The following is a 117,399-nucleotide window of genomic DNA, read 5'->3' as shown; positions in this document are numbered from 1 at the left end:
GTCCTGTGAAAAAAATTAATAAAGAAAACAAGTACATAAACAAAGCATACAGTATGTAATTAGGCCAGGGTTCTACAAATAAACTGATCACTAGCTAGATGTGTATTTTTGGCAAAAAAAATTGATTGGCGACATCCATTTTTCATTTTGACTCAATATAATGTCCTACCACCGCCTAAAGGCCAAAATGATACCCTGAGAAAAAATCGGACTGGGGAGGCTTTTCTTCAAACCATTTTGGAAGGCGTGGCCCCACAGCTGAGTTTTCAGAAATCCTCCCAAGAGTTCATGAATGAAGAGCTTGCTATTCTGAGTAACACACTTTATGCTTGTGCCTACTCGTATGTCACGTCTCCATGGGTCCTACTTTCAAGAGCTTCTTGTCACTCCTTTGCTAAATCTCCTTGGTATGGATGTGAATAAAGGAGTTAATCCTGTATGTACGTTCAAGATCATTGATGAGAATTAATGTACTTGTGTGGACAGCATCTGGAAAGGAGTGAAGGCCTCTGGGAAACCAAACTCAAGGTATTATCACTAAAATGACATTCCTATCAGAAGTGAGTGATGGTGAGCAGCAGCTCAGAAAACTCAAAGGATCAGAGAGAGGATCTCTACTCAGCTTCAGTCTCAAGTGATTCAGCTATCTCAGAAGAAACACTCAATAAAATGAAGTATGCTCCTTTTACCAATTTAGGGTGCGAATCAGAGATGGCAAGATTAGACAACAGGATCCAGGTGTCAGGAGGGATAGCTCCTGTTGAAACACTACAGAAACAACGAATCAGCAACTGCAGAAAATGTGCATATCTTGCATACCTTAACTGATCAACAGATCCTTGAAGAATTTTTAGATATCTCCGCTCAACAATCGCTCCAAACTTGAAAGAGGCTAGTATGGTCAAGGACAAACAAGGCCGAAGGTGAAAAGTTCTCTTCAGCTGCGAAGCATTGCTGAAGGCAATAAAAAACATTCTGGTGCCAAACTACAACATTGACCCAGATATTGATGAAATAGTTTCTGTCTTAAACTTGTTCCCAGAACAATTCTAATCTGCCAAAAACATTTATATGCATTGCTTACATTCCAACAATCAGATCAAGAAACATAGAGTTTAGGGTTTTTTGTTCTCTGGGGGGTAGTAGGATCAGTAAATCAGCTTAAATCATAAATCTAACATGACCAATGGATTTAGCATCATTTAATAACTCCAGGTATAATTTATCAATGTTGGAATACAAATATACGTGTGATTTATGTTTTTTGGCCTTTAGGGGGGCGATGGGACATTGGTATTGAGTCTAAATGAAAAGCTGATGTCATCAATCAATTTTTCAGCCCCAAACACATATTTATATCTGGTGGTCAGACTAAATGGACAAAATTGCATGCACAATGCCCCTGCTTAATGGAATGGGTCATTGGCAAATTACATATTTTTTTCTTCCATAGTTTTCTACATATGTCTTTTCTACCAGGGATATTTACAAAAATATCTCTTGCGACACATGTTAAATTTTCCTTTTGTAATTCTATCAATAAAACGATATTGACAAGAGTATGATACACTTATCCCTATCGTGTTTTACTGAATTCAAGTAAAAATAAAATGCTTATGCAACATAGGTTAGCTAAGAAATATTCTTGCATTCTGATACACTCTGTAGGTCTTGCATGTGCAGTTTTAATGATATCTGGTACCATGCAAGCTTAAAGAAATCTGTCAATTTGTTATGCTTGCTTTCAGGCAGCTGAAAGCAAGAATAATGTAATGCAAAATAATAGTTTTCTCTGGCTAGCATGGGACAGATATAATTATTTTAAGTAAATATATGTCTGCTAAAACAAGTTTTTGAAAACTGCAATGGCAGACGTACATAAATGGAAGTACATCCCAGGATATATGGGATTATTTCATTAGCTTTAATTCAGTGTGTTTTAAACACGGTAAACAAGGCAGACCCCCTTTTCTGGTTAATAATGTCCCCAGGGTGGTTTGGCAGTGTTTTATTTAATGAAAGCCTAGCATGTTTTACATCAAAGCAAGGTTGGCTGTTATGCATACATCTTGACACTGCCATGCACTAGTCTAATGAATTAATTAGTTTAGGCCCCAATCTTATCTACTGCAGTACCAACAAAGGGATGTACAATGTATTATTTTGTACTTTTATATTAAATGCATTACTTATTGTAATGTTTTTTTTTTTTTAATATTTTTAGCTTTGTTTTAAAATTTAAGTAAACATGAATATGGTAATGTTCTTTATAAATAGCCATGACAGGAGCTGAATTTGCTAGAGATGTGCTAGAAAACTACCCAGAAACGTATGTTTACTGCTACCCTTTTAGTGCAGGCTGTAGAAAAGTGAAAATACTGGTGTTTAGAAGATGTGCTCTGCCTCTCCACAGCCTGAAGAAAAGCAAATACAGCATCTGTGCTGGAAACATATTTTAATAAATTAAACTACAATAGCTTCCAAGAATAACTATCTTAGCATACATTAAATCAATACTTGTCTCAGATAAAGCCCTTGAAACACAAGGCAACTTTCTAGCTATTCAAGCAAATAGTTTGTAGTGGATATTGCAGTTTACCACTTGTGAAGAATTCAAGTACCATCACATCAGTTTTGAAATGAGAAACTTAAAAATCTACACATTCAACTAGCTGCTTCGCAGTTTCCAGAAAAAAAGTTGCCTCATGTTTATGGACTTGTTATGAAGGCAATGTTTTAATTTATTATTGCTTTATACAAAATATTTTCTTTTTGCAGTTACAATATATCGATTTTTAGCATTTACAATCTGTATCTCCCTCCATCTACCACCCCAGTACTCTTCAGTTAGGTGTGCACTAACAGCTTTAAAAGGGCTTAGTTGTACCCAAATTCACATTCAAATGGATATTTTATCAAAATGAACAGGTTGTTTTGTGAAATATTGGAATACTCCAAATAATTGTCAGCTTATATTTAATGTATCAATGAGAGATGATTGAAACGTTTAATGAGTTGTGAAAGCGTCTTTCGATCTTTAACTGATGGAATGCTTAATTTAGATATAAAATAAGAATATCCTATACTGGGGGGGGGGGAGGTCGCAGCTTTATATTAACCCCTACCAATTTAAATACATTATTACACTACGTATTTTTTTGCATAATGCTTTATTATTTTGCTGTACTCCTTTTTAGCTATTAATATTAATATATGAATTGTAATAGAACCTGTATACAAACAGATACATGTTTATGCCTACAACAAAGATTATGTACTTGTTTACATTTATGTATGAAATGAGTGTTGTAAAACCTTGCATAGCTTATCCTTATCTGTATAAAAACTCGAAAGTATTACACCGTGTAACAATTATTTTTTTATTTTTTTTGTTCCTGGGTAGTAAGTGTTATTTCCTAATTGCTTATGCCTCAAAAGTATAGAAAATGGTTACTATTCCCCACAAACTTTGCTTTTGTGACCAGGACAGGTAAATTTCAAAATATCACTATTTCCAATGAGAAAACGGGCGCTTTTGTGTCTTTTCGTTCACATAAAGTCAGAAAAAAAACAACATATGAATCCAAATTAACATGTATTTATACTAAAGTAATACAAAAATGACTACAAAAGATTTAGAAGTGAGTAGTTTTTCGAGATTTACGATTATATTGTAAATACGGTATAATTACAGGCGCCCATTTTCTCATTGGAAATAGTGATATTTTGAAATTGACCTGTCCTGGTCACAAAAGCAAAGTTTTGGGGAATAATAGCCATTTTCTATACTTTTGAGGCATAAACAATTAGGAAATAACACTACCCAGGAACAAAAATTGTGTTACATAGCGTTATCATTGTAAGACATTTTTTCATTTCACTGGTATTGTGTTACATGGTAGGCATTTCTCAGGAACTCGACCCAACACTGTTTGTTATTTATTGTTGTGATTATCTCTGCATTTTGAAGGCTTGTCAGCATAGTATATTAATACAGTAAACAAGCTACATAAAATCTGAACCATATGTCTGGTGTGTGTCATATTATTTGACTTTCCTACCTGTTTTTCTTTCAATTATTTTCAAGAACATGATAGAAAAAATTATCTAAAAACTATGAGACAACACATAGACGTCCTAGCATAACACTTATTTTTCTCCTTGCAGGAAAACTGGGGCAAAGTAGACTTAGTCTTATAAAAATTTACCACAGTAGTTTTGCAGTTTTCCCATGCTTTTCCCACAGTTATACTAGACATTTACCATAGTTTACCCTGGTTTGCCATGTTTTGTAATATGCTTTACCATACCTCTCTGGACTTTACAATGTTTTCACTATGCTTTATTACACTTTATTGTTATGTTTTACTATAGAAAACTTTTATGAGGGTACACTCACACTCTGTGTTGCCCACATGAAGATATGTGTGGTCAGGAAATAAATGGGCAGAAGAATCCAGGGGCTGTCAAATTAATAGACAGGCAGAGTGTAAGATTGTCATTGTATTGTGGCAGTTGGGAGAGAAGGGGGATTTATTACACTATAGCAGAGCTGAGTAACCTGAGCTAACCAAAAGGCTACGTGGGAGTCCCTCAAACACCCTTGAGGGCCGCAATGTCGTCCTTACTACACAGTTCAAGAGATCAAGACAAACACCCCAATATGTAACAGAAAATTGATTCATTGAATACACTTGTAAATACAATGGAAGACATAGAAATGACAACAGTGTATTGATAAAATATTTGCCTGAGCACCTAATAGATAGTTTGGGTCAATCAGAGACACCCACATATATAAGCCTAGGAACAGCTGCAGAGGTGGAGAGATGTTGATGCTAGCACAGGTGCTGTTCACTACGTAACTACACATACCAAGCACCCTTTTGGTTACAAGAAGTTGAATTCTTGCATTTTTATAATACATTTTTATATTACATAGTAAGACTAGGTTGTATGCAGGTTGTCCCTTAGAGACCCACATTTGGCCCACAGGTTACATACCGTTTCACAATAATGATTGGTTTTATGCTGCTATGTACATTGCTTTGGGTTGCTTGGCGTGATAAATGCTTGTGACAGGATAGCGTCACTGACAATGATGTTTAGGCCCTGAAGGTGACTCAGACACAGAAGTTAAATGTTTCAAGCGCTAATGTGCAGGTTTAATCAAGTAAACAAAACACTAAACAGACACAAACACGAACAAAACGCATTAACAAATAAAAAGGGCCAAAACAAAAGGTCTATACAGAAACACTCACAGGACATAAATAACACAGGACACAGACACAGCACCAGGAAACCCCTTCACCAACATTAACTCCAACACTAGCTGTTCTAACACCCTTGATTACCCTATTTATACACCTGTGGCTGGAACCTTAATTAATCATTTAATCACTTATTCATTTCCTGGTAACACTCCCATGTATTTTTGCAGGGAGGATTCTATTCCCTCCCTGCCACCCAATATTCCCCCGACACACTCACACATGCCCATGCCTCGGCAGGTCTTTCGTTCTTTAATTATTTTTAATTCTACACTGTACATGCAGTTATATATTTGAAACACCCAAAGAGTGTAAATTGGATACCATTATGAATGTAGAAATAAATAACATAAAAGACCACGTGTGCTGCAGGAAACTACAAGTTTCTATGTAAAGGCAATGCTGTTGTCTTTATCTTACCATGATTAACATCAACAAAGTAGGGTGATGAATTGGTTAAATTGGTTACTATACAGGCTGATTCTTAATGATATATTCAATATTTGCCAGCTGATTCAAGCAATACATATATTCTTACATTTATTTGGATTAGTTTCATATCTTCTTTTACAGGATTCACTGTCTTTTCAGTAAAAAATATGTTGTCTTCTATCTATACTGATATTACCTTTGTTTCATAATCTTGATCTAAAATCTGTACCGGTGTGTGGCGTTGTGGTCAGGGAAAATCAGGCAGAGTGAAGTGGCTGTGCATTTAATACTGTAACGATGCGTCCAGACCGCAATATTGGGGATGAACTGCTATTGTCCACTTTCACCTAGAGCAACACCAGTCTGGAGGGGCTACCACTAATATTGGTGCATCCGCACCAGCGGTGACCCCTTGGCAAGGGATTCGGGGGATTCAGTTCCCTCTTTAAGCTACTAACAACCAAACGAGCAAGATGGGCCGAATGGCCTCCTCTCGTTTGTAAACTTTCTTATGTTCTTATGACAGATTACAATTCTCCATCCCCTTTTATGCTGTCACGCATGAAACCTTGGTAAACAAGTGCAACCACCTCCCCAGTCTGCACCTGCCACGTCGTTTCCCTTCCGGGTCAATAGATTCGGCAACGGAGTCTCACCTTCTTCCAGACAGGCCCTGGGAAAGAACTGTCAGACCAGCCTGTACGCCCTCACAGGTCGGGAGGGTGATTTACAACCAAGAATCACTGTATTTCTGGCAACTTTTTGCACTTATAACTTTAAAGTCTTTTTCAAAGCTCTTTTTAAAATGGCCGCTGTAGTGCACTGGGGTTTGAGATCTGTCCTTTAAATCGCTGCAGGAAGAGTGATTAAAAATAAATAAATAAATAACATACCAAGTACTCTGCCTTTTTTTGTTCCGTACCACATAATGGATCGTTATTGCTGCGTTACCTGTTTGACAATGTGGGCAATAATCCTTACACTATCAGTGAACTAGAGCGGACATTTTGAAAAGAGCTTTGAAAGACTGAAAAGTTATAAGTGTAAAAAGTTGTCAGGCTGCTACCAATGACAAGAGAAAAAATTAGATACGTTATTTAAACAGTTGTAGCAACAAGTGAGGATGTATAATGCTATCTGATGCAATCCATTTACCTCCATGTTGATACTACAACAACAACACAGTGCCATTATGTTTTGTTGCCAAATTGTATAAACCAAGGTACAATACTGAAATAGGCTCACAATGACTTAGCTATATTGAAATAGGCTCACAATTAAATAATAGTTAACAGTAATATTATAGATGGATAGTGAATGCAGATTTGTAAAAAAGTATTTCAGGATCAATCTTCCTTTAGTTTCTGGTTGGATGCCTGTCTTTTTGTACCTCAAAGGTGGCACCCTTAGTTGGCTATTAATAGGTTCACATGAACTGGGATTCCACCCTCTACTAGTATTTCAACTGATAAACTGACAGCTACCCTTACTACAGCACCTCAGTAAAATTATTCCAGATTTTTCCCACCTTGCAAAACAATTCACTGCATAGTTCTGAAAGAAACACTCGTTTTAGAAAATATCTACTATCGTTTTTAAAACATTGTATTTGGTTACATTAGGTTAAATAAATTTCTATTTGAAATTTCTGATTAATCCTGTATTATACTAGGCAATTTGACACCAGAAATACACAGCTCACCTATTTTTTCCATCATTACAACAAAATTTAATTGCGCAAGAGTGAAACCTGCTGTTACATTGTTCCCATGGCTCCAAAGTGGAACCAAAACTATAGTTCTTTATGTAAAATTAACATTTGTTTCGCGGCCAAATCTTTACATTTGCACTGGAGCTCAGACCATGCCCAGTGAACTGGAGGTTGAATGATGTCGAAATCTAGATTCATTATTAATATTATATTAAATATGCGTCTAGTCATGATAATTATTATTTTACAAAGGTGCGATTTAATTACAGGAGTAAAAGCATTTTGCTTGTCAGATATTTTCAATTTACTCAAACACACCAGAACATAAAGTCAAATAATCTCGTAAAATAAACTAAACACCGCTGGCTGAGGCACCGCTCCGTGTATGCGGCTTTATCCCACAATGCAGCGCATGGCGCGTCATTGAAGAGAGACCATGATGGCTGCTGTGGGTGCTGCAGAAGTGATTACACAGCTGGAGAGCGCTGCCAAAGTTTTAATGGTAAGAAACAGAGCGCAGTTTATATTTACATTCCATTCAACTTTCATTACCCCTCGCGGAAATACAGAGTAGTAATACAGTGGAGTTCAGGGGCTGCTGTTTTCGTTTATTTTGGTAAGAGTAGGCTGTGCTGTGCTTCTCTGTCTACAGCCACAGACCCCTATCCAACCATGTTATTCTGTGCTTTCTTCCATAAACTTCGCAGAATGTGCAGATCCAAAGAGCCTTTCTCCAGCGGTAGCTACAAAATCAAGACCAGGTGTAATCTGTGTAATGATATTAGCACCATACATTACACGGTCCTGTTTAGGGCAATTTCTCAGACGAATCACTTTATTTTAATTAGGAACATAATCAGATTTATTTTCTGATGAAACGTATGGTCCGTTTCCATATAAACACCGAAAACATTTTACGATTATGATACAGAATTCATACCCTAATTGTGAATGTAGAGATTAACCTAATGTATAACATACTTAGTTTATAGGTAGAATGCGTGCTGTCCGTACTTCACCATACACTCGCTTGCACACGTTCTCTCTTGACTTCTGAACTGATTTCGGGTGCTGCTTTAATTTTGTCACAACTGTAAAGTCTCTTAACTGTTATATTTATTATATTTCATAGCTATGTCTTTAAGTCGGGGATGCCTGTTAGTTTATTTGGGTATAACTAAACGACAACGTTTATGATATAGTCGTAGTCGTTAACTTTTGCTTTAGTTTAGTTTAGTTTATGTTGTGCACAAAACTAGGCAGGGTGAAATTCTCAACCAAAAAAAAGTGCAGGTACTCGTGCGCAGCCGGGTGGAGCAGACCTGTGGTTAAGTCCCCTCCCCTCCTTACACGTAGGCCTGTACACACTTTGAGTGATAATGAATACTTTTAAAATGTGTACATGTCGGTACACGGTATGTTTTGTATGTACGAAATAAGCCTTCAAAAATAACTGATAAAATATAACCAATTCACCATAAACAAAGTAGCTGAAAATAATGAAAGCTTTGTACCCTCTGCATGTATTACTGTCATGTACTGTAATATAACACGCAAGTTAAACCTTAAGTCAAATACCGTTAAGGCCATTGCACACTGGATCTGTTCCGTCATTAGCATCAATCATCTGAAAAAGTCGTCTGTCAATCCATTGCACACTAGATGCGTTAACAACCTACTTCAGAGCGCTGGTGTGCAGTGGAGGCTTTGTAGTAAATATACCTAGTTTCAGTATTTTAATAATAAATAAATAATTCTGTATACATAACTGAAAACAAAAAAAAAAAGTTAAATGTAGTCTAAACTTAATGATCAACAATGCTGATGGAAGTTAAAATGTTTTCTAATTATTACGTTTCTACTAGATCTATAATAATTGTTAGGCAATACATAATAATAACAAATAAAACACACGATATAACACAACACAGTTGTCATAGCATCAGAAACCATATGACCAATATTAAATTTTTCAAACACTCGCTCCTGTAATAAATATATCTAAAAGTTATACTTTACAACAGTTACCTTCTACTACTCTGTGTATGGAGCCAGAGATTCCATCACTTTCTTTTCTGACTGTTAAGCCCTGACCGCTCTTGCCCTGTTATGCTTCTTTCTCTGATGTGTGTCTCCAGGTTAGGCCATTGTTTCTTTACTACTTCAGTTACAATTGAAATAAAAAAAAAGTATATGCTTGTAATAATCTATTGCTTATTGTGTTATATTTATGTATATAAAATAACGGAGATCAGCACGAATGCTGCTGAACTTAACCAGAACCTTTATACCTCTCCCGCATCTGCCCCAGGTTGCCTCAGACGCTAGCTACATAGCCCCATGTAGGACATTTCTATATAAACCTGTTAACGGTAGGTGACAATGTAACACCATATCTTACTACATCTCCCTCCCTCTAAAGGAAAAGCATTTGAATTCTGTTTAACCTTTAACTTATTTACATATAAACTTTCTTTTGGGGTCAGAAGTCACTAGTACATGGCCCACCGCTGGAGCTGGTCTTTACCACCAACTTTTCTCCATTTATTAATTTATTTTTTGAAACTACAAAGTCTTTTAACCACACAGGTGGCCCTGCCCTTCTCTCTGTCAGAATGCGCCATGGTGGTGTCCTGGGCTCCCCCTCGCTTGGCTCAGGGCTCGCTTCTAGGGGCCCACTGCTGTCTGTGTCTTCTTCTGCAAGCCCTGGAAGAACTTGAAGATGTTCCCTGTTCCTTCTCTTATCCCCAGAAGAAGTTTCTACAATGTATGAGCGAGGCGCCTCAGCTTTTCCTAACACTGTGCCAGGTGACCTTGTGTTAGAGATCCACACACGGTGTCCTGGTGTCAGCGCAGTCTTCTGTGTAGTCGGTGTTTAAGAACATAAGAACATAAGAACATAAGAAAGTTTACAAACGAGAGGAGGCCATTCGGCCCATCTTGCTCGTTTGGTTGTTAGTAGCTTATTGATCCCAAAATCTCATCAAGCAGTTTCTTCAAGGATCCCAGGGTGTCAGCTTCAACAATATTACTGGGGAGTTGATTCCAGACCCTCACAATTCTCTGTGTAAAAAAGTGTCTCCTATTTTCTGTTCTGAATGCCCCTTTTTCTAATCTCCATTTGTGACCCCTGGTCCTTGTTTCTTTTTTCAGGCTGAAAAAGTCCCTTGGGTCGACACTGTCAATACCTTTTAGAATTTTGAATGCTTGAATTAGGTCGCCACGTAGTCTTCTTTGTTCAAGACTGAACAGATTCAATTCTTTTAGCCTGTCTGCATATGACATGCCTTTTAAGCCCGGAATAATTCTGGCCGCTCTTCTTTGCACTCTTTCTAGAGCAGCAATATCTTTTTTATAGCGAGGTGACCAGAACTGAACACAATATTCAAGATGAGGTCTTACTAGTGCATTGTACAGTTTTAACATTACTTCCCTTGATTTAAATTCAACACTTTTCACAATGTATCCGAGCATCTTGTTAGCCTTTTTTATAGCTTCCCCACATTGTCTAGATGAAGACATTTCTGAGTCAACAAAAACTCCTAGGTCTTTTTCATAGATTCCTTCTCCAATTTCAATATCTCCTATATGATATTTATAATGTACATTTTTATTTCCTGCGTGCAGTACCTTACACTTTTCTCTATTAAATGTCATTTGCCATGTGTCTGCCCAGTTCTGAATCTTGTCTAGATCATTTTGAATGACCTTTGCTGCTGCAACAGTGTTTGCCACTCCTCCTACTTTTCCTGTTGTAGTTCCGTTTTTGGTGGCTCTTCAAAACCTTGACTTTTTCTCCAAAAGATTTTCTATTAGGCCATCCTGGTGTCAGCTGATTTGGTGTCATTGGTAGGGGGGATCGCAATCTCCTTCCCATTAGAAGTTCTGATGGCGACGGCCCATGCTGCAATGGAGTGACCCTATATGCTAACAGTGTTCTGTATGGGTCTGAATTCTTCTTGATCAACATCTTTATTGTTCGTATTGCCCTCTCAGCTTCCCCATTGCTTTGTGGGAAGTGGGGGCTACTTGTAATGTGTTGAAAATCGTATTCCACTGCAAATTCTGCAAACTCGTGATGTGAACTGTGGGCCGTTATCTGACATCAACACCTCTGGAACGCCGTGCCAAAGATGGACTTGAGTCCGTTTATGACATATGCTGCTGTTGAGGTGGGTGTCTTTAGGATCTTAATATATCTCGAATAGTAATCAACTAGTAGAAGGTATGTGTGGTTTTCCCAGTAAAACAAATCTGTTGCCACTTTCTGCCATATCGTCTTTGGCAGTTTTGGTGGAATCATTGGTTCTGGGTAGGTTGTTTGGTTCTTCACTCAGATTTCACACTGGGTCACCAATTTTTCAATCTGGCTGCTGAGTCCCAGCCACCAGATTGATTGTTGCGCTCTAGCTCTGCACTTAGAAATTCCCATGTGGCCGTCATGCACCTTTGTCAGCATTTGTTTCTGTAGTTTTTCAGGAATCACAATTCCCTGTCCCTTCATTATTCTGCCCGCATAACCTCTTCACTGTTGTTTGTAACCGACCGTCTCTGCTGTGCTTGTACAACTCTGCCGGTATTGCTGTTACTGCTGCGCCTGTATCTAGTTTAAAAAACATGCCTTCTCCATTAAGATCTGTGTTAGTGTGCCAGGTCGTTCCTAGTTGTACTGCTTTTATCTCACCCAAAAACAGTTGAAGTGTTTCGTTCTCTGTGACAGTGTGGCCCTCTTGTTTAGTTCTGCACACCGCTGCAAAATGCCCTTTTCTCTTGCATTTTCTGCAGTCAGCATCTTTTGCTGGGCAATCTTTCCAGGTATGTATCAGGCTTTTACCACATCTGCTGCATTTATTTTGTCGAAAATGTTGCTCGCGGCAATTGCTTTGTAGACTTATCTTTAAATTTTCCCTTTCCAATCAGTTTCTTATACCATTGTGCTATGGCATAAAGCTGTCAGCCGTCTCACCCAGTTCTTGCCGTCTTATATTAAACCTGGCTCTTTCAAATATGACGTTATGGTGCCCCGACAAAGTGAGTATCAAAACAGGTTATGCTTTGTTATAGACTTTCTTGTCAACCTCCAACAGGGTTGATGCACTCAATATGTCTAATGCGTCGTCTCCCATTGCATACATTAGGGCATTAACTTGAAATTCCTCCTCTTTGGAATTTAATCTGGACGTTATTCGAAGCCTTTCGAACCATCTGATCCATCTGGGCCAATTCTGAACATTTTCAGGTGGTTTGACTCAAGTAATCACTCTCTGACATTTTTCTTCACAACTCTACTGTATTGCTTTAAATTATTTCTGTACTCACTGTTCTGTTCTCTCCTTTTTTTTCTCTTTCCTGCTTTTGTATCTCTTTTTCCGGCTGCTCCTGCACCGTGTCTTTGTTTTTCTTTTGTTGATTTAAACCTCTCTAGTAAATTTATTCAGGTTTCGCTGCACTATTGCTCCACTACAAATTATACTATTATATGTGGTGAGGATTCAGTCACTTAAACAGAAATAAAAAAAAAAGTATATGCTTGTAATAATCTATTGCTTATTGTGTTATATTTACGTATATAAAATAACGTAGATCAGCACGAATGCTTCTGAACTTAACCAGAACCTTTATTCCTCTCCCGCGTCTGCCCCAGGTTGCCTCAGACGCTAGCTACATAGCCCCATGTAGGACATTTCTATATAAACCTGTTAACGGTAGGTGACAGTATAACACCATATCTTACTACACTTATGTATGTTGTCAGTTCATAATTTAATGTTTTATAATACATATTTATGCTCATGCAGTGGCAATGTCTTTCCATATGTTTTCTTATTTTTCAATGTCTTTGTAATCTTTTGATTTATCATAGAGTAATTTTTGTTTGGCAACACACAGAATTAGAATTTCCATTTTGTTCAGGGAACTTCAAGAACCCACGTGTCTTTCCAGTCGTTTTTCATTGGTCAATGTCATTTTTAACGCACGTCAAATCAGATAAAATCAAACATGTTTCAATTCCAAAATTGACGCATCGCCGTCTTACGACAATTCCAGACTCAGTATGCATGGTACAGCAGGGAATGCACATGATGTTTTTTTTTCTGTTTAGACGCACATTAAATTTGGATATGTTATCGGATCCAGTGTGCAGTGACCTTTATTTTGAATTTCCACCGCTCTTGAATAAGTGCTGCAATCAGATATCAGATTGTAACAGACGCCACCCTCAAATAAACGCCACTCTCAATAATGAAACATGTACATTTTCCCCTACCCCAGCTCAAATAAATGCAGCACTTAATAAACACATACAAATATAGTATTGCAAAACATTACAAATAGAAACAAAATTAATTGAATAAACTTGAATACTATGTATTTAAAATAATACAATTGCGCACTGGAGCATACCGGTATTTTACCTTCAAGTTTATGGAACCCAAACAAAGAATACCGTAGGTACACAGCACTATATACTGATACTGGTGTAGGAGTAAATACAACAGCAGGAAAATAAGTATATAGTTAGGAATTAGCAAGAAAAGTAATACATTTTAGTTGTAATGCAGGAGCAGTATGATTATTTAAGTTTATTTAATGCATTTTTGTTTTAGTTATATGCATGGTATTTTGACTAATAAGAGACGCTGCAGAATCCTGATTCAGACAGGAAGTCCGGAGAGTGGTGGTGTGGTGTTTTGGAGTATCAAGCAGAAGCTAGTGTAGCTCTTGCATTGCTGTTTAGGGGATAGCAACAGGATCAACTCATCTTCCTCACTGAAGCCTTGCCTGGATCAGTGTTTAGTTGTCTTGCTAGGTGAAGAGAAAGAAATGCAAAATAAACCTTCCTCCTCTGTGTTGAATTGACATTTCTCTCTCGTTATTATTTCCCTGTCCACGCTGCACTGGTGTCCTCACCTAGTCAAACACTGATCTGATCTGAGAGCTCAACAGCTTTCACTTTACAGTTGTAGGACTTCTTTGCCATCCTGATCAAGTTGTATCCGCAGAAATAAACTTCAGTGTACACCTCCTTCAAATACCTTAAAAAAACGCAGTAAAAAATTGCACCTTTCAAAAACCCTAGTACTTCTTATTCCTGCCAGCCTTGAATGAGCACAGCAGCCGGTTTCAGCAATTTAAAATGAATGCTGGGGCATTAATTAAAAGCAGTATTGTAAGTATTAAGACAACTGCTGTAGAGTGGAAGCTTTGTTTCAAGATATCCTAAAATGGACGATAAAAAATATAAAAAAAGTATAAAAAAAAAAAAAAAAAAACCTGGTATGAAAAAGTCAAACTTTGCACAGCAGGGCTGAAGTACCCCTCTAAATTTAATTTAACAGGCACTACTCTGAAACATTATGTATTTTACTTGGCAATTTTAATCTCCGTAGTACGCTCTGAAATCATCTCCATGCTTTCCAGACCCTGGGTACTCACCTACAACAGGAGCTGGCTATGCTACAATAATAGCCTTGGGGTAGAAGATATATCCCTGTAAGTTTTATTTATTTATAAATAATTATTACTTCTAATCAAACTGGAGTCAATAAATCAGGTGTTCTGCTATATTTTCTTTTTTATTATTATTGATCTGACAACAGGTTAAACTTAATAGGTTAGTCAATCATATCAATTGATAAAAATTAATACAATACCCAAGCTGAATTATATTACTAACGTATTGAAGTTAAATCTATTTGAAGTTAAAACAAAACAAACTATTTTCACTGTTGCAATCACTTTCTGCCCAATTCCTAGCTAAATCTAACAAAAGTATAATGATTTGCAAAGCTATTGTATCATAAAATGAATACAAAACTGTAATATGCATGGAATAGGTTGTTAAGGCTTTACTGTGCCGCACTGAATTAACTAAACAGTAGTCAGTTATGCATTTCTTGTGTATTTCAGGCAGAAACAGTATAAAAGTAGACCTCAGTTTAATAATAAAAAATAAAATCCCTGTTATTGTCGTTTAAGTGACAGTAATAGAATTACTGTGGTTTACTTATGCTTTTTTTAAATGTACATGCAAGTGAAAACTCAAATTTAATGTAAATAAACTACTGCAACAATAGATAGAAAAGTGGGTATTGTATAAAGAAAAAACATCTCACAGTTTTATTTTCCATTTATTACTGTCTTCATAACAAAATAGGATCAAAACAAAACACTGATACTATATGTAACATTTACTTTGCAAGCTGGACCTGTGTTTGGAAAGCGTGAAGTCGGTTAGTTAATTCTTGTGATCGGGGGGGCCTGTGCTTTGTACCACTTAGGCCTATATGCTCGGCTGGATGGGTGTCACATTTTAATTTTTTTGCATCCTGGAGAAAAACAAAATTCAAATTTCAGACACCCCCACCAAAATCGACTTTTTACTCAAAAACTGTTTGAGCTTGAGACTTTTTATTGGACATTATGACTCAAAAAATGGTGAACACCTTAATAAAGTTTTTGACCTATGACTTTGGGGTGAAACCCCAAAGTACAAATCTGCAAAATTGCCATGTGAAAGTCAATGCCTCTCATCTACATTAAGGTACCGTAAAAAATGTTGACTAAGTTGATTTTCTAGGTATTTTTGCGGGGGCCTTAAAAGGGGGGTGCAACTAATACACCGGTGCAACGTATGCGCCAGTGTGTATAATATTAAACCACTGTACCAGTGCCACAATATGACTACGTCCACGGTTATGGCTCACACAAACTTAACTGTCAACAACCCGATTTATTTGGTCAGGATCACAGCATTCAAAGCATGTTGCTAGGTAGAAATGCAAAACCACTGTTCTAATTAAGATTCAATTTCTTACTCACAATAACTGTAGTCATTTTGAATGTTAGTGCAAGCTTTCAGACTCTTGTCTGATCTCCTCGCGCAAAACGTCACAGCTATACTGCTTCACTTAGTGTTAACACAATAACCATCAGTCTCTCTGAATTTCCTTATTCTCACCCTCCCGAGCCATTGATTTGTCAACATTCAAACTGAACCCGCCCCTGGGATCCATAGCTATTGGTTAGAAAGCTGAGTAGTAAACTTAGCAAGTCTTCCGTTCATTGTAACTGCAATGCTATAATAAATGCAGGTGACTTTGAGACTGGATAAAATAGGACAGTAAGAAAAAAAAGGAAAATGCTACTCAACTGGTTTGAAATTGCGTGTTGTGGGATTTGCAGAAATACTTGTTAATTGCAATGCTGAAAAAAACAGTATGTGACTAGATACGAAACAAAGACAAACTTAACTTTAATACATACTGTAACTTGTTCTACATGTCAGTGCAACTCAGTGGTACACTTGTAAAGTATGTGTATGGTTGTGGGTCTGATAAACAAAATGAGTGTATTTGTACAGCTGGAAATTGAATGCAATTGTACTGCACCGTGTGCAACACTACAATGTTTTGTTTACTGGTTATTTTGCTTTTTTAGTTGATGAAGCAGAACTGTTTTAATACTTTTCTTTTTACATTTGAATTAATACAACTAATTTGTAAAAGCCAGTGCAGTGGGAATTATTGTCTAAGTGGTTTTGGAAAGAAATGTTTAGTAAAGCAAAGATGATATGTTCTTGAACTTGTTTGGGTACTTGATATGCTAAAATAAAATAGCGGTAGTTTTAATACAGATGTGATGTGCGATGTATAACTGGACTTTCTGCTCCGCTAATTATTACTTTTTAAATTCTGAAGAAGAATAGTTTCTAGCAGTTTAAAATAATAATAATAAAAAAACAATACCTTAAAGTTATTAATGTAATAAAATGTTGCATACAAGGGTTATTTCAAAACTAATCCTGTGTATTTTTCTTTATTTATAAGGTGTTGAGCATGTAAGAAAAAAATGTATTATAAAAAAAATTTGAGTATAATTATTTTTATTTTAAACATGTCAACTAATTCTTCCAAATAACACCAAACTTGACAGTTTTTTTCTAAAGTAAAACATGTTTTACTTTAACAAATGTAACTGGATATAAAAAAAAAGAAACAAACTTTTTAAAACCATTTACTAAAATACAGCCCTTTACTGTACACGGTTTGTTATATTCATATTTTGAAATTCTGTTTTTGAATTAAGCAATTAAATATTAGTTGAATAAATCTATAAAGTTCTAGGAAAGTGGTGGCTTTAAAACCGCAATAACCAAGAAGTCAGTATAAAACAACAGCATACACTATATTGAAAAAAGGCAAAGCTTTTATGTAACACAGCGTTATTTACAACCAACATGTCCCGCTGCTTCTGGTAAATCAATCCAGCCACAATCAAATCAAACAGATTAGATATCACTATGTAACACAATTTTTGTTCCTGGGTAGTAAGTGTTATTTCCTAATTACTTATGCCTCAAAAGTATAGAAAATGGCTATTATTCCCCAAAAACTTTGCTTTTGTGACCAGGACAGTGATATTTCAAAATATCACAGTTTCAAATGGGAAAACGGGCAAATGTGTGTCTTTTCGTTCACATAGTCAGAAAAGAACAACATATGAATCCAAATTAACATGTATTTATACTAAAGTAATACAAAAATGACTACAAAAGATTTAGAAGTGAGTAGTTTTTCGAGATTTACGATTATACTGTATTACAGTATAATCGTTACTAAGCATGGAAATGCTTCCTTTAAGGAAATGTTCCTTTCACTGGAGTTTGGAACACATTTGCTAGTAAATTTAAGTAGCATACTAAGAGCACAACCATAAGAAATACTTGGAAGTTATTCAAATATAAAAATAGTTTTTTTCACTCTTTCTCTATCATCTGAATTCAGTTCCTCATGAACAGGTGTTTTAGTTTGTTGCATCACAGATCTGAAATCTTTGCCAGCTATTACTGCTGCTTTGTGGAATTCTTGCTGTTCTTTCAGTTTTGTATGTGCTGAACCCCAGGTTTTTAAAGGACTTGTGTATAACTAGGACTTCTGATTTTTCAGTGTTTCTATGCCAACTTTTCTACTCCATTTTAAGGATTCAGTTGATACCTGTTAAGCCATTTGTGTATCTCTTAAACATTGATTTAAATTACGTTTTTTTATTTTATTTTAATGGGCTTTTAAGTCGGCCAAGCCTTCATTTTTCATTTACAAGCAGAACGTACAAACGAGATCGCAACATGTTAACAAGAGACTAATCTTTATCAAATCTATAATGAAAAATAAAATATTTTATGCTGGCACACTTTATTACAATTGTTATTCCTAACTGTATTTGTTAACCGATGAGTCACTTCTGCTTTTAAATGAAAAAATAAGACTTCCGATTTTAAAAGCCCATTTGTTTCACAGAAAAAAATCAATTTTACTATTAAGGTGTTTCTCAGTTGTAATTGAGATACATGATTGGCTTAAAAGGTATCAGTTGCATTTTTTAATTAGTGTGGGTAAAACACAGAAAATCAGAAGCCCTGTTTATAGATATATATGCAGTAATTTAAAATTTGTTTAAAAATATGTAATAGCACTTTCTCAATTTTTTTTTATTTTAATGTTTAAGCTATATTTAAAAATTTAAACTTTTAATAAATTAAACAGAATCTAGCACCCACTAGTACACACACAGGTTTGGTCACCATCACAACTGCTGCATGAGCCTGGGGTTACCAGAACTTGAATTTCCTCACGAGATTGAGGGAATCGGACATTTTCCTGCATATCTGCAACTTTCAGTGCAGGAAAATCCTGCAGAGATATTTGAAAACACCAAGCTACTGTATTTTTCACCCAATTTAGAATGCCTGAAACGCTACAACAATATCTAAGGAAGTGGGTGTCGGTGACGAAAGCACTATGAGCCGCATTCTGAGTAGTTCTGGTTAAAATAAATAAATAAATCAATCAATCAATAAAAGTAGTGCTGGATATTTTAAGTGCCGTGAGACTGTATTCTCTTATACGTGATTCTCGGCCGCTGTCTTTAAGCATTATAGAAACTCAGTACACTGCAGTATAAATAAACAGTTTTGAAAAAAAAATACAGTATTAAGTCTATCTAGGTGTTGTTTTGCAAGCGGTGACTTTCGCTTTAACTCTTAAAACTCAGCCCCATTCATTTTGGGTCGCCACTGCACTGAAGGTTATGCAGCTAATATTCAGACACCGTAAAATCCACCTACCTTCATGGCTTGTTTAAAAGTACTGACTCTGGGCTTTCCAAAGACATATTCAGTGTGTGTATGTGGTACTCCTAGCTGGAACTACGACTACCTGAAGTTAAACCTCTCATCATTTGAAGGAGTTCACAGCTTAGGTTTTGTTTTGTGTCTATTGCTCCTTCATTTTAGCAACTAGACTGAAAGGAGTGGTATTGTTAGAAAGCTTAGAAGCTCAGCTCCACCCCCCCCCCCATTCATGTGGTATGTTAGATGCATGCAGTACAAACTATCCAGTAGTTAAACATACTTAAATGAAAGCAAGTGAAAAACAGGTGGAAATAGGGCTGATTATAGAGTAAAAAGAAATGGAGTGCAGGTTTAAAAGAAAAGCACCTTTTTCTTCTGCTGCAGCAAAAACTTCATGTCAGGCAATGGCAAAAGCAATGGAGAGTGCTCTGTCTCACAGTGATGAATGGCTATGAATGATGATGCAGTAAAATATATATGTGTGTGTGTGTGTATATATATGTATGTTTTTTTTATATGCAAAAGTGCCATTTTTTTATTCCCCCCCCCCACCCCCACCCATTAGCTACAGCATAGGGGGGAAATCCCCCCAAGCACTAGGGATGTCACGGTATCAAATTCTGATGGTATGATAACCATCAAAAAATATACCACGGTTATCGTTGTACCGCAGTATGTCATTTGTTTTCTTGTAATGCGTTTTTAAATGGCTATTTAAAGAAATACACTCAAGTCAAGTAATTTTTTAACAAGAAAAAATACCTTCTAATTTAAAGTTTTAAAACAAATACAACACAGTGGTACTACAGTTCTATCAGGCACAACCTAACTGTTCACTGCAGCTCACACAGGCTCAGCAAAATGCTTTATTTCAAATTACAGTGGAGAAACACTAAAATGTTCATTTTCTGGGCTCAGTTTGAAACAATAGGGGGTGAGGATGTGAATACCCTCTTCATCTTTATCAGTTTGGATGCATCCTATCAGTTAAGGTAAAGGGTTTTCAACTGGGTATTTCTGAGGGTTACAGCGGGTATGCAGGACGACTCAGAAATGCACAAATAAAAATGAAAATAATGATCTTGAATTTTTTTACAGTATTATATATTCTCTAAACCACGATGCATACTTATTTAGTCTTTGTTTAGCAGCTCAAAGTGAACGGCTAATGAAAAAAAAAAAAACACACAATCTATCACATACACATTTTCCACCTGTACTTATGTGTGATTTTGATTGCGTGGATTTAGGTGAAGCAGGTGTCTGGCGATTGCCTGGAGAGCGGTCTGTGCTGCTTATGATCTTTGCTGTTTTCAACTTGTGTCAGTGAAGCACAGTGTTTCTGCGTTTTTTAGAAGTGTCAATGCTCTGGTAAACGTACATAGTCATACTTTAACGGTTTTTGTTTGTTACCGCGGCTGCATTTTATTGACAGCAATAGCGGCTGGTTGAGTATGTGTTCTGTCTTTGATACATTTCTTACTTGCATAGAAAAATGAAGGAAAACGCAAGTGCAATGCAACGAAGTTATACAGAGTCAATTTGGATCATTTTTAGTTAGAAATTAATTATAGTTTTATCTTGAGGTTAATGTTATACATTTTAAAAGACACACAATTATGCTGAGGTGGGAAGTAAATAGTAACGTGATGAACATGTACAGTGCAGACAATTTTGTATTAATGACTTTTCCCAATACAAAGCGAAATATTCCTAAATACTACCTTTTTAATTCTTTGCATCCCAGTTTTAAGAATGAAGTCTTACAGCTTGCTAAATGCACTCCACAGAGGAGTTGTCCAATGAAGACATAATTTATTGATTCACTTTAATTTGTTATGTTGCCTTTAATTGCTGTATGGAAATTATGCAGAAGTTGGGCTTTATGCATGCTATACTTGTGTTATACTTCCTGTTAATAGAATATATTGAAGCAATGTCAAATGATGCTGCTATTGTTGTTTTAATTTTTTTTTTACTTATTCAGGGTTATGCAATTCATGTCACCTGATGCCTGGGACAACAAGATTTGTGTGAGGGCCAACAAGTTTTACCGTTATACTTTGCCCGTCAGACAAGTACTTTTTTTTTCTTCTTTTGTCACACAGTGTTCTGTTGATATAAGATTTCTATAGATTTCCAGGGAGTCACACCAAGTTCTGAAACTCTAAACTACGGAAGTCTCGCCCAACCAAATGAAAATTAATAAAAAAGAAATAAATAAATAGATGCGTAACTCTAAACCTAAAAGCAGATATATATACAGAGCACACATTCATAATTCACAAACCCTCAGTCACACAGGTATGTCAACTCATTAACATTTCTTGAAAAAAGAAATTTATATATTTATTTATTTATTTTTTTTCAGGTCCGGTAAGCATTCTTGGTTCTGTAAAGCAGTTTAGTGTGCTCTCCGGTAATGTTGCGTTTTAAAATCATGGTATATACGGTAATCGAAATCCAAGATACTAAAATGCTGCACCTCATAATAAAACTTATCACTGTTGGCCTGGTGTGTGAAGTCTGACGTAGTTTGAATCTTTTTAGTTTAGTTATTATTTTTGTTTTGCCATGTATCATGCACAAAAATGAGATGGGCTCAGTTATGGCAAGTATGTTTGGAGTGAATTATGTTTTATTTGATTTCATGAAGCAAAAACTATTATGAATCACTAATTGATTCTGTTTATTGTTTAATAAAAGCGAAATTCTATTCTGTTTGTATGTGAAAATTGCACATCCCTGCTATTACTTGACTTTTGGTATCATGTAAGCATTAAATAATTGTCACATTTATATAAAGTATTGTCGTGTAATTGTTTGGTAAATGATGTGTATACGATCATCTAAAATATATGGAAATGGCCATTTCTAATACCATACCACAGTGTGACCTTATGAAACACATTTATTTTATGTTATACAAATACTTGCAAGTCAAGTTTTACTTACCATAGACAAGAAGACAAATGATCTGACAGATTTTAAGATCAGTAAACTGTTTCAAGTGACTGTTCAGTAAGGGTTGATAACTGTATTGAGGAAGTCGTGGATCAAACCAGACTGTTGTGAACACTTTGCAGGCTTGTCGTGTTGAATCGGTGCCATCCTGGCTGCCTGTTGTGCCCTTACTCTAACTTGATCTCTGGTGACAGTGTCAAGACAAGTGTTTTCATTGTTTTTGTCCAAACCCTAGTGATCGATCCAAGAAAGGAAAAATGTGTAAACCAATTATTTTCTATTACAGTTAAAATATAGCCTGTTTAATATGCAAGTTAATGACTAGTGTAAATGCATAGTTTTGAGTGCTCCTATATTCCAGTACAGCTGCATTGAAATGAGTCATCTCGGTTTAGGAACTCATTGGTTAAACAGCAGTATTGATTTGTCTTTACATGTTAACAGGCTCCCTTGGTTACCAACAAGTTGGGTTTCTGTGATTTTAAGCCACTAGAGGGCAGCCTTTATTCAAACAAAATACCCTGCAAGAGATTTGTTCTGATGGCCTTTTTGCTTTGTGCTTGCTTTTCTCATAGTACTGTTTATTATTAGGTTTGCAATATTGTTTAAAACAGTAAAAATTAAATACAACCAACTAAAGCCCTGTTAATAGAAATGTATAGTGGGCAATTTTAAATGTGAACTCTAGTGCCTCATACCAGCATAAAACGGACACAATTGCTGGTGTATAAATCCACCAACGGTTTTCTTTCATTTTCATAACCTGTCGATACAATACAAGAACATTGTGACATGGTTTGACATGTGTCTGTATGTTTTCAAAACCACTGATTAGCTCCTATCCCTTCTCTGTTTCTCTCAAAGGCACCACCATCTATGGTCAGTAATGAGCAGCGTCAGCATGCAGAGCACATATTCCTGTCTTTCAGAAAGTCCAAATCCCCATTTGCTGTATGCAAACACATTTTAGGTAAGTTGTTCTGTGTCTGCTCCACTAGCACAGCCACGACAGGGCTCCTTAAAAAGCTGTGGCGCTGTTCACTCATTTCTTTTGTTCCATATCCAGCAGCAATAATGGATTAAATAGCTCTTGGTTTACTAACTTCTGTCAGTCTTATTCAGATGCACAACTCTTAGTGTTAGTGTATGTTGGATGGGGGCATTATAAAACACCCACTGAACATACGTAAATGCCCAAAATATAATATTATGATCTACAAAGATCAACTGGGTACCTATTTTAGTAATGTTTGATAGTTTATGTAAAGCAAGGATGTTTACTGTGTGTGTTTTAAATATAAAAGTAGTTTTCTTAAATAGACTTGACAAATACAAAAATAAGTTATGCTAAGTAGATACATTTGCATGTTATGAAAAGAAACACATCCAATGTTAGAAGTGTTTCTGTGATCACATGAAGACATTGACAAACCCCTTAATTGTATTTTATTTTATATTGCTTCTTTTAGTACTTCAGTGTCATGAATCAGTGTTTTAAGGTTTGGGTGTACAAGACTTGACTTCTGGAGTCTCGCTGGTCTCATGTGTGTCTTAAAAAAGCAAATTTACTTGGGAGCCATGAAAGATAAATATTTCCTTTTTTGTGAAAAAAAGTGTATATTCTCACAGAACCCCAAGGTTAGACAAATAAGCTTAGGGTCTGCTTGCCTAGGTCAGTGTTTCCCAGCCCTGTTCCTGGCAGCACACTGTCTGCTGGTTTTCGTTCCAATGCAGCGCTCAATTGTTTAATTGAACCCTTCATTGAACTAATAAAGTGATTAACTGGGAATTTTCCCGTTATTTTCAAGCTCTTCATTAGTTAATACGGTTCAGTTAAGCAATTGAGCGCCTCATTGGAGCTAAAACCAGCACCACCAGGAACAGGGTTGGGAAACACTGCCCTAGACAAGCAGCCCCTAAGCTTATTTGTCCGCAGTAACTGTCTTTAAGCCCAGAGGAATATGTAAAATAACAGGCTAGTTTACACCTTGTTAGTACAGAGACTACCCCTTACAAGTGTTTAGGGACAAGGTAGCTGTAGTATGTAATAAGAAACAAATTGTAGAAGTCTTTTTCATTTACTTGTAGACTAGTGGAAAAAGTATTTTAAAGAACTGTACTAAGTTTATTTTACTGTTACTACATATCCTGCTATTGAGTGTTTTATAGTTACTAATGAGCTTTCAGGCTGCATGTAAGCAGTCTTCAGAGAGCTGTAGGTACCTGAATGTATAGTCACAGACCATAATTATTGGCACCCTACGCTTATAGTACCATAATTCAAGGTAACATTTTAGTGACAAACATAGTAAACTAACTACTTTTTAATAAAACAAAATACAGCAATTCCCTACAGAGCTCAAGAGATTCAAAGGTTTGTTGGGCGTCCTCCGACCCCAAATTGTCTTTTACACCTGGGACTTGAGAGCAGATGTCAGCGAGCTAACCAGTCTATGGATGTTTCGGGTCAGCCCACAGGTGAGACTGTGCTCACTAGGCGCCTGGCCAGCAGGGTTTGCTGTAGCGCGATGAGGAGAAGCAGTCCCTGCCGGTTTTGTTGGGTGAACCCCACTGAAGCGCCTTAGCGAATGCAACGGGAAGCCTTCGGGATCATTTCTAGCCACTGAGGCGTGACTCCGCATAGCCAGGACGGTGACCTGCGATGAATGACTCGCCCTCCATGGTGTCCCGAATTGCGGTAGTCTAGTCGAGAGGAGACAAATGCATGACAGAGTATCTCTGCATCTGGGAGGGAAAGGTAGGTAAGGACATTGGAGATGTTTCAGAGATGGTAGAAGGAAGATTTGACCGTGGAGGAGATGTAAGCATCAAAGGAGAGGTTGCTATCAAGAAGTACACCAAGGCTTCGTACAGTGGGGGAAGGCAGCAGCAGGCAGTTTCCGAGGTTTGGGGCAGCTATATTGAGATTAAGTTGGGTTTTAGATCCATTAGTTCTGGTTTGCTAGTGTTGAGCTGAAGAAAATTGGCAGACATCCAGGCCAGCTTGAATGCAAGCTGAAAGGTGGACCATGGCAGAGGGGATTCCAGGGTTGAGTTTTAAGTAGAGCTGGATGTCATCAGAATAGGAGTGAAACATGAGGCTGTGTTGGCAGATGAGATGACCCAAGGGAAGCATGTAGATGTTTCACAACTGGCTAGCAACAGCTGCAGATGCTGCTGTGTACAGTCATTACAGCAGAACTCATGCAGGGATCTGTTAACATTAGCTAAAAACAAGGCAATACAATTGGCAACATTTTCACAGAATAAGATTACTGTAGAATGTTGTTACTACAAGCATTGCATAATTAATTAGGGTCCTTACGTTTAATATGCAAATAACAACTGGTTTAAGACTGACAGAACACTTGTTAAGCATCAGCATTAAAAATAAATAAATAAATAAGAAGCGTTTGCTTCTACTAGTAGCCATCTAATAACAGCTTGGTTGAGGACTTGCTTGAGTATTATTTGTACACATACATTTTCAAATTTTGAATACAGTATTTAAATTTTTCTGACAAGCACACAAATGTGTGCATATTAAATGGCTGAAGTAACATATATTGAAAGGCTTCGTTTAGCCACTTTATTTTGAGACTTGAGCTCTCTTGATTACCATACACAGTTAAACATACTGAAAATAAAAACCATCATGAAAAAATATATAAATATATTGGTCCAGATAAAATTGCACTGAGCCAGTAAAAACAGTAGCTCAGTGGCCCGAGGGACCAGTAGTAAAGAAAATCTAAACGTAGAGCCCTGGTAGAGTGCCAATACTTTTGTCTGCGACTATTACAGTCTACAAGGATTGCACTGGGTAATCTCAGAACGCAAAAAAATCTCATTTAAAATAAATATTCACCACCACTTATATATTCAAAAACATTGAAAAATTAATCAATGTTGCCTCTGTGGTGTTATCCATAGTTTTATACAGTACATTATACATACATAAGTAAGAATTCCTCTCGAAGATGTAGCCTTAAGTGTTATGGCCTCATGTCGTCTTACTGCAGTATACTGTTTTTTATGCATTCCCACATCAGCCCACCACTGCAACTTTTAACTGCTTAAACCATTTGAGATCCTGACTTCATATTTGGACAGAATATAACAGTACCCTTCACAGAACACTGACTTTTTTGTATAAATGCAGAGAGACAAGCCAGTAAAAAAAATGAATTGCGCTACAAGTCAGATAATTATGCAATGAAAAAAAGCCTTTAACAGAACTTGGTGTAATTCTTTAGCATTATATCAAGAAAGACCTGTGAACTGTTAATGAATATAGAACATGCCTCTATTCAAACATTAACAATGAATACTATTCCCTATAATGTACCAGCGTGGGATTGTCTTGTCACCTTGGAATGTTTTATTTTTATTGCTGATATACTTGTGGTAGTGTTGCAGCGAAACACCTGGGAGTTTTCTATCTATAGATGGCTTTTTTGGGGAACTGTAAAAAATTGAGGGACATTTTCTTGATTTTACTATATGAATCTGGGTGTGTTAAACCGTTTAATTTGTACTTTTATAATGTGCCACTAGGTGATGAAGATCATCAATACCTACGTGTTTATTGAAATAAATTGCAAGAAGTAAGTTGTATTTTCTAAGCTGATTTCGCAATACAAGTGATTGAGTTACTGTCTCCCGGTACTAAAATAAAATACAGCAAGATTGGAATGCTACAATGTTACTCAGTTTTATTGCGAAATCAGTGTGACTTATTTCTTGCAATGTATTTGTAGTTGCTAAAATATAACCTCTTGAACTAACTATGCCTACAAGAAAAAAATTATGTACCTTAAAATGACTTGAGCTACCTCTCTCGGTAGATAGAATGCTACGAAACATCTGTAAAGCCTGTAGTAGTAATTGTTGGTTTTTTTTGTTTTTGTTTTTGTTTTGTTTTTTGGAAATCCATAAACCAATTAAGTTACAAATTCTGAGTCTCTTGTGACGCAGAGAGAGAAAAAAGATTATCAAATTGTGAACCAGTGCTCCAATTCTGCAGTGCCTACGTCCGTACTCTCGATAAGGTTTTGGGTCAGGGAGTAACTTACCCTCTAATTTGAACACTTCCAGGGGTAAAATGCAACATTACCTTGAAGTCATGAGTAATCTCGATAAAATATTGTACAATGTGTAATGGTAATGGGGTAGGCATTAAAAAAGAGCCTTCCATTTTAACTGCAGTGTTACTTTGAACTCCTGTATAACCACGTCTGTTCTACTAGGTTCTTTATTGGCTCAGCACGTTTTTTTCTAGGGATCACACTGACTCTACAAACGAATTACGTTACTTATAATTTAACATTACATTCTTGAACATGTTAAAACTTCAATATAAGCCATACAGATAAATAAAATAGGACATGCATTAATATCTTATAAAACAGTTAATTTATTACTAGGCACCTTTTTTTAGCAGTTGCCTCTGATGGTTCCAGTTGGATTTGTAGCTGGACTGGGGTGTTAATGCTTCAGCCCGTGTAGCTTCAAATTTGTCTTATTCTTAACCATTTGCAGCCCATTTATACAATGCTTGTCAGGCGTGTCAGGTCCAATTTATTTTCACTCGCGCTGTTTATTTTACTCTATTTTAATCTTTTTTTTGTTTTGTTTTTTAGAGTAAAACAGGTTTGAAAGGCATTGAATCTACAGCCAAGCCCCACCCCTTGTTCGCTGGATTTTTTTTCTTTATAGAAGTACATACTGATAAATCCTCTCCTGATCACTTGTTTTATTACCAAACTCCTCAATAATGTGATCTAAGTCATTATTTTATTACTATAACATCTCCAAAAAGCTCTGCAAATGTCTGTGATATTCTTGCAGCGCTGCATGCAGAAGCAGCTACCTCCTTTGTTATGTCCGTGTTATCTCTGAAATCCACGGGGCTATGAGATACGCCCTTTTTTTTTTCGGTCTCGGCCATTGCAAGGTTTTCTCTGCTTTTTCTGGAGAAAAAAATTAGAGACCTGTGCTTGACGGCTGGAAAGGGAAAATTGTAATGTCGTACCTGGTCCGTCATAGGACTGCAAAGGGTTAAGAGCTATTCACACGTACATTTGTTTTCTAGGGTAAAAAAACGACCCTATGGAATTGAATATTACCTTTAGTTTACCTTTAAATTTAACTCCAAAGCATCATCCTTGTGTCAATACAATTGACTTTTTCAAAAATGGTGTTTGTGCTTAAAACAATATGGCCACCTGACGTGTTTCTTTAAAAACATTTCAAAATCTTCAGTCAAAGGTAGCTTGTAACTCCTTACAGAGTGTAGATAGGTTAATGGTTACTGTGGAACACATGTGTCCATAAAAATCACATTGCCTGTGACTTTTGACCTCTCTAAGGTCAAATGTAAAACTAGCTTATAACTACTTACAGTGTACATAGGGTTATGGTTACTATACAACATATTTATATATGCTCTATTCAAAAATTAATGTGATCATAACCTTTCACCTCTCCTTAAGGTTAAATATAAAATTAGCTTATAACTCCTTACAGTGTGTAGATAAGGTCATTGTTACTACAATGTTTAAAGTTATAAAGCATCATGAGAATGAACTAATGCAATATTTTTCATTGAAGCTGCTCCATAAAACTGATCTTGTGCTGCAGTGCTACAGCTTGCCAAAATTTCCAACTGGTGCTGAGCTTGGAAGCCGTAAAACTGCCTGGTTTCTTGCTTCTTGCGTCTTGCTACTGCAGCTTCTTCCAACATGTTTTGCCGATTTACAACCTTGCCAGGGGTTGTGTGACAGTTCATATATATATATATATATATATATATATATATATTATATATATATATATATATATATATATATATAGATTTTTTATGCGTCTGCGGGAAGCTGAGGTAGTATCGTCTGACACAACGATTGGATTGGTATGCAAAGTCTGGTTCGATCGTCACCTTAATCTGGCACGACTTGGATGCGAGGGTGTCCGACAACTAACTAAAACATATTTTGAGATCCAAAAGAATGAAAACGTACTATAATATGTGTGCCTCGCATATAACGAGTTCACAAACTCATTTAAAAATCCGACTTCAGTCTCCATCGCAGCTTAGTGTCATTTGTCATTCTATTGAGATGGCACGTTTGAAATTGCAGAAATGCAGAAATTCACAATAAACTAATGTGTGCAATTTATTTTTAATAAACAAGGAATTAATTAAATTTGGGACTATTACAGTGCAGATTTGTACACAATACAAGTTTCTAGTTTTATCTTTAATTTAAATGTTTTTAATTATTTTAATTATTTTTCTTCACACAAATGACAGGTAGCCATGTTTATAAGCAGTATAAACCACTTCAGGCCATGCGGTTCCAATGATATATACCACTTCAGGGGTGGTTAAAGCCCTCGGTAGTTTGCAGAAGTTTTCACCCCCCTGCAAAGTTTTCACATTTTGTTGGCACCTGAGCGTACTCCACGACGCTATCAAATTAGACTTTACATGTAGAATCTACACAAACTACTCCACATTGATAAAGTTTAAAAATGCAGAATAGAATATAAATAAGTAAGTGTCACAAAGACGGCCGCAGTGGGTGATGACAACTCGGAACACAGGTTTTGGAATGGTGAAGGCGTTGATGCGCGGTTTAGTAATGAAACAGACAGAAAATAAAAGATTTGTAACAAAAACAGCACACGGCACGTGAGGAACGAATGCTACACAAAACAATTGATATTTATAATTATGCTTCTCTCTCCCCCCCCCGTTCTCCACTCCCGAACACACAACCCAGAGTGAGTGAAAACATGCAGCTTTTTATGCAGCTGTACCAAGACTCGATTGCTAATCAGTTGGAGTCTTGAATCCTTGTGTTTAAATACAAATATACATTTTAAACACTCGTGTTTCACAGACCCATTTATATCCTGTGTACCAATGACTATACACCAACATTAACACACAACAGATAACACAAAATAGACACAGGGGCGGGCACTTTGCCACAGTAAGATTTACAGAGAAAAAGAGGTTAATCTCAGTTGCATAAGTATTCAACCCCTTTGCTACTGCAACTCTAAGTCAGCTCAGGTGCAAATGATTTGTTTGAAAGGTCAAGAAATTAGTGAAATGGTTTCAGCCTGTATGTTTTCAAAGTGGTTTAACTTGGAGATAATTTCCCTCCTGTATATAAAGACTTTCAAGCTGCAACTCACATAGTGATCCAACAAATCAACCGTGGAGACCAAGGAGCTTTCCGAAACAAGCCAGGGATAAAGTGGTAGAGAAGAACAGAGCAGGAGAAGGGTACAAGAAGATTTCAGAGGCGCTGATTATCCCTCTCGGCACAGTGAAGTCCATCATTAAAAAGTGGAAGATGCATTATACCCACTGCCCAGATCAGGTTGCCCTCCCAAACTGAGCAGCCAGGCAAGCAGGAAACTGGTTTGGGATGTCACTCTGAAGCCAACAATGACTTTGAAAGAACTGCAGAGTTCTGTGTCTGTGTCTGAAACATCAACAATAAGCCGGTCCCTACACAAAGCTGGCCTGTATGGACAGGTGGCAAGAAAGAAGCCATTACTCAAAGTCTTATCTTAAAACACGTATGGAGTTTGCGAAAAAGCATGTAGATTATACTACAGACATGTGGAAAACGGTTTTGTGGTCCGACGAGACAAAAATTGAATTTTTCAGTCTAAATTCCAAATGTTACGTCTGACGCAAGCCCAACACTGCACGTCACCCAGTCAACACCATCCCAACTATCAAGCATGGTGGTGGCAGCATCATGTTATGGGGATGCTTCTCTTCAGCAGGGACTGCGAAGCTTGTCAAGATAGAGGGGAGAATGGATGGTGCAAAGTACAGACGAATCATTGAGGAAAACCTGTTTTGAGTCAGCCAAGAAACTGAGGAGGAAATTCACATTTCAGCAGGACAATGACCCAAAGCCAAAGCCTCACAGGAGTGGTTGAACAAGAAGAGAATTAATGTTCTTGAGTGGCCCAGTCAAAGTCCTGACTTGAATCCAATCAAAAATTTATGGCGAGACTTGAAGATTGCAGTCCATCGATGATCCCCAACAAACTTATCAGAACTGGAGCAATTTTCCTGTGAAGAATGGGCAAAAATGTCACCATCCTACTGTGCAAAGCTAGTAGAGACCTATCCAAAAAGACTCATAGCAGTAATTGCTGCAAAAGGTGTTTCTACCAAGTCCTGACTTAAGGGGCTATATATATGTAGTTTTGCTATTTGATTACTGGGATTACACAATAAACACAATTTTCATACTTATTTCATTTTTTTATTAAAGAAAGTTGTGCAACACCCAATGCCCCAGTGTGAAAAAGTAATCTCCCCCTTACACTCAATAACTGGTTACACCACCTTTAGCAGCAGTAACTACAACCAAACACTTCCTGTAGTTATTGATCAGTCATGGTGCCGTGGAGGAATTTTGGCCCACTCCTTCATGCAGAACTATGTCATCTCATTGACATTTGTGGGTTTTCGAGCATAAACTGCTCATTTCAGGTCCTGCCACAGCGTCTCAGTGGGGTTTAGGTCTGGACTTTGACTAGACCATTCCAAAACTTTAAATTTCTTGTTCTTCAACCATTCTAATGTAGACTTGCTTGTGTGTTTCAGATCATTGTCTTGCTGCATGACCCAGCTGTGCTTCAGCTTCAGCTCACATACGGGTGTCCTGACATTCTCCTGTAGAATTCTCTGATAGAGCAGAATTCATGGTTCCTTCAATGATGGCAAATCGTCCAGGTCCTGATGCAGCAAAGCATCCCCACATCATGACACTAGCACCACCATGCTTGACTGTTGGTATGAGGTTCTTACTGTGCAATGCAGTGTTTGGTTTCTGCCAGACATAACAGGGCCCATGTTGGCCAAAAAGTTCCACTTTTGACTCATCTGTCCATAGAACATTGTTCCAGAACTCCAGGTGCTTTTTGGCAAACTTGAGACGAGCATTCGTGTTCTTCTTAGTGAGCAGTGGTTTCCACCTTGCTGCTTTGCCATTAATTCCATTTTTGCCCAGTGTCTTTCTGATAGTGGGGTGATGAACACTGACTTTAGACGAGGCGAGAGAGGCCTGCAATTCCCTGAATGTTGTTCTAGGGTTCTTTATAACTTCCTAGACTTGCTCTTGGAGAGATTTTGGCAGGACGGCCACTCCTGGGAAGATTCCCTACTATCCCAAACTTTCTCCATTTGGACAATATGGCTCTAACTGTGGTTTGGTGGAGCCCCAGAGCCTTAGAAATGGCTTTGTAACCCTTTCCAGACTGATAGGCATCAACAACTTTTTTCCAGAGGTCTTCAGGAATTTCTTTTGATCATGGCATGATGTGCCTTTAGAACCTGTGTGCTGACAACTTCACTCTGATAAGGGCCAATGTTAGTCAGATTTATATTGGGCAGGGCTGGCCCAAATTAGGCCTGATTGTTAACCAAAGTATTCTAACAGCTGACCCTAATTATCCCTTTAATTGGGTTGAGTTAACTAGGGGGGGGGGGGGGGGGGGGGGGGGGCAATAACTTTTTCACACCTGAAGATTGCATGTTTGATTACTTTGCACACCAAACAAATGAAAGAACCACCAAACTTTGGTGTCATTTTTTCTCAGACTCCCTCTATATACTACTACAACCCACAAAAAGATCTGACCAAATGCAATGTGAAAAATGTGCAAAAATGCAGAAAATCAGACAGGGCAAATACTTTTTCACGACACTGTATATCAAATGTTGGACGTGCATCTGTGGACAGTTGCTATCATAAAAGATCCATTACTGCCGTAAAACGAAAAGAACTGTGTTGTGTGGGGGGGGGGGGGGGTGGTGGTGGCAGGCAATGTTCAGGAGAGCAGCTTGAAAATACAGTGAAAGCTGCAGGAAAGCAGTGTGGTTGTGGCGAGAATCGCACTACATTCACATTACATGTACTGTAGCATCATCAGTGCCTAAACCTGAAATCCATGGCTCCTCCTCCTTCAGGGAAGCAGTATGATATGCAACGTAGAAAAGACACTTGAAAGAGATACTGAATTCTTCATTCATAAACAAGAAAATGGTTAGAGCTGGAGAGGAGAACTTATTGAATCCACATTCATTTTTTTAAACCTACCACCCGTCTCTCTCACACACTACAATTTGTATTTGACCTTTTATTATTAATACTACGAATTACTAACAAGTCAGCCAAAAAAAATGTAATCTAGCGTGCGTTGTATTTAGGACTTGCTCCATGCAACACTGCAAACAAGATATTGAGGAAAGAGAGAAATAATAACATTACAGGTTTTTTTTGGAATAATCCCGACTCCCAATCAGAACAATTATAAACTACAGTTATTAATTGATTACGATTTTAACCATTTTTTTTAAACAGCTCTCAGTAGAACTGAGTTTGTCTCCTGATTGCAGACACTTTTCTATTCCTTTTTCTGTCTTAATTCAACGTCATTCTTCTGAAATTAGGGTAGTAAGATTTGTAGTCGTTCTCTGTATGGGCATGCACTACTTTACTACTATTTTTCATATGAGGCAGTGTGGTCCAGTGGTTAAAGAGCAGGGCATGTAACCAGATGGTCACTGGTTCAAATCCCGCCTCAGCCACTGACTGACTCACTGTGTAACCTTGAGCAAGTCACTTAACCTCCGTGCTCCATCCTGTGGATGAGGTGTTAAATCAGTGTCCTATTGGAAGTAACTCTGCATGTAATGCACAGTTCACAGCCTACCTCTGTAAGCGCTTTATGATGGTGGTCCACTATGAAAGGCACTATATAAAAAAGATATTATTGTTGTTGTTATTATTTTGGAAGTTTACAAGACTGAAATTCAGTGAAATGATATATGTAGAGATAGATCTGTCTCTCGCTCTCTATACGTATGTATGTATGTGTGTGTATATAAATAAAAATTAGTCTTTGAAATTCTGTTCCATTGTGATGTGAATGCAACTGTTCTTTTCCTTACAATTATCTTAAAGAAAACATCATTTCTAGAGCCAGATAATTTAATTTGATATCGGCATTTTCTATTCACTCTGCATATACGCTCTACAGGTGTTCCTTGTATATGACATCTAAAACTGTACGTTTGTATACAAACTAGATGGTGGAACAGTTGTTCTCTGTGAAGTTTTCCTTGGATTTTAGCTTGGTTCATGGATGATGTCAATTTTAGAAAGGGTAAATAGACACTAAACTTTTTTTAAATCTTTTTCTTCTCTACAGAAACTAGCAAAGTGGACTATGTTCTTTTCCAAGCAGCCACAGCCATAATGGAAGCCGTTGTCCGGGAATGGATCCTTTTAGAGAAGAGTAGCATTGAATCTCTGCGAACCTTCCTTTTAACCTACGTCTTGCAGAGGCCGAGGTAAGTAGATTACCACAAGAAGCATCTGTGGATGTTTTAGGATTTGGTACAGGTGATCAGACTTCAGCTGTATTTGACTTCTGTTTTATTTCTAGCTATGTTATGTACATGTTTTTAAGATGTAGAGACCTGAAGCAGTAACATTCTATATATACACATTCAACAATGCAAAGAGGCATTTAAAAAATGTAATACATACGTACCCAGAAGATATTTGTTAAATAAAAATGCAATCGTATTACACGTAAAGGCTACGGAGGTCACGAAAATCGTACATTTGAAAATAATCGGTGAAATCTTGGAAATGGATATAAAAACATTTTTGACGTGGCACTTAATGCATTTTGTAAAGGAAATAAAGACTGTCTGTGTGGTCCATTGGTTAAACAAACAGGCTTGTAACCAGCAGGTACCTGGTTCAAATCCCAGCTCAGCCACTGACTCACTGTGTGACCTTGAGGCTGTCACTTAACCTCCTTGTGCTCCGTCTTTCATGTGAGATGTTCTTGTAAATGATTCTGCAGCTGATGCATAATTCACACTCCCTAGTCTCGTATCTTGTAAAGTGCTTTGTGATGGTGGTCCACTGTGAAAGGCGCTATATAAAAATTAAAGATTAAATGTCATGCACTGAAAATACAAATCTGCAAGTATCCTGTAAATTTTGTGGTTGCTTATGCACACAGCATTTGCGTGTAGCTTTCTAGGTCAGTGAATGAGATAGCTGAGCGAGCAAGCAAGCATGTAAGTGGGTGACAGCTAAATACAAAAATATGCATTGGATAACAGAAGTTTACCAACTTCCAGTGACTTTCTTTTAATTAGACTGCATTCACAAAATTAGATAGATTTACATTTAAGTAGATGTGCTGAGTTTGTATCCCTTTTATAAGGATTAAAAAAAAGTAAAATCAAAAGCGACGTCTTTGGTACATCTGTCCCCAATCAACAGAGAACCCGGAAGGGAGAATTTAAAACATCATTTAGAGAGATGCGGGTATGTGACAGTGAGAGGTATTTTAGAATGACAAATGAAAGGTTTGACGATCTGTTAAGACTGTACACCTTTCCAAAAAAGATACAAGATTGTAGATGACTTAATTCCGACTTGTCACACAGGGTCGAAGATCCTCGACTCCGACCAGAAATTATCTAATAAGTCTGAAGTATGTGCTGTAAATTTTGTATTCTAACATTTAAACTTGTCAGCAGTCAAAAGCAATAGTCTTTATATTATTGAATTTGGTGTGCTATTTAAAAGTTCTTGTGCATGTTAATGTAGCTAAATCTACATTATTTGGTGAACTTCCCTTGAAATTCACCTTGTCCATGAAATGTATAAAAAATCGTAGCCTTAATTATGGGTTCTGTAACCGCTGCATGTTGAATGTGTTGTCATTGACCTCCTGTCCGATATGCATGTTGAATGTGTTGCCATTGACCTCCTGTCCGATATGGCTGCCATATCTAGGGCTACTGATTTTCTCCTGGACGAAATCGCCGAATTAAGCATTGGGAATGGAATTAGCTTTTTTTTTTTTTTTTTTTTTTTTTGCACAACACCCAGCCAAGTTGAGTTAATTCATCAAGGGACTTCACTCACATGTCTCTGCTGAATCTCAGCATGGCGGCTGCACCAACAGCCACACAACAACTCTTGCGCACAGTCAGGACAGACGACTGGTTCGCCACGGTGGACTTGAGACACCTTCTTCCATGTCCCCATCCTACCAGGCCACAGAAAGTACCTCGCTTCTCCTTCCAGGGGTTCTGCTGTTCGCCCTCTCACTAGCTGCTCACACCTTTTCAAAGTGCATGGATGCTATACTGGCCCCTCCTGAGACTCAAGGGAATCAGAGTGTTAAATTAGCTAGACGAATGACACATCGGATCTAGTTATTGAGCATTTAGACAAGCTCGGTCTTATGGTAAACGTACCAAAAAGCCAGCTAGTGTCGTCCTACCTGGGAATCCACTTGAACTATGGCAATATGATCGCCACTTTGTCAGACCAAAGAGTTTTTGTCCTGCCTAGAGCTTTTTCAGCTTGGCAAACGACTGAAGGTGTCCACCTTCCAGCAGCTCCTGGGCCTGATGGCAGCAGCTTCCCAGTTACTCACTTATTCTGGGTCTCCTCCGAATTCACTCCCTCAAAGTGTGGTTCAACTGCAAGGTTTTTCAGCCTGCTTTGAGCTAAAATTTGCTTACTTAGTGACGCGTCACTGCATGGCGACCCTATCCTGGTGGAAACAACTGACTCATCTGGACCTTGGAGTGGCTCTAGATACTGTTACCAGGAGGGTGGTCATCACCACTGATGCCACAGGCATAGGATAGGGCGTTGTGTGGAACGGGTGAGGAGTGCAGTGCGCGTAGTAACCCCGTTGTATCTGGCCTTGCAACATTTTTATCAGTTCAAGGTAGGTCTGTTTTGATCTGGACAGAAAACACTACAGTGGTGGATTATGCAAATAACCAAGGCGGCCTGTGGTCACCCCGTCTCCTTAGAGTAGCTAGAAAAGTACTGTTTTGGGCACATGACAACGTGCTATCTCTCAGAGCAGTTCATCTGCCAGAAGTTATGAATGGGGCAGCCAACCTCCTATCAAGGAAGGTTCCCTGCGGATCGGAATGGAGACTTCACCCTAACGAGGTGAACATGATTTGGGACAGAATCAGCCCATTGTCCCCTCCTGGTTTTCCATTCAGGAGATCGTGGCTCAGCTAGGTGTAGACGCAATGGCCCACAAGTGGCCGTCGGCTCTACTGTATGCCTTCCCACTGATAGCAGTGTTCCCGATGTGCCTGGAGAAGATCATGCGAGACCGGGTCAGGGTGCTCTTAGTAGCCCCGTTCTGTCCCAGGAGGACTTGGTTTTCAGTGCTGTCGCAATTACTGTGCGACCACCCCTGGCAACTGCCTCTCCACCTTTTAAACAGAAATAAAAGGTTTGAACAGAAAACGCAACAGGACACGGCACCTTAGACCAAAATAAACAAACAGACAGACTAACACTAAACAAGACAAACGGGACGCACAGACAAACAAGTACTGTGCTGGTTCTCCAGCATGTAGTAGCTATTGTTAGTAAATCTCTCTCTTTCTCCTCTCTCTCTCTCTCTCTCTCTCAACCCCAAGTGAGTGCAACATGCTGCTTTTTATGCAGTTGTACCTAGACTCAGTTGCTAATCAATCATTCAATTGGAGTCTCGGTACAACTCGGTACCTGCACGTGAAGTGCTGTGTAATCCTCGTACCCAAATACAAATATACATTTTAAACACTCATGCTCGTAACCCATATTATATCCCGTGCACCAACTACACCAACATTAACACCATACATACAACATATAAGATAAAAATATGCACAGGGACGGGACACACTGCCACAGACACACTCATGAAGCTGCCCTTTGAGCCCCTGTGTTCAGCTGAGCTGAAGCATCTGTCTTTTAAACAGCATGTTTGCTTGCCATCACCTCCAACAAGTATGTGAGCGAGATGCAAGCCTTTTCTGTAGCGAAAGCTTGTCTGTTTTTTGCGGAGTCTGGGATCAAGGTCGCACTTCGCATGAACCCAGCGTGCTGTTTGAGTGCTAATGGCGGCGTCTATGTCGAGACCACAAGCACCTGCAGAGAATTGATTTAATTCCTGCTATGTAAAAAATAATAATTAAAAAAATCTATATTGTGGCAGCCTTACCGTATGACTCTCCTCAGATTTAAGTTGTTCTGCAAGTAATGCACTTTGCGATGGCTTGGGTATAATTGCCCATTATTTATTGGACACATTTTTTACTTGAAAGGGAATGTCATAACCCTTGTTCCCTGAAATAGAAATGTATCCGTTACAATCTTCGGTCTCTGCGTACATTATACTCAGCAGGCTGAAGAAGAAAAAAAATTGACTGTCATCATGGAGTCTAGTGTCTCTCAGGAGGGGCAGAGACTGGTGTGATGACGTTGCCAGTCGGTCACTTTTCGGTCACTTTTCAGGTAAACAAAGTTAACCCATTATGTAATTGGCTGTTATGTAATGGATACGTTTCTGTTTCAGAGAACTAGGGTTATGATAATAGCGTTGCTCTCACTGTTATTTTTTATTGTTGTTGTAATGCCAGCAGTAAGCTAAACGGTTCTTTTCAAAACATCTTTATTTGTAGACTAACAATGTTAGTGGAAGACTGTAAAAATAAGTGTAAATATGATTCTCACAACTGTGCTGGACATTTGTTTTCTGAACTGTTTTAATATAATTAAGTTCTCCTGCTTATTTTAAAATAATGAGCAAGTGATGTTTATAAACATCATGACATGTTTGACGTTTTGTTGTTGTTATTTTTATTTATTTATTAACACACGCCCATATCCAGGGCGACTTACAATTGTTACAAAATATCACAGTATAAACAATCACATTACAAAATATAGCAGTACGAAGTATCACATTACAAAATATCACAGTGTAATGTATCACATTTCAGAATATCACATTACAGGTAAGAGCAGTTGTAAAGTACAATAAAATCAGTAGCAAAAGATCAAATTCAGTTAAGAGCAAAAAATAGAAAATACAGTAAATAATTACATGTAAAAGCAGTTAACTTAAATGAAAACTATTTGCTTATATGAGTAAAGTCCATTATGACACATACAAGCTGATGCAAGTGCTGGTACAATTGGGTGCCATATAGTCCAGTATAGTTGAGGGTTGTGAGGTTTACAGATGCTGCCTGAACAGGTGTGTCTTGAAGAGGCGATGGAAGGTGGTCAGAGACTGAGCAGTCCCGACGTCCGTGGGTAGGTTGTTCCACCACTGAGGGGCAAGGGTAAAGAAGGAGCGGGCTCTTGAAGCGGGGGAGAGGAGTGGGATACAGGTAATGTGCCGGTGGTGAAGGAGGGGAGGGGCGAGAGGGGGTGTAGGGAGAAATGATAGTCTGGAGATAGGAGGGAGCAGAAAGATCAAGACAGCGATAGGCGAGTACAAGAGTTTTGAATTGGATGCGAGTAGTAATAGGCGAGCAGCAGAGTTTTGGATGAGCTGGAGCGGAAAGATGGCAGAGGCAGGTAAATACAGTATAATCGTAAATCTCGAAAAACTACTCACTTCTAAATATTTTGTAGTCATTTTTGTATTACTTTAGTATAAATACATGTTAATTTGGATTCATATGTTGTTTTTTTCTGACTTTATGTGAACGAAAAGACACACATTTGCTCGTTTTCCCATTGGAAATAGTGATATTTCGAAATATCACTGTCCTGGTCACAAAAGCAAAGTTTGTGGAGAATAATAGCCATTTTCTATACTTTTGAGGCATAAGCAATTAGGAAATAACACTTAGTACCCAGGAACAAAAAAAAATAAAATTGTTACACGGTGTTATCAATAAACTGATCAAAAGTGGGGGATAAAAACACAATTTGTCCTTTTTGAAAAACAGAATTTGCTATTCCCCAGAAGTCAGTAGCCATACATGTCGAGGTCATAACACTTGTTAAAGTTTCTGGAGTGATAGTTGTTTTCCTACTATTTGGTACTTTGTTCGAGAATGATAACTTGTTAATATTAAATCTGATTGGAGGCTACTATAACAGAAAAATGAAATTACCACAAATATGGAAACTAATATTTTAGTTTTAAAATGCATTTTGACTGCTCACTGACATTGTCTCAATTCCACGTTGGAAAAGTACATTTCCACTCTGCATCCACATTGGAAATTATACATCTCCGCTGCATCCACATTGGAAAAACACATCTCCACTGCATCCACGTTGGAAAAGCACATCTCCACTGCATCCACATTGGAAAAGCACATCTCCACTGTATTCACATTTGAAAAACACATCTCCACTGTATCCACATTTGAAAAACACATCTCCACTGCATCAACATTGGAAAAGCGCATCTCCACTGTATCCACATTGGAAAAACACATCTCCACTGCATCAACATTGGAAAAGCGCATCTCCACTCTGCATCCACATTGAAATTATACATCTCCACTGCATCAACATTGGAAAAGCGCATCTCCACTCTGCATCCACATTGAAATTATACATCTCCACTGCATCAACATTGGAAAAGCGCATCTCCACTCTGCATCCACATTGGAAATTCTACATCTCCACTGCATCCAATTGGAAAAACACATATCCACTCTGCATCCACATTGGAAAAACACATCTCCACTGCATCAACATTGGAAAAGCGCCTCTACACTCTGCATCCACATTGAAAATTCTACATCTCCACTGCATCCACATTGGAAAAACACATCTGCACTGCATCAACATTGGAAAAGCGCATCTCCACTCTGCATCCACATTGGAAATTCTACATCTCCACTGCATCCAATTGGAAAAACACATATCCACTCTGCATCTACATTGGAAAAGCTCATCTCCACTGCATCCACATTAGAAAAACACATCTCCACTGCATCAACATTGGAAAAGCGCATCTCCACTCTGCATCCACATTGAAATTATACATCTCCACTGCATCCACATTGGAAAAACACATCTCCACTGCATCAACATTGGAAAAGCGCATCTCCACTCTGAATCTGCATGCACTCTGACTAACTTTGGAAAAATGGGTCGTCAAATTAAATAGTTCAGTCCACATTAGAAGCAAGGGTTGCTACCATATTCGACTGCTTGAAATACAACAAAGACACGAAAGTGATACTAAAACAGTAACTTATGTTAGTACTCACTAGTTTATTGCCTCATTCTGTTGAATAGGTAATCTATGCAGCTGATGACGGCTGTGAACTCGGCATTTTGTTGCGTATGGAATTGTGTACTAGTGTTCTGCAATACCTCATTTACAAAGTATTGATACCATACCATGCACAGTATCATGATATTTGATACGAGCTGGGAAGACATGTCGGGTGATTTCCTGCTGAAACTTGTTAACCGAATGTCTCGTGTTTGTGAAGCTGTTAAGGCAAAGGGTGGCTATTTTGAGACAATTTTCAATTTTCTTGAACATTGCTTTGATACTCCTTATGTTTTGTTTTGTATATTGTAACATGTGTTTTCATTTTCAGGTATTTACAGAAACGTATACGACACAAAACATTTGTCAATTATGAAAAAAGCCTAGTTTCCGGCAAGTGTACTCAAACTTTTGACTGGTACTGTGTGTGTGTGTGTGTATATATAAAATCTGTGAGTGTCAAAAGTTTACATACATCCATGGAAATGTATAATTTCTAGAAATTTCTCAAACAAAGAATTTTAGGAAAAATCTTTTGTAGCAAAAGTTTTGCTTTTGTGGATGAGGAAAAAAGAAATGGATCTCAACAATTATTTATTTAAGCATTTATTTTGGGAAAAAAAACAAAAAATTGAAAATGATTCATACCCTTTGATGCTGTGGTAGTGTTGTCTACAAGGTGCTAGGGATTTCAATATGATAATACAGAATCTAAATGCTGGATTGTAGGTGAACATTCTTAGAGGATAAAAGGGTATATAGGATAGGGTGATTGATGTCATTACCAATAAGTCAATATGGGAAAAACACAAAATTGTTCCAGTTCATTCAAATTCCGAGGACTTCTCTTGTGCACAGCCTTCTTCAACTCATACCAAAGATTCTCAATCGGATTTAGATTGGGACTTTGACTCGGCCATTCCAGAACCTTGATTTTATTCTTGTTTAACCATTCTGAAGTAGATTTTAATGTGTGCTTTGGATCGTTGTTGGAACATCCAGTTGTGCTTTAAACCAAGTTTTATAGTGGAGGGTTTCAGATGATTGGCCAGTATCTTTTGGTATGCTGTTGAATTCATTTTACCATGTATTGGAACTAAATTTCCTGTGCCTTTTGGAGAAAAAACAGCCCATAAAAGTATTTTACCACCTCCATGCTTGACAGTAGGTATGGTGTTCTTTTCTTTGTACACTTCACCAGACTTTCTCCAATATTGACTTATTGGTAATGATAGCAATCATCCTATGCCTAACCCTTTTTGTACTCTCTAAGAATGTTCACCTACAATCCAGCGCTCTCTAGACTTTTCTAGAATTAGGTTCTGCATTATCATATTGAAATTTCTAGCACCTTTTAAACAATGTTATCAAAGCATCAAAGGGTATGAATACTTTTGAATTAGCATTTTTTATAACTTTTTTTTTTCTCATCCACAAAAGCAAAACTTTTGTTACAATGATTTGTTTTTGAGAAATGTCGAGAAATTAGAAATTTCCGTTGGGGTATGTTAACTTTTGACTACAACTGTAATATATGTTGGCAATAGGACACGACAGGATGTTGGTTGTGCTGGAATATCCGCACGCCCAGGGGCGTAGTAAGGCACGATTCTTGTATATAACACAGAAATACTTTCCTTGAAGCAGACTGTTATAACCTGGCCAGATGTTTTACATACAGGGGTGTCTTGCAAGTGCCCTAAAAATTTAAGCAAGGAATGAAAAAATGAAGCACTGCTGTGGAAGCTGATTTACACGGTTGCTTCAAGAAATGGCTTGATGAGGTTCTTGTAAACAACCAAATGAGCAAGATGGGCCAAATGGACGACCTCCTCTTGTTCGTTACATTTCTTATGTTAGTCACATACCATAATACCTTCATGAATCTATACTGTTCAAATCTTTTAGAAAGTAAAATAAATAAATACAGTATCAGTAACTAGACTAGCCTGATTAATTCATGTACACAGTAAAACATTTTTGTTTAAACTAACACAGTAATGTGTTACATTAGGAAATACACACAAACATATTCCGTAATTTGCAACACTGTTCATTTTACAATTTTATCGTGGTAGGTATTTTGGAAATCGACACTTTCAAATTGAATTTTAGTTCAGTGGATAAAAAAAAAATGTATTTCTGGCAAAGAACTGCTTTATTAAAAATGCTGCTAACATACGCAATTCAATAGTGAAAAATTCAAAGTTAAGCATTATATTTAATGCTACATTTCTAAAATAAACGGGCCACTAATGACTTGCGTGCTGTTAGGACAGAATTGCGTTTAAACGTATTCAAGTCAATTGTCTCTGTCAAAACAACGTCCCAGTGCACCTAAATAAGAACAGAAGACATTGTACTAGCGAGAGGAGGCCGTTCGGCCCATCGTGCTCATTTGGTTGTTAAAAATCTTGCAAAGAAAGTAAATTAGACAAAAGACAACCACTATGGCTACACTATAATAAACTGCAAGTGCTTTTTATTGCTTTCATGCTTAACCTATAGCCGTCTGCATTTGCAGACTTTTGTAGTGTGACACAGAAGCTTTAAGTCCTGTGCTTTCCTCTGTAGGTGACACGTCACGTTGATCCTGTTAGGGAAACTGATATGCTGGTAATGGAGTCTGTATTCATTCTGGTCTTTCCACCGCTAATTCACGCAATTCAAAACACAGGAGTTTCACAGCTGTCACATTGCATGCATATGAAATACGGATTAACACAAAATCCAAAGAACATAAACATTGCTAACATTTTTGATATGCGGTAGATTTTTAATAACAAATTTTATATTTTTGCAGCTTATAGCAAATGCACTATAATGACGAAATAAACAAGCATCAGTGAACTCCCTTTTGATCACCTTCTAGCGCATTCCTGGTTTATGTGTTATCTTTTGCTCTGACTTTCTTTTTATAAGTAATATGCACTGGGATTCACTTAAACTAAAAAAGTAAACTTCGGCAAAGAGATCGGGGTAGCAATCTCAAAGATTGTGACATTCTCTCCTTTTTTGTTTATTACTTTTTGATTGTCCGCCTTCAACCAGATTGCTGTTGTCATCTGGCTGAAATCCAAAATAGTTTCACATCAAGCTTCTCTCTCTGGCATTCGTTGTGATTGTTGCAGTAATTTAATTTTCCCAGAACACGCAGGGTAGTTGGTCACTACCGCTAAGTAAAATTGTAATAAAAGGATGAGAAAGAGAGAGCCTAGCTTGATAACTATAGCAGCACTGATAGGGTTGAGGCCCACATGGGCCACCAAGTTCGACTCCCTAGAAGTGCCATGTGTTGAGACTGATTCAATATGGTGGTTATGAGCAATGAGAGATGTTGTAAGTTTGAAAAAAAACTTAAAGGGCCGGGGAGAAGCAGTCTTTGTTCCAGTGTGGGTTTGTACAGTTAGTCAGAAAATGGAGAGCAGGCATTAACAACTGGAACTGTCCGCTTCTAATAATATCCAGCAAATGCCCACATAGCTCATTCACTTTGCAGTCAGAGGGAGAAAACGATTAATGCTAACTGTCAGTTTCAAATACCATCGAGGAGGTGCTGTGAGTGATTAAAATAAATCAGAGTTTTCCTTCAATCTTAATTTAAAGTACTTTAAAATTAAAAGAACTTTACTCCCTGGGATTGTTACTAAAGAGGACAATGAATGATTAAAAACTAAATGAATGGTCTGGATTGACCTACTGGGATTGGTCAATTTTACTTGAAGAATGTATGTTTTGAAAGGGACACAGCTCTGCAAGTCATAACACGTTGTCAACACTGCATCAACGACGAGTATTCCCAATTAAACCAAAGAAAGACTTACAGACACTATACCACCTACGTGATCCTTTATTTTATCATATTTGAAATTGTTGAAAATGAAAAATACTAAAACTGGTTTTATTATTCTATATTGTATATAGGAATATTCAATGCAGATCCATCGTCCAGTACAGGCATGATGGAATATCAGCTGATATACAAATGCTTTAGTGCAGAGAGTTGTGAAAGTAACCAAACGTGTGAGTATTGTTGTGACTGCATGTCACAAAGACAGCCGAAGTGGGCGTCGTCAGAACCAGGAAAGGAATACACACAGACAGGATGGACGAAGTGAAACAGTGATGGCACCTGCATGCGCTGGTTTATTGCAAAATAAAAGGGTTGAACAAACAGAAACAGGACACTGCACTCTACGCCAAAATAAAAGATGGACAAAAATGGACTAACACTTTACAAACGGTGAGCAGATCGACAAACAAACACGGTGAGTTTTAAATAAACAAGTATCGTGCTGGTCCCACCAGCACGCAATAGCAACTGATATTATAACTCTTCCTCCTTCTCTCTCTCCCGTTCCCTACTCACGAACACCATGCAGCTGCACCAAGACTCGACCGCCAATCAGTCACTCAACTGGAGTCCCGGCACAACTGCACGCGATCCAACAAAGTGCAATTCCCCGTGCCCACACACTACCACCTTCCACCCGCACGTGAAGCGCTGCGCAATCCTCGCGCCCAACCACAAACACACATTTCAAACACTTGTGCCACACAGACCCGCCCACATCCCGTGCACCAACGACTACACACCAACATTCAACACACCACACGCAACACACAACAGACAATATACACAGGGGCGGGCACTCCGTCACACTGCAGTACAAAAAACATTTGCAATAACAGCTCTTAGATTGTGCTCATGAAAATATCTACAATATATGACAATTTCCTTGCTGTGGTGTATTTAATATAAATTATAGTAGAACTAACATGCAGCAATTTTAACTTTTTTACTGTAAAATAAACAGTAACATGTAATCATAAGAGCTGTCGGTTATACTGTCAGATCAGGACTTGACAAACACTCAGCGTTGGAGCTGCAGCATGCTGTTTCCCATATTACTGTACACAATTAAAGGTGCGGTCACCAGTTCTACACACATTTTCAGCCAGTCTTGTTTTGCAGGGGCCTTGGTGCTCCAAAAGTCTGTTCTTGTTGATCTTGCCTTGCTGTGAGCAGTACTGGAAAAAGTTCCTTCATTGCGATAATGGGGTACTTTGTCAGAGTACGATCAGACCACTGCTAGTAGAGCACATGCTACCACAATTTTGGATGATTTAAGCATGCACAATTTGAATACCTTTTTTCAAAAATGACCAAGTGGGAGGGGGGACACAATGAGATCGGTGCCCCCTACTACCTTGTAAGTGCCACATACCTTAAAATAAATTGAAAACCCTGTATTAACCCTTCATCAGCATCAATGAGGTACAAAGGCACCCATTCAAAACTCTCAAGTCAAGTCCCCTGAATCAAATCACGATTTGATAACTGCAGTATTTGCAGTATCCTGCTTATTATTTTTACAGTTTTAAAAAATAAAATATGATTTTATAATTTTTTCTGTCTATCCTTAGTTGTAAAAAAAAAAAAAAAAAAGTATCTTTTGAATGCTGTAGGCTACCACTATAGCTCAGTTTATGTACACCTGATATTGCTAAGGTGTAGAAAATATATATTGCTTCTAAAATGTTTGATTTTAGCTATACATATTCATGTTTAGTCCTATGCAGTCAGTTTACAATTTTATAATGATACAACCATGAAACTTTGTGGCGCTATGTATAATACATTTGTTTCTAGCACTATTTGATACATGCGTCTTTTACAGTATCCTGCTTGTTACACTATTAGCCAAATATGATTTTCTTCTTTTCAGTCTTCCAAGTGTTACAAAAAGAAACAGGGCTCCTGTTAATTTGCTGAACTGACAGCTGAGAGAAATTTGAAATAAATGTGCCCCCATCTGCAGGACTTTGATGGCATTGGTTATACTGGCATTGTGTTTTCCCCTCGAGGGTTGGAGTCTTTAACCTCTATTGTTTTGTTATGTATGCTGTTTATTTTATGCATACTACAACTTAATGCATATTGAAGTGCAGCTGTGTATCACGATCGATCCACGTACATGTTTAACTGTAGGTATAAGGTTTTCTTCATTTTTCATTTCTATTTTTTCTCCAAACATACTGTGGTCTATTTTTGGGGAAAAGTTCTATTTTAGTCTCCTTGGACAAGATCATTTTGTTGAATGTTTCAGATTCCTGTCCATATTTTAAGATGACCACCGTTTGCACAGCAGCATAGGTGTGATTGTTTAATTGTCAGATTGATTTGAATTGTGATTGGGAAAAGTGTGAAATGTGGCCACGGTGATTGGATGATTAATTGTCAATCAACACCTGGCCATATGATTTAAAACGCAACATGTTTGTGATTGTGTAGTAGAGCATGGAGTGGAGAATGAGAGTGAAAGAGAAAGATTGCAGTGTGATAGCCGAAACTGGGTGCTGTTCTGTTAATTTTGAGGAGTTTGTTTATTGTTTGTGGTGTTCTTTTGTTTTTTATGAATAAGTGTGTAAGAGCGCCGAACTGCAGTTTCCATGTATGGGTCTAATAATTCAAGGGTGCAGACCAGCCTTTCCTGGGATGCTATGCCACAGGGACTAAAGTTCCTAAAAATGACCTGGAATGTAAAATGTGCTGATTGGAACAGCATAACCTTTTACATTCCCACATTCCTTTCTACATAGGAGGCTTTGTGGTCCAGTGGTTGAAGAAAAGGGCCTGTACCAAGAGGTCCCCGGTTCAAATTTCCGCTCAGCCACTGACTCATTGTGTGACCCTGAGCAAGTCACTTAACCTCCTTGTGCTCCGTCTTTTGGGTGAGACGTTGTTGTAAGTGACTCTGCACCTGATGCATAGTTAGCACACCCTAGTCTCTAAGTCACTTTGGATAAAGGTGTCTGCTTAATAATAATAATAATAATGATACATTTTCATTTAACATTGCTTTTACATTCCATCGGTTCTTAACCACCCCCAGACCTATTTTCTATTTATTTGTTTATTTTTAAACTTTTTTAGCAAGGACCCCCCACCCCACTAGGATTGTCACCAGGCTATATAATCTTGTGACACTTTAAAACACGCCAGGTTTTTAAACTAACCTCTAAACTGCAAATTAATTGATTTTATTCAACATGTAAAGTGAGTGTGAATTGCGTGGGCAGTGTGAATACGTTTATTGAAATGTTTAATTGTGGTGCCAATCTAGAGAGCATCTTAACAACGTAGATTAAACAATATCTATCAAAATACTGCAATTTCATCATTATAGAGAACGTTATGCTCCACCACACTCTTTTGTTTAACCCTGTGGTTAAGTTTTGATTTATTATGATTTACTTCACACAGTCCTGCCCAATCAGACAAAAAAGCAAATCAGCAAACTGCAGAGGTCTGATGATGGAAACGATCCTCGCAGGAAGTTCCAGCCCTGGGCAGTTGTGTGCTTTTGGTAACTAGTAAATTAAAACAAGGTTAATTGAAAAACCTGGCCTGTCTAAGTGTCCCGGGATTGTGGAGACAGGTGGCAAACTTACCTCCCACCATTCTTCCCTGCTCCAAGAATAGGTCTATAAAAATAAAAATAAGGCAGTGCGTTTTGATGAACAGTTTTATATAATAAATTGAGAAAGATGAACCAGACTACATTAGTGAATAACCTACAATCAATATCTTATAGAACGGCATAAACAAGTGAGTAATTCCAGTGTGCTATCAATCTGTGGGAAGGTTGGGCTTGCTTATGTTTCACCAGTTTTGAGAATCCAGTCATAAATAATTGGGAACAACAACAAAGATGCAGAACTCTGAAAGAATCTGGCACTCCTCCAAATATCCTAAAGTAATTTTTAGGGGGGGGGGGTCAGGGAGTGACAGGTTAAGTTCATTTGTGAGCACAAACGCATCCACTAGGTACACCATTCTGTTAATCGATTTTTCATCACTTTAAGTTGCCTGAAACTTCTAGTGAAGCATCCATTTATTTACAAAGCTGGCGAAAGAGATGGTTGTTGAGGGCTTGTGCTTTGATAAAGTGATTACTGAATCCAATGTTTCTCACAGCTAAAAAGGCAATGTCTTTGTAGTTAACACAGTAAACTTTAGAATTCGTCTTGCGTTTGTCTGTTTCCAAAGAGTTACAAAAAAAGAAGTTCGTCCTTGAAGTCCTCATCTTTTATCATCAGATGTAAACAAGTAGTTGAGCTCAATTCGTAGCATCTGTGGAATCATCAAGTTGCAAAGCGAATAAACCAAATTGTATGGCTTTAATCTCGTCCGCGACTTGTGCAAGAACGTCACCTGTCACATCCAAAATCCTCCTCTGGAGCATTTGACAGAGAAATTAGGTTTTCAGCTTTTTCACAGACTGCTCCCAGCATAAATCTAACCATGTCCTTGGTGCGAGGCTTTTTGGTCTTAACTATTTTCAGAGCGACTCTATAGGAGACCTCCACAGCTGCAGTAGTTTTTTCACTGCTTCAGCTTTCCATTGGGGAAAAAAAATAGTACCTTTTGTTAACACTGGCTTTTCAATGCTATATGTATGGCTAAAAGTGAATCCATAATTAAGTACTCATCCAAGTATTTCCTTTTCCTTGTCGTCGCATCATCCATTTTATAAGATGAGGTTTACGAGCAAACACAGAATGTGATAACATCATGTCGCATAGGAGACAGACGTACTGTCTTAACTTCTGTCAGTTTGTATAGCAACAAAACACACAGTTATGCTGCACAATACAACAGCTGTAAACATAACAACTGCTCTCAGAAGTCAACTCAAAACAGCAAAACATAAATATAACTTAAGCCACCTCGCCTCCACACCCGCTAAGGTAAGCAGTGTCTCTCCCATTTAGGTTTTAACTAGTATTTTAATGTGTTTGGATTTTTAACAGGTGTGGTAGGATTTTAACTGATGGGTATTTATCTTCATCGTTGTAGCTGTAAGTGTGTATTTCTAAGCCCATTCGCTTATATAATTGTTAGACTGTAGTATTAGGGACCGATTTTTTGCTATATGTCGCATGCGAGATTGTGACCCCAAAGGAAATAGCCCAGCAACCCAAAGTGGGGTCGTGAACTATAGAACCCATGCTTTATACCGTTGGCTAATCCACCAGTGTGCAAGAATGAAGCTAAACACTGCATGTCTCACCTTTAGACGGATTCAGCTAAAAGGGTGTTTTAAATAGTTTTTTGAATACTGGTTGTTTTGAAAGTTTCTTTGAAAGCCCTTTTAGCCACACACACTCAACTCCAATTTGCAAGCCTATAACTCTTAGCCTAAATTTAAACTCCCTTTATAAGTATGGCCCCTGATCTTTTAAACATAGATTTACATCCTTAAAGGACAGCTAACCAAAGTTTTAAAATAAACCTTCTTACCTTTTTATTTACCTTTTATTAACATAATCCTGAATTAAAGTTGAAAAAACAAGCAAAATAAAAGATCAGTATATGGCCAATGATAATTCTTCTAGTTCTAATAGTTAATACCTTGTTAAGCAGTTATTTAAACTGGGGAAATAATGTGGAGTTTAACATTTAAGTTGAAATTCAATGACAATTGCAGGTAATTAAATGGATGTACTTGAAACATTATAAAACAATACTGTTTTATTATCTATATCTCTTGTTTTACTGGTCTCCATTTATTTTTTTCTGTTTTTTTTTTTATTTTATTTTTTTTTTTTTTTCAGCCTTCAGAAATATGTGAGGGAGCAGATTTTACTAGCGGTAGCAGTTATTGTAAAGCGTGGATCATTAGACAAATCCATTGACTGCAAGGGCATTTTCCATGAAGTCAGTCAGTTAATAAGCAGTGGAAACCCAACAGTGGTAAGTAATCAGAGTGATTATTCATTTGGTGATCGATAGGCGCACATCAGTAAACCAAAAATATACCAAGTTGGAAACATAACCCTACCTGTGCATATATTTTTAAACCAGCAATAATCAGTGTTGTGTTTTAGCTGCAGCTTGTCCATATTTCCATTGCTTGCATATCTATTCCATTAAAACTCACTGCATTTTCTTAGATCACAGGCTAACACTGTGTACCTAATCCCTTAGTGAAATTACTATCCACTAAATGTTTTTGTTCTTCTACCATTTTTAATTAACTAGCGAGTTCCCTTTCAAGTAAGAAATGTAACCATTACCGAACGGGTATTTACCTCTTAAAGACCCGAATCCTAAAAATTGTATACCAAAGCTGCTCACTGAACCTGTGGCAGTCATGTCCTGATCAGAGAGCCTTGTTCAGATAAGTACTTTTTTGCTTCTGTCGGTATATGTTTTGCATTTTTTGTCTTTTACACAAATTATATGTAACATTAAACTAATCGCTGTAATAATTTCCTATGCATATTGTGTGCTACAGCCTGCTGCTAGTTACATCCAGCTGTGGCCTCTTGTCCCTTGTGAAGCCAGCTGCTCGACTCACACCTTCCCAGGGATCCAGCAACATAAGTCGGCTGACTTTGTGCTCTCTCCCCAGGCTACATAGTTCCGACTGGAGCTTATTTTATCTTGTTTTTGCTTTTTAGCACTGAGAGGTTTTATATTATTTATGTAATTGTTTAATTACTGTTTCTTGTTGAGAGTTTTTTTTTTTTTTTTTTTTTTTCAGTTTACAGATAATACCCGCAAGCCTGTCTGCAACATAGTGCTCAGGACACGTGTAGCAAGAGCAGTTGCTGGGTTCAGCAGCACTGCGCAGGACCAAGATACTCTCTTTGGTTGTTACTTGCAATTTCAGCCCCAGCATCTTGATGCCTTTTTGGTAACAGCTTTTAGCAACACCATTGCGAAAGCTGTTAGTCCGTTCTACAAAGCAGGCTTCCCTCAGGCTTCTGTGTGCTACTGACTGAGTGGTTCTGCCTGTGGCTTTTACAGGCTGACAGCTGCGGTGACTGCGAACCGGTCGACCTGTACCGAACAATATTGAGGTCACCGACCCGGTACCGAACCAGAACTGAAGCTACCACACTGGTACCAGTACCGTCCCGGTACCAACCCGGTGCTAAAGCTGCCGTACAGGTACTGACCTGGCATCGTCCAGGTACCATCCCTGTACCGGCCCCAGTGCCAAATTCACAAAACAGCCTGCTCAGGTCTTGACCTGACTGGTCGATATATATAAGCAGTTTGAGCTGTACAACCATATACTGTATATTGCATTGCCTGCTCCTTGCATCAAGCCCATATTCTATCCCTGTCGTATATGCAAGGCCAATCTGCCTATGGAGGACATGCATGCCAGGTGCTCTTCCTACCTGGGGCCAGAACATGCCAAGGAGGCAGTGGTTAATCGTAGCTTCTGAGAATTCTGTGCCCCTTTCTCCAAGTGCACGCTTGAGGAGAGGTTATGCTGCAGCTCTAATGAGCATTCTATGTTCCTTACTCCTGCTCAGCGCTCTTCCCTATCACCCCCTGAGGTTAAGCTCTCCCTGTTGGCAGAGCTTGTACCGCTAATCAAGAGGATAACTACAACCTGGCCTATAGCAGGAGAAACGAGGCAATCCATTTTTGATGAGCCTACCGCCTCTTCCATATTTCCCATGTTCACCCAGATTTTCTATATGAAAACCAGACCGGACCAGCTCCTTCTGTTTCCCGTTCGATGGACACCCTATATATATGATGAATGATGCAGAAAAGCTAGTCCTGACCTATTTGCCTCCTGATGAGGCTTCCATTGTGCCTAATTTGGCACTCATATCAAATGGCGCTACCTACCCTAATAAACAGTGCCGGGTTTTTGAGGTGATGCTCAAAATAGCCTATTCAGCCAGTGTATTTGCCGCACAGCTAGGGAGCTGCAATAGCATCCTGGCTGCATTTTGCTGCTGTCCTTTTCTGAGAACCACAGGCCTTCACCTGCGCCTGGTGATCAAAATCTTGTTGAGTTTGGACACACGGGACAGGCTGTAGGCAGAAACCTGGTAGCTTTGGTTTTCTCAGGCACGTATGTCTGACTGGAATAAGCATTGATGTTGGACGTCTCAATCACTCCAGGGCATGCATTTGGTCCCGCAATGGATGAGATGCTCGCCGCACACGGAAATCCACAAAGGGCCCCAGCAGCCTCAAAGACCAGCACAGTCTACTGCAGAGGCGATGTTTCGGACCGGCCAGCGGAGGCTGTAATAAGTTCAGCCACCCTGCACAGAGACCGAAGCTTCAGGTCAAGCCACAGGTGAAGCGGCAGCCCTAGAATTTTGCAGCCACAGGCCCAGGGCCTTTCTCAGGGAGCCATCTGGACTTTCAGCGTTATTGTACCACAGATATCTGGATGCTTCCTACTGTTCAGACTGGCTATTTGCTGCAATTCAAGTACTGTCCCCCTCCCTTTCGGGGCGTGAAGATGACAATAGTCACAGACTCCCAGAACGCCGCTGTGGTGTCTTAGGGGGTAGCAGCTCTGCTGCAGAAACAGCAGTTGGAGGAAAGGTTCTACTCCAAGGACTTCCTAGTGGCAGAGCAAGATGGTGGCCAGACCGATCCTCAACCTCAGGCAGGTCAACCTGTATCTGAGCCGAAGGAGGTTCAAAATGTTGACAATGCAATAGCTGTTGCAGCAAATCAGGCAACTGGTTCACCACGGTGGACCTGAAAGAAGCCTATTTCCACATCCCTAGAAAACCAGCGCACAGGTACCTGTAGTTCGCCTTTCAAGGAAAAAGCATTCTGTGTCTTGCCATTCAGCCTCTTCACTAACTTTACATGCCTGTAAGCTGTCTTGGCCCTATTGCGACTCAAAGGCATCAGAACGCTCAATTATCTGGACGACTGGCTTATTTGTGCCCAGTCTCCAGCACAGGCAGAGGCCCACATTGGACTTGTTGTCGGCCATCTACAGCGGTTGGGCCTTGTGGTGAATCATTTCGAAGAGCCAGCTCATGTCTTCCCAGACATCCTCTTATTTTGGAGTGTGGTTGGACTCTGGGTCCGTGCTGGCCACTCTGTCGGAGAGCAGAGTGCAGACAATAGCCACCTGTTTGGAGCTCTTTCAGGTCAACGGAGTGCTCATGGTAGTAACGTTCCATAAACTTATGGGCCTGATGGCAGCAGCTTCCCAGACCCTTCCGTTGGGAATTCTATGCATGCGCCCTCTGCAGGCCTGGTTCACAGCAGGGTTTTTCAGCCCACACTGAACAGCGACCACCTATTGACAGTGTCCCTACACTGTCTAAAGGCACTCTCTGGTGGAAACACCTGGCCCATCTACACCTAGATATCAAGCAGGACTGGGCCAAGGTGCTCCTAGTAGGCCCCATATTGGCTCAGGAGACTCCCTCATGCAGCTTCTAAGCAGCCGTGGAGACTGCTGACACGTCACAACCTGCTCAGTCAGGCATGGAGGACCTTATGACATCCTGACCCTTCGAGCTTGCAGCTCTGGGTCTGGCCCTTGAACAACTGCATTTGAGCCTTCTGGGTCTGTATAGCAGGATTATTGACACCCTACAAAATGCCAGAGCAGCATCCACGTGTTCGCCTTATGGGGAAAATGGGGTGTCTGGTTCATGGGTTTGACCTGACGACGTGTCCTATGGCAGTAATAGTCAGTGCCGCTTAATCGGGACATCTCGGGAGGAGTAAAAATATCTTGACTAAGCGGCTGTCCCAATTAATCGAGAGGCATTTCATACAACCTTAGTCACGCTTTTTTTTGTTTTGTTTTTAAATGAAAAGTAATAGTCACAACACATGATGAAATGTTAAATGCATCATTTAAAATATGACTCAATTGTTTTTTTGTTTTTTTTATTTCTAAACAAAATTAATCACAGTTTTTTTTATTTCTACACGAAATGAAAAAGAATGATATTGCATCTTATCACAAGGCGAGTCACCTGCGATGTTGACATGCCAACTTTCTTTGCAACAGCAGCCTGAGAACCACAGGAGACTCCAGCTCCTTCAAGGGTTCAACGTGTTTTACGCAATTTATGAAAGTTACAGCTTAATCACATACTCACTGCACTGTGCTACGTGAAACTGTCTGGCTCTGAAAAGTGATCCTCGTTCATCATTTTAAAAATGCTGTATCCCAATTAACCCTTTGTGGTCCTATGTCAGACCTGGTCCGACATTACAATTTTCCCTTTCCAAAAAGACGTCAAGCACAGGTCTCTAATCATTTTTTCTCTGAAAAAGCAGAGAAAACCTTTCAATGGCCGAGTGAGACCGATGGGAGCCGACAGAAGCCGAAAAAAGGGGCGGATCTGAGCAATACACATAGCCCCTGCATCACAGGGATAACAGGAACGTAAACAAAGAAAACTGCTTCTGCATCCAGCGCTAAAAGAGTATCACAGACATTTGCAGCGCCTTTTGAGATGTTATAGTTATAAAACAATGACTTGGATCACATTATTGAAGAGTTCGGTGATAAAACGGTGCGTGATCAGGAGAGGATTTTTTCAGTATGCACGACTATGAAGAGGTGTGTGAAAAATACAGCAAACAAGGGGTACAGCTTGGCTGGAGATGCAGTACTGAGTGTCCTTTTGCTATGCATTGCCTTTTAATAAACCTATTTTACTCTGGGGGGGGGGGGAAATACTTTAAACAGCATGTGTGAAAATAAATTGGACTTGATGCGCCTGACAAGCACTTGATAAATGACCACTAAGGGTTAAACGAAGTGGCGTCCCATTTAAACGACATAAATAGTATTGGGAAGAACCGTCTCCTGGAGTTGTGTACCATTGAAGCAGAAATCACGATTTTATCAGTATCCCGATTTAGGTGGCGCCGACTGTACTGCAATTTTTGAACAAGCTGTTTGACAAGGGAAAATCCCCCTCCACATTAAAGGTCTATCTGGCAGCTATTTCAGCTTGTCATGTTATGATTGACTCATCTCCCCAGGTGCTCCTGGTAGGGCAATTTTGTGGGCCTTGGTGGCTTTGGCCGCCTATGAAGTACATTGTTCCTAATGAAGCTTCCACCTGAGCTCGTGCATTCAGCTGAGCTGAAATTGTTAGCATTAAAAGGGGCTTTCTTGCTTGCTATCACCTCCACAAAGCGGATGACTGAGATGCAGGCATTCTCAATACCGAAGACCTGCTTAATTTTTACAGAAGCCAAGACAAAGGTCATGCTCCATACCAATCCTGCATTTTTGCCGAAGGCTATCTCATCGTTTCATATCAACCAGCCTGTGGAATTGGAGGCTTTTCATCCACCTCCTTTCCGGTCTGACAGAGAGCGACCGCTCCATACGCTCTGCCCAGTTCGGGCCCAGACATACTATGTTGACGGGGACGAGAAGTTGGAGGCAGTCCGAACTATTTTTTATCTGCTATGGGGCGAAGTCCCATGGTCAAGCCCTGTCTAAACAGAGGCTGTTCAAGTGGATAGCAGGCAGTCTGGACTGCCTATGAGCAAGCCAACTTGCCCCCCTCCAGAAAAGCTCACTGACCATTCCACCAGGGGCATGGCAATTTGGTGGGCGTTATTCCAAGGTGCATCTGTCAAAGACACATGCAATGCAGCGGTGTGGGCTACTCCCCAAACCTTCACTAGGTTCTGTAGATTTAATGTTGTGGATCCTCAAATCCCTGGTTTTGGAACTAGAACGTTAAGGTCGGCTTCCCAGTCGACCCTTACAACACAGACATAGAGGCGAGTTTCTCCCACAATTTTTTCAGCCTAATTACTGGGTTTCCGAATAGTAACACTATGTAACACAATTTTTGTTCCTGGGTAGTAAGTGTTATTTTCTAATTGCTTATGCCTCAAAAGTGTAGAAAATGGCTATTATTCCCCACAAACTTTGCTTTTGTGACCAGGATAGTGATGCTTCAAAATATCACTATTTCCAATGGGAAAACGGGCAAATGTGTGTCTTTTCGTTCACATAAAGTCCGAAAAAAACAACATATGAATCCAAATTAACATGTATTTATACTAAAGTAATACAAAAATGACTACAAAAGATTAAAGTAGTAAAGTAGTTTTTCGAGATTTACGATTATACTGTAAATTTACAGTATAATCATAAATCTCAAAACTACTCACTTCTAAATCTTTTGTAGTCATTTTTGTATTACTTACTTTGCCCATTTTCCCATTGGAAATAGTGATATTTTGAAGCATCACTGTCCTGGTCACAAAAGAAAAGTTTGTGGGGAATAATAGCCATTTTCTATACTTTTGAGGCATAAGCAATTAGGAAATAACACTTACTACCCAGGAACAAAAAAATAAAAAATATTTGTTACACGGTGTAATTAGCCTTGAAGCATTCCGGTCGTTCGACAGTCTTGCCCTAGCTACAGCTTGGGTATACTGACCCATTCGGTAATGGTTAAATTTTGTACCCTGGTTCCCTGAAATAGAAATGTAACCGTTAACCTTCAAGGTCGCTGCATCCATGATTGTAGCAGGCTTGAAGGAAAAATGACGCAGAGATCTGTGAGCGCTGTCCTCACAGGCTTGGGGTCAGCAACTTTGGTACACAATTTTCAGGATTTGGGTCTTAAGGAGTTAAATATCCATTCAGTAATTGTTACATTTCTGTTTCAGTGAACCAGGGTTATCATAATAACTTAGCGATTCAGTGTGTTCAGTGTCTTGCTGATAACCCTTCAATAAGCAAACTTTTAAAGTCAATTAAACAAATTACATGAAGAAATCTGTACAATTTTACTGTATATATTTATTTATTATCATAATGAAACAAAATGTGTCAATGATGTGACATGATTTTCTTTTCAGCACGTGCAGTCTTTTTATCTCTGCTCTGCAGAGAGGTGAACAAATGCAAAGATTCAGGCAGTTCAACAGAAAGGTGCCGGCCCGTCTGTGTGGTTAAGTGTCCGTTTACACACACAACAGGCTGACCCTGTACAAACGAAAAGTTAATGTAAAATGTCCCTGATTGTCAGATGAAAGGTTCAGCTGATGAATAAAGTGCACAATTTTCAGCTGTTGCATGTACCAGAATATAAATAGCATTGTCCATGCTTTAATCTGTGGTATGTTTGGAGAGTGTGCATATTTCCCTTTAACCCTTGGACACTTGCCAGTAAGAATGACCGTTTAAAATCCCAGACATTATGTCCACCCCTGGCACCAAGCAGGCTAGGACTTCAGCTAGTCTCTTTGAAGTCAAAACCGTGTACAGGCCCTTAGGGGAAAAAGCATCCTCCATTGCAGAGCTAGGAGGGAGCTACAGTGGTTGGTGTGACCTCTGTTTCTCATTGTGACTCTCACAAAATAACCTATATGTTTGTCACTATCCTCTGAAATACTCGAAGGACAAAGGTTTATAATATGGGAATTTTTCAAATATAATGTAACTACCATATTTGCTGAAATTATCTTGTATTGGCACTTTTTTTTTTTTAAAGGTACTCATGTTAAAAGTGGCTGCAGAGTAAAGAATGACATTAAGATGGGACCCACAGTATGGGAATACATTTCTCTTTATGTTTGCGGGAATGGATGGAAATGGAAAGGAACGGGTGGGACCGGGGGTAAAGAGTTTTAAATCTCACGGGAACAGATGGGATCTACACTGAAGGCTTCAGGAAGAGCAATACCAAACTTTAGCTTGTCAGACAAGCTACAAGAACTTGATGTTGTAATATTAAACCAATCACTATGAAATGTTGTAAAATTGAACAAATCAAATGCGTACTCAGGCTTGTGGGTATCCATGTATTTATGAAGACCACACCCAATTTGGTGATGTCACTAGCCCACCCATTCAATTCAACCTTGTTTACTTCCTTCAAGAAAACTGTAAAAGATCTAAACTTATTTTAAATATGTCAACCTCGGCAAGTAATTGGATTAAATAAACTTATTGGGAGTTCAAGTTGGAGTGAAACTCAAAAGACTGTGGACCTCAAGTTTTTTTTTTTTTTTTTTTTTTTTTGTTCTGTTATCAACACGTTATGCATAAGAAAACAGTTGAAGTAGGTTTGTGTGGTTCTTGTAATTCAACTGGGAACAGGATGAGAATGAAAAACACAAGAAAAAAGGGTAACTCAAAAAAGACCCTGCCTCAGATTTTGAGGGGCCCCCAAAAATATATAATTTATAATACAATATCTAAAAAATGAATAAGTAGCGGGTGACTGTATGGATCGGAACAGGCCTGTTTTACCGAGCTGTATTGTGTTGGAGGAGCAGGGACTGCCTGATCATATGACTTGACCTGCGATGAAGTCATGTGCCACTTTTATCAGGTGTGCCACGGCATGAATGTTACTCAGATCAGAACCTGTAAAAGTGTTTGACAGAGCAACACCGAGGAAGTATGAGAGCAGTGCTGAAAAGCAGAAACACAACAAGTACAATGTCATCGCGAGGAAGATATGTTAAACAAAACACCAACACTGACACGTTATTTTAATACAACAACAACAAATGTGTGTGAAGGTACTGGTACTTCAGAAAATACATTGGAGAAAAATCAACAGGAGGAAACGACCTAGGTTTATATGTTTTTTAGGTTGTCTTAAAACACAGCCTGCCTCATCTGGTCCCCATAAAATAAAATAACAAGACAAAAACTATAGCATTACACAATAATAAAAAAAACAACATACCATAAGAAACTACTGTGTACTGTCCTTGTATTATTTGCTAAACACTTTTTGACTGCATATATGTTTGTTACAAACCTATTATACACATACATATTCGTAAGAGTTAAGGACAACACATTTCCAGGCAAGTGTGCAGTTTGCATTAACTTTGCATTGCATTTGCTGCCAGTAACTAACACTAGGCGAACGCTCATTTTCAAAACTGCCGTTAATTCAGACATCGAATCAGGTAAAATATGGATCAGCTAAGACTGGATAATTTGACATTAATGTTACTTGAGCTTGGTGGTAGAAAAACAATAAAGGGAAGGGAGTTAGTATGCAGAGGGGCCCCCAAAACAATAACAGCCTAGGCCCCCATTAAACATAATCTGGCCCTGCAGCATACAATGAGAGGTTAAAAGAAATTGGTCTCTTTTCTTTTTCTTAAATATCATGGGAATGGATGGGATGGGAATGGAATTTTTTTTATGTACAGAATAGTACGGGATGGGAACAAAAATTTAATCAAAAGTTTTTTCACAGGATGGGATGGGACTCAAAGTTTCATTCCCGTGTCACTGTGTAATTCTCCGAGTAGGAGAAATCGGTATCACACATTTGGGGGGGGGGGGGGAAGTATCAAAAGTGTTTTCTGCAATGGTAGTTCTGTTCCGTGAAAATATTTCATTTTTGATAGAATTCCTATATTCTAGACCCTTGTCCTTTTGCAGTTAAAATTATTTTCCACACCTATGAATAAAATAGTATATGCACTAGCCTACTGAGGCCACCTGGCTACACTGTTCTATTTGTCTTACAGCATTAGTTTCATTTGCAAATGCTGGATGAAAAAATAAACACTACTGTCAGTACATTTATGAATGCTTGGAAACTAGTGCTCACTTGCACAATGCTTTTGTGAACTCAACCGTTGTTCATGTCTTTCAATTTTACAGCAGACACTGGCCTGCTCCATTCTCACAGCACTGTTGAGTGAATTTTCCAGCTCTAGTAAAACCAGCAATATTGGACTTAGCATGGAATTCCATGGTAGCTGTAAACGTCTGTTTCAGGTAAGTCACTTTCTTTCTACATACAAATATAGAGAAGTAGTGACAGCTGTTGGACCATTGTGGAGTATTATTAGAAATCAATTTTATTGGACGTGAGAAGTGGGGTTGCACCTAGGGAAGTAAATTCAGAGAAGTTGGGACTATGGGACCAGTCATCATGATGGAATCATTGGACTGTTGGCATTTCTATATAATTATATAGATATATATTTATATACTATAATAGTAAATGGGGTCTATATAATATATAATATAATATATATATATATATATCTATAAATTAATCATTTTAAGAGCTGGAAGGTGGTTAAATTGGTTTAATGAAGTAATGTGTACTGGTGGAACACAGACCAGGAGGGTTCCAGACGATCTGGTGTGTCCTTGTGTATTCCTTCCTATCATAACTAATAAAATACGTTGTTTCTTATATTGAAAATAAATAAAAAATGAACAGACATAAATTGAGTTTACTGGTGAGCTGTTTTGAGTTATTCTTATACTGCCATAACCATTTTGTGTTAGTTATTTTTATTTTTTTTGTATAATGTTTGATGAGTGCCCTTCCACCTTTTATATGAAGTGACTTCTGAAGTTTAGAAAGAGAAACGTATTTGTTTTCATGGCAGGAAGAAGACCTGCGGCAGATTTTCATGCTCACAGTGGAAGTTCTGCAAGAGTTCAGTCGGAGAGAAAACATGAACGCTCAGATGTCCTCAGTGTTTCAGCGATACCTTGCACTTGCCAATCAGGTCCTGAGCTGGAACTTCCTTCCACCTAACTATATCCTTCACTTATAATATTATGTGCTTCAAATTTTAAAGCAACCTGAAGATCAGAGATACTGGAGCTGCTCATTTACATTTTAATACAATTGAGATAACTGTGTGGTCTTTTGTTCTAATTTTTTACATGCCTCATGGATGCAGCATTTCACCTAATGAAAATGTGCTCCACTAATAAAAACATCAGTGTAAAATCACTGTTGCAATAGCCTCAATTATAACAATTGTTCATATAAAGTTCTTTTTGAATGCAAATTTATTTTGGATTTTCCCCTTTAAATATTTCTGGTTCGTTCCAAGCGCAAAGCTACAGTGGTAGCGATTTATTATTAATATTAAGAGTCAACCCCGCTTAATATAATTTCAAAGGGTCAGTGCAGAAGTGGCCTAATACTCTGAGTTAACATGATGTTAGAGATTATTAGACAGTTTTTACTCTAATCAAAATATCAGACAATTCATAATTCGACATTATATAGCAGTCAATATAGACCAGCCAACTTATAATATATACATGAATATTTATATATATATATATATATATATATATATATATATATATATATATATATATATATATATATATATATAGACACACACACACACACACAGCTCTGGAAAAACTTAACAGACCACTGCAAAATTATCAGTTTCTCTGGTTTTTACTATTTATAGGTATGTGTTTGGGTAAAATGAACATTTTTGTTTTATTCTATAAACTACTGACAACATATCTCCCAAATTCCAAATAAAAATATTGTCATTTAGAGCATTTATTTGCAGAAAATGACAACCGGTCAAAATAACAAAAAAGATGCAGTGTTGTCAGACCTCGAATAATGCAAAGAAAATAAGTTCATATTCATTTTTAAACAACACAATACTAATGTTTTAACTTAGGAAGAGTTCAGAAATCAATATTTGGTGGAATAACCCTGATTTTCAAGCACAGCTTTCATGCGTCTTGGCATGCTCTCCACCAGTCTTTCACATTGATGTTGGGTGACTTTATGCCACTCCTGGCGCAAAAATTCAAGCAGCTCAGCTTTGTTTGATGGCTTGTGACCATCCATCTTCCTCTTGATCACATTCCAGAGGTTTTCAGTGGGGTTCAGGTCTGGAGATTGGGCTGGCCTTGACAGGGTCTTGATCTGGTGGTCCTCCATCCACACCTTGATTGACCTGGCTGTGTGGCATGGAGCATTGTCCTGCTGGAAAAACCAATCCTCAGAGTTGGGGAACATTGTCAGAGCAAAAGGAAGCAAGTTTTCTTCCAGGACTTGGCTTGATTCGTACGCCCTTCACAAAGACAAATCTGCCCGATTCCAGCCTTGCTGAAGCACCCCCAGATGAGTCCAATTTTCAGCTTTGCCCGACACCTGGTCGTCTAATGGTTAGACGGAGACCTGGAGAGGCCTACAAGCAGTGTCTCACACCCACTGTGAAATGTGGTGGAGGATTGGTGATGATCTGGGGGTGCTTCAGCATGGTTCAGGCAGCTTTGGCATGAATCAAGCCAAGTGCAAGGTTGTCCTGGAAGAATGCACAGTGTCTCCCAGCTCAGCCGTGGAAGACTGTTACGCCTTTAGATTTGCCATAGGCCTCTTGGTGGCCTCCCTGACTAGTGCCCTTCTTGCCCGGATACTCAGTTTTTGAGGATGGTCTGCTCTAGACGGAGTCATAGTTGTGCCATATTATCTCCATTTCTTAATAATGGACTTTACTGTGCTCCGGGGGATATTCAGTGCCTTGTAAATGTTCTTATATCCTACCCCTAACCCTACTTATGCAATCAATTATTGTGTGTTTTATATTTGTAATTAATTTAGAACAATTTGTAGATTTTATTTTTCACTTTGACATTATGGACTTTTTTTGTGTTGATCAGTGGTAAAAACTCCTAATTAAATCCATTTTGATCTATGTTGTAACACAATAAAATGTGGAAAAGTCCAAGGGGGGTGAATACTTCTGTAGTAAAATAGGATTCTGCAGCCTTGAGTAAACATAATCGTGATCAAATAACAAGTTGCTTACCCATGAGGACTTGTTTTTGATATATTGACCTCGATGATTGAGCATCATTGACATTTGTATACTGTATTTAAACCGCTGATGCGCGGAGGCACGCTTTTGCTAATTGCAATCGTATCAGTACGCTTTTAAGAATCAGCTGCTTACAAGAATCAAATCAACTGGGACAGATTCTTATTTACAAACAACTCAAACAAAAATAAAATAGCTAGCATCTTAAATATAATAAACTTGAACTCGCTCTGTGCAACACTTATGTAAAGGAAAGAGAGGGACATAATACATGTAAATAGTAAATCCTTAATCCCAATGGAACCGTCAGTTTTCTAATCAATTAAAAAATTATAATAAATCAGACTGTTAATAGTTGAATGACTATATAAAACTAGCGAAGAGAAATTACAATTTAAACACCCTGTCTAGTCTCTCTCTACTGTTTTTTGCTTTACTCTGCCATGCTGGATGACAGTATGAGGACATCATGACTAGAAAAATAATCTTCCATTCTGGGTGCCAGAAGTCGTTGTAAACACAGCCAATGCTTTCTAAAGGAACAAAGCAATATTCTTTGGGAAGCACAGAACATACCCGACGGGTCAGGTAGCATTTGTTTACATGTCCTGAAGTGAACTGTGAGAAAATGTGGTTTTACTTGGTTTTATCCTGCATTTTCCCCAGCTGGGTACCAATGTAAGGACATGGCATGCAGTCCTGCTGTTGCTTGCAGTTTACTGTCACACTGGTGAGCTGTTGTTAGTTCACATGACATTTTGAAATGCACTGGCAGGTTTGCTTAGCAGATAACAATAACATAATTCCTATTTTGCACAAAGAACGTTGGCTGCTTGGTTGTGGTATGTTGGCTTCATGCAGTGTTTTTCAGGTTGCTTTATATACAGTGGGATTACCATACTTGTTTGCCAGAAAAAATAAATCAGATGAAAAGAATGGTGGATGGTTTGACAGCTCTTGACTTTCCACTGACCCCAGATTTTTTTTTAATTGCTTTTAAGGAAATTGTTGTTGATAGGGCAATCTAAGTAGGGTTAAATGCTTAATATGTTAAGCATATGTCCACTTGTACCAGTATTTATTATCTTCCCGCTGTCACACTTAACACTTGTTCATACATCTGGAGAACTGCATGTTCAATTGTCATGAAACTTGGTGTGATAGGGGCTGTGGGTAATCTCCTGTCATGGAGAAGCAGCACTCAAAAAGCTACGGGCTGATACCACCAATGATAGGAACCGGGAAATAATACACGGTGGTCTGAATTGAACAGAAATACTAAAAATGAAAAAAGAAACACTGCAAAAACAACTAAAAATAAGAGGCTTCATGATTACAGTGTGTACTGCTCTCATTACAATAGGTTCGGCTGACACACACCCTCTTATACTAATCCCTTGTACCTTACACGAAAAAATAATAAATAAACAAACCTTGGTCTCAGTTCCATACTCGATGGCCAAAGGTTTGGTTGCATTTGGTTGTGTGTCTACTCACAGTAAACAACACGGTGTGATGCTCTCCGTAGCAGACACGCCCACCAGCCAGTCAAGGAACTTCAGCCAATCAGTCCAACGATTCCTTGTAAACAAACCTCAGCTTGTTAGGGTGTCGCAGGCAGAGCTTCTGGCTCTCTCCTGCAGATACCCAAATGCAAGCGAGGCCAGTAATTGTGTGCAGTCCCTGTTGCACTTGATATTTAATATTGTGTTGTATAAGTTTTGCAAATGAGCCTTCAGACATGAGCTCCCTACTTTTAGGTTCTTATTGGTAAATTGTGCTAACAAGGCGAGTCATACCACTACACGATAAGCCAGGCAGTATTAATTAATGTGATCTAAAATTAACACTACATTGAAAGTTATCACATTAAGTGGCAATAAGCCTTTGAGGCTTATTGCACAGTTAAGTTTACATCTGGTTAATAAGTGGACTTTTCATTTATCAGTCAGTGCTTGTTGTGTTCCATTCTTCCATGCTACCATGGCCTGGAATTGTATTTTATCACCTTTGTCATCAGTCTGTTTGTGTGTGTGATATAGAGCTAAAAAATAGAACGGATGTGACTGCTAAATACTGTGGCTGGTCTAAATAGTGATAGTAAACCTTAGGTGGCAAAACTGGCTATGCATGTGCTGAACATTTTCAATACTTTTATACCTGATCAAGTTAATGACAAAGACTGGTGGTTTAACAAACAATCTTTTTAAAAAAAAGAAGAAAAAATCACTTGAGCAATTTCAAATATTTGTTTACGACAAAAGTATTGGCACCTTTTCATTGATTAAAAACCATTAAACAGTAATTGAGCTGCATTATAAAGAGTGAAATTGACTGAAGGGTTTACAACCCGAACAGTCAACGTCTCAGTCCATGTTATGTCTTGGGATGTCTGGTAGAACCATGTCGTCATTCTAAATTAATCCTCTGGGTGTTTTTCCACGTCCATGCTGAGCATTTTAGTCCCTGTAATCTCTTGGTAAGGCCCAGTTAAGCTTGTTCAATTAGACCCTGTATTACTACACAGGGTTTTATATATTGAATTTTGAACCACTGGTGTAATTTGAACCTTATGTACTTGTTTCATACTTTGTTAGATGTGTGTTTCACAAGTGATGCTCATCACAACTATTTTAAACATCCCTGAGCAGTCACTGGGGCGTCTTTTTAATTAAAAGAGCCAGCTGCCCAATGTGTTGGTATGGTTCATTACTGATAGAGATTATATATATATAGATATATATATATATATATATATATCTATATATATATATATATATATATATATTATATCTATATATACTCTACAGTAATGAACTTAAGACCATGATATGAGCACCTTTTTGAAAAATGTGTCCATTTAATGTGGAAATTATGCATGCGTGTTTGTTTAGAAAATGTATTACAAGTGATTTAACTACTGTTATATTTCTGTCTCAACTTCAGTCAGTTATTGGGGAATGCTATTCAGAATTGTGTTTGTAAATTTAAACCAAAGCTTTTGTGGGAGGGGCAAAACAAAAGAAAAAGTAGCCTTTGCTCCCCTCCTCTAGTAAATGTTGACATCTGTTGCTCTAAGTGTGGCCACAGGCCCCTTTTCCTTGACACACGCTGCGCACTGGTTGACAAAGTGATCACAGCCTTGTGGAATGCCACATTCCTAAAGGAGTCTCCCTTCTCCAAACCCTAATATCTTTTATTCATTGGCCTCATGCAGTCGCTATGTAGTGTATGTGGAGAGGCTTACAGTGAGTTTCCATTACATTCTCTTGTGAACTGCTCCCGGCTATGACCCGGGATGTTTTTTTTTTTTTTTAATAACCCCCAGTCCTTGCTGTTGTTGACCTTGACTTTGGATTACTGGGCCGGCATTATATAGCTATGTTCGAATCCTCTCAAAATGTGATGCTAAAGCCAACAGAGTCCTGGCGGGAGACCCTACTGGACAGCAGAGTCATGGAACTCTTCTTTACAGTAAGTCACATTTCTCCTCTTGAGCTACATTCATTCCCCAGCTACAATATTTGTTAGCTGGCTTAAATATTATGATTTAATTATTCCGTTTAAAGCTGGAGAAGAAGCACCTAGAACAGTATGTGATTATTCAGTATATACTGTGATCTTGGACATGTTCTGTACACTAATTATTTATGTACCGTATGTGCTGTGAGTATTCTCCGATTTCCAGGTTCTTTCAAAATGTGTTGCTATGTTGGTTTATATATTTTGTATGTGGTAAAAGAGGTAGTGAAGTTTAAAAAAAAAAAAAAAAGTTTAGGTGTTTTTTTGCATTTGATGAAAAGTTTTTATGAATTTTGTCTATGGTTATCTGTATAGAGAATTCAACCATATACTGTTATACAGAAATTTACAAAGAGCCAACAAATAAGATTAGTAAACTAAGAAAATCCAAATGTGTTTTATTCATTAAATGTCATAGATATATTGTTTCTTAAAACCTACAAAATATAAACTAGAAATGTACTATACAAATGCTGAATTCTAGGAATGCTGCATAACTCTTCCATTCAACATTTCAAGAAATCAGTCTATTATATCAACAGAGTTTAAAAATAATTTTAAACTGGAGTTGTAAAGGAGAGCTTAACACTGTCAGTTGATATCAGTGAAGGTGCTAAAAGTTATGAAAGTGGAAATTGGTCTGTCTTATAATAAATTTCTTGGATCTCTTTCTTTTTTAGCCTGCTAAAATGCCAAGACCAGTTTTTCTAAGACATTTGTGGTCCAAAGTGTACCTACATCAAGAAAAAGTTTGATCTCAGATGTGAATAGCTTCCTAGAGAAATAGTAGCCAGAAGCTAGCAGAAATAGTAGCCAGAAAATCGAAGCAGCTGTCTGCAAAGCCAACAGCTGTTCCACTCAACTGTGACTCTGTCCACGAGACTGAAAATCAACCCTTCCAGACACGAGCTGCAAAGATCAGAGGCCTCTGTAAATCAACATTAGGATTAGACACAGACAGTAGGATTAACAGCATGCACGCCTTTTATTACAACCTGGAAGTTGCTTGAATGTAGTTAGTCTAAAGATATAGATGTTTTTATAATTTACATACTATAGGCATTTTATTAATTTAAGTGGCCACAGCCACTATTTCAGCTACTAGTATGTCAGATACTGTAATGAAACTCCTTTAGAAAAATCCAGTGTTACTCTTCATTTTAACCTTATACAGCTGCCAAATTGTGGACCTGTGGCTTCTGGGTGGTAAAGCCCTAACACTGTTGTATTCCTAGGGTGTGTTTAGTTGTTCAGTGCAATCAAAAAATAATCTTAGGAACTGAATTTCCTACCATACCAGTCAGTTAATACAGTACAAAATCTACAGCAAAAAATGTAATTAGCATGGTGTTCAACCCGTTGCCGGCTAATCAGAGGTCCCATATTTGGACATGAACATGTTGTGCTTTATTGCTTGTTATTTGGTAACCTTAAATCAGAATTTAAAACCAAATATATTAATAGAAAGGTCTGAAGTAGCTGTATCCAGTGATATCATCTGTTAACTAGTGGAATATAAAAAAATGAATATTTAAGCCACGTCTCCATAAAAAAAAAAAAGAAAAACTATTAAATTATTTTTTTTTTTAATAACTGCTAATATTAACCACTTTCCAAGTTAGATAATAAAAAAATATCTGGATATTACAGTTGCGAAATTTTTTGAGGATTTCAAATAAAAACACAGTTTTCAAATATTGTTTACCGTTGACAAGCTGCAAGGGTTTGTCCGAACCATAGTCGTTGGCAGAACTAAGCAAAATATCATAAGTACTTTGTCAAGTCTGATGCAAAACCTTTTACACTGAAAATATACAAATACATACAAGTGAAAATGCAGTTGTTTTTTTATTATTATTATTATTATTATTATTATTATTATTATTATTATTATTAATAACACAAATATTTTTCTTACATTTAAAGTGCATGAAAAGTACATTCTTTTTATTTTCAGCATACACTGTAAAATAAGCATGCAGCAAACACTAATCGTATTACTATATTATATGCAAACGTTATACGTTCAGTACAACTACAAATAGTAAAAAAAGTATGAAAACAAGCTATGTTGTGTAAAGCAGAATAACGCAGCCTACATGTTGCAACCACGGCAAGTAAAAAATAAAGTATATATTATTCAGCAGATGAAAAAACAGTCGATAGAAAAAAATAAGTCTATGATGATAAAGCAATACATGTAATACAAAGTAAATGCAAACCAATTGCAGTCAGTGCAAGCAAATAATGTACCGTCACCGTCAAACACAGGCAGCTCGTCCTTTTTTTTTTTTTTTTTTTTTCGCGCAAAACACAAAGCCCAAAAAAACACAAAACATCACAGTATATATATACACACACACACACACACACACACACACACACACACAAAAAATTCAATATTGCATATTGAATCGAAACACGTATTGAATTACAAGTTCATGAGAATTACCTTCAGAAACAGCTGTAGATGAAATGTCTGCGTTATCTTCTTGCAATGTTTACATGGCATATCTCGAACTTCTTATGTAACTCTGCTTCAGAGTTGGCGTTGCCAATTGCATTTCCTGTACATGACTTTCTTGAAGTGTATCATTAAAAATACATGGAGGGAAACATGGGTTTTTTGGTTTACACTAGGTTTACACAATAACAAGCTTCTGAAAGACTGGTTTGATTACCACACGGCTTATTATTGCTGTGAGACATCACATAACACAGGGTGCGTCACTGGACAAAAATGCACGAAATTAGAACAGTGTGTGTTTGTGTGCTTGACATCTTTTTAACTTAGTAGCAGATAGTGAGGAAGCTGCCTCACAAGTGCAGGGATACAAAAAAGAAGGGTGGGACATTTTGTTCTTAATTTGACCCCAAAACATGGGTTCCTGCTATGGTAACTGGTAACACATTGATCAGAATTCTAAAATGTCCCATTTTTATATTATTCCCACACTTTTTAATGTAGTCTTTAGGCTGTTTGATGAAACTTAATCTGGATACCTGTTTAGTTGTGTTTTTCCCCCCTGGGCAGTTTCATCTGATACATGGGGTCACAGAAGTCAACTAGGTCAACACGTCAGGTTCAGCTGCTTAAAATACAAAGCAGAACACAGACTATCACAGTTGTCAAAGTTTACCAGTTGTCCACTGTCTGAATAAACAGACAGGAAAGCCAGTGAATGGAGAAATGATCAGTTTGTATAAAAATAATTCCTAGTTGTACTAGATCCTATTTAGTTTTTGTTTTCTTTCTAAAAATAATTACTTTGCAAATAGGCATTCAGTTCCCTGTATTTTGATTTAGCCTAACTTAGCAAAGCTGACAGACATAGGCTGGGTTTACATGCATGCGAAAATCCACTCTAGTCATGACTCTGACGTTGTCACCTGAATACATTGTGAAATAGCAAAAGGACGTCCTTCCTGCAGCATGACTTTAACGGCAGCGTCAATAGCTTTCTCACAATAAAAATAGTTGTAAAAGCCCATGTAAACCAGAGCAGCAGTCAAGATCCAGTTTTATTGACTTAATATCCAGCAGCAAGGCCGTACAAAACAAACACACACACACACACACACACACACACACACCTGTACATGTATGGACTGCTTTAATACTAGAACCGCCGCGGTTATACTCATACCTACAACAGCAGACAACAGTCATTATTACAGTACATTTTAAACATCGTCAGTATTAAAGTGAAAGACAAACTCAAAAGTTTTATTCAAGAATATCATGTCAAACATCTGCACAGCCGAAATGCTGTATTTAAATGAACAATTAAACATAAAAGGGTTTATTTTCTAACTTGCCACATATAAAGCAGTACTTTAGAAAATTAAAAAGTATAATAAAATAAATATTTCAAAAGACACCAGTGTGTAAACAAGTTTATGTACATAAAAACTGTAAAAACAAAAGTAGTTTTTAATCTAAAACATAAGTAACATGATTTCTCGTGTGTGTGTGTATCACTCGCAGCACAGAATCCAGGTTGAGCTGCTGCAGCCTGTAGCTTTGCAGTTTTTTGATCAAAATTTCTGCTGAAGCGCTGTGGCTAGCTTCAAGATGAAATCTCTCCCACTGATATTTTAGGTTATATTCAATAGAATATTGTAGGTTATATTCAAAAGAAAAACATGTATTGTAAAATGTGTTAATGAAATGTAACTTAGATGTTCCACACAAACACATACACACACACACAAAAATAAATTCTAAATAGTAAAACTTTAGAAATTATATTTTATATAATTGTATGTGTGTGTGTGTGTGTTGGAAAGGTAACCAGACAAACAAGTTGCTAATGCTTGGCGTAATTCAGAATGTGCATGACAACACGTGGATTAATTTCTCTTGATAAATGTTTTTGTCTTCATGGCAACGCATGAAGCTCTCCTCACGATATTCAGAGTCGTTCTTTTCCTGCTTAGTAAGCAGACACAGACATTTAAACGTCCCCTCCCCTAAATGACTGTGAATTGAGTAATCTGCATTGGCGCAGATGATTTTTATTTATTTTTTATTTATTTTTCCCCCTAAATCAGAACTGCATAGCAACGCATTTCCTGAAAATTACAGCAAACATGTCGTGAGGAAAACCGTCATGGCTTGTGCATGTAAATGCCGCCACAGTTGGCATAATACACATCACTGTCATTATTGCTGTTTTTAGAAAGTCTGGCGTCTTTGTTTTGTTTTGCAATGCATGCTATCTAGAGCACTCTACACAATAAGGTCTACTCTTAGACACAGGATTACTTCGTGTTTGATATGTGGAGCTACAAATCTAGCAACCTGCATTGCAAGCATTTTTATATACGTGTAGTGGTGTTTGGATGGGATATTCTAGTGTGTGTGTGTGTGTCTGTGTGTGTGTTTCTTTTTCTGCTAAAATAGATTATCCATATCCATACAGAACACCAAACCAGAAATTGAAAAGGAGAACAAAAAATAATGTTTTGGAGTTGTAAGTATAGTGATGATGCACAGTTGAATTGATGGCAAACGTTTCCATTCGTGCAAGTGATGTTTGCTCTTGTTAATTTCAGGTGCATCGTAAGATCCGGGAAGACTCAGACATGGCACAGGATTCCTTGCAGTGTCTGGCACAGTTAGCTTCCATGCATGGGCCTGTATTCCCAGATGAGAGTGCCCAGGTTAACTATTTAGCCCGTTTGGTAGAAGGATTACTCGGCATGATAAATGGGTATGTTTTAATATTTGTTACTTTTAAGTGTTAAATCGTTTGTTTACACTTAGTCGGACCACGGCTTGCTAAGAGTAGATCAGATTAAACGATTCTTGTCATTTTGGGCTCCCGTTTACAATTGAGCACAGACCTAAACTGCCTTTGGCTCCATATGCATGCGAATAGCATCTGAACTGTAGTGCGTACATGGTGACATTCACACCTTCCCCAAACAAGTCTGTAATTTGTCACTTGTGTGTTGCTACTTCAAGGTGGTGATTTCATGCTAATTTACTATTTCATTTTATCATCAGAAATGGAGTGAAGCATTGAACTTGCATATTGAACATTTAAAGAAACAGGTGTTATTGTATACGTTTACGCGTCAGTGTGAAAACCTTTTATATGGAAATGTAAACAATAACTCAATTTTTTGTTATTCAACAAAATGAAACTCATTTGTTTAATAGCTAAAAAGAAACCCAACCCCCCACCCCCACTCAAGTGTATTTACAATGTACTAACAACACATCGTGTCCTATTGGTGATACAGCTAGAAAAAGAAAGCAAAAGATTTCCTCAAGGGGTGAATTCAGTCCTTTGTTTAAAAGTAAAGTGTTTTTGGACTGAAGCCAGTGCTTATACATATACTCACACCACAACAGTTATGATGATACACTTTGAAAATAAAGCTGATGCATTTTAATTGAGTAAACTTTCACAAGCTTGATTTCAATTGATTAAACTTCCAGAAGCTGGCAGTTTTATTTTTCAGATTGTGTCATTGCTAGTGCCGTGATGTGTACAATTAAACAAGCGCTGTGTGCAGATCTTAAAGCATGTTACTTTTAAACAAAGGACTGGATTTGCCCCGTCAAGCAAACTTTCATTTTCTTAGCATCTTTACTAAGGCTGTAACAAAGGGTACATTTTGACCTTCGAAGATTCAGAACACATTACAGAATAAAGGTTTCAATCTTCAATAGTACTACTCTGCATAATTTACTGGTGACCGTCACCATAGCTACTAGTTTTATATTTGATTGAAAATCCTGCGTACAGGTAATCCATATAAATAGAATAAAACATTAACTTGTAGTTTAAAAATACTTTGTATAGAACAGTAATCTTGTTTTTATAATTTAAAAAAATACATGTTTTTATGTACATGTAATTGATGCTTCTTGCGATACTCATACATGTACAGTAGTGTTGGTTGGTGCAATTTTCTGTTGTCGATTGTCAGCTGTAAATGATCAGGATAATCATTATTGGCTGAATAAATAAAACATATACAATTTCTTGTAACATGTCTTGTTATTGCTAACTTCTTCATATATGTAAAATTATTAGTGTTAGCGTATATTATGCTGTTATTAGCTGTTCAGTACATATTTTATTGAAGCAGTACAGCCGCTATAGGAACCCCCCCCCCCCCCCCCCCAGTGCTTTAGCAGAATACCCTGCACCAGTGCACGGCGGCTGCACCAGAAAGAGGTGCTAAGCATATCGATTTGGTAGTGGTTTTTAATGTAATCTTTTTACTTTAATAGGCATTATACAAATCACAAGATCGAATTTTGCATATAAGTGACATTTAATTTGCGATTTATAGTATTCACGCAATGTCAAAAGGTTTCTGTTAACAGAAGAAAAAAATAATAATCTGAATGCCACCTGACAAACCTTGAAGATTTAGAACTACCTTTTGAATTCCTGGCTCGTGAACAAACCTTTAAACACAGCCTTAGACTTTGCTGTAATGATTTGTTTAATTCCAGCTAGAGGTACCCACAGAACCGAACATTTCCTCATTGATTCATATCAAAATACGATCAGGGGTTATGTTTCTAGATATGTGTAAAAATATATATTTCTGACAATAACATATTGTGGGAACCTAATCTTTTTCCCATTTATCCCCACATAAATTATACACGCTTAAATGTTTTTTTTTCATATTGTAGCGCAAATATAAAAGTCTGTTTCTATTGTGGAGTCCTCTGCCTGTCTCATCATTCTGTCAAATATTTTGGGGTTCTGTTGCCTGAGTAACAAGTTCCCTGTTGCTGTTGTTTGTGTCTGTTTGACGCTGACAATGGGGACGAGAGTATGTGGCAAATGTTCGCCGTCTCAGGGACCGATGCGTTCACAGTAGAGCAGGAAACTAAACAAAACTGTTGGAGACCCCCTCTCGAGTGCCACTTTTAGGGCAACTGTAGCTAGTGTAAGTGGAGTAACTGTTATATTATCTCAGGTCTTAGCGTTGTAGAAGGACATTAATGGTTTTGGTCTAATCAGCTGTTTAGTACAGTCAGCACTCGCATATCCAACCATATAACATTTTGACTTCAGTGACGGTTAAAAGAGTGTGATGCATGTCTAATTATTTCATTTTGGCCCGTTCCAACCCTTGTTCGTTGGAACACAAAAAAGATAATGTCAAAAATACATAGCTGAAAGGACGGTTTTAAAATAAGTAGGCTTCTATTTAGATGTACTATATTTGGTTTTGTTGGTACAGTACTATATTTTCAACAGAAGTACCATTTTAATTCAAAACAAAATTGTATTCTGAAAATATCACTTGCCAAAAGATACTGCTGGACGTGGACTGTAATACAGTACATACTTTTAAATCCGGAACGTATTATAGCAGTATGTACAATTCCCCAATAACAAAATTAAATAAAAATGTTACCCATGCAAATAACTGGGTAAAATGTAAAAGGCAATGCAATTTAGCAAAATATTTTTTTTAAAGTTTCCAGAATTAATTTGCATATTGCATAAAACACAGGCTGTGATGGATGATAAGTAAATTGTAACATGGGGTTTGATTTTATTCCTAATACAAGGACAGTAAAGCGCGACTGATGTGTGTGTATATCCGAGTGCTGACTGTAGCTCATTTTGAACAGTTAGAGGAAAGTTATCTCTGCAGGTTATTGCAGTATACCTGTGTAATGTAAGGGTAATGTTAGTCCTAATGTTGACATGCTCCCAATGTTTTTTTTTTTTTGTTTGTTTGTTTGTTTATTGTTAGGATTCTGAGCAACATCCCTACTTCTGTGTACTCTCATCTGTCATAAAACTGACAGCCAAAAAGTATTAGTAAATATTGACTAAAGAACTATCTTCTCTGCCCTGAATTAGCCCTGCATGTTTCAATCTAATTTTGAGTTATCATCCCAAACTTGATCCAGTTTATAATAATAATAATGACACTATTTCACTGTGTTAAAGCCCATGTGCTTTTTTTAATCTTCAAGCTCAGCTCATTTTAGGCAGCTGGGCCTATTTATCATTCGTGTGTAAATAAATGATTTGTTCGTACACAAAGTTTAGAATTGTTGCACGCAAAATTAAATCCTGATTTATCAATCTTGCCTTTGAAAGCTATCGGTAGCCACAAAGCCAATAGTAGTGGACAGAACTTGAGCGTGTGCAGGGATAGCTTGGTTGGTCTGTGCAACCTAGAACCCAACATCTCACACAACAGCCTAGAACCCAACATCATGTCTTCTGTAATTACCAGTGCACAAACAAGGCAGTCACAAAAACGTTGCCTTCTCCTTAAGTAATAATCATGGCATATTTGGTATAGAACAGCAATAATTTATGAGAATTATATGTGAGAAGCATGGCAATTTCAATTAATAACATAAACCTAATGGCTTTATTATTTTACATTTTGCACTGATTGAGGATCTGTAGCCAAGTTTAATAGGAGTGTGATCTTGTCTGCAGTAACGTCATTCTAACCTGAGGAAACGTGATCCAGAGTGTGCGTGAGTCTAAGGACAATCTCGGGCAAACGGCTGTGTTGATAAATCGCATACTTTCTGTTGGAATGTGTGTATGCAAGGTTTAGAAGGGAATACTTGTGCACAAAAATGATAAATTTGGGCCCTGTTCTTTTTCTCTCTTCCAGGATTGAAATAGAGGATTCAGAAGCTGTGGGGATTTCCAACATTATCAGCAATTTAATAGCTATGTTCCCTCGCAGTAACTTGACTGCCATTCCCAGCGAGCTCTTCAGTTCATTTGTAAACTGCCTCACACACCTCACTTGTTCCTTTGGAAGAAGCGCTGCCTTAGAGGAAGTGGTAATTATCCAAAACATTTCAATGGAATGGTGGGAAGCAATTTGAAGATGAGTGTTTTGTGTTTTGTTTTTAACAGATACATATTAAAAATAGTACTTTTTTTTTGTTACTCTTACTGTTTCTAGTTCTTGTTGCGATTTACGTGACACAGCTGGTATTTGCTTTATTTATTGAAAGAATATCGGCATCACACAGTAATATGGTAGATGTAACAAAGGCACAGTTGCACTGGTAGCTATGTTGCTCTTACATTTTGTGTCTATAGCTTGAATTGTTAAACCCAATTGTAATGCAACATAATGCCAAGCTTATGCAGAGTTCTCTGATTGATTATGCTAATCAAGACTTTACAGTAGCTTAAGTTGCAGGCTCTTATGTCCCAATCTCTGAGCAAGTCTGTTTTGATGTTGTCTCTGCGCAGCTTGACAAGGATGATATGGTCTACATGGAAGCCTATGACAAACTCCTGGAATCCTGGCTCACTCTAGTGCAAGATGAGAAGCATTTTCATAAAGGCTTCTTTATCCAGCATGCTGTGCAGGTTTTCAATTCCTACATTCAGTGCCATCTTGCAGCGCCTGAAGGCACAAGGAATTTGGTGAGATCATTATACTTTTTACCCTGGGGTTTATAAATGATTTGAAATTGTGCTTTAATGGGAGGAATTCACATTTACCCAGTTTATCAAATGCTTAGAATATGCCGAGTTTGCTACTTCCAGTTTGGCTGTCTTTCTAAAAATGAATAAATACAAAATATATACATTTCATTAGTTTATTTTCCAGCTGTTTATTTACAGGCAAAACAAAAATCTCTTACCATCTTAAATGTACTTTAACATTTCAGGTACATTGATACAGGCACAAGTTCAAATGCTGGTCTTTTTTTCTTATAAATGTAACTTTTTCTACGATTGAGTGTTTCTGAGGTTGTGAAAGAATAATCCAGTTCCACCATCATTGGTGCCAAAGCGTTACCATTTCTTTTCTCTAATGTTAGACTGCTAATGGAGTGGCCTCCCGTGAAGAAGAAGAAATCAGTGAGCTGCAGGAAGATGACCGGGAGCTGTTCTCCGACCAGTTGGCCAGTATAGGCATGTTGGGAAGGGTAGCTGCTGACCACTGCATACCTCTCCTCACAAGGTAACTGTTAGTTATCTGTAGCTTCATTTAGTTCCTTGTGATTGATTGATGTGCCCAAATCATAGTAAATGTCCGTTAGACTTGCAAAATGTAAATAGCATTTTGTTTTTTAGATTGCTATTCTTCTAAGTGTGCATGTAAAACGTACCCCTAGTTGTACTGTATTAATGCACATAACACAGGGTTCGTACACTAGTCTGGAAAACTTATGGAAAAATGCCAAACTGATTTCCAGGGCTTGAAAAACCATGTCTCCGTTATGAAAGTCTTGAAAAAGTCTGGAATTTTACTAGTATAATTTACTAAATAATTCTGCAATTTAATTTTTATTATCAGAATCCAATATTATTCCTTTCAAAAAAGAAATATACTGCACGTATACCTGTGCCAAAATGTTCTGGTTTTAGTATACTATTGGTACCATTATACTGTCCTATTTTGGTACAAGAAAACTTGCAGTATACAACTTTGTATATTCTTTTGTAAATAATGCAATGTAGTTCTCAAATATTGGACATTTCTTAGATTGTATCTATCCTCTCTTCTGCATACCTGCATTGTCTCTTGCTAGGTATGCATCTCCAGATTCTGACAAATGCTTTTTTAGTCTGGAAAAAGTATGGAAAATGTATTGAATTTTGATGTTAAAAGTGTATGAACCCTGTAACATAGTTTGGCTATCCTGGTGTAAGTGTTCATAGGCTACCTCTTAGTGTATTTCTCACACACTCTTTGCTGTGTCAGACCTGTGAGCGAAGGGACACAGAGTGTAAGAGAAACTCTCAACTGGTAGCAACCGAACACATCCAAACTTAGTATAACAGACAAAAAGCTGATATTGACAGATGTAATCTGTTTTTCTATATATTCTGTTGTGGTTTAAAGTCTTTGTCATTGACATTGTGAAATCCATGTTACAGTGAAGGTGTAAGTGTATTCACTGCTGATAGGTTCCAAAGGGGACATGACTTAGAATTCCATTTAAAATGAAATTAATGAATTGCACAATCCAGTTTGTTCTCATTTTTTTTGGTCAGTTTGTTGGAGGACAGAGTAACAAGGCTCCACGGCCAGTTACAGCGGCATCAGCAGCACTTGCTGGCTTCCCCAGGATCTGGCTCCGTAGATAACAAAGTGCTGGATGACCTCTATGAAGATATTCACTGGCTTATTCTAGTCACAGGTTAGTCATCTCCTTTACTATACAAGTAGGGCTCTGTATTTTCAGTCAATTCATGCTAGGAGGCTTCAGAAACATATTGAAGACTTTTTGTACTAAGCCTTCTATAATCATATGAAAAACAGTGCCTAGGTTGTGTGATCTTTTGTCAACATGTTTGTATTTCATATATGCAAAGTAGGACTATAATTCTCTGTTGCAGAAAAATGAAAAACCCATAATTAAATTACTGAATCGAATTAAAGAAAGCTACAGGGTAGATGATCAGTTATCCATGTTATTGTTATTTTGATTAAAGAAATAGATCCAGGAGTAATATTGTCAGTGCTTTGTACTAATACATTATACATTGAAGGCCAATCTAAAGACAAAGCACTGTACATTCCTTTTAATTTGTATTAATTTAGTAATTTTTTTAGACATGTAAGAAAAGGAAAACATTAAAATGCAGGCTATGGTAGCCCTTTGAGTTGAAGGGTCATACATAACTATTAACCCTTTAAAGTACAGGGGATTTTTTTTTTTTTTGGAATGACGTGTACGAAACATTGTTTAAAATGTACTGCCAGGTTGGATCAGGGCATCCACATTGTCAGTTTCCTCGTGATACTTGAGTCACACTCGAATGTATTTTCAAAAGAAACCACTTGAATAACCGCTCAATTCCTTGTGTACCTTAAGGGGTTAAACACCCAGTAGTGCTGAAATGCTGAAATAAACCAAATAAATTCAATAACAAACATTTTGACAAAGGCTTTGTGATCTGTTTACATAGGCTGCCTCTTGGCTGATGAGACTCAGGGCGAGACCCCTCTTATACCTCCAGAGATAATGGAATATTCCATCAAGAACTCGACTGAAGTTGACATCAATACAACCCTTCAAGTCCTGGGATCCCCTGGGGAGAAGGCCTCCTCTATCCCAGGATGCAACAGGACAGATTCAGCTATCAGGCAAGTCCTGCACTCAAAACAAAACTATCTGCTGAAATGGAGGGGAAAGAATGGCTTTTTTGTTTGTTTTTTTTTTTTGGGGGGGGGGGGGGGCGCATTCCTTTTTGTTTTTTAAATGTTTGAAAAGAAAAACTTATCACCAGCAACCTGTTATAATATATTATTATGTAAAACAGTGCTGACGTTTTTAGCTGTAGACTGAGGTGTTCTGTATAATAGGGGTGGGCCAGTGTAACAGTCAAAAGAAAATACTGTGGTAGACTTAATATCATGCAAGTTCTAAGAGGAAGGCTTACTAAAACTTTAGATATATTACTGTAAATTACTTAAATTACACAATTAACACACAGGAATTACACTTCCTTTCATGGAATGATTTAAACTTTGGCAATTTATTACAACGTAAAAAAGGCATATAAGTAATTTAAGTTTTTTAATTTTAATTTTATTTTTAATTTAATTTTTTTTGTTTATTTAACTCCCTAAAGTTGTACAATATGTTATACTGCCACAGTATGTGTGGTTCTATTATTATGCTATATCGTTTACTCATACAATGTGGTGCTGCGGTTTGTTTGTTAGAAAAATTATAATGTACAAAATAAATAAAGTGAAATTATCATTCATATTGTTTAAAACACAAACATTTATACAGGTTATTTAAAAGCAGTGACAAGTTACTTATTTTTGGAACGGTAAATAAACTGCTTCCAGCAAAACCATGAAAGTATTTTAATGCTAAGACGTGTGATTATTGGATTTAAATCTACAGTTCACGTGACATTGCACAAGTCAGCTTCCAATGCTGTTACTAATGATTATTACAATTATGGAGTTTGTAAAAATAAACAGATTCCTTTACTTACCTGAAAAAGTTTGAATATTGTAAATAACATGTTTAAGCAAAACTACTTTGAGAATAAATAGGCTCTCCCGCTGCAGTCCCGTGTCACTGCTAGTTGAGACATATTCTGTGTCGTTCCTTCAAAACCCCTTTCAAAATACAGTATCAGTTGACAGAAAGGTCTTCCTCAGACACTTTGCTAAGGCTGCAAGTATCATTGCTTGGTTTATAAGCATGTTTGCAGTCAAAAAAATGTTGATGTTTGCCGTAGGAAAATGCAAAGGCAGAACGGCTGTGATGCTAGTGATTGACAGCAAGGTAGAAGTGGATGGAATGTTCAAGTGCGCGGTGAGAAAGCGGAGCAGTACTGAGACTTGTTTTGACAAGACATTGAATAAAAAGGGGGTCATATGAAAATGATTTTTTCCTTTACTTTTGTTCATAGCAACACAAACATAGCATTAACCATGCAGCATAACAGGAACGCTGTCAATTCTGTAATAAACCTAAACCATGGTAAACCACAAAACCGGTATACAGACTCACCCGCACTTTACAAGGTTGAAGTGACACAATAAGGTTTATTCAGTTAATCTAAATGCTGGTGGATCTAAATACTGTTGCTGATTTAGATCAAGAAAATTAACATAGTCTTATTGCTGTATTTATGTGGGTAAGGTAATATGCTGAGTGCCAAAAAATAATTGAAGTTCTGGTTGTGGTTTTTCTATCAATGGTTTTGGGAGTTGTGTTGCAGCAAGGCACATCTGCACCACACTTGTATCCCTCTGTGACTGAATATTGAGAGCTGCAAACTCACCTCTTTGTATTGTAGTTTCATGGCTTGCGTCTTCTTCAATGTTTCTGATTCAGGTTACTGTCTTCTGTTTTGAGAACTTCAGAAGTGGAGTCTCGGGCAACAAGAGCAAACTTGACAAACCTGCTGAGCCCGCAGATGGGAAAGGATATAGTGTGGTTCCTGAAAAGATGGTCCAAAACATACCTGTTAGTAGATGAGAAGTTGTATGACCACGTAAGAATGTTTTCCTGTTTTCTACATCTCCATTAAGAAATCACCCATGAAATCACACAAGCAAAAGGGTGGCAGTGTTTTAAATCTGTTTTAGACCATTAAATCTAAATATTGAAAGAAAGACAGTAGTTATCTTATTGCACCAATTTTAAAGACAAGCTAGTGTATACAAATCTGACCTGGCTATCTATAGCAATCTTAATTACCCCATTTCCTGTGTTTCCTGTCAATACAATTTTCCACACTTACGATTTTATTTAACTTTTGTGGAACTAAGCATGAATGATTTGATATCCATTTTATTTTCTAGATAAGCATTCCATTCAGTGCTGCCTTTGGTGCAGACACTGAAGGTGCCCAGTGGATTGTGGGATATATTCTTGAAAAGGTAATTAATAACCTGGCGGTGTGGAGTTCAGAGCCGGACCTGGCAAATGACACTGTGGAATTGCTGGTTACATTGGTAGAACGAAGGGAAAGGTAAGTACTTGATCTGCGTGTCAGTGCCACCTACAAAATAATTAAGCATGGAAACATTGTAGATGCACAATTTCAGTGATAACACATTTGCCCTTCAGTTTCAAAATAACATGAAATACTTAAAATGTTTTGGGTTTCTATAATTTTGCTTGCGTCTTTCTCTGATACAACTTTTATGTGAATTATTATTTGGCTTAGGAGTTCATTTTGCATCTTTCATAAATGTATTGCTGCTTGCTGTATTTTTTTATATTAAATCATATAAACAAGAATCTAAAATAAGTAATTCAACTTGATATACGGGTCAGTCTCCAATACTTGTTACCAATAGGCGCTGTAACATTTGTTCAAGTTTATCTTTATTATCAAGTTATTTTATTGAGGTAAATGTTTTTAAATATTTGGTACCCACACACAAAGCTTAACTGCATTTGTAACTTTTTAGTTATCTTGACTAACAGTGCATTATGTCATGAAAAGAAACTGTTCCCTTTGTTATGTACGTTTTCAATGTGTCCTTTTACTGAAAATGACTACAATATGCTTTTAAAATATGCATATGGTGTTACAGATCATCTAAATTCAGGTTTCGCACTACACCTATGGTGTCAATTATACTTAAAAAAATCTATCCTAATTTGCCTGCTAAATGTAAATATCTACGCTCAGAACAGGGTCGTCACTCGTCGTCTCACAAAAGGTCGGGGGGGCATTTAGGGGTCCCCTCTCTGTAATAATAAAACTCTGCAACAAACTTAAAAAAACAAACAAACAGAAAAAGCACAACTCTGCCATTGCATAAATAAACCCATTGAGGCAGCATATGTGGTCTAGGCTTCATTTTTGCAGCTAGCAACCAGAACATCAAAATCAAGGGGTTTTTGTTTTTTGTTTTTCTTTACTAAGATGGTGGGTGTGCTGTGACATTTCTGTAGAATTTCTCCAGACATTCGATTTGCTGTGACTGTCACAGTATAACATCACTTCATGTGCAGCAGGTATTGGGGACCCCAGGAACACATAGTCTGTGCTGCATGGAATTTGAGTGAGAGGCACAGGTGGAGGCCTAATACTTGTTGCAGAGGAAATAAATGTGTGTATATATATATATATATATATATATATATATATATATATATATATATATATATATATATAAAATTAGGGATGCACCGAATCCAGGATGCAATTTCAGATTCGGCTGGAATACCTACTTCTTGAGCAGGGTTCGGATTCGGCCGAATACTTAGGGTTCTGTAGATCCATTTTAATATATCCCTCCAATGTGTGCAGTTATTTTTTTAAATAAATAAGACATTCGAATCTGGTATTGAACGTAACAGCTGTTGTACAGTATTTAATAGCAAAAACACGTTTGGTGAACTCTTTTGGTGAACCAAAATTACAGGTGGCACAGACACAAACACACGCAGCTGCTGAATGCAAACATACCCCGTATGCAACAACACCTTTTCATGGAGTAAAGTTATGCAGTAAACCTGTAATATATAGTAACAGCAAACTGTTGTAGACTTTTGTGCTTTGTTGCTTTGTCTGTCAAACGTCTTCTAGAGATTATACTGAGATTAAAAAATAATAATTAAAAATCGGAGCACAGAAATGTACATTTTTTTGTAACTTTGCAACTGTTAGATGTGCAAGATGCTGTTGAACAATATATGCTTTAGTCAATTACATTTTACGTTATTGCAATGTGCCAATACAAGTTTGAACCATTTGGGAACTGCTGTGTTTTATTAAAATATTTTTAAGCTATTTCATAGCTTCTTTGATATGTGTTACACACACTGTGCATTTAAATCAACGTGTGTTTTATTCCGATCACTCATCACGGTAATGTTTTCCTCACAGCTCTCACTCTCAGGTGACACAGGTTGAAACGTCATTAAAGAAAATAGTGGGTTATGGCCAGTGGTGTAGTCCTAAATCTTAAAGTACCGGAACGTCAATTAAAATACAGTATAGATTTTTCTAACACACATGATTGGAATTCAATTTTATTTGTACATTGAACTTGAGGGAATATTTGTTTTAATAGGTAATGCGTGCGTCTCGTTTGTGAGGTTGAGGCTACTCCCCCAGTGCTGAGAGTGCCGTTATTCCAGCCAGATTTGGCCCGTTTTGAAAGCATTAGCGGGTTAATGTTGTCTTTGGTCTTGTGACTATTTTTGTCCTGCATGTTTTGTTTTCTATTCTTTTCTATTATGTCATCTCCAGCGCAGCACTTCAGTCACTGTGTAGTATATCACGTCTTTTTTTTTCTGGAGCTCTGCATCCAATACAATTACGAATCACACTAACGCTCAGTATTTTTATTTATCACCAATTTAAGAACTGTATCAGTAATTTAAAAAAAATGTATTTTAAATACTATTTGCCGACAGTTTTGAACAATGTAATTGTTTACTACATTATGAATATTAGCTTAAAAAAAATTAAATAAACAAACAGCGGTTCTGGTATTGTAAGCTGTGAGTAACATTGCCTGCTAGTGTTTATTATTTAAATAAACGTGTAGCACGTATTTATGGTTTTGTAATATATATATTTAATCTTAAATGCAAGGGCAGTCGTTCACTCCATTCCCCGGGTCTGTGACCGATGTACAAAACAGCTTTAAACCTGTGTTGAGGCCACAATCGTAGCATGCACTTCAGCTGTCGTAGTCAGCGTTTTTACAAAAAAAAAAAAAAAAGTGTTATCCCTCTTACAGTAGTACTGTAGTGCATCACAAGAACGACTGAATCGTAATAGTGCGGGAGATTTGACTACACACATTTAAAATATGCGCTATTCAGAGACTCGGATTCTGAACATACCATCAGAACTGGTATGTAGGGAATGGCGGCCATTGATTTATTTCTTCGAAGTGCTTTTGGAAAAACAGAAAATATTGCTGAAAGTAGCGCGGTCTGGTTCTATATAAGCATCTTTATAAAACAAAATGGTAAATGTTCTTGTGGCAGAGCACAGCTCTGCCCTTTAGAAATTGGCAGGGATGGGGTTAAATTCCCCTACCTGCCTGGGTTTATTATGTTCAGATGGCTGGGGTTGATTAGTTGCTTAGCTTAATTAACGATCAATCAGTGCCCAGCCACCTGACATAAAAGGAGGCCTCAGCTTCCCGTTAGGAGGAGGGAGTTGAGGATGCAGGTTGGTGTTTGTGGTTGGTTTTTTGGTTTTGTGAAATTTTCTAAATCCAGTGAAGGCATTGCCCAGCCTGGAAACCTTTATTTTTGTAAGTTTTGTTTTTTGCTTTATTTGTGTTTAAATATCTTTATTTTTTGCCATTGTGCCCTTTTATTTTGTGTTTTTGTAATAAAAGTAGTATTTTTTTGAACTGCAGTCTGTCTCTGGGCCTCTATCCACTCGCCAGCCTGTCACTGTTCTCTTATTCACTTCTTAAGTCAAGATTCTGCCAATAGAAAAAAGTACCGGAACGTTTTTTCCGGAGCGTTCCGGCTCGACTACACCACTGGTTGTGGCAACGATGGTGCTCTCCTTTTTTGTAAGGAAAAGTAAACAGTTCTGTATTTTGACATTTCTATTGGAGGGGGGGTAGCTGTAAAATGTAAATCTTATTCAGGGATATATTTCCATTCAGTAATAAATATACTATAAACTAAAAGGCTGGAAACTATAGATTGTGTGCGTCCCTTGTTAGTAGCTGCCAGTCTGTTTTTCATTCATAGTATATATTATATATATATATATATATATATATATATATATATATATATATATATATATATATATATATATATATATATATATATATATATTTCGGAAATGAAGAAAACAACTACATTTACAGAACTGTATTTATTTTTTTAAAAGAAGGCATGGTGTGCCAATGTAACATTTAAGAATTATACAAGTACAGGGCATTTCACTTTTACTTCTTTGTTGATGTAATGCCCGATGAATTGCATAGATAATTGCATATCTTCTAACTAAAAAAAAGTGAAGCGCATTTCTTGTGATGCTCATGCAGTAGATTCCTGTGAAATGCAAATCCTGTGTGCCTAACAGTTTTCTGCATTTAACCAGAATAAGGAACATGCATTTTCAAAAGAAATGTACTTCACAATTGTATGCAATTGTCAGGTAAACAATTAAATGTATTTATGTATGTATTTATTTATTTAGATATTTATTTTTTATATGTTTTACCGGTGAAAACCAGGAACCCTAAACATAATTTACATTAGATTTAGATAAATGCAAGCAGTCCATTTAAAGTATTCAAAAGGACAGTGATTTTTTTGTATATTTTGTATAGTGCCATACTAAATATAAAAAGCACCCACATTTGTGTCAATGTTGCATACGAATAGTAGGGTGGTCACTGAATAAAACTCACTCTTTATCTTAAGACTTGCTTGTATAATCTCATACCTTACACATTTGATAACTAAAGAAATTAATGCAGTAAAGTCATTTTATAATATTGACCTTGTGATCCCAGTTTTGGTACAAAGTATTGGAGACTGGCCCATAAGCAAGACTCCCACCACATTGGAGGGGAATTAGGGTTTTTTTTAGCTCTGTTGCACTAACCACTAGCATATAAATCTTACAAATAAACCAATTGCTTTTTCTTTAAGGGCTAATATAGTAATCCAGTGTGAGAACTGGTGGAATCTGGCCAAGCAGTTTGCCAGTCGAACCCCTCCGCTGCACTCCCTTTCCAGCTCGGTGCAGAGAACCCTGATGAAGGCCCTGGTTTTAGGAGGGTTTGCACACATGGATTCAGAAACTAAACAGCAGTACTGGACAGAAGTAAGAAGGCTTTGCTAATACTCTTCTGATATATCTTTTTAAACAGTGAATGACCAAGAAAGGGGCCTAGCAGGGCCCCATAATTGTAGTGTATGTCTGAGTGATGTTTATTTCTTAATTATTTTGTAATTATTACTAATGGTTACGATGAAAGGGTTCAGCATTTTTAGTGACCACTTTAATTTTGGTGTTTTTTTGGGTGGGGTAGAGTGGTGTTTTGGGGGGCCCAGCCGAAATTAGATGTAGTAACTGTAATCCCAGTTGATATCCTGATTTATTAATATTGTGGTCCCCACTGGAAAATCTGATTGGTATATCTTTCCGGAAAGGCGACCCCCCCTCCGTTTTTTTTATATTAATCCAACTTAAATAAAAAAACAAAAATAAAAAATAAAAAAAAAAAAAAATAAAAAAAAAAAAAAATGTAATACATTTAAAAAAAAAAAAAAACGGTACTGATACGTTGATTTTTTTTCAACATGTGTTTCACGCAAAAATGGTACGTTCCATTAAGGGATTTGTTTTTTATGTGGGAGTGGTTAGATTTTGAAGTGCAAAGGGCAGATCATTTTGTGTCCACAAACAACACTGGTTGCAACGCATTATTATATATATATATATATATATATATATATATATATATATATATATATATATATATATATATATATATATATATATATATATATATATATATATATATATATATATATATATATATATATATATATATATATATATATATATATATATATATATATATATATATATATTATTTATATATACATGACATATATATATATATATATATATATATATATTATAACATAAACATATAAACAGCATGATTAATATGCAAATGTACAGTAGTATGTAGCACTTGAAGTTTGTTTCTAATGAACAGAACTGAAAATCACATCGCGTGCATAGCTGAAGGATCCACAAAATAAATAATGTCTGAGTTTTTTTGTAACCAATAGAATATCTGCCTTTTCTACAGCTAGCTAATCAGAAGTGATAGGGGTAGGATGGTAAAAGCACAGCCATGTGTTGTGCAGGGAGTTCATACAGCGCAGGTTCATGTCCGGTCTGTGCAGTGTCGCCAGTCTTTGCTGGGGATTCCAAAGGGAGTGTTGCATTGGCTCTGGTGCTCCCGCTATTATTATGCTTTATATTAACCAAAATAAGCATGTAATAACATTCATCGTACAACTGGTGATTGGCCTAAGAAGTAGCAGGTTTATTGCATGTTGAACCACCATCATGTGAAAAAGAAACACTTGGAATGTACACATGGTTTTGTGTGGGTATATTTCCTAGACCTGAATACTCGTCTGCAGTGTTGAGTAAGTCATTGATATTGGTAATATGGAATTGACTTAGTGACCCAAGCCCATTATGTTACATTGTTACCAGGCAACATCAGTAAGCTAGCGAGTAAGAAAGAAAGGGATTTAAATTGTGTTTGTGCATATAAAATGGCTAATTTGTGACTGTCATTAGAAAGAAATTGCATTCTCTGTGATGCTCTGCAGGTTCTTCAGCCTCTTCAGCAGAGGTTCTTGAATGTTATCAACCAAGAGAATTTCCAGCAGATTTGTCAGGAGGAGGAGGTGAAGCAGGAGATCATCGCCACCTTAGAGGCACTTTGTGGAATTGCAGAGGCCACGCAGATAGATAATGTCGTTATTCTCTTTAACTTTTTAATGGACTTTCTAAACAACTGCATCGGCCTTATGGAGATTTACAAGAACACCCCAGAGACTGTTAACTTAATAATTGAAGTGTTTGTTGAAGTTGCACATAAACAAATTTGCTATCTAGGAGAGGTGAGTAAATGGGCTAAATTTCACGTTTCAGTTGATGCTCTACATTCTCTGGTCTTGAGACCTGAAGTTATTTTGATTATTTTTCAGATTTAATGAAACACTACAAGATTTTTTTTTTTTTAATCCTTTTCAGGTCAGAATAAACTATGTTCCTTGGAGTCGTTGACGCTAGTAAAATAAACCCTTTACGCATTATTATCCAATATTTGGTGTTATAATTAGAATAGAAGAAAGGGGAAATAATATGAGAAGTCTATACTTAGGTCCTGAAAGGTGTGTACTTTTTGATCAACTGAACTCAATTAACTGGTTATTTATTATTGAGAGAGAGAGAGAGATTTGAGTGAGTAATACTTTTTATTTATTTATTTATTTATTTTATCAATGAGAGCAAACTAGAAATGCTGATATTCTCAAACAAAGCACTTCAGTTAAGCAGCACTGAAACAGTTAAGGGCTCCACAGCATCAAAAATAGAAAAAGTACCTGTACACAGGAATACCATTGAAGGATACTTTGACCTTCAGGAACTGCTTTGTAGGATTATTTCCTCTGTGGTTACACAGTGTAAATACTGTAAATACTGTATAATCGTAAATCTTGAAAAACTACTCACTTCTAAATCTTTTGTAGTCATTTTTGTATTACTTTAGTATAAATACGTGTTAATTTGGATTCATATGTTGTTTTTTCCTGACTTTATGTGAACGAAAAGACATACATTTGCCCGTTTTCCCATTGGAAATAGTGATATTTTGAAATATCACTGTCCTGGTCACAAAAGCAAAGTTTGTGGGGAATAATAGCCATTTTCTATACTTTTGAGGCATAAGGAATTAGCAAATAACACTTACTACACAGGAACAAAAATTGTGTTACATAGTGTTATCATCAGTTTTGTGGTATATCAATACAAAATGTAACTTTAAAGATGTAAATATAGGCTTCTGATATTCCTTTCCTGTTCTTCTAAACTGAAATATGACACCAAACAATGGATAACAGTGTATAAAGGGATACATTTTATTGATTTTATTTTACTAATTTCATAGTCTTTAGACAAACGTCCCCATACCTTGTTTCTCGCACTAAACACATTTTTTTTGAAGAATATGAATTTAAGTAATAAATGCGCTTTAATAAATGCTTTAATGCTACAAAGCGTACCAGTGCATCTCCATTATTAACTGCAGTTTTAATTGAAATACTGGTACTGCTTCATGACTATCTTGGTAGAAATGTAGAATTCCTCTTGTTCAGTCAATTATTAGTTTAGAAATATTATAAAATACAATATAGTGTTAATTTCAACAGAGTCAGTTTAAGACAGTTCAGGAGTTACCCAACAACTAATATCTTTAATTATTCTTAAAAATCATTTTTAAAAATTCACCTTTTTTTTTTTTTTGTAGTCCAAATCAATGAAGCTGTACGAAGCCTGTCTGACACTGTTGCAAGTTTATTCCAAAAACAACGTTGGCCGGAAACGAGTAGACGTGTCTGCAGAGGAGGACCAATACCAGGACCTTCTCCTGATCATGGAGCTGCTCACTAACCTGCTCTCCAGAGAGTTCATCGACTTCAGTGACACAGGTAAGGGCTGAAGATAGAAACATAACCAAGAAACCAGTAAGTCATGAAACACCGTGACGTGTGGCATTCAAATAAAATAGGATAAAGTAACCAATGTATGTGTTTTAAAAGTATTCATTAATTGGTGACTGTTAAGCTTGTATATAAAAGCAGTCACAAGTAATTAAACACACTGTAAGGCTACCTACTGGTAGCTGTACTGACAGAATAACAGTCTTAAGTGCAATGTTGTCCTAAGCTCTATTAAAATTAAAATGTTTATTTTAATATAGTGCTTCATAAACTTGAACGGCATGTGTTTAAAACAACATTAAACATGTATGTTCAGTATGCTTTTATTGATGTCAGCATTCATGGCATAAACAAGATATTAGGGATGGGAATTTTAAACATATAAACTCTAAAGAAGTCTGGCGCTTCATTGGTGCACTGTGTGTGTTTATGCCTGTAGTAGGCGTGGTATGGTAATAACGTTATTGCCAAGCGTTTTTTTTTTTTTTTTGAATTTGTTATATATTTTTTAATAAAATGGCATCTCTAAAACAAAGGAACAAGGTGAAACCATGTTTGGAAGTATTTTGAGCAACCGTGGTATGTAAATAATTATGCCAAACAAAATTGCTGTACCACAAAAACACAAGTTCAGTGCCTCGCCATTTGAAATGAAAACATGTAGAATTATTGTGGATGGAGCTACTGATGGCAATAAAAATCAAACATCCATAACAACATTTGCTAGAGATTTGGCTGAACAGGACGTGATCACGTTATCCCCACTGATAAAAGTGCATGTGAATCTTGAATGCTGCAGTTATGAAATCGATGTAAGATTATCCCAGTACTGTACCGACCCATAAAACAATAACAGCGAGGCTGGAAAAACTAAAATAAAATCGTGCTGCAGCTGTTCATACAACACTTTCAAAGGGAGAATTACCACAGTCTGGTGGACCTCATTCCCTAATCTTCCCATTGGTGGAAGGCATTTTTCGCTTGAAATTGTTCTTTAAGCTTTTGGACCGAACGGCCGTTTATGTATAGTACAATTTTTATTTATACGTTGGAACTACTGCACTAAAGTAAAGGACCCCTGAGACACACTTCAAACAGGTAGACGAGGTATCTCTTTTTACAATTTAATGTAAAGATGTGTGGATACGTGAATTTGAATACTTTACGTTATTTAGTAATACTTCACTAGAAGGCAAACATATTAATTGCTTAATATATTACATAATTGTGTGTTAGTTTAGCATATATATGTTTAGCATAAATATGACTCATGGCAATGTTTGGGAGGTTTATGTACACAAGTACAGTATGTAGAGGAGAGTGGCGTTTGATTCGAGTACACGGAAATTGTAATGCTCAAGTCTTCGTCTCGAGTAGATCTCAAAAATCCTACCTCTACTATCAAATACCGCAAAAACTTTTAAATCTCTGAGGCAGACCCTGATAATTACCTTTTCCAGAAGTGAAAGTATTTCCACCTTTTTTTCAATTGTAAGCACAGCTCGCTTTCCTGTAGCCATTTGCTTATTATGAAATAGCCTGTAGCTTATTATGAAATCGGAGTGTTGGCGCTAGACTAGAGAATGGTCAGTTATTGTATTTTGCTTCATAACTGAATATTATGCTAATATACTACAGGCATCATTTTAATAATAAAACTCTTTAATATGACACACCGTTAAATTAATTAATATAATAGACCATTTTTTGTTATTATCGATTATCATTTAATCATGGTGGTTAATTACCTTTAACTACCCTGTTTACAAAGAGTGGTAAAGTTACAGTTCTGTATGCTTGGAACTGTATTATTATTTATGTAGTACAAATCTTAAAATTAATAAATGCATTATTTTGTATGTGACTAATCATGCATTTATCGTGCGGTTTATTTTTATGTGAAACTATATTCGTTAATGTATAATTTTTACAAAATTTAACAAGAATTTGTGTGACTCCCTCATATACAGCTGAGATTCTTTTTTAAGTTGTAATATACTCAAAATCAATGTTGAAACTTATTTTTATAAATATATGTATACATGTATTACATGACAAATTATCTTATTGTTATTGTAGATTTAAAACAAATGTGCAAAAGAAATAAAATAACATTTACTCACCCCTGCTGAATTATTATTTATTGAACCTTAATCACAGTAACAGTTAGTACAGCTCCTATAAACGTTTACCATAGAAAAACGTTATGTTGCATATTGATGCTGTGAGGTAATTATTCCTAATGTAGTATTAACTAGCATATTTATACAGTAAGATCTGTTATCTAATCACATACATGCATAGCTATTTACTGTCATTGTTCACCTCTCTTACGTAACCTTAATAAGCATTAGCCTTCTGTAATAGTTTTGGTTGTATAGTTAGGATCTTAAGTAAAGCAGTAAGGACTTCTTAGTAACAAGACTGGGTTCATCCTTCGAGCAATTTGAAGAACATGGTACAGCACTAATAGCTTGGAAGACAAGGAGTTGTGGTACAACTAAACAACCTGGCAGCCATTTTGAAGAATGAATTTTAGCTGCTAAAACTCTTGCTTTATGGGATTTTGGAACAAAGGAGCCAGAGAGTTTCTGATTGGCTGGTCACTTTGTTTGAAGTGACAGTGTTAAGCAACATCTCATGTGTTATGAATTTGAGAATTATTTTCTTAATCAGTGCTTGTAACTTTAAGGTAATAAAACTTGATGCATCACTTTCTATATGATTTATTTATATGATTGACCTTTCTTTTGATATGAAACACATCAGTGTTCAATGCAGGCAGATCATTGCTTTAATTGAGTTCATGTCAGATATTCTTAACATTGTCTTTGTTATTTGTTTGATTCTGGGTATATTTATTTAGTCTAAGTATTTCTTAACACAGACTTCTGTATTATTTATGGTTGAAATATTTTAATTTCCTAAATCTATTTTTCAGTTACCTAGTGAAATCGGCCCTTCTAGGACCCTGGAGAGGCGGGAGGGCTGGGTCGTTACCTGTGTGCTCAAAGGTCTTCCTTTGCGGTGTTCGGGTTACTGCTTCCCCCGTGTGGTTTAGAAACTACCTTGATTAATTGTTGGGAAACAGTCGGTGTGTCTGAATTTGCAGTCAGAATACTAACCTGTCTGTATTGTTAAAATAAGCCTGTATCACCTGCACTTCCTAATGTCTCTTTTGTTGTTTAGATGAAGTTTTCAGAGGACAGGAACCAGGTCAGGCAGCAGACAGATCAGTATCAGCTGCAGATGTTGTGCTGTATGGAGTTAATATAGTGCTGCCACTTATGTCGCAAGATCTGCTAAAAGTAAGTATTACTGTAAAATCTTTTCAAAACAAAAATGTCTGATGTATTTAAGTCCATTTATGCAGAGTCTATTGTAGTAAATTTGAAAAGGAAGTCCTTAATTTTAAATGTGTACATAGAGAGCTTGAAAAATATAACAAAGTATAATTCGTGAGTGCCAAAGAGAATCAGTAATAGGTTTAAAAAAAAAAAAAAAAAAACTGTCATGGTTACCTACTGAATTTCAATCCAGGGTAAAGAGTCATTCTCCTGTGAAATCAGTTCTCATTAGAACTGGACCAGTATTCTCCTCATGAAACCAATAGTACAATTTGCAAAAAAATTATACTTTGTTGTGTTCTGGAAAGGTGGCTGGAAGCTTATTTTTCCCCCTCCTTGTTTTCAATAGTTTCCATCTCTGTGTAACCAGTATTACAAACTCATCACCTTCATTTGCGAGATCTTCCCTGAGAAGATTCCACAGCTACCGGAGGATCTCTTTAAGAGTCTGATGTTTTCCCTGGAGCTTGGCATGACCTCGTATCCTTTTACTACATTTCAGTTGTGTTACAAGCATTGAAATTAACACATGGAACACTTAAAACTGTTCATGTCATCTCAGATTACTTTTCTCATACTCCAAAACATGCTGTCACTTTAGCATTTGAAGAAACATATATTTATGTATTTATTTTTATTTTAAAGGATTTCTAATCATTTATGACAATACACTGGGCTTCCATGCCTTCTCATTAAAACCAGGTTTTGGAGAAAGTAGTGCTAATGCAATACAATGTCATCTCCCTTAACCACTGCAAACAGGATGAGCTCAGAAGTCAGCCAGTTGTGTTTGGAAGCTTTAACCCCCCTGGCGGAGCAGTGTGCTAAGACACAAGAAACGGAATCACCGCTTTTTTCTGCAACCAGGCACTTCCTTAAGGTAGCTGTTGAAAATTGTGTATTTTATCATTTTCTATGTTAACAGAGATGAAAAATCTATGCTGATTGGTGGTTTTCCGCTTTTACTCAGCCTGCCCGAGCTATTGATGTGATCAATGCAGATCTGGGGGGAAAATTTTTTCCCAATTTTTATATATATTTTATTTTAAATTATTTTAAATCTTTATATTTATTATTTTAAATCTATTTAGACATTTGTGACAGTTGGTGAGCTTCGTATTTATTTTTTTAACATAAAACAAACAAAAAAAAAAAACTGTAAAAATAAGGCACAGTTTCATGAAGGCGGTTGTTTTCACATTACCCCATTGGTGTGGGTGGTCCATAGACAAGTGCTGTTAATTTATCAGGTGTGGTGCAGTTCTACAGTTCACATTGCAGAAAATGGCAAAAATGATGGAATGAAAGGAAGGTGCTGGCAAAAAATTAAGATACATACTGTATATATTTCTCTTCTGTATCACTTGTGTAGCGAGCAACTGTGTGTGTGGGGGGGGGGGGTTGGTCGCAGACATTGTTGACAGAGCCTGTAGACCCCCACTTTACTGGAATAATCCATAAATTAGTATAGCTCACCTTCAAACTGCGAGCACCGGCTCTGCCTTTATTATAAATACTTTCCTGTTATAATATACTGACGGTACGCTTGCGTCTTATACAACAATAGCTGCCAAGTCTGCATTTGTTTATTGGTCTGCATGCGTACCAGCATACCAGTTATATGAACCCCTGATTACGGATCAAGCGGGTATAAGGCGTTGGAAAGCCATATTCTCTGCAGAAAACATGCAGACATAACAAGTACTCGTCACAGTAACTGCAGCCTGATGTTGGTGATCCAGTAAATTGTAAAATACACCCCATGATTAAACAAGCATCTTTTGAAAAACAAGAAATTGCCAGACATTTGAATCCCATAGAATAGAGTGAAAAATCAAGAGGTCATTTTAAACTTTTTTATTAACAGAAAGTTAAGATTTGTTTTTTAAAGTTGTAAACGGAGCCTTTTTAAGTTTTTAAACCTTGTTTTATTAAACTTACATGACATAAGCAATTAGTGTTTGTTTTTATATGCACTATATTTTCATACATTGTTTTCCGCATGGTAACATAAAATGAAGCAGAAAATGTCAGCTTTGTGCTTTAAAATAAACATCTACAATATGAAATGCTTAGCATTGCAAATAAGCCCAAACTAGTGGATGGTTAGCTCAGGTTCAAGAGCTGCTTCTTCTTCGTCGTCTTCTTCTTCTTCTTCTTCTTCTTCATTGTTGTTGTTAAAGCTCAAAGAACAATTGAAAGTGTACATAGTTCTTTTTGGATGTTTTAACAGCTAAAAGGGAGTGACTTTCTGATGTAAACATGTTGCATTTGAGATCCAAAGGAACAAGAACATTAAAGAAATGCATGTATCTCAGACCTTGTGCACATGTAAGAAAAAATAGATTTCACTTGAAACTAAATATGTATTTTACCTCAACTTTATTTGACTGGATACTTCCATCAAATTTCACAGACCCTATTTTAGCATCTTGACTTGTCCAATTTTTTTTTTTTTTTTTAATTTTTAAAAATAATTTACCAAATTTTGCTTGGCAGATGCTGTTTTGTTCACTCTCAAGTATTGGCATCTCTGGGTTTGTGAAACCAGCAGTTAAAGTTCATGTATTTGGTATCATTTCAAATGTAATCTGAATCTTAACTTCATTCAATTTGGGTTCCTGAGCAGAAAATCCAACACGGCAGTGGATCCCAGATTCCTGCCACTTTTCAGCTTGTTTTACTTCTCCTCACTTTCATCTGTGTTAAGTTATGTTTGATTTCATTTCACAGTTTATTAATGTCTACTGTTATGTGAATAATAATAAATGTCAAGGCAATAGCAATTCAGGTTGAAAAGGGTATTCCAAAGATAGGACCAGCACAAAGGTTTGTTAATATTTTAAACACAGCCACTACCTATCAGTGTCTGCTTGTGGTTTAATAGTATGCCCTGGTTTCATTCAGCAATCCCTTCCAGCTAAAGTACTTTACTGCTATTTTATACATCTAAGAAAACAGTAAACCATTCTACATGTATTTGATAATTGGCAATATGGTCTAAGAAATGTGGGTGTAATATAATTTGCCTGTACATTGAGTAAAATTAATTAATTTATTTGCTTTAACTTTTTCAGCTTGTTTTTGACATGCTAGTGTTGCAAAAACACAAGACGGAGATGACCGTAGCTGCAGGCGAAGCATTGTACACATTAGTTTGTTTGCATCAGGTAAGAGGGAAATCTTTGAGTGAAATTTTGCTATTAGGACGACCCAAGGAACCAACAAAATGTGTCCTTACAGGGCTGGTGGCCTTAAAGCCGCTACACACCAGACACGATGTAGTTTATCATCAGGCTCCGCTACACACCAGACACGATGCAGTTTATCATCAGCCTCCGCTACACACCAGACACGATGCAGTTTATCATCAGGCTCCAGTACACACCGGACACGATGCAGTTTATCACCAGGGCTGCTACACACCAGACACGATGCAGTTTATCACCAGGGCTGCTACACACCAGACACGATGCAGTTTATCACCATGGCTGCTACACACCAGACACGATGCAGTTTATCATCAGGGCTGCTACACACCAGACACGATGCAGTTTATCACCAGGGCTGCTACACACCGGACACGATGCAGTTTATCACCAGGGCTGCTACACACCGGACACGATGCAGTTTATCATCAGGCTCCGCTACACACCGGACACGATGCAGTTTATCATCAGGGCTGCTACACACCGGACACGATGCAGTTTATCATCACGATGCAGTTTATCATCAGGGCTGCTACACACCGGACACGATGCAGTTTATCACCAGGGCTGCTACACACCGGACACGATGCAGTTTATCACCAGGGCTGCTACACACCGGACACGATGCAGTTTATCATCAGGGCTGCTACACACCGGACACGATGCAGTTTATCATCAGGCTCCGCTACACACCGGACACGATGCAGTTTATCATCAGGCGCTGCTACACACCGGACACGATGCAGTTTATCATCAGGCTCCGCTACACACCGGACACGATGCAGTTTATCATCAGGGCTGCTACACACCGGACACGATGCAGTTTATCACCAGGGCTGCTACACACCGGACACGATGCAGTTTATCATCAGGGCTGCTACACACCGGACACGATGCAGTTTATTCAGGGCTGCTACACACCGGACACATGCAGTTTATCATCAGGGCTGCTACACACCGGACACGATGCAGTTTATCACCAGGGCTGCTACACACCGGACACGATGCAGTTTATCATCAGGGCTGCTACACACCGGACACGATGCAGTTTATCATCAGGGCTGCTACACACCGGACACGATGCAGTTTATCATCAGGGCTGCTACACACCGGACACGATGCAGTTTATCATCAGGCTCCGCTACACACCGGACACGATGCAGTTTATCATCAGGGCTGCTACACACCGGACACGATGCAGTTTATCATCAGGCTCCGCTACACACCGGACACGATGCAGTTTATCATCAGGGCTGCTACACACCGGACACGATGCAGTTTATCACCAGGGCTGCTACACACCGGACACGATGCAGTTTATCATCAGGGCTGCTACACACCGGACACGATGCAGTTTATCATCAGGGCTGCTACACACCGGACACGATGCAGTTTATCATCAGGGCTGCTACACACCGGACACGATGCAGTTTATCATCAGGGCTGCTACACACCGGACACGATGCAGTTTATCATCAGGGCTGCTACACACCGGACACGATGCAGTTTATCATCAGGGCTGCTACACACCGGACACGATGCAGTTTATCATCAGGGCTGCTACACACCGGACACGATGCAGTTTATCATCAGGGCTGCTACACACCGGACACGATGCAGTTTATCATCAGGGCTGCTACACACCGGACACGATGCAGTTTATCATCAGGCTCCGCTACACACCGGACACGATGCAGTTTATCATCAGGGCTGCTACACACCGGACACGATGCAGTTTATCATCAGGGCTGCTACACACCGGACACGATGCAGTTTATCATCAGGGCTGCTACACACCGGACACGATGCAGTTTATCATCAGGGCTGCTACACACCGGACACGATGCAGTTTATCATCAGGCTCCGCTACACACCGGACACGATGCAGTTTATCATCAGGGCTGCTACACACCGGACACGATGCAGTTTATCATCAGGGCTGCTACACACCGGACACGATGCAGTTTATCATCAGGGCTGCTACACACCGGACACGATGCAGTTTATCATCAGGGCTGCTACACACCGGACACGATGCAGTTTATCATCAGGGCTGCTACACACCGGACACGATGCAGTTTATCATCAGGGCTGCTACACACCGGACACGATGCAGTTTATCATCAGGGGCTGCTACACACCGGACACGATGCAGTTTATCATCAGGGCTGCTACACACCGGACACGATGCAGTTTATCATCAGGGCTGCTACACACCGGACACGATGCAGTTTATCATCAGGCTCCGCTACACACCGGACACGATGCAGTTTATCACCAGGGCTGCTACACACCGGACACGATGCAGTTTATCATCAGGGCTGCTACACACCGGACACGATGCAGTTTATCATCAGGGCTGCTACACACCGGACACGATGCAGTTTATCACCAGGGCTGCTACACACCGGACACGATGCAGTTTATCATCAGGGCTGCTACACACCGGACACGATGCAGTTTATCATCAGGGCTGCTACACACCGGACACGATGCAGTTTATCATCAGGGCTGCTACACACCGGACACGATGCAGTTTATCATCAGGGCTGCTACACACCGGACACGATGCAGTTTATCATCAGGGCTGCTACACACCGGACACGATGCAGTTTATCATCAGGGCTGCTACACACCGGACACGATGCAGTTTATCATCAGGGCCGCTACACACCGGACACGATGCAGTTTATCATCAGGGCTGCTACACACCGGACACGATGCAGTTTATCACCAGGGCTGCTACACACCAGACACGATGCAGTTTATCATCAGGCTCCGCTACACACCGGACACGATGCAGTTTATCACCAGGGCTGCTACACACCGGACACGATGCAGTTTATCATCAGGGCTGCTACACACCGGACACGATGCAGTTTATCATCAGGGCTGCTACACACCGGACACGATGCAGTTTATCATCAGGGCTGCTACACACCGGACACGATGCAGTTTATCATCAGGCTCCGCTACACACCGGACACGATGCAGTTTATCATCAGGCTCCGCTACACACACACCAGTTTATCATCAGGCCTGCTACACACGGACACGATGCAGTTTATCACCAGGGCTGCTACACACCAGACACGATGCAGTTTATCACCAGGGCTGCTACACACCGGACAAACTTATGGAAACTATAATAAGACGATGCAGTTTATCACCAGGGCCGCTACACACCGGACAATGGAAAATTACCTATATGCTACACACTGGGACACGATGCAGGTTTTAGGAAAGGAGATCGTGCTAACTAACTTGACATTTTTTTGAGTTTATCAACATCGATAATGGATAATTGCATCACCAAGCATCATGATATGGTTTGCAGTTTAGATTTGCTACACACCGGACACGATGCAGTTTATCACAGGGCTGCTACACACCGGACACGATGCAGCATTCTCAAACTGCTGCTACACACCGGACACGATGCAGTTTATCATCAGGGCTGCTACACACCGGACACGACAGTTTATCACCAGGGCTGCTACACACCGGACACACATGTGCAGTTTATCATACACAGGGAGTGGTTACACATGTAGAACAGAAAGTACTGATCAGAGGAAACACCTCAGACATGATGCAGTGGTAACCAGCGGTGTACACACAGGGATCAGTTTATTCAGGTCCTGCAGTTTATTCAGGCTCCGCTACATTAATGATTTAGATTCTGGTATAGTAAGCAAACATGGCTGTTAAATTTGCAGACGACACAAAAGTAGGAGGAGTGGCAACACACTGTTGCAGCAGCAAAGGTCATTCAAAATGATCTAGACAATGCATTCAGAACTGGGCACACACATGGCAAATGACAGTTAATCATCAGAAAAGCTGTAAGGTACTGCATGCAGGAAATAAAAATGTACATTATAAATATCATATGGGAGATATTGAAATTGGAGAACACAATCTATGAAAAAGACCTAGGAGTTTTTGTTGACTCAGAAATGTCTTCATCTAGGACATGTGGGGAAGCTATAAAAAGTTTATCATCAGGCTCCGCTACACACCGGACACGAGGCTACACAACATGCTCGGATACATTGTGAAAAGTGTTGAATTTATCATCAAGGGAAGTAATGTTAAAAGGGCTGTACAATGCAGTTTATAAGACGGTGCTCATCTTGACCGGATTGTGTGCAGTTCTGGTCACCTCGCTACACAAAAGATACGCTGCTCTAGAAAGAGTGCAAAGAAGAGCGACCAGAATACACACCGGCTTAAAATGCAGTTTATATGCAGGGCTGCTACAAAGAATTGAATCGATTCAGTCTTGAACAAAGAAGACTACGGACACGATGCGACCTAATTCAAGCATTCAAAATTCTAAAAGGTATTGCAGTGTCATCAGGGCTGACACACCGGGGACTTTTCAGCCTGACAAAAGAAACACGATGCAGGGGTCACAAATGGAGTTTACAAAACCGGGCATTCGATGAGTTTATCATCAGGAGGCACTTTTTTACACAGAGAATTGTCAGGGTCTGGACATCGGACACCCCAGTTTATCATGTTGCTACACACCTGACACGATGCAGTTTATCATCAGGGCTGCTACACACCGGACACGATGAGAGTTTATCATCAGGGCTGCTACACACCGGACACGATGCAGTTTATCATCATGGCCTGCTACACACCGGACACTTGCAGTTTATCATCAGGCTCCGCTACACACCGGACACGATGCAGTTTATCACCAGGGCTGCTACACACCGGACACGATGCAGTTTATCATCAGGCTCCGCTACACACCGGACACGATGCAGTTTATCATCAGGGCTGCTACACACCGGACACGATGCAGTTTATCATCAGGGCTGCTACACACCGGACACGATGCAGTTTATCATCAGGGCTGCTACACACCGGACACGATGCAGTTTATCATCAGGCTCCGCTACACACCGGACACGATGCAGTTTATCATCAGGGCTGCTACACACCGGACACGATGCAGTTTATCATCAGGGCTGCTACACACCGGACACGATGCAGTTTATCATCAGGGCTGCTACACACCGGACACGATGCAGTTTATCATCAGGGCTGCTACACACCGGACACGATGCAGTTTATCACCAGGGCTGCTACACACCGGACACGATGCAGTTTATCATCAGGGCTGCTACACACCGGACACGATGCAGTTTATCATCAGGGCTGCTACACACCGGACACGATGCAGTTTATCATCAGGGCTGCTACACACCGGACACGATGCAGTTTATCATCAGGCTCCGCTACACACCGGACACGATGCAGTTTATCATCAGGGCTGCTACACACCGGACACGATGCAGTTTATCATCAGGCTCCGCTACACACCGGACACGATGCAGTTTATCACCAGGGCTGCTACACACCGGACACGATGCAGTTTATCACCAGGGCTGCTACACACCGGACACGATGCAGTTTATCACCAGGGCTGCTACACACCGGACACGATGCAGTTTATCATCAGGGCTGCTACACACCGGACACGATGCAGTTTATCATCAGGGCTGCTACACACCAGACACGATGGCTACACACCGGACACGATGCAGTTTATCATCAGGGCTGCTACACACCGGACACGATGCAGTTTATCATCAGGGCTGCTACACACCGGACACGATGCAGTTTATCATCAGGGCTGCTACACACCGGACACGATGCTACACTACACACCGGACACGATGCAGTTTATCATCAGGGCTGCTACACACCGGACACGATGCAGTTTATCATCAGGGCTCCTACACACCGGACACGATGCAGTTTATCATCAGGGCTGCTACACACCGGACACGATGCAGTTTATCATCAGGGCTGCTACACACCGGACACGATGCAGTTTATCATCAGGGCTGCTACACACCGGACACGATGCAGTTTATCACCAGGGCTGCTACACACCGGACACGATGCAGTTTATCATCAGGCTCCGCTACACACCGGACACGATGCAGTTTATCATCAGGGCTGCTACACACCGGACACGATGCAGTTTATCATCAGGGCTGCTACACACCGGACACGATGCAGTTTATCACCAGGGCTGCTACACACCGGACACGATGCAGTTTATCACCAGGGCTGCTACACACCGGACACGATGCAGTTTATCATCAGGGCTGCTACACACCGGACACGATGCAGTTTATCATCAGGGCTGCTACACACCGGACACGATGCAGTTTATCATCAGGGCTGCTACACACCGGACACGGTGCAGTTTATCATCAGGGCTGCTACACACCGGACACGATGCAGTTTATCATCAGGGCTGCTACACACCGGACACGATGCAGTTTATCTCAGGGCTGCTACACACCGGACACGATGCAGTTTATCATCAGGCGCCGCTACACACCGGACACGATGCAGTTTATCATCAGGGCCGCTACACACCGGACACGATGCAGTTTATCATCAGGGCTGCTACACACCGGACACGATGCAGTTTATTCAGGGCTGCTACACACCGGACACGATGCAGTTTATCACCAGGGCTGCTACACACCAGACACGATGCAGTTTATCATCAGGCTCCGCTACACACCGGACACGATGCAGTTTATCATCAGGCTCCGCTACACACCGGACACGGTGCAGTTTATCATCAGGGCTGCTACACACCAGACACGGTGCAGTTTATCACCAGGGCTGCTACACACCAGACACGATGCAGTTTATCATCAGGCTCCGCTACACACTGGACATGGTGCAGTTTATCATCAGGCGACAAGATACTTTTATAGCGATATGACCATTCCCACCGACACAGATGTGATGTGACAGATGAAGGCTTGTACATATTCGTCAACAGGATGTGGAAATTATGAGTGTCTTCTCTGGTGGTATTTCAACATATATGGGAATAAATTATAGACACCAGGCTTATCCAGTCCCTTTAAAATGGACTCCCATATATTATATTTCATCTCTGTATCTTTATAATTGCGATGATCTTTGTCATAAAGCTGAGAGTATTTTTTCCTCCGTCATTTTGGGTACTGCTACACCTTGCTGGACACAATGCATTGAAGCTGTTCTTTGATTGCTCAATTCCCTAGTTAGCCCACAAAAAATAGGATTCAATACTATTTATTTTGTGTCGCCTGTGGTGTAAAAGATACCTATCAAAAGTATAGGTTCTATTCATTGTGTCGCATCGCGTCTGTTGTGTAACGGCCTTTACTGCTACTGTAGGTACATAGAATTTTGTGTAACTGCTGGTTTTCATAGGATTTTGTCTATTTAGAAATACTGAAAGAAATGAAAATTTATATGGTAAACGGAAGACATTGAAAAAGACTTCTAGTTTAAATGTTTTTCATAAAATGTTCATTTTCTTTAAAATTCAGCATTTATTGACTGTAGAATAGCTGTGGATGATTTTGTCTATTTAAAAAGCTATTAGTTTAGACAATGTGTGCACACTAATTTAACACTTTTATTGAAGTTTAACCAACCTAAATGTTGATTTGTTTCCCCTGCAGGAGGATATGTACATGTGTCACACTTTATATTTTCCCTTGTTCTAAAAAAAACTACATTCTATACCATTCTGTACATACTGGTCATACATCCCAGTCGTCAACTTTTCATCACACTGATACCTCTTAATTTTTCATTTACAGTTGTGTGTGTAGGGGTTGACATTTGGGAGTTTACAGCATTCTGTCTTATTAGTAAAGTAACAGGCTTGTAGATGGTGGCTGTAATACTGCATTTCTGTGTTATGTAGCATTTTCAGTATCATAATGTTATTTATGTGATTTAATTCTAAGGATATTATAAGGATAGCCAAACCATCATTTTTAAATTGAGCTCCCGTCTTAATTTAGAAACTGTGTCACAGGGGTTCCCACAAAGTTTAAAGAGCCACCTGGCATCAATATTAGAACACAGTAAACTAGCAGCCTCATCTGATTTTCTCCAGAAACTGCTCCCCTATTATCATACCATGTCCTTCTTGGACCACTGCTTCATCTCCTTTTCACTTCTACCCTCTCTCCCACCCACCTCTTCTCTCCTTTCGTCTCATCCTCCGCTCACTTCCCCAACCACCTTTACTTCCTCTGTTCTATCCCTTCTTCCCCCTATTGACTCTTTCTCCCACGTTTCAGTAGACTCGGCTGCCATGAGTCTTTCTCTCTCACCGCAACTCTTGACTCCTGTCCATCGTCTCCCGCCCTGCTTGCTCATCCCCTCCCCAGCCCTAGCTCTCCTCTACATTCCAGTCGTCCCGTAATGTTTATTTAATGGAGGAATCTTGTGTGTCAGAGTAAATCAAGTATATCTGAATGGAGCTTGTACTGACATTTAAATTCATATTTTCACTGCTGAGCAGCGATGGAAGAGATCCAAGCTACCCTCTGATTGACTATTGCTCCCTCCTCTCCTCCTCCTCGACAGCCCTCACCTCTGCCAAACACTCCTACCATCAAGCTATCATCCTGTCCTCCGCCGACTTTTCTCCAGCTTTTCCTCCCTCCTTCGACCCCTACCCCCTCCTCAATCCTCCTCGAACCCCCACCCCTCCTCAAACCCTGACTCCCTCCTCAAACTCCTGCCCCCTCTCCAATCCTCTTTAAAACCCCTATCCCCTTCTGGGGGAGGGGTTAGGAGACGTTCTGCAAATCCCTACCCCCCTCCTCAATCCTCTTCAAAGGAGACCCTTTGGGATGGGAAAAGTTTGGATTTAAACCCCCCTCCCCAATTCTCTTCCAACCCTCACCCCCTCCTCAATCCCCCACCACTTCTATCCTCCTGGTCCTCAAACCCTGACCTTCTCTCCAATGGGAGGAGTTTCAAACTGGAAGAGAGGTTAGCAGAAATTTGGGGGTGGGGAAAGAGTTTAGAAACCCCCAAGGGTTTAGGAAATCCTCCTGGGGAGGAGTTAGGACCCCCTCCCCAATCATTAGTAACCCCCACTTGGGGGTCAAGAGTTTGGGGGTGGGGACCCCTCCCCACTTCTTCTCAAACCCCTATACCAGTCCTCAAACCCCCACCCCCTCAGGAGTCCTCAGGGGTGGGGGAGGAGTTAGGAGGAGTTTGGAGGTGGGACCCCTCCTGGGGGTGGGGGGACCCCCTTAGGAGAAGTTTGGGGGTGGGGGAGGAGTCCTCTTCAGGAGAAGTTTGGGGGTGGGGTAGGAGTTCAAAGAAGTCTTGGAGAACCCCCACCCCCTTTTGGGGTGGGGGAGGAGTTTCAAACCCCCACCCCCTCCTCAGACCTCCTCAAACCTCCATCCCCCTTCCCATTCCTCCTTTTACACCTGATAACTTTGCCTCCTTCTGCTCCAAAGTAGAGGACATTCAGAAGCTATTCTGGAAGTCTGTCTTCCCTTGCCCCTCCTCATTCTGAACTTTGACACTGTCAATCATGCTGCTCTCCTGTCCTCTCTGATCTGGGGCTCTCAGGCACTGCTCTTACCTGATTTTCCTCCTATCTCTAACTATTGCTTCAATGTTTCCTGGCATGGCCTGCTCTCTCTCTAGGTGCACCTCAAGGATCTGTCCGTCCTAGGACATAATTTATTTAAAAATGAATCATTCTTATTTATTTTCTAAAGTGAATAGTTGAGACTAATACATAATAAAAAAAAAAAAAACTTACACAAAATCACCAACATGCATAATTACTTTGGTTTGTTTTTTTTAAATTATGTAGCTGCATTAACTGGTGACTCGCAGTGCTTTACATCTTTTTTACTCTCATTAGCCTGTGGATTTTTTTTTAGGATACTAAAAGCTTTGTTCTTTTAAAAGTGGGGAGTTTCTTGTGTGTAGCAGTGAGGGTATTTATTGGAAAGTTAATGTAAAAGTAAGTTTAACAATGGTGAAGAGTAACTGTTTCTTTGCTTATTTTACTTGCCAAGCACAGTATACCAATAAATTGCAGTACTGCTTTAGCATGCCTCCAGTTCTTTGATTTCTTTACCGTATAACAGTAACCCTCAGGTAAAACTTATCTGTTTCCTAATTGAACAGGCAGAGTATTCTGAGCTGGTGGAATCCCTGTTGTCAAGCCAACAAGACCCTGTGATTTATCAGCGGTTAGCTGATGCTTTCAACAAGCTCACAGCCAGCAGCTCCCCTCCCACCCTGGACCGCAAGCAAAAGATGGCCTTCCTTAAGAGCTTGGAGGAATTTGTTGCAACTGTGGGGGGCCTGCTGTGTGTAAAATAACAACCGTGATGACTTTGGTGAAAGATTGCACTGCTGGACAAGAAACTGCTGAAGCTGAAATTATTTTATTTTTTTTGTATTGTTTGCAGGCTGCATTCATGGCCAAAGGCACAATATGACTAAAAGAGAATTGATGGACTGGGAGTAAACTATTAGAATTCACATTTATTTCCTCATCCAAATATTGTTGATTTAGCGAGAGAGAGGTTAAAGGCCATTGTGAATTCCAAACATATGCAGATAAATAGGCACAGAGAAGAGTTTGTGCAGAGTGCCTTTAGTTTTATGGAACCAGCCATCTAAGTGGCCAGAACAAACTTGTCTTAAGGGAAAGATCCATTATTTCTGAGCCCTGTTTTGAACCTAGACATTATTGAACAGTAAAAACATGTAACAGCTTTGAGAAGTTTTATTCTTCATGCAGGGCTGTAGGTATGTGATTGTGCAATGATAAATAAAACACCAAATCACTTTTGTTAACTCTGGGGGTGTAAAATGTGTTTTAAAAAAAAAAAAAGGCAGGTTTCCAGTTTTGTGTAATACTGCGGCTGGCAAAATACTATTTTATGCCACGTGATGGAAAGGATGTGTCTTCTTTTTTATTTTTCATTTCTGCTTCCCATAATGTAGAAGTCAAGGGTTATGTGGCCTTAACTCTAGGAGATACAATGCATTTGTGTTATTATTATTATTTTTATATGAGGCCACCACTGATGTTGACATTTCAAATAAGGAAAAGGACTTTAGTTACAAATAGAAAATGAAGCTCCTTGCAGGTCTGCTGAAGCCATATTGGGGAACAGAAGCATAAATCTTTTTTCTTATGCTTCTACCAATACCCCTTCTCCCCCAAATGAAACTGATATCTACACTGCTTTAGCAATGACGATGGAAAGGTATTCTAATACACAGGGATTTTAGTTGGGACATTATTAAAGAAAGAAAAAAAAACAACATTTAGAATACTCTTGTTAATAATTTTGAAAAAATGTTACAAAATGTAAAAGTGTACATAATTTATTTGTTCTTGTAGTGCTGTTTTGTGTTAGATCAGCCATCTCAGTACCATGTTTCAGTTATGTACATTTCTCAGCCAGACAGAATTTGAAATGATTTCAGGCTACGTTAAACTTACTTTGTGTGTGTGAGCTGATGGTTTCTGCAGGGCAGTACTTCAGTAGTGGATTTCCTGCATAAGAATCTCTTGGTGAAGATTGTCCTTACCCTAAGAATAAAGACATCACAGACAGTTAGAATTGAAGTTAAAGAACCAGCCTTTTGAATATTATGAACATAAAATCCATACTTAACTACCCAATTGTTAACCTTTTTTTTTTTAAATGTCAGCTTTTGATGTTGTGCCTAAAAGCTATTGTTACTGGTAATATTTTCCCTGTGCATACATGTTCCTCTTAGATCTTTTTTCAGTCATTCTAAAGGGAAATTTCAGGCTAACCTTTCCAATGAATGGTTTGTTAATGATGGAATCTTGTGTGTCAGAGTAAATCAAGTATGACTGCCAATATAAAAATAAGGTTGTAGTGACATTTAAATTAATATCTTCACAAATATCTCTCTGGATTCAGGTTATTGGCTTTCATCACATTGCATCTTTCTGTGACTTAAAAAATAATAATAAAAGCCATTTATGAGGGTTTAATAGTTAGGTGTTTGTATGTTTATATGATCTGACAAAAGTTGTTTGCTTCAGTTGTGAATTGTAAATACAGTGCCCATTCATAAACCAAAGGATAATGCAGACAAACATTGGACGGGGGCTGGCGGTCAAAGAAAAGAACCAAAATTACACCAAGTATTTATCAACAGTTAGGTTCACAGTGAAATAAGTTAAAATGTATACTTTGTGAGGAGTCACTACTCCAGATACCAGCTATTATTTACATTTCATCCTCAAATATAAAGTTGCAGAGAAAAGTATTGGCACCTAATACTGTAATTAAAGTCTGTCAAAGGTATTTTAAAAATGTCAGTTTCAGTGCACTAGGGTTTGAGATCAGGGGTGTGTGCTCTGATCACTGCTGGAAGAGCGATAAAGTGCTCTGGCTTTTGTATTCTGTGTTTGGCAATGTGGGCAATAATCCTTAGGCTTTCAGGCATGTATGATAATTCATAACCAGTATGTTACATCTTGTTGATGAAATCTGGACCATTCTGTCTTTTAATATTTCCTTCTGCTCAGAGAGATTGGACACATCTCTTTTTCAGATCAGTCCAAAGTATTTCTATTGGTTGAGGTCTGGCTATTCCAGAACTTTTATTTTTGTTTTCTCTCAAAATTCTAGAGTTGACTTAGCCATATGTTTTGGGTTGACATGTTGGAAGGTAAACTGTCTGCCAATCAGCCTATGAGTGGATGGTATCATTTTAGTTTGGAGAATGTTTTGATATATGGCTGCATTCATTCAGTCTTCAATCAAGACTGTCTCCAGTCCCTGATCTGCTAAAACGCCCCCCTACCATGATTGAACCACCTCAAACTCAACTATAAGTACAAAGTTTTCTTCATTGAAGGCTTTACCTTTTTTTCTTCAAACGTACTGTGGCCTATTTTTGGTAAAAGTTGGATTTTAGTCTCATCAGAACAGAATTTTGTTGAAGAATGCTTCAGATTCCTGTTCATAGTTCTTGGCTTATTAAAGACAGTCTGTTTTATGAATTTTATTTAAACTTGGTTTGCAGTGAGGTCTTTGTGCGTACAACTCTTCTGTGTTTAGGTGCCTTTCTATGCCTGATTCTTCTAAATCTTTCCTTAAGTCATTGGTTTTTAATCTGATTTTTGTTTAGCTGCTCGGATGATTCTCGCTGTACTTGTATTTTTATTTGGAGCTCCACTTCTTTCCAACGTCTCAGTTGAATTTGTTCTGTGGTACTGTGATTTATTGCTCTGTGCATTTTGGTTTTCCATATTTTTTTTGACAATGCTTTGTAGCTATGTCCTGTAGTATGTTACAAATGCTTTTGTTAAACATTAATCCAACTCCTTTGTCTTGACTATCATCTGCTTTGTTGCTAAAATGTTTTGCTTCAAATAGATGTTGGAAGTAATTATCACATTTCTGACTATTGACTTTATAATGCAGCTTAATTACTGTGTAATGGTTTTCAATCAAAGAATATATTTTAAAATGAGACTTAATGCAGAGGTGCCAGTACTTTTGTCATGTACAAATATTTAAAATTACTGAAGTTCACTTTTTGTTGTCGTTGTTTACAATGGTCTTTGTCATAGTAATTCGTGTCTATACTTTTGTCTGCAACAGTATACCGTGGATGGAGATATTGTGCCCCATTCATGAAACATTAAGTACTGTTTTATTAATTGTGTTTTGAAGACCAATTTATATATGTTCTGTTAAGATAAACAGAGGTTTTAATTTAGATTTTTAACTCTCTCAATATTGAAAAGGATTAAATGGACTGCAGACTTGATTGAATTAGTCAAACATGCTAAAAAGCACTCTGTAGCAGAACTTTCCTCGTGTTTTTTTTTTTTTCAACATGCCCAATGTAACATTTAATAGATAGTTTTATGTTTCGGCTATGTCCATATATATTGTTTTTCAATTCCACTGTTAACTGTCCTATATTATAAATAATCCTGTTTAAAATATAATAGATCCCATTGCAATTGCCTTTAACATTTTACTATTAGAACTGTTAATGTTGTCAAAATGTAAACACTACTTTCACCGGTTTATAGAATATTATACTGTACTTACTATGTGTAAATCCAGACAAAATCACATTTACAGTACCTCTTGATTTTAATCTACAGTATTCTGTTTCTTCTGTGGGTGATTTTATTTTTCTGAATTATATACAGTTAAAGATGTATACATAGATAGATGTGTAAATGTGAATTCAGTGTACACAGAGCACACAGTAGCTCCCACTTAAAGAATATTTACTGATACTATGTGGCCTGTTAGGATTTTGAAACTTGATAACCATGACCTTTTCCAGTCTAGATTTTGTAAAGTAAGTTTTACAAATGAATCTAACTGCTATTAGTGATATGACACCTTCTGTCTTTTAGTCTCTAAATCATTAGTTGCACCATTAGTAACTAAAAAAGTAACCCAAAAGTAACCCTGTTTTTCAAAATGTTCTTCAGTGTTGAGCACACAATGCGAGTCACAAAGGTTTTGAAATGTAAATGAGTTAGTTCCTTTTGATAGGGACACTCAGCAAAGAGAGCGGAGGGTAGCCTCTGACAGCAGCCCAAACACGGAGGAGAGACAATCTGTAGTGTCGTACCTGAAAACACTGGAAATGAAAAGTTAAACTAGACTGGGTAGTGAAACATTATGGGTTATTATATGGAATGTTCCTTAAATCCAAATATATATATATATATATATATATATATATATATATAATTTTAGATAGAAGACTATATATAATAATATATATATATATATATATCGTATAATGATTATACTAATAGCAGTAAATGGCAAATAAATCATACAACAATTACAACATTATGGTTCAATGAAATATACCTGACTTTTCAAGATTGTACTATGATTTTAATAACATCATTTCAAAATAATGACATGGTTTACTGGCCGAGGCAGAAATTATACATTTCTATATGGTGCCACTATTTATTTATTTTTTTGTCCTTTATCAATTTGTGTGATCTGGGTTGTAATGCCATTCTGCTTTCTCTCATGTTTTAAGCAAATACCAATATTTGTACAGATCACTTTTCTTCTATTCATTTTTGTTGTGTGTTTTTTATGACTTGTGTATAGTCTGACAGGAATGTAAATGTTTTGAGAACCACTGCACTATTAGTTGTATATGGGGCTGTGTTTTGATAAATTTGCATTGGTACATATCATTTTTTCATTCTTTTTTTTAACTTTTATTATGATCTTCAACAGACTAGTTTTCTTTACACTTTATTGTAAAAATGATTTTTTTTTTTTTTTTTTTTTTTTTGTATATATGTAGCACTCCTGAATGATTGATTGTCGGAGTGATTATCAGACTCCAGCAACATTCTTAATTGAATTGTTTCTGCAAGACTTGCATGGTGTCACTGTAGCCATGTTATGTGTATTTTACTATAAAGTTTGGGGGAAAAAACAGCTGCTGTGTAGTCATTTCTTTCCAGCTGTGTATGGCTAGGTGAATATGTATCTTACTGTTGAGGATTGAAAGCTTGTAAGTCTTTCAACATTACAGACTTCTATACAAGACTATGAAAGATAACTCCACTCAAAACTGCAGGCACCTGTTGTAACAGAATGATTACACTAATAAAAACAGCAGACCTGTAAACTAATCTAATATACAAATATGTACATCTATGACCATTTTTAATTTTTTTTTTTTAATAAGACACAGACCGATTTTCTTTACACTTGGTCTTGCTTAACAGATCCCATCATTGGGTAATGCTAGAGGTAGGCATGGGTCAGGTTTGAAGTCTCTCTCTTTGTACCCAGTTTAAATTGTTCACTGAGAATTTACAGAAAACAGAAACTATGACAAGTATGCAGGGCTGCAGACTGTGACTAAAATGGTTGCAAATGTGACAAAACATTTTTTAGGCAACTGTCTTTTTGGGTTCAGCTGTAACCCCCATTAAAAATGTGTGTCAATATGAGTGTGCTAGGACATTGGTCTTGTAATTAATAATAATACACTTTTTTAAAAAGCCGGTATATTGCATGTTTCAAACAGCAGTGCAAGAAGGATGGTAACAATCTGAAAGTCCAGAAGTGTTAAATTAACACCGTAAGAAAATGAAATCTGAGAACCCCAGTTTCATGCAACAAGAGTGATGGGGGGGGTGGGGTCCAAACTTGTGTGAGTCCTGTTGTGTAAAAAAAAAAATAAGTACCTTTTTAAATGAACAATCGATTTCAAGAAATTTAGAACAAGAATTTATAATAAAAATGCAGCAAGGGTTGCATGATGCACACATGCCATCAACAAAATGCCCTGAAAACTTAAAATAAAATTAAAATAAAGAAATTAATTATAATGAAGGGACATAGATAAATGGCAACCATCAATTCTCCAAATAAGAAAAAATAAAGAATGTAAAAAATATTATTGATGTTTATATAACCTAACAATGCTTTGTTTGAGAATAATACTGGTGTTTATATCAAGTAACCACACTAAGTAATAAAGTAATTGTATATTTTGCCATATCAATCTGAGAAATTACCAGTGCTACCAATCTTTGCAAGATCCTATTATTATTATTATTATTATTATTATTATTATTATTAATTTAGCAGGTGTTATAGGGCAATAAAGGGTTACATGATTTCCATTACATGAGAGTAGATGTTAAACTTCATGCAGATTTGAACTCTGCTCTCGCCAAGATAAGCACCAACTAAGACCTAGCTTTGCAGTAAAGTAATGTGATTTATCTGCATCTCCATCCATGTGCGTTGTTTTCCATCTGATGATGTAGATATCCTTCTGTCTGGTGTTGATTGCTGAAGTGTAATGCTGGCTCCAGGGATCAGCTCATTTTGCCTCCTCAGCGCATCAGCACACACAACAGCTGCGATGCTGGCTCCGGGGATCAACCCAGTGCGGACTCCCCAGCGCATCAGCATGACAACCATCTGGATTGAGCTAAGTAGGGTACATCTCAAGGGTCTTTAAGTGGGGACCTTCCATCCTCGGTGTTTCGTTGACTAGCCCACGACACCTCAAGAGGGCTCAACAGTGATTCTGGCTTCCCAGCATCACCCCCCTTGGCTAAGACCCACCTTACATCCTGTAAACATGTGCCTTAATGTTGCAGGTGATGAACGCAAAGGACATGAGGGATACTCACCCACCCAGAGGTTTAGGTTGTGTAGTGATGGGAGAACATCATATGCTGATCTGATGAAGAAACTGATCCTGCGCTGTTCCATTGTCCACAGGTCTTGCCAGCTGATCTTGCCTGTTCCACACTCTACCATCTCATCCATTCTCCCTGTTTGGCCTGGGAAATGGCCTTTACACACCTGATCCTTTCCTCCTGCTTTTGCACCTCATTGACTACCAACTTCCTCCGTTGAGCTGGGGTTGCCTTGTGTCATGTAGGAGGAGCTGAATTGAGACCAAACCTCCTTTTCCACGCTGAACTTGCCCCATAATATCAACGATCTGAAGGGCAGCCTTAGCATCTTCCACAGCTTTCTTTGCCGTCCATTTTCTTCCAATTCTCAACACAGGTGCTGCCTCCCTTACGCATTTGTCACGTGACTCTACTAATGTCATTTCCAGTCGGACTTCGGCGCACTTAAACTCCTTGGTTAGAGCAGAGATTGGTAGCTGCAGTACTCCTTTACCATAAAGTCCCACTCTGCTGAGGCAGTTTGGAACTCACAACCATTTCCTGATGTATGAACTGATTAAACCTTCCAGCTTCTCAACTGTTGTCAAGGAAACCTTGTACACAGTCAATGGCCACAGCAGTCTTGGCAGTAGACCAAACTGAAAGCACCAGAGTTTGTTTGCCTGGTAAAATGCCGCTGCCTATGCTCTTCAACCCTTCCACTGCTTGTTGTTTAACTTCTCCCACACGAACAGTGTTCTTTAGATCCCCGTCGTACCATCTCCCTAGACTTTTCACTGGCTTCTCGGACACTGTTGGTATTGCCTCACCATTAATGTCGAACCTTTTATCTACTACTTTACCTTTAATTATAGAGATGCTCCTTGATTTAGTAAGCTTGAATTGCATTCGTGCCCATTTAATGTTATTGGTTAATTTGCCCGATAACCAATTAGTGTAGGCTACTGTTGCAGTCATTGTTGTCATGTCATCCATGTATGCTGGAATTGGTGGTAGTCGCATTCCAGAAGCCAAGCGCTCTCCTCCCATTACCCATTTTGATGCCCTAATAATCCATTGCCATGGTAAAAGCCAGTGGAGAAATGGTACAGCCTGCCATTATTCCAACTGCTAGGCATTGCCATGTAGTGCTGAATTCTGAAGTTGAAAAACTAAATTGCAAATCTCCAAAGTAGGCTTTCACTAAATTTGTTATTGTCATCGGTACGCTGAAAAAATCAAATGCTGCCCAAAGAAGTTCATGTGGCACTGAACCATATGCATTAGCCAAATCCAGGAATGTCATATGGAGCTCCTTCCTCTCTTTTTTGCTGATTGATTGATATTTAAATTAATATTTAAATAGTGTAGTTTACAGTAAGTGCAAATACCACTGAAATACAGTATAAAGTAGGATGCAGTTAGGATTACAAGTTATATTTAAAATGAGATAGTCGTGCAAGGCTAGTGCATTAGCTGAGGATCCAGTAATGTGGTGCATAGGTCAGGCAAGTCCAGTGCATAATAGGATCGGTAGAGCAAGCGATCTACAAGTGCAGTCTGAACAGGTGAGTCTTGAGGAGGTGGTGAGAGACGGAGCAGTTCTGACGTTCCCTTTCAAGTAGGGAATATTAACCATTACAAATGGGTGTTTACCCTTTAAGACACCCTAATCTGAAAAAATGTTATACTAAAGACTCGTCGGACCAGGGTGATGTAGCTGCTTCTTTGCCCCCGCAGCATAAGACAGCTACGTACCTTAGTAACATCGCCATTTTGCTTTGTCAGCCGAGCCTGATGTGTCTGAGAATTGGTAAGCATTATCTTTCTTTATCTATATACCTTTTTAGGACTTTCTTAGCCTTTGCTGAAGTCGAATTTTATTTACTGTATCACTGAAGTAAAATGGTTTATTTCCAGCTTTTTCTTGTATTACAGCCGAGTGCTGGTTGTCCCACCACGGCCTTGTGCGCCGTGGGAAGCCTGTGGCTCCAGTGCCATCCCTTCCCGGGACCTTACCCTGGCAAGTCGACAGACTTGACCTGGCTGATACCTTATAAATAATAATAATTAATACTGTTAATATATTACATTATTAAAAGGACTTGTTTTCGCTTTGAGTTTTCTACGGGTGTGTGTGTGTGTCATATATATATATATATATATATATATATATATATATATATATATATATATATATATATGTGTGTGTGTGTGTGTGTATGTGTATATATATGTATATATATATATATATATATATATATATATATATATATATATATATATATATATATATATATATATATATATTACACACACACACACAAATATACAGCTCTGGAAAAAATTAAGAGACCACTGCAAAATTAGTATTGTGTTGTTTAAAAATGAATATGAACTTATTTTCTTTGCATTATTCGAGGTCTGACAACACCGCATCTTTTTTGTTATTTTGACCAGTTATCATTTTCTGCAAATAAATGCTCTAAATGACAATATTTTTATTTGGAATTTGGGAGAAATGTTGTCAGTAGTTTATAGAATAAAACAAAAATGTTCATTTTACCCAAACACATACCTATAAATAGTAAAACCAGAGAAACTGATAATTTTGCAGTGGTCTCTTAATTTTTTCCAGAGCTGTGTGTATATATATATCTATATCTATATATATATAGATATATATGTATGTTGTGTTTCTTTCTTAGAGAGGTAAGTGTACTACATTAGTAGCTTGTTGCTGTATCATTGTAGCTACCAGCACACTTTTACAAGGATTTGTTTTTCATGCAGGCGGCTTCCAGTCTTGTATTTTTACTGACTGGAAGGTTAGCCAGTGGCTGTTGTGCAGGTGGGAATCCCTGCGAATGTACCACTAACAGTAACTGCAACCTGTCGCCCCAGGTCCCGCCGGGACTGAGGTTACTGTTTTGGTACGGAGTGCAGTAACTGTGCTGTGTGCACTGCACTACGCACTACTGCCATGTCTGGGTTCCAAGCATGTGTTTCTTGCAAGGCCAAGCTACCTGCCAAGGACAAACATGTTCAGTGCACTATACATCTGGGTCCTGAGCATGCTGAAAGTGCCCTGATAGACATCACT

At 38.2% G+C, this 117,399-nt stretch overlaps 1 protein-coding gene across 1 annotated transcript; it reads left to right on the top strand.

Moving 5' to 3' along the window:
- Positions 1–7,851: 7,851 nt before the first annotated feature.
- LOC121320471 (exportin-4-like) lies at positions 7,852–108,281 on the top strand. The gene is made up of 22 exons (XM_041258817.1): positions 7,852–7,918; positions 23,378–23,483; positions 34,769–34,910; positions 61,078–61,194; positions 61,821–61,974; positions 67,384–67,496; positions 72,603–72,760; positions 76,677–76,851; positions 77,273–77,449; positions 77,851–77,993; positions 79,031–79,176; positions 79,949–80,126; positions 81,844–82,003; positions 82,314–82,483; positions 87,112–87,286; positions 88,822–89,115; positions 90,528–90,708; positions 93,910–94,028; positions 94,417–94,547; positions 94,830–94,947; positions 97,145–97,237; positions 107,273–108,281. Exons 4-22 carry the CDS (start codon positions 61,159–61,161, stop codon positions 107,468–107,470), a joined length of 2,919 nt encoding a protein of 972 aa, XP_041114751.1. The 5' UTR covers positions 7,852–7,918; positions 23,378–23,483; positions 34,769–34,910; positions 61,078–61,158; the 3' UTR covers positions 107,471–108,281.
- The last annotated feature ends 9,118 nt before the right edge of the window (positions 108,282–117,399 follow it).

This window comes from Polyodon spathula, chromosome 9 (assembly GCF_017654505.1).
Source record: "Polyodon spathula isolate WHYD16114869_AA chromosome 9, ASM1765450v1, whole genome shotgun sequence".
Taxonomy (NCBI): domain Eukaryota; kingdom Metazoa; phylum Chordata; class Actinopteri; order Acipenseriformes; family Polyodontidae; genus Polyodon; species Polyodon spathula.
The sequence above is the reverse complement of the archived record's forward strand: the minus strand, read 5'-3'. Positions and strand labels throughout refer to the sequence as shown.

Coding starts and splice junctions, on each gene's coding strand:
- LOC121320471 (XM_041258817.1), top strand. CDS start 61,159: ATGGAATTCCATGGTAGCTGTAAACGTCTGTTTCAG. Junction 94,029..94,416: donor TGTCGCAAGATCTGCTAAAA/GTAAGTATTACT, acceptor TGTTTTCAATAG/TTTCCATCTCTGTGTAACCA. Junction 94,948..97,144: donor CAACCAGGCACTTCCTTAAG/GTAGCTGTTGAA, acceptor TAACTTTTTCAG/CTTGTTTTTGACATGCTAGT.